The following is a 127944-nucleotide window of genomic DNA, read 5'->3' on the forward strand; positions in this document are numbered from 1 at the left end:
AAAGTATATTTACCAGTAATTAGGAAAATAGCCGCTAGCTGTACCATGATTGCTAGAGCAGAGACAAAGACATTCAAATAAGGACTATTGAGATTTTAATTAAAAAGTTTCTGTTAATTTTCTGCACCATTTAAACGGCGGCTGTTACTTAAAATATGACTCTTACCTTAAGCTAAGTTTACACTAGCATGTAGCAGTGGCGCCACTAAATCGCGCCAGTTTTAGTGTCATGACACTAGCGGTTTACACACAAAAGGGAGTGTTCAAGCCATGCCACTGTTAATGGCGCCATTTTCATGGAGACACTCGAGTTTTTTGCACAGAAATGGTTGGTTTTATTTTGTAGCTGTTGTCTGATTACCTTCAAAATGTCCGATTACATTGAGAGTGTTCGGAATGTGTTAGGAACAGTGATTGATGTGGTTAGTGAAGAGTTATTGGAGGAAGCACGTGACATTGTGAGTCGGATTAAGCCCGACTAATTAATTAATATAAAATTAAACAAAGATTATACTAATTAACACCGAAAAACACACGTTTATACAGAGATCAAGCTAGGTAAACAAATGAAAATGGAGCTAGACGTCCGTCACTAGCACTGGAACTGTGGTTTACACGGGCCACGCATCAGTACAGATGGCGCGTCAGTCGCTACTGGCGCCACTAATATTTGTCAAAACATATATTTGTGGCGTGACTCCAGTTGGCTCGCCACTGCGCCTCTCCACTAAAAATGGCGCGTCATTAGGGGTTTACACAGTCCATTTTTGGCGCCACTTTGAAGCCAGTAAAAGTGGCGCCACTGCTACATGCTAGTGTAAACTTAGCTTTACTACTGACACTGAATTGCATTCCTTTAGCAAAGGATAAAAAAATTAGAAAATATTATTCATTAACTATTACCATATTGTCCGTACTATCAAATTTAAATGTTTCACAAAAATCATGAACTATTGTAAATTTAAAACATTTAAAAATTATATTATAAAGTTTTCAGTGTTTTGTCTTTTTAACAATTTATTATTTTCATAAATCTGCATGGGTAATATCTTGCCTTTGACGAAAATGTATAAAAATCGTCAATTGCTTAATGATTTTCCCGCCAGGGAAGAGGAGAACAAATATATTGGAAATTAAAAGTTGTTGTTGTTGTTGTTTTTTTTTTTTTTTTGAGGTTGGCAACCTTGCATTTTCCCGTCCACATAGACTAACTGCCCGTGCGTGGAACGTATCCAGCAAAGCAAGGGGTGAGCCGGTACAGTTCGAAACTGAACAGTACTGATAACATGTTTACGGCAGTGAACAGGATTCGAACCCACGACATCCCTGCCTTGGGCCCGAAGTCCGCGACGCTACAAACTGAGTCACCGACTCACCTATTATGATTGCTCATGATCAATATGACATTTTGAGGTACAGTGTGGTTCACATTCCTCTACAAATATGACAGTGTTTTTGATTGTCGCAGAACGAACGTAAGATGAATAGATTTTGTGTCAGGCCTACATGTTTCGGAAAATGAAACGTCAAAATGTCACTCATGACTTGTTTGTAAGTGGTTTGTGGAGTTGATACTTTAATCTGCAAGAAAATAGTAAGTTTTCCCAAAACTTTTTTTACATATATTTACAAGTTTATATGTAAGTTCCAGCACGGTAATTGAACAAAACAAACAATCTTCCTTAATAAAATTTGGAAACAAGTATAAGTATTGAATTCGTAAACCAAAACTCGGATTTCGTACAAAATGATGATATTTTTACTTCCTCATTCATAGTATATTTATTTCATTACTAGGGAGTAAGGTGACTATTTTCGACCCGATCTCAAGTTTAAAGGTGCATTGTCCCTGAAGCGACTCTTGCGATAGTAGCTGAGCGATTGTAGCTCAGCGATAGTAGCTCCGCGATAGTAGCTAACCATGTCATTGTCCCTGAAGCGATTGTTCTAGAGTGATTCTGTTCAGTTTGCTGACTTCTGAGTGAATTGGTGCCATAAGTTCAAGGCAGAAGAAGTTGTTCCTTAAATACCTATTGGTTGAGGAAGTTGACGACGAAGAAGTGATAGCATTTTATTTGCACCACGAGTTGGTACACACGACATTTTTGTAAAAATACAAAGAATGCAAAACTGCTTTTTACCGCTGTAGAAGATGAAAAGTTGTTAGAAGCAATAGAACCTCATTCTGCCATTTACGACTTGAAGAACAGTCTGTATAAAGATCAGCGTGCTAAAGATAATATATGGGTCGTGATAGCATCAGACGTGGGAAGATCAGGTATGTACATAATTAATCACTACTATTATAAATTATAAATAAAAATACTTTTTTTAAATGCCACGTTTTTAAACGCACTAAAAAGTAAAAATAATTTATAATTATGTGGAGAGAATAAATACTTGTAAGATTTAAAACGAAAAACGTGGGGTGCATGCAATAGATAATAATAGTTCAATAGGTGAAGTTAATTGTAAATTGGTATTCGCCCCACGTTTTTGTTGTAAATCTTACAGGTATTTATGCTCTTCACATATTTATACATTATTTTGTTGAATTTTTTAAAAGTAGTTTTATTTATGATTTATAATAGTAGTAATTAATTATGTACATACAGTACCTGATCTTCCCACGTCTGATGCTATCACGACCCATATATTATCTTTAGCACGCTGATCTTTATACAGACTGTTCTTCAAGTCGTAAATGGCAGAATGCGGTGCTATTGCTTCTATAAGCAATACAGCTTTTCATCTTCTTCAGCGGTAAAATGCAGTTTTGCATTCTTTGAAGACATTTCGATTACGACCAAAACAAGTCTACACACAACACAAATCACTCAGCGACTGCGACTCTGACTGCCCTCAGAGCAGACCCGCTACAGTCGCTATGTTCAGCCGCTAGCCGCTCCAGTCGCAGTCGCGTCAAGGACAATGGTCCCATTTGAAACAACGCTAACCAGTGCCCAGCTACTATCGCTGAGCTACTATCGCTCAGCTACTATCGCAAGAGTCGCTTCAGGGACAATGCACCTTAAAGAGGTCGAAAACTTAGCGAGGGTCGAAAAACACATTTTCCCGTGTGATTAACTCTATTTGTTCGTCATATTGCAATATTGTTTAACAAACCAAGCTAAACAACGAAAATAGTTCGCGTTCAAACATGGCCTATTATAACGACTTTCAACGATATTTCAATTTTCATAATTCAAAAATAATTTAATCTATTGTGATTGTGTTAGTGTACATTAAAATATCGATGTGTCGCACGATGAAAAGGATGCAAACAACAATAAGCTACTACCGATTTTAAATTATGTATCCATAGATATAATCCGATTATATCTATCGATACATCATTTAAATGCATGCGATTGCATACAATCGAAGTTTCAACAACTGACTTTTACTCCCTAAAGACTAAATATCGTTACTTAAGACCCGCAACGCATGTATTAAAACGGCTGTTTTCGCTACAGTATGACGAAAAAATCTATTTAAATCTTCAAACCAGCTTACAAAGTCAACTGTGTTCAATTGATCGAGAACTATACATTATATTTCAACGCCTTTTGCTTACCATGGCAAGTGTAAAAATTAGTATGTTATTTTCCATAATAATAACGTAATATTCCACACATCCGTTAAGGCAGCCAATCTTAGCGTATATAGAGCCCGTGATATTTAACTTAAATTTAATTTAAGGCTAATAAAATGTTACTTAAACCCAAAGTAAAACTTTTTAAATTGTAAACGGGTTAAGCCTAAAATTCTATATAAACTGAAATTCCGTATGTTTTCCTAGTCCTTTTATGATGAGGATATTATAATTTTTATTTATTAGTTACTAGCACTCCTATGATTTTTTTACATATAAACTTATTAATTACTTAGATATATCGTTATTCAATTTGTAAATAGTACAATCAAATAAACATGTTTTGCTTTTGTAACATATAGTTAATTAAACACATTACCTCAATGTACTGAATTAATTTGATCTCCAATCTGGTTCTAAGAAGTTCCTTAACAAACTTTATATAGTACCTTTAAATTAATTAACCATGCGGGAATTTAATACGCTCATAAAGGAACTGCAGAGTTTTAAAGTTGTTTTGTGTCTAGAGTAATTTAACGTGTTCCTTGATTATCCAAGGTTTACTAATTCAACATTTTATAGGACATTAAACTTGGTTTTTTAGAGCTAACATAAATAGCATTTAAATATTTTAAAATAATGTGTAAGTGCAATTTAGCTCTCTTATGATATTCTGATAAACTTGAAAAAATTTGGCAACCTTATTTTTCTCTAAATGATTATTGAGGACAGTTTTCATTATTATTGGTAAACAAAGTTTTGGGATCATAAAATCCGATCTCGTCTTCAGGTGATTAAGTATCAAGAGTTTACTGGAATAGTACTCAAACTAAGCCGACGTTGGGAAACAATAGATACCAATAAAAAATCTATTGGGTGTATTAGCTGAACACAAATAAAAACTAAATCCCTTAATTAAAAAAATAAGTCAGTAACATAGTAGAAGCACATTAGTTTTTAATATTAGTGTGATAGATAGTCCAAAAATTAACTTCTAATAAAAGTCGAATTCACCTCTCATAAAACTGTTTAGGTCTTACTTGATTCACATCAAATACTTATAACATAACTAAACATTAAAATCTCAAAATGAAAAACTTTAAAATATGAATATTCTACAATTACTAATAATTGTCTTACATGCATAAAGATATGTTAAGTACAATAAAAGGCACGGTTAGTATGACAGCATTTATTTTTTTAATTACACATTATTATATTAAACTTTGCCTACTAGTTGGTAAAATATACGTCAGAAGATTAACAACTCAAGCTGTTAATTCTGATTATGAATTTGTAAAATAATACTTAGAACAATAAAATTGAACTTTCAAAACTCATAGTGAATTAAAACTCGACGGTCTACATATTGAATTCATGAGTATTAAAAATACCCTTACGCATAAAAGGCGTTGTTTTATGAGAGTGAATTGAACGCTAAAAGAGTATTAATCCATTATTTAAATTTTATCAATTAGGTACTGTTATTACATCACCATAGGTACAGAGTTTGAATATTTCATGTGTGGGCTGCAAGATTGAATGCCTTCGGTCTGTTTACCACAACATATTATTCATGATGACGTTCTTCTTCTCCTCCCGTAGACCGCTGTATCTACTGGTTTTAAATAAATTCATTTGGGTTTGGCGTATCAGTTTTTGTAAAAACATTGATTAAAGTAGACATATCTACATGACAATGTTATCTATGGTAAAATGGTTCGAACATGGAATGTAACTTTAACATATCCTACTGCAAGTTTCATATTATTTATTAAATTACAAAAAAAATGTTGAAAAGAGGAAAATATCGAAAGAAAATTAACAGACATATTTGGCAATCAACATCTGTTAGTTTGTTGAGTCAATTTTGTTTTAACATAAACCTATAAAAAACTGCATTATGTAAAGGAATTTGTTTGAAAATAAGGTTTTTTTTTAATTTATTATATAATGATACTTTTTGATTTTGTTTTTAGAATTTTAATTGGGCTGGTGCCGTATTTACTCAGCATTAGGTTTTAGGTAGTAATGATTTAAATGTCTCTCTTGAAATAATTTTATTTTTGTAAGTTAAAAAATCATTATTTCAAAACTTTCTATTTGGTATTACGGTTAGGATACAATATAAGCCTCTGATTCTGAAAGCAAATTTTAAACGCTAGTATGGGGATTTAACTGCTTTTGATGCAGAAATCCACGCTGTATTTTTTATAAATAGTTTTGTATGTACGTACTCAAATTACGAAGTAAGTAGTTTTTATCTTACTCCTTATTTTGATATTTTTTAAATTAATGACTTCAAGTAGTTAATTTGAAACATTAGAACTACAACATTAGATTATTCTATATATTATACTTATTTAAATACCTTTGTTCATTTAGCTGGTCATATTTTACTGCATTGTGAAGCAAATACCTAATGGCTAGTTGTAATTGCTGACTACAAAACCAGGTCAAACTGTCTTTTCTACAAGTTCTGCAGACAACGACTTAATGACTGTTGTAACTCACAGTTAGATTCAACTTGACTATTTTAGTTAATGCTAATTCGTTAAATTAATGTTACTTTAAAGTTAACGGTGATTAAATAATTTTATTTAACACTACTGCCTTCGTCTTGGTACTAGTATTTTTTTCTAAAATCTCTTCATTCGTCAATTCTCCCCATGGATCCTTATGGATTTTTCATCTTCATGGATTGGCAGAAGACAATATTTAAAACGTGTTGTTCCGACATTTGTGTGCGTTGATGTTCACCCTGAAAAATCGAGACCCCCATGAACACATTTATTGGAACAGGTTTCATAGCATTTAATAAATATTGCATACAGCTAAGTTATTTATCAGTCAGTGTAAACTAAATTGGTCCCATAACATGATGTTTAGTAGCGCGTTGCCGTCACAGTCGAAATACAACGGGTCGTGCGTGCCGTGCCGTTGCTATGGTTACCATCAACCAAAATATAATAAATATGTACATTTATATTATCGGCAAGATGTGCTATACCACCTACTCCAAACACTTGTTAAGTAGTTCGAATTTATAAACAATAATCCAACAATTTTTTTTTCAAAGTATGACCTACATTGTAGTTGTGCTACTGTTTACTTTAAAATATATCAATAACATAATTTTCATAACTTACGGTTGTAGAATCTTTCTTTATTTCCATAATAGGTATAAAACAAAGTTTAAGACTAGATAAACCTACCCCATAGTTGTGTAAAATAGTTGTCTAAAATTGTGAAATGATTATTCTGATTGTTTAAATTGAAATGTCAACGCAAAGGTAAACACAGATTGTGAATTTGCTCATGCTTCCATGGAGACCAATTAATATTTACTTTTGATAATCTCGCCTCAAAGACTTTTGGATATCCAAGGGGCGTAACATGAGAGGAAATCGGGGAAGTGAATAGGTCTTTGACATTGCTAGATATGTGGACCATCTGTGTGCTTAATTTTATAGCTGTATCGGTTTAGTATTTTAGTCGTGGTCACTGCTCAGACAGACAGACAGACACCACCTCAATTTTATAACACTGTAGTATAGATGTAGGAACTAGTAGCCTATGCAGTTTTAGGTGCAGGCCAAACAGTTAAGTTTTTTATGTATTGTATTTCATTATATTGTACATTGTAATTCATTGTATTTCATTAGTATTGTATTTCGTTATATGTACGTGACATAGAAAATAAAATGTTAAAATAGCACGACTTTTTATAATAAAAAAAAATTACAATATTAATACGTATCTTCTATACTATTTTTATTAATTTAAATTTACTTAAAACAACTGGTTTGAATAAATGTTTCTTTCAAATGCATGAGAGATTAGCGTATACTATATTTTAGATGCATTTAACACACTTACTCCCGTGTGGAGAGAGACCTTACATACAGAGGAGTGTGACGGCTAGGACTGAACCTGTTAACTTCTAAAGGACCAAAGTTGGTCTATGGATTTTCACCATTAAGATTTATACCAAATTTCCCCGCAGCAGCAAACCTACAGACTAAGCAAATCGGTTCCGGGTCTAGGTCTTACCACGAATCCTACGATATTAGCTTATTATTATGAGAAATTCCGTATTAAAAATAGAATTGACGAGTAGAACATGTTTTAAGTTTTAGAGTGAGGTAAAAAAATCGTCTCACTTGAAAACAATTGTAAAGTTTTGGAAGGAAGTCAAACGATTATATGCTTAAAAATACATTTGTAGTTGAATCGAGTCAAGTATTTTTCTCAGTAATCTCTACTGTTGGTAGTTTAAAAGTTTTTAAAAGTTTCCTGTAAAATGATACTTTGTAGACCAAGGCCAGTAAAAAATTCATATTGTCCTATTTCAAATGTTGCTTTAAAAATGTTCCATGTGGTCAAGAAGTAGACTGTTTCTTTAGGAAAATATTTGAACTTTGTATATTGTTCAATGAATATTATATCCATTCTATTTAAATATCTATAACATATATTTTTCAAATTAGAATACGATGTTTTTTTTTGCAAAAAACCCGCGATATATTTTAAATGATTTTATTTTGTTTTTAAATAATGTTCTTATGTTAAGATAATCTAGTAGAAAAAAAACTTACTATGCATTTATTTCTTATGAAAGTATTTGTAGATTAATAATATATTCCAACTCTTCTGTTACAGATCCAATGACCCCTATTATCAGTATTCTGTTGCTGGTTTCAATTCCAAGTATTCCTGCTGATGGTTCCATCAGTCTTTTAGACGAAGGTTAGTTATTCATAACAAGTGTTGTGATTGGTTCTATTTATTTTTATATAAAACTTTTACAATTAATTATACGCATTCTTATTGATATGTTTTTGTGAATGTGTCACTTATTGCTGTAATAATATTAGATATCCCTCGGACTTAATGTTATCATTTATCTTTTGAATTAGAAAATTTAATTAGAATTTAATATCCTTGTTAGCTTATGTTGTGGTCTAAAATGTATTAAACTATATATTATGCCAATTAATTGTTTAAGGGATTGATTTAACACTTTAGAAGATATTACCTAAATTATTAATCGTGTTATATTTTTGTCAGCTTTTAAAATTGCTAACGGAAACATATTAAATAATTAAAACATCATTTTACGTAACGCAATACATTTGGATCAATATTACAGGAATTTTCTTTAATTGAATATTATTTGTCAGATTAAACTAAATGAATCCATTAAAACATTATTTTCAAACGATATTTTATATAATTTTGTTTATTGTTAGCCAAACACTAAGGCCAAGTTTAATATTGCTGTATTTGCTGACAGTATGTTAAATTTATATAAAAATATACAACGAAAATTAAGTATAATCCAAACAGCACTCTTGCCTGATGTTACTACTATATAATGTCTATTTTTTAAACCATACATATTTCTACAATATTAATATTTAAAAATGATATACCAACAAAAATACTTTTGCACTTGTCTTAAAATGTTATCAATCATAATTTTGAAGTTACGGTACTTCAATAACAAAGGGAAACTTAAATCACTTATTGGGGATAACTTTTTCTTAAAGTTTCCATATCAATGACTCAAAAACCTTTACTTTAATGATATAATAATAGACAGTAGTTGGTATTAAATAGGCTTAAATTAAAAAAAAAATTAACAGATGTTTAAACTCTGGCTTTGTGTGGCTTATTAACTTTTCACCTGTATGTATAACATACAAATAAATACATATAAAGAAAGATGTAGTTTGACTAAATTAAAACCCCTTAGAAAGCAATTTCCGTAATTAAATGGCATTATTTATTATGTATGTGGATATAATAAAAACATTACATCACACGAATATTAACAGTAGGTGTACCACAAGCATCGAAATTGACTTTAGACTTGTTGTGATGGTACTATTTTATGATGTTCAGCATTAACACAACATTGCATGTCAAAGAGCCATTTGAGCCTAGAATATAGTGATGAAAACAATATTCATACAAATTGCTTGGTATATTTCAGATGTGATAAATAAATGTAAGAGTACTACACCCAAGCTTTGTTTTTATTTCGTTAGGAAATTTTACTTATTTTTTTTATTTTTTTTTCCAGAAAGGATTATTTGTACACTACCCAACATAAAAATTAAAATTGTATATGTCTATAAAAATAATTACTCAATAATTAAAGACATTAGGAGTTAAAATAAAGCCATACAGTAGATTCGTTACCTGTGTTTTAAATTGTCAAGCCCAAATTTTATTAAACTTTCAATTTAAGGTATAGTGTGCAACAGTATAAAGTAGTAACCCGGTTGTCATCTTATGTTATTTCAGTCTATTTATATATTGGAATGGAAAAAAGTAGTTAAATGTTTAAAACTCTAATTTCATAATCTGTTCAATGGTATATTGTAACCTAGTGAATCATCTTATAGTATTTCTTTGAGTTGAATACTAACATCTTATTCTCCAAAACGAAGAAGTGTAGAATTACGAGCTGGAAAACAAACTACAAGCATTTGGGAAAATTTACTCTCAGCAAATGTTGAATATTTATACTTTTGGTTTAAATATGCACGAGTTCGTTAAGAAGTTATGCTGCTATTAAGTTCATCTAATGACTTTAGTCAAGCGTGCGTGATAGAAGGTGTTTTAACCCAACATAAAAACAAGGTAACGAGATTTACTAGCTATATAAAAAACCAGCTCATATTTGTTTAGCATTGCTTCTTTCTTTACAATTAGTGTAACCTTAAGTACACGTTTAAGGAGATGAATACAATTTAAAATCATTTCCGGTAAACTTCTTTGAAACAAATGACGCCAACAGATACACACGTTTGCCCTTTTCAACCTATCTCTAAAGTAATTAAATCTTTCTTGTTTTCTAAAACTAAGAGGGAATTCAGCTCTTCAATAAAGTAAATAAATGTTTTCAACTAAAATCCTCTATTTCTTTTGTATATTTCGTATTTCACTATCACACTGCTTTAATAATACTGTATTTTAAAATCAAACTTACTAAATTAGTTTAAAAAAAGATAATATAAAAAAATACATAAACATACACTTTTAAATCATGATTGGTTTGCACAATTAACCTTAAACTTTTAATTTCTAAAATGATGGATTATAATACCACGGTCATTGTGTTATAGTCATAAAGATTGAAAATTTGTAAAAATCCTTTTAGAATTATATTTTTAAAAAATTAATGATTTCAACGTGGTATAAAATGAAGGATGTAATCCACAGGTTAAGACGTGTACATTATTCTTCATATTTTAAATTAAACGGTTCATGGTTTGATGTCATTGTTAGGACAAAAATGTAGTTAATAACATGGGTCAACAGAGCCTTTTTCACCCTCACCAATTTTCAGACTAACTCAAAGTTGGTCCCATATCTTAAAAAATACAGGGTGTTTTCCAACGCAAGCCAAATAACTGTCACTGTTTACGAACTGAAGCTCATGGCCTGGCAGTCCTTTTTCATTTACTTCATTAATAATCAGCTGATATGCATTTTAGCATTTGGAATTAATTTTGATAACAAAATATAATATTCAAGATATTTTTCAATAGCAACCCATGTTCAAGATGGATTATGAATGAATGAATATACAGTCAATAAAAAAAAACATTTGGCTACAGAATTCAGTTGTTTTAGTAAATACGGAGTAAGAAATTTTTCGACGAATTCATTTAAAAATCAATAGCCCAAAAGTTTTTAATATACACATATATGGAAATAATTAGTATTTTATTATTTGTCTACATAGCTTAAACAACCTGTAGTTTATTTATTACGCACTGAGATCTCACATGAAAGCTTAACCTAATTGCAAACATGTCTTGTCATAAAACGAACATCTGACCTTTAATGTATTCCTTCATAATACATACTCTTTGAACTTTTGAAAACCCCTTGTCGAGTCTTATTTACCATAAAAGTACCAACATCACTTACCATTTATTCATATAGTAGTGGAATAGTGTGGAAAACAACACTAAAATGGATATAAGGTTATCAAGCTTCATTCTTTTCCAAGAAGTTTATTGACAGTCCCAAAAAGTATTTTAAAATATATTCATCTAATTAAACGTGTACAGGTTACACTATTTAATTGTTTTATTTTTAGACTTTCCTTTAAAAAGAAAACGATAGAATACAACTTGTACGAATCTGAAACATAGGCTCTAGGGTAAGAGAAACTGAGAAATAATATTGAGAATATTAATATTGCAATGCCTTTTATAATAAACATAAATTGTTTTGGAATAACGTGCAAAGTTTGGGTATAGATGATTAAGCACGGTGGCGAATAAGGATTTGGAAAATGAAAGACCCATTAACTAAGACAAAGAGCCCATAATCAAGATAGACTGACTATGAAAATGCATTTCTGACAGGCAAAAAAGGGTGAAATAATAAATTAGACACCAAAATATATACATTCGGGCAAATTGATTCTCAAAAATAAAATACCCTAGTAAATAGGGGGATAGGGAAGGGCCACTTTTTAGTTTCTAGTGAGTATGATAAAGTAATAAAAATTCAACAAAAAGGAGCTGCGTTGTTACCTAAGCTTTAGGGTAAATTAAACCTTGCTTTTCAATTTCGTGTAAGCTTCTTATTATACTTATAAATACAAAAGAATGTTTTCCTCTAACATGCAAAAAAGCTTTCAAACTTTCGTACAATCTAGTAATATATTCAATGATCTTAAAATTTTGTTATTTTTATAATATTCAAGAATAATTTACCACTTATTTAAATAAGAAAATATATCACCATATATTACAATTAAAATAGAGAATATTTTATACTGTTTAAGGATTACTTCTTTATGGCATTTCTTTATCCATCTATATATCTAATTCCGTAAGCCCAAAATTTTACAATGAAATTGTGAGCGAACCAGAGGGCGTAGAAAGCTGGGAGAGGTCTCATTTTAAAGGTCCGGGCATGAAATTTTGGGGAAAAATAGTCATTTTTCTTAATTATGTACCAAAAGGTTGTTACAGAATAAAATAATTCACATTTAAATAGTATAGTAATCTAGGTCATGTCTGCTTTGTTTACTTTTAAACATGTGGTTTGACTTTATTTAAAGCATATGGTAATGTCATTGACTATTAGCTACAGAAGTTGTATTAATAGTAGTAGAGGGAAGGACGGTTATTATCACATGACGTCATAATTAATGTAATTAGGTAAGAATATAGTGATAGGGAGTATCGTAGTCAGGGCTGGGCATGTACTCTGGTGATGTGTGTGATCACAGATGTTGTAGATGGTATTGTTATTAGGTCAAGGACGTCTGAATGTGTTTTAAAAATATTCTGTACTTATAGGTAAAATATTGTAGTATATTTTCATTTTTGATCTATCCATCTACTAGCTGCCGCATGAGTTCTTCAAACGCCTGATTTAAAAAATATGTTGTGCTGGTAACTTTGGGATCTTGTATTATTAACATAGTTATGTCTACTGTGTTTTGTCCTTGATTACTATTTGAGTTATCTGTTAATGGAGATATATTGTTGTCCGTTGTCGAAGATATTTTGTTTTCTTGAATAGAAGGAGTATTTCCAGAGGACATGTTCACCTAGTGATTGGTAATAGTCAAATGACTGGTAATTCGCACTGTTAACACTTATATAGTGCTTATAGAAGTTTGGGTAATAGGTTTCAGTCTTAATATTGTCTTGCCTAAGACGGGAGGAAAACATGTGCACGTACGCATGCGCGTCACGTAACTTGCTCCATCCTGTAGGCACGACTTTAGGTAGACATCCTGTCTGTGTTGGCTTGAACAATGTGAACAGCCTACTTGGATTGAATAATTGATATATTGAGTTCTGTTTGGAATGTAGCATCTAGACACTTTATGCAGTTCTGCAATTATTTGCATCTTATAGGTAAGTAGCGTTGCACTTTTATTGTCACTGCATAATCTTCAAGGTCTGTCTGCAGCGTCAACTAACCAGTATTCACTTGTCTTTGCTAGTGAACCTATTCCTCGAATACTGTAGTCTGTGAACATTAATTACCAATTATCTTGTTGCTTTATTTAATTTCGAGCGTTTTGATTATATTTGCCGATTTTTTAAGTTCAAGTGTTTCTAGTTCTACATATTCCACATCTACATATTGTGATTTGGGGATTTTTCTGATACAGGTAATTATACTCTCTTAATATATTAGTTCTTACTGTTTTAGACCTTAAATACATAAAGCTATTTGTATGGAAAATATTTTGAGTTTTGTTGTTGAGCTTGTGGTTTTACGAAAATTTCTATATATATTAAATTAGTAGTTTTTCAAAATGAGACAGTTGAATTAAGATTGCTTAATCATTTAATGTATGTCTCATATTTTGTAATAGATTTTATTCATACAGGCATTTAATCTTTCTTGTGGCATATATTTATAACTATTATTATATTAGTACTAGAGAACCCGTGCTTCAATTTGAGTAATTTTAGCTACATCTTAGAGTTGTTGAAACACTTGTTAGAAAATAATTTTAAATATCTCTTTTTGTGTTGTAAAAGGTTTGCCTACATTATTTTTTTTTGCTCTCAGTTTTAACTGATAACTTCCAATGAATGCTAAATGATCTGCTTCAATTTGAGTTAACATGTTACAACAAAGTTTTTACAGCATTGAGAATTAAAGAAAACTGTTGCCTAACTGATAGCCTGTGTTGCGTAATTTAAGTTTGGGTAATTTTATTTCTTTGATTTGAGACTTCCCGCTAATACTAAGGTGGTCTGCCGTTACACTTTAGACGCATAAATGAGCGAAGCATTATTTAAAGATTGTCAATGGCTAAAGCAGCTAACACCCTACAATATGTTCCCTTTCAACAGATTCACCGTTTGTTTGCCCGATATTATTTAAGTTCTAAAGAATGACAAATTTATCTGATAGTTCATACTGTACCTTTGTAGTGAAACCGGCCATCCTGACCATTTGCTTGTACTTTGTAAATGTGCATAGCAGGATGTACTCAAAATGTATAATCAAAATTTGTTCTACAATCGCCAGGTCAGTTAATTCGTTCGGGACACTTGACATATCCATATTATTTAACGCTGTGAATTAATTTGCATTTGAACGACAACGCGAACAAATCGGTAATTGGTTTGAAGCTGTTAGTCGTTGCCGATGACAGTTAGTCCAAAGTGTAAAATTTTAGTGCATCTAATTCAAGTTGGAATTGATTAGCTAACTGCCTATTATTATCAGCTTCTTGTTCACGACACCACTCTCTTACAATATTTGCATTATTGGTGCGACGACCAATATTATGTTGGGCCTTTGAGCAACAAACAAATATAGCAAAACTGTTACTTCCATTGATAAACTGTTACATTCCAACTTTAACCTAGGATGAAAGTAAACATTGAAATGTAAACAAAACAGTTACAAACAATTAATATATGTTTATCTTATTTAAATGAAACCAGATAAACCCATATGTCATAAACCCAATATAATTTTTCTTTCAACTTACATTAAAATAACAAGCGAAATTGCGTGACCTGTAAAATAAAATCCAGAAGGAAATTCGTAAATATTTTTTACCAAAACATTGTACTCAGTATTCTTTAGCTGTTGGCCAAATTTCATATCAATTGGTCAAGCCATTACATTCTGATGCTCTTATAAAGAAGTTACAAAGTGAGGGAAAGTGAGCTTCGCTCGCTTCGCTCAATAATGGGGGTGTGACTTTTAGTTTTCTCAAAAGTTCATGGGTGCTTTTGGCTTTATATATAGATATAGTTTGATTCAAATTTTTAAGATGGAAGAAACTGTTAGTGATATTTATTGAGAATAGCCTCTCATCCTGTTATGTGTTAAATCATAACATAACTGCTTTTTGTGATCATTTGATAACTTCTAAATTATGTCTTTTGACTTTAGTAAAATATAGCTGGAATAGATTGCTTCTTTCTTATTTGATTTTTATCGAGAATTACCTCACATACTGTTATGTCTAAAATCGTAACATAACTGCTTTTTGTGATCATTTGATGAATTATAAATTGCTTCTTTCTTATATGGTTGTTTGAGATGGAAGTAAATGTTAGTGATTTCCTTGTTTGATTTTTATTGGGAATTGCTTCACACTGCTAGGTTTTTAAATAATAATAAAACAGTTTTTGTCATCTTTCGATTAATTTAATTTACGTTTTTAACTTTGTTAAAATGTAGGTGTTTCCTTATACGATTGTTTATAATGGAAATAATGTTAGTGATTTTCTTATTTGATTTTTATTGTGAATTGTATATGATTGAAAATAACTGATAGCTATTTCCTTCTTGCGACAGTAATAAAACTGTTTTTGTGATCATTCAAAGGTTTGAATTTCGACTTTGTTAAAATGTAGCTTTATTAAGATGGTTCTTATATGATTGTTTAATATAGAAAATACTGTTAGTGATTTCCTTGTTTGATTTTTATTGGGAATTGCTTCACACTGCTAGGTTTTTAAATAATAAAACAGTTTTTGTGATCTTTCGATTAATTTAATATATGTTTTTGACTTTGTTAAAATGTAGGTGTTTCCTTATACGATTGTTTATAATGGAAATAATGTTAGTGATTTTCTTATTTGATTTTTATTGGGAATCGCAATTGTATATGATTGAAAATAACTGATAGCTATTTCCTTCTTGCGACAGTAATAAAACTGTTTTTGTGATCATTCAAAGGTTTGAATTTTGACTTTGTTAAAATGTAGCTTGATGAAGATGATTCTTATATGATTGTTTAAGATAGAAAATACTGTCAGTGATTTCCTTATTTGATTGTTATTGGGAATGGTTTGAAAACAATAATCAAACTATCTCATAGGTCTTTAATCAATAACAAAACCGTTTTATGTATCTTCTGATAATTTGAAATTAAAATATAGCTTGCTTAAGATTTTTTTTTTAAATAAACGCATCAAATGGTTACAATACTTAATAAATTTAATGTGCATTTTCTTTTCTAGAGTTATCGTGGCCTAACTTTATACACCAAGTGTTCCTGATTTCTACTGAAATAGGTAGGTCTAATTATTCTCTGTTCCATATTGTGTTTGCGTAGCTGAAATGATGTGATATATTAGTTGAAATCTACATGTATAATTAAATATATTGCATGGGTTACATATTGGTGTCTGGTAAATGTTGTCGTAATTTCATATTGTAATTAGCTTGGTTAGTAATTTAATTGATTTAATATCTTGTTCCTGAGGCCTGAAGAAAATTGTTTCTCTGATTATATACCATTCTTAAGCGAACAACTTATACCTTTTAATGGACTTTACTTCAGTTTTAAGCCTGTATATTGTTTTGGATTGATACAAATATGATTAGTAGCTGCACGTGTTAGTTACACCCCCCCCCCCTTTGCTTCATTATTGAGAGACTTCCACTACACCACTTGTCCGTTGATTGGCTGAGTAGACCACGCCCCCAGTGAGCCCTCCCCACTACACCACCTGTCCTGTGATTGGCTGAGTAGACCACACCCCCATATAGCCCGGCCCCCACCAGAGCGCATAAAACTAGTTGGAGTTCTTTCAAACGTCACTGTTCATCACGTGCTCTTGCCAGGTACACATCATGTGCACAAGCAAGCTGCACATCAAGTGATGAACGGTGAGCTAACTTATGCAATGTTGGGCCCGCATTCATATATCAGCTCATTTCTTTTTCAGGTTAATAATAACTAATCTTTTGTTGAATTGCTATGTTTACTTGTTTTTTCCTTTCAGGTTAACTAACTTGTTGTTGCATTATATTCACTTGTTTTGTTTTCTGGTTAACTAACTTGTTGTTTATTTTGTTTGCAGGTTGACCTCCAATTTATATGTCTAATCATTTTCAGGTTAAACTCTATCCTTCCTTAACACACATACAGGCAAGAAAACCTTATGTGTTTCCTTAAAGTGTAAAATGGGTACCAAGCCAGTTACACTTTGTTGTTCATTCCCTAGTCAAATCTTGTCTATATGTCTAATCATTTTCAGGTTAAACTCTATCCTTCCTTAACACACATACAGGCAAGAAAACCTTATGTGTTTCCTTAAAGTGTAAAATGGGTACCAAGCCAGTTACACTTTGTTGTTCATTCCCTAGTCAAATCTTGTCTATATGTCTAATCATTTTCAGGTTAAACTCTATCCTTCCTTAACACACATAGAGGCAAGAAAACCTTATGTGTTTCCTTAAAGTGTAAAATGGGTACCAAGCCAGTTACACTTTGTTGTTCATTCCCTAGTCAAATCTTGTCTATATGTCTAATCATTTTCAGGTTAAACTCTATCCTTCCTTAACACACATAGAGGCAAGAAAACCTTATGTGTTTCCTTAAAGTGTAAAATGGGTACCAAGCCAGTTACACTTTGTTGTTCATTCCCTAGTCAAATCTTGTCTATATGTCTAATCATTTTCAGGTTAAACTCTATCCTTCCTTAATACACATAGAGGCAAGAAAACCTTATGTGTTTCCTTAAAGTGTAAAATGGGTACCAAGCCAGTTACACTTTGTTGTTCATTCCCTAGTCAAATCTTTTCTATATGTCTAATCATTTTCAGGTTCTTCATGCATGTACTGTTGTAGTCTTACTTGTAGATAGTCTTGTAGATACTATGCACCAGTAGTTGTGTTTTGGTGTTGGTAGTTTGAATCTTTGCACTACTATTTTTCTTGCATGGCTTTCGGTTTTTTTTTAATAGAGGATGACCTTGACCTACTTTTATGATTGGTTAGTAGAAACTTTATCTTTGAAAATAGTTTCTCAATCCATAGCCAAACTCTTCCTATTAGATATAATTATTTCCCACCCCCCACCCTTTTACAACACTCCTAACTTCCCCCACTCTGTCCTATACCTAAGTTATATCCCCCACCACTTGGAGTGGGTATATATGTGAGAGCATTTTGGTTAATAACATCATTCTGTTACCTGCCTGCAGAAGAGCCATGGACCCCTGCTACAGAAAGACCACTAAGCCGATGAAGCCGGTGGCTGGAGTGAAAAGGTCCAAACTTCTCCAGGCATTGAATGGGGAAATAAGGAAAGAATGTACTGTCTCCAAGACGATTCAGGAGCCTGGACCTTCTTCTGCTGCTGCCAACACTTCTTCTGGACCTTCTGCTGCTGCCAACACTTCTTCTGGACCTTCCTCTGCTGATGCCAACACTTCAAAGCCTCTGCCTGTCTCCAAGATTTCTCCAGAGCCTGGATCGTCAACTTCTATCGTGAAGAATATTCAAGAGCCTGGACCTTCTTCTTCTGCTGCCCACACTTTGAAACCTAGGCCTCCATCATCGCCATCGTCTTCTTCTTCATCATCCTCGTCTTTTGACTCCTTGTCTTCATCATCCTCATCCTCGTCTTCTACGTCATCCCCCCGAAAACAAAGAAATATGTCCCCTCTATCAATGCTACTTTCTCCCTTGATTGTCTCCTTACTATCCCCTATCAAATCTCCTGAAAAGCCATCTCCTCCCAAAGATAAGCCGTCTCCTCTCAAAAACAAGTCATCTCCTAACAAAGATAAGTCATCTCTAAAACTTCAAACACCTAACCTAACTCTTCCTAATTTAAATCCATCCTCAAACCAGATTACCAACATAGATTCTCCTGAAATAACCATTCCATTACCTCCACCCAAATCCCTCCCTGCTGCACCTGCTGTTGTAAGAAAACTATTTGCAAAACCCGAGTCCTCAAAAGAATCCCTTCCCTCACAAAAAACCCCTTCTGAAAAAATGCAAAAACTTATGGCAAAAAGACGAGCAGCATTTAAGATCAAGTCTCAATGTACTTATGTTTTCCAAAAAGGGGTGAAAAAAGGTGAGCGCTGTGAAAAATCCTGCTTTTCCGATACCAATGTGTGTAGCCTCCACACTAAGGGGAAAAGCAGGATGGTACCCGCCCAACCTAAAATTGTTAATAATAATCCTGTCACAGAAAATCCTCCATCATTTGAAAGATCAAGACCATCAATTATTGTAAAAACTCAGGCTCAGGAAAAATCTTGCTTATCTGATCCGGCACCGAGCACCTCCCGTGTTGTTGTGATAAACAAGATCTTACCCAGCCAACCACGGACGTCAGGCTTTGCTCGACCCTGTCGTCCACCACAAATTATTGCCAAAAAAACCAGAATTAATAGGTTGCCCAAAAACAAAAAGTTAGAAATTCTAATGATGACACCTAGTGGTGAAGTCATTTTAAAAGAAGGAAATGACAGGTTCCGCCTTAAATTACCAAGAGGCATGACCATCCCGAATACACCACACCGATACTACTTAATTCGTGATCGGTCTTCGGGATTGGTTACAGTAACATTGTAAATTGGTTTTTAGTTTTAACGTGTTTTTATTATTTTCTTTATTTTCCTTTAGTATGCAAAAATTGGGAACGCATTTGTTGTATCATAACAAATGCGTTCCCAATTTTTGCATTCAAAGAGTGACCTTGAGCTTTTCAACCTATTTTATCGTAAAGGTTTAGGAACACATTTGTCATAACCTAATAATGTGTTCCTAAAGTTTTGTGTATAATATATTTAGACCAAGTTATATTTAACATTTTAATCGTTCATATTGTACAATAAAGATTATATTTCTTCAATGCCATGCTGTATAACTTAACAATTCAAGGTAAAATATATATACTTATTTGTAGTAACTTTCTCAGGCTAATTCCTCCATATATATATTCTATTGTTTTTGAACTCTTATCTTTATACTTAAACTTTCAAATTAAATCAAAATAGCATTTATTTAGCAAAACAAAATTTACTTCATATTAGTTCAATACAAAAACTGTTTACAATATTGTTTATATTTTGTCATTATTTGTTTTTTCTATTTAGACAAAAATAAAATGTGCTTGAATTTTATGTTTAGTTTTTCTTATGAAAACCTTATCTATTGTTAATATTCCAAATCATTTTAGGTACTCATAATTAAGACCAATACAGTCATAGAATATTGTTTAAGTGTAATACTGTGCCCAAACAATTAGGTCAAGGTCAAACTGAAGAATTTTTAAAAAACAATAAAATAGCTACATGTTTTATGATTCACTCTCTGAACTAAATGATAATCTTCTACGAACATTACCACAAAACTGTAATATTCGACAAAGTTTGTTTTCACCATTTTCAACTTCATCTGCTTGAACTGGAATCTTTGGTGTTTCACAATAGTCCGAATGAAATTCTTTAATTGGTGTGTCTTCAGTGGGTTGAATTTGTTCATTAATAAACTCTTCGTCCACTTGTTCTTCTAGCATCTCTTGCAAGTCTTCGTCACTTTCTGTATTGTTTTCTTCCACATTCCCTGCTTCATCAAAATCAGTCGCTAAGATTCTGGGCTCTACTCCAGTAAGGTATGTGTGGTCTGTAGGAGGCATTGTGAATGTGTATGCTAACCCCCTATTTCAGGTGTTATTTATAAAATACTTAAGCCATTGGTGGGGGGTTTAACACGCCCCTTCATTGAATAAAAATGGAGTGGGGGTTATACACTGTGCTATATATATGAGTCCTGAGCCCCACCCATATCATTACTGTGAATACAACCATGCAGTGTGTAATGTAGATAGTTTTCTAAGTAGTGTCTTAAACCTGCAAAAATGTATCAATGTGAAAATTGTTGGGAGTCTTTTGAGGATGAATTGCTCTTAAATATTCATCATGAACTCTTACATAGACCTAATGAATCTTCAACACCGATGGAATATGAAGATTTCGTTGAAGACCCCTTCTTGCAACAGAATAGATCAACAGTTATACAGTATGCACCACCAAACCAACAATTGTCAGTAGAAATATTAGCTCAAGCATTTCCTAAAGCAATAGTAAACCATTTCAAAATTTCTAATAACAATTATGAATTGTCAGATTTTATTTTAAAAGCTAAACCCCTTATCATAGAAACACTAGAAAAGGAACTAACCAGACTTAATTTTATCAAATTCGGCTTGCTCTTGGACACTAGATTTACAAATGTGCAAAATGAGGTTTCCCCGCGGGGGTTTATAACACGAAATAAATCGATTATGGTAACCAGTGATATAGAGGCTGAAGTCGACAGTTGCTTACAAGAAATTGTTGTTAAAATATCTGAACATGAAGGAAGAGGATCTGGGTGGTCTTTGCTAAGTGTAGACAGTTTAGATATACGTGTACATAAACATGGATATGGTGATAGAGGTAGTAGTTTCATTCCACTGCCTAAAAAAATTGCTGATACAAGAACTTGTATAAATGTTCAAAATGAGGACAATGAATGTTTTAAATATGCACTTTTAGCAAAGTTTGTTGAAGATAGGAATGCCTATAGACCTAGCCGGTATTATAGTGAAGTGGCTCATAAATATAATTTCTCAGGTTTGTCTTACCCAGTGTCTTTAAAAGATATCAAGAGATTTGAAAAACAGAATCTTAATTCATCAGTTAATGTCTATGGATTGGATGAGTCTAATAATGTTTTTCCCATTCAGGTTACATCTCATGAGCGTAAAGACCATACTGATCTTTTACTCCTCACAAATGGTAAAATCTCACATTATGTATACATCAAAAACTTTAATGCACTTTTATCAAGACAACTATCCAAAAGGAAGATGAGACTCACTATTTGCAAACGTTGTTTTTGCTATGTTGCCAAACCATTTCAGATGGGTGGTAAGGAATGGTTACTTGACCACCAACGTCTCTGCAATAGTAAGGATGAAGTAAGGGTTAAATTACCTCCCCCTAATAGAGCTTTTATTAAATTCAACAAAACCGCTCAACAATATCGAATACCAATTGTTATATATGCAGACTTTGAGTCATCATTAGTTCCTTTAGTTATAGATGAGTGTGATCAAAGTAAAATTAAAAAATTTCAATTTCATGAACCAAACAGCTTTTGTTTAATGCTTAAATCAACTTTGGAAGAAGATCATCTACGTCGGTATGGGTTAACAACCCAACCACTTGTATATCGAGGTGAAAATGCTGCTAAGACATTTGTAGATAACCTGTATGATATAGCTAATAAGGTAGAAAAACTGTATAGTTATGTAGTTCCGATGAACAATCTTCAACATGATGAATTGACATTCCATGAAAGTGCGGATAGATGTTACCTTTGTGACTGTAGTTTTACAGAAGACAACAGGCGTGTGCGTGATCATGATCACCTGACTGGTTTTTACAAAGGCCCTGCTTGCAACAGGTGTAACATTAATTTTAAATTACCAAAGTTTATCCCTGTAGTGTTCCACAATTTAAGTGGATATGACTCACATTTCATAATTCCTGAATTAGGTAGGGACAAAGGGGCGATTGATGTTTTAGCTACAAGCACGGAGAAATTTATAAGTTTTTCGAAAAAAGTGGGTAAAATAAAATTAAGGTTTGTTGACTCTTTTAGATTCATGGCTTCTAGTTTAGAGAAATTGACAGCTAATTTGCAAAGAGAACACTTTATTGAAACTCAAAAGATTGTTGCATCTGATAAAATGGATTTGGTTCTTCGTAAAGGAGTGTACCCTTATGATTATATTGATAATCCTGAAAGATTCAACGAGACGTCACTACCACCCATTGAGGCATTTTACAGTCAGTTAAATGATTCTAATATTGACCCTGAAGACTATCAACATGCTTGCCAGGTATGGAACGAGTTAAAAATGAACACCTTAGGCGAGTATAGTGACTTTTATGTGAAGTTAGATGTAACACTTCTTTGCGATATAATGGAGGAATTCCGTAACACCTGTATAGCGGCCTATGGATTAGACCCACTACATTCTTACACCTCACCTGGATTAGCTTGGCAAGCTATGTTAAAAGAAACAAAATGTACATTACAGCTGTTAACAGACATTGATATGGTTCTCATGATTGAATCTAGTATCCGTGGAGGGCTTACCCAGAGTGTTACACGACATGTAAAAGCAAATAATAAACACATTCCAGGCTTCAAGAAGGAGGACCCATCAGTTTATCTAGGGTATTTTGACGCTAATAACTTATATGGGTGGGCAATGTCAAACCCACTTCCATATGGTAATTTTCAATGGATTGATCCAATATTATTAGGTGATGTGACAACTATCCCAAAAAATGGCGACACCGGATTTATAATGGAGTGTGATTTTGAATACCCATCCACACTTCATGATCATCACTATGATTTACCTCTATTAGCTAAATCCGAAATACCACCAGAGGGAAAACACCCTAAGCTGATGATGACGCTTAACGACAAGAAACGCTATGTTGCTCATTTTTGGGTTGTCCAACAAGCCATTGAACTCGGTCTAAAATTAAAAAAAGTTCACCGTGTTTTACAGTTTAATCAATCATGTTGGTTAAAAACATATATTGACTCAAACACAAAAAGAAGAGCTGCAGCATCATCAGCTTTCCAAAAGGACTTTTTTAAGCTGATGAATAATGCGATATTTGGAAAGACCTTAGAAAATAAAAGAAAACATAAAAATGTTAAGTTAGTATCGGATCCCAAAAAGGTAGAAAAACTTGTAAGGCAACCAAATTTTAAATCATCTATTATCATAAATGAAAATCTTGTTTGTGTGTCAATGGACAAAACTACTATTAAAATGGATAGACCTATGTATGTTGGTATGTGTATACTTGACATTTCAAAAACACACATGTACGACTTTCATTATAACAAGATGGTTTCATTTTACGGAAGAGACAATATTGGAATTATATATATGGATACCGACGCATTCCTTTATTGGATCAAAACTCATGATATGTATGAAGATTTACGAACATTTATGTATAAAGACGATTTCGACTTTTCTGACTACCCGAGGGATCATCATAACTATGACAATGGTAAACACAAAAAGGTGTTAGGAAAGTTCAAAGACGAAACAAATGGAATCCCTTTGGAAGAAGTAGTAGCACTGATGTCGAAGCTATACTCATTAAAATTATACACTGGAAGTACTGACAGTGATATTGGTGTAATAAAAAAGGCAAAAGGAATCAAAAGTTTATATTTGAAGAAGAAACTCAAATTTGAACATTTTAAAAAGTGTTTATTTGAAAACCAAGTTCATGTTGCAAGTTTCAAAACAATCAGAAGCTTTAATCATAGACTATATACAATTGTGCAAGAGAAGACTGCATTAACATCCAATGATAACAAAAGATATATACTCGAAAATGGTATCGATACACTTCCTTTTGGACACTATTCAATTGTAACAAATTAACCTAATACATCCAAACTTTTCCTGTCCTAGATTATCCCAATATCCTCCCCGTAAAAAGGAGGGGGGCATTATACACTGCCCCCCTCTTTTTTACACATATTTCAAATGACCTTGACCTATATAACCAATTGATAACTATCAGAGATATCCATTATTACGACTGACCTGTACAACGGATGTTAAGATTAATTATGGTTTCTAAATGGCAAATTGTTTCTGAAATTCACAAACCTGCACGGAAAAACTTTCCAAGGAGGAATACAATACTAAAAGGAATTAATGACTTATACCAAGCGGATCTAATTGAAATGATACCTTACAGTAAATTTAATAAGGGATTTAAATATATACTGACAGTGATAAACTGCTTCACAAAAGTTGCTGATGCCATGCCTTTGAAGGATAAAACCGGAAAAAGTGTGACCAAGGCTATGGAGACAGTTATCCGGAGGGATAATAACGTTATCAAACATTTGCAAACTGACGATGGAAAAGAATATTTCAATAAGGACTTTTCAGTGCTAATGAAAAAATATAATATAAATCACTATTCAACAAAATCTGAAAAAAAGGCTGCAATTATCGAACGATTTAATAGAACAATAAAAGGAGATTTGTTTAAGGAATTTTCAAATAGAGGTTCTTATGTGTGGATTAATATACTTGGAGATTTGTTGAACAACTACAACAATAGGTTTCATAGAACCATAGGTATGACCCCAAGTGAGGTAAATGAAAATAATTCAGAACAAGTCTTGAACAACATTAAAAGAAATACACGCCCAAAGGTTGAAAAGATTTTACCACGTAAATTTGTTGAAGGTGATAAAGTTCGTATAAGTAAATATAAGGGGATATTTAGTAAGAAATATCTACCGAACTGGACTAACGAAGTTTTCACTGTTTATAGAGTGCAACCGACATATCCAGAAACATATATTTTGAAGGACAATAAAGGTCAAATTTTACATGGAGGTTTTTATGGTCATGAGATGTTAAAATCTTCTACAGGAGATATTTACCTTGTTGAAAAAGTTTTAAAGCGTAAAAAAGATAAGGTTTTGGTTCGCTGGCTAGGTTTTGATAAAAGTGAAGACACTTGGGTGTCTAAAGAAAATATTATATAGAATACGTCATTTATGAAACAACTATCACAGAGTGATGTCATGGAGATTATACACAATGGATATTCTTTTGAAATTGAGAATATAGACAATTTAACTGAAGATAATGTAAAACTCAAAGAAGGAAGACATGGTAAACTATTACCTGATAGTGTTAGGGCTATTGTAAGTGGACCATCCAATTGTGGGAAAACTAATGTTGTATTTAACTTGTTAACAAACCCACATGGTTTGCGGTTTAATAATGTTTATATATTTTCAAAATCATTGGCTCAACCTAAATATCAACTTTTAGATAAAATAATTTCAGACGTAAAAGAGGTATCTTTATTCAAATTTGATGCAAGCAGTGAAATACTACAACCTGGTGAAGCTAAACCTCATTCTGTATTCATATTCGATGACGTGTCTTGTGAAAACCATGACACGATAAGAAACTATTTTTCCATGGGGAGACACAACAGTATAGACTGTATATACATTGGTCAAACATATAGCAAAATTCCAAAACAATTAATAAGGGATAATGCAAATGTAATTATAATTTTTAAACAAGATGAGATGAATTTAAAACACATATATAATGATCCATGTAGGTGTTGATATGCCATTTGAAATGTTAAAAACAATATGTTGTAAGGCTTGGGGTGAAAAATATGGATTTGTTGTAATTGATAAGGATCAAACTATAAAAAACGGGCGAATAGGGTTTGATAGGTTCGTTATAATACACTAACAGTTATATACCTTATCTATTAGTAGATTGAATTTCATCTTGAGAACATGGGTAGCAAAGAAAAGCTTATAAAGGAAATAAAAACACTAAGTGATTCCATTAGAAGAAAAAACAGGGCTCTAAGAATGGGAATAAGTGAAAGAGATAGATATTTAGAAACAACATTTAAACCTATCATTGAACCCATAAAAGACTTGTCACACACATTTTCTAAATCAATTCAAACTAAAGATAGTGAAATGTTACTACCTGTATCGAAATCAGAAGTACAAGATGGTTTAGAACCAGTAACGACTTATAACGACTACGAGGATTTAGAAGAATTTGAGGATGCTGAGGAGAGTGATGAATCAGATAAAGATTCTAGAGAAGGGGATCAAACTTTAGAAATTCCTGAAGAATATGAAAGTATTAAGAATGCAGATATTAATCCATCTGAAATAAGTAAATTGGGAGAAGATATAACTTCTAAATCTGTGCTTGGAAGGAAGTATTTATTAAAAATGTTACATTCTACAAATGCTAACAGAAAATACCATGTGTATGGTGCTAGACTTGAAGAAAAAGGACTAATGATTGGAAATAGTAAGCTAGACATTGATGAAAATGATGTTATACATGTAGGAAACAAAAAATATAAGGGGACACCTGGTTTATTCGAACTTATATTTAAAAACAAGCCTGGTAAATATAATAAAAAAGATTTAGTTTTATTTAAAAACATTTGTGCTAAAACAAACCTTCATAGAAAAGGTTACAACTCTAATTTACCAATACATAGAAACCAATCTGTTAAATACACAACTATCATTTCAGAACTATTCCCGTCACAAGTCAAAAGAGTTAAAAGAAGAGCAATGTCATCAATCGACATTGATACAATTCATAAGAGAAAAAGGAAAGATGATATTTCAACTTATTCTGGCGAAGGACTATTTAAAGACTGCTACAACACTAACGTAATTTATTACAACAATGCAAACAAATTAATTGATAGAATGAAATTGATACGTGAAGCTATTGAAGCTGGTCATTCAGGGTTAGAAAACGAATGGGTAGCTTTAGTAGATGAACTGCGCAATCGAGGGATAATTGAGTAATACTAATAACTGCTATTTATTTATTAAAATTACAAAGAAGTAATTGTTGTGCTAATACACTGTATTGTTTGTGCACAAAGCTTACATAGACCAGTTTAATTACCAGTGTTTATTAAACAAATCATATAAATTAAAAGAAAAACTATTTATTAATCATTCATTGATACATATTTATAGAGTGCACTCTTCATTTGTGATTTTACTATAAAACAAATGTTAAACCACAACCGTGCCATTCGCAATCGAGAGACCTTCAAGAGAGGAAGGGGAATAACATCGACGGCACTTTCTATACTAACTAAACCAGTTGGAGCATTAGTCAACAAAGCGATTGATTTACTGCCTGTGGAATTGCATTTAATTGGTGGTTATCAGTACTGTGGTCCTGGAACAAAATTAAAAAAACGCCTTGCTAGAGGAGATCCAGGAATAAATAAGCTCGATCAAGCTTGTAAAGAGCACGATATAGCATATTCAAAATTTGGTAATTTAAAAGACCGATCAGTAGCAGACAAAATACTTGCTGAGAAAGCTTGGCAACGTGTAAAAGCAAGTGATAGTAGTATTGGAGAGAAAGCAGCAGCGTTAGCAGTTGCGGCAGCAATGAAAGGAAAAACAGCTTTTGGTGGAGGAAAAAGGAGAAAAGGAAGACATAGTAATGTTAAGAAACGTGGAGGAAATATAAGAAGGAAACGAAACAGAACTTCTCATAGAAAAAAAAAGAACAAACCTACAATTTGGTCTATGATAAAGAACGGAGGAGGGTTATATCTAAGGCCATACCGTGTTTATTAAACAAGAGGAATAAGTTGATAATTCCGGATAAATCCTTAAGCAATATTGAGCTTTTACGATACGCTAGCTGTTTACGCATACCTTTCTTCAGAGGGGTTTTTATGAAGGATGAACTACCATCTGTAGTAAAATATAACGAGACTGGTATAGTGAATCTTGATAATGCTAGTGGTCCTGGCACTCATTGGGTTTGTTACAAAAAACTTGGTGAAATAGTTTACTACTTTGACAGTTTTGGGAACTTACCACCTCCGAAGGAACTTCTTGAATATTTCAAATCTTCAAAAATTGTATACTATAACTATGATGGACAACAACCAGAAGATACATCAATATGTGGCCATTTGTGTTTAGAATTTTTAAAGAAAAGCATTAGTTGTCTATAAATAAGTGGTAATTAACCTATAGCATTCAGTTATGTCTCAGACCCTAACACTATCAGGTAGGAGCTCTGTGCTCTCTATCGATTATTTCCCGCCTATTGAGTTGAGTTCTCTTGATGAGTATGAAATCGGTCTTCTCAGTTTTGAATCGTACAACTCAATACCAAACGTTGATGAAACAAACAACCTGTTTCATTTCGATAAAGATAAAGTAATAACTATTCCAAAAGGTGCATATGAGGTGCAGGACATAAGAGACTATATACAAGAAAAATTCCAAAAAATAACAACAAAGGAAAAGAAATACTATATCCAACTAGGAACCAACAACAATACTTTAAAATCTATGTTAAAGTGTACTGTGGAAGTAGATTTTTCTAAGCCTAATTCCATCGGAAAACTATTAGGATTCGGTAGTATTAAAGCCGAACCTGGAATCAGTTATTACTCAGAAAACGTTGTAGACATCTTTAAAGTAAACACAGTAAGAATAGACTGTAATATAGCCACCGGATCATTCATTAACAACAAACAAGGTCATATGATTTTCCAATTCTTTCCCGCTGTACCACCTGGTTATAAACTGGTAGAGATACCTAATCCTGTAATTTACTTGCCAATCACTACCCGGACAATCAGCAACATTACACTAAAAATCATGGACCAAGACAATAGACTGGTAGATTTCAGAAATGAAAGAATTACAGTTTGTTTACACTTAAAGAAAAATAAGTAGTGTGAAAAAAAACCTTTTTCAATTGTGTTTTAATATATAAGTAAATTTCTTTTGGAAAATCATTATTATGTTTGTACACGTTGAAAGTTGAACACCTGAAATGATAAGGCACCACATAATTGATAAATTCGGCCACTCTTTGTATACACAAAAACGTGAGAGACAAGTAGAGCTAGAAGATGATAACGATGAAGAAGATACTAAAAGATTTAGGGTTGCATCTGATTATGAAACAGCACGTCAACCGGTAACAAAAGGTTATTTAAACCGTTACTATGTTAATAAACTAGATTTAAAAAGTGTGGAAGAAAAACTTGTTCACATAGATGAAAAGTTGGACAAATTGAAAGAATTAAGCGATCGATTTTCCACATTAACACAAAACTTGAAATCTTCTAATGATGGTCTTGAGGAAGCAGTAAAAGAAGTAAAAAAGACAATTTCTCCTCCTGAAGGATGTTGCTTTGATGCTAAAAATAGGAGAATCACTAATGTTGCTCAAGGAATCAACAAAGATGATGTAAGCACTGTTAGCCAAACATTGACATACGATCAGGAAAAAGACATCTTTAAATGCGGTGATAAGGAATTCGACTTGGTTGTAAATAATCCATTAACTCCTGTAATAATAGCTAAAGATAGTAGTATAAGTGGATTTGCATCTTATCGTGGTGGAGATTACAAATTTCGCACACATGTATATCGGGTAAAAGATCGGCTTATAACATACATGGGATCAAAGTTTGTTTGGAATGAAGAAGAACGCATGATCAAACCTGAATATGATGGTCAACAAACTAAAAATATATCGAAATATCATTCTGAACCCTCGATATCAAATTAGGGAAACTCTTGACATATCCTGATAATAAGTAGAAAAAATCAGATACTTTACAGAATGAATAGTAGTTATATTACATCAAACATCTTCATTTATATTTTAGATGAAACCAGGACCCCTTTGACTCTAGAGGGTAAGAAAAACTTCTGTTCATTTTCTTATGTTAACCCAGTTTATGAATAATGGGATTATCCTTTAAAAAGAAGAGCACTGGTGATTTAAGAGTTAGTAGGCCACCTGCATCAGAAGAGTTAACAGTTGAAAACATTAAATTTCTACAGGATATTGGTCTGCATGTAAATAATAATGGATATACTGGATATAACGCACGGTCCAACTTTCGACGAGACTCTATGGGAAAAAGAGTATCACACCCACAACCCCTACGCTTCATCGAAATTAAACAATAACGATGAAATTAGAATTCCAATCCAACAGCAAGATGTCTACACCCTTCCTTCTGAGAGTTGTTTGTACATCGAAGGAACAGTAACAAAAAAGGATGGAACTATAGGAACAACAATCCCTTTCGTTAGTAACCCAATGGCTTTTCTCTTTGATGAAATAAGGTATGAAATTTCAGGAGTTACCATAGACTCTACAAAAAGAGTAGGAATATCTAGTACACTTAAAGGACTATGCTCATTATCACCAAACACAAGAAATTTACTAGAGGTTGCTGGATGGGTTAATCCCAGTTCAGATTCCATAAAACCTAATGCAGATGGTAATTTTGATTTTTCTGTGCCGTTAAAGCTGTTACTAGGTTTTGCTGAGGATTACAATAAGATATTGATTAACGTAAAACAAGAATTGGTCCTGTTACGATCTTCAAATGACAAAGACCTTATTGTAGCTCCTCAATCAACGACCGAAGAAGCTTTGGAATGGAAATTATACTTGAATAAGATAGTCTGGAGAGTCCCACACCTGAAACTGGCAGATGAACACAGGATTACACTTTTAAGGCAGTTGAAAGCTGATCGTGACATCGTTCTACCATTCAGAAGCTGGGAATTGCATGAATACCCTATTCTACCTGAGACAGAAAGACATACATGGACTGTAAAGACTTCTAATCATTTAGAAAAACCTAGATATGTGATAGTTGGGCTGCAAACAGACAGAAGGAGTAACATAACTGCTGATGCAACATTATTCGATCATTGTAAACTTAAAAACTGTAAACTGTACCTTAACTCTCAATTCTTCCCATACGACAATTTAAATGTTTCTTTTGGAAAGAAGCGGTATAGTATTTTATACGATATGTATGCTAGATTTCAATCTTCATATTATGGCAAGGCAAACACACCTTTACTATCGCCAACTGAATTTATTTCAAAAGCTCCAATCGTGGTTATTGATTGTTCAAAACAAAATGAATCCGTCAAATCTTCTAGTGTGGATATAAAATTAGAAATGGAGTTTGAATCCAACATACCTTCTAATACAAGTGCGTACTGTTTGATTCTTCATGACAAAATTGTGACATACACTCCTTTAACCGGTATAGTAAAGATGGTTTTATAAACCACAGCAAGACAAGGTATAAATAGCAGGCACTTAAACAAGGATTCAGTATATATTTGTCAGTGGTTGAAGCAACATATAATACGGTGGACATGAATTCTGTAACGGACAAAGATAAAAGCAGTACCAAAGTGGAAGAAGAGGTGGTGGTTGGAGGAGAAGAATATGACGCAAAAGTTAAGCTTTGTGAAGATGAATTATCAGAGTTTCTAAAATTCCATACTCAAGATAACAATGATTTGAACAATTGTGAAAACAATGTCTTTGCATCTAACTCAGTTCTAAAGAGGAAGAAAACCCCCGAAGACGACCTTCCTCTTAATATGTTGATGGATATTTTCCTCCGTATATTTTACCCCATTTCAAGATGTATGACTAAAGGCATTGCAATCGGATTAGTGAAGGACCTGTCATACACACCTAACGCAATTCTAAACCATGGATCAAAAATGTTGTTGTTTTCGGAGCATGCATGGGACTCATTCATAAAACATTTGCACTTAATCGAATGTTATTTGGCTAAAAACATGTTTGGTAAAAAAACGGCTATTCGGTTATTGGATTGTGACATAGAAATAGATATTTATAAGTATCGTGGAGGACAGCAAATACGTTTCAGAGACCTATCAAAACACGATATTAAGATTCAACTAACAAGGGAAGAATTTTATGTTTTGAGTTGTGCCGCTTCACCTGTAACTAGATACATGAAACAACTAACATTTTCAAGCTCTGTAATAAAGGAATATTTAGTGGATGCTATGGATCAATACCCCGACTCCCAGATTCTACACGGACCGATCGATACATCAATTTTTAATCGAATCCCCTATGAGGTTGAAATGTGGCGGAGTATAAAAGACTACGAGATTAATAAGACCACAACAAATGAAGTAAAAGAAACTATTGAAGAAACACAGCCCATCTAAGTGTGTAATGGTTTGAAATTTAAAAAAAAACTAATTTAACCTCGTGGGGTAGGCCTACTGGGGATGATGCCCACGTTAAATATACATCAACGCGCCTTAACTGTACGGCCTGGTATAGATATAAAACCTACCGTGGTGTGGAAATCAGTTACTTAACATTCTTACCATGGAGCAGAGGGTATGGTTCGCAGACAAAGTTAAAACAATAGAAGAGAAACCATGTGTTATTGAGTTCCAAGCTTTTCGTGGAAATACAAATGAATATGTTGTTAAGGAGTTAGTAATTTTAGATTTATTAACATACGCTGTCTATCCCTTTATGTTTAAACCGCCACATCCTTTTAAAAAACTTAATACTAAAGCCAAGTTAACTAATAAGTGGCTTACTAGGAATTTTCATCTCATTGCATGGAACGAAGGTTTTTTAGATTACAACACCATCGATGATGTAATGTACCACTATTGTGCAGAATTCAACCGTATATACACTAAAGGTTTGGAAAAACGAAACTGGATTCAAAAATATACCATTGGCAACGTGATTGATGTACCGATTGACTCACATTTTAATGTGTGTTATGATAGTATTTGTCTTGCAGGCAAAAACAAATGTCATCGTCAAGGTCATTGTGCTTTAAAAAATGCATACCGTTTAGCATCATTCCTAAACCAAAAGGAGAGCTGTGGTAGTGGGGGAATCGATGGGTATAAATATGAGGAAAGTGTGCAGACAACACATCAGTATTGTTCTAACCTAGGACAGGAAAACACCTACAGCTTGGTCGATAAAGATGGCATCTCAACTCCAGAACCTTGTTGATCAGTTCAACACTCATTCAAAGTCAAGTGTTTTAATTACTAAAAAGTGTTCGGAACTTAAAGAACAAAAACATTATATTGTGCATACAATGAAGAAAATGGAAACATCTATTGGGGATGCTATTTTAGTCTCCTTAAGCGATGCACCTTTTACTCCAGGAGATGAACCAAAGTTCCAAATGTTTCTTCCAAAACGGTTTGTCAACATGTTACAGAATGAGGATCTACGCAGCATAGAACCTGGCTCACTCTATTTGGTGTCTCATGGAGTTAGTGGAAACAACTCTACAGAACTGTCTCTGCACTGTTGTTAGAATACTGTACATATGATTGTATATAAATAAAAAGTTATAAAGTATGATGTTAGTATTTTGTTTAAAATACTAACATGATATTTTTTAAAAACTAATATGGATGACCTTGGCCTAATTTAGAAACAAAATTATACAAACGATTACATACGAGCTAACCCCCACCCCTCTTCTTATTTGCGTATAAAATGTTGCTAACAGTTGGGCTTTAATCATTTGGATCGTAGCAAGCCATCTAGTACCTTAACATGTCTGCAACCATTTTGAAGATTAAGATTGCCTTTCCAAACTATACCCACTTTCAAACTAGGTTGAATTCTTTTGAAAAAAGTCTACTTAACTCTGTCGTAAACAATTCCAAATGGGAATTATCCGAAGCTGGATTTTTTTACACGGGGAAAAATGATGAAACTATATGTTACTACTGTGGAGGAGGATTAAAGGATTGGCAAGAAGAAGATGATCCATGGCAAGAACATGCGCGATGGTTTCCAAGATGTCCCTTTGTGATTGTTAACAAGGGACAAGACTTTGTGGACAAACATTCCAAGCAAATAAATAAAAATGCGATAGTTAAAAAGAGATGCTCAACCAAAGGCTTGGGAACAAACGAACTGGTGCAAAAACAAGGCTCGGAGTGCATAGTATGTTTGTCCGCAGAAAGGGAAATTGTGTTTTTACCTTGCAAGCATTTTTGCAGCTGCATTATGTGCGCTCTAAGTGTTGACGATTGTGTTTATTGCAGAACCCCTATTATTTCTGTGATGAAAATATTTATGGTGTAATACGAGGCCCCCTTCGAAAAGATTAGTGGTGGGGGTAGCTAGGGGGGGGGGAGTGAGTTTACCTATAAATACATGAAGGTAGTTACATGCTTTCAATCGTTCTGAGGACTTGCTAGAGGCAACTTCAGCTCAACACAACAATCATGTCTCTCAAAGTTAAGTTTGTCCAGTACGATGATGTTTACCTTTCAACCTACCATGACATTGAGGTTTTTGCTGAAGAGTTGAGAGTTCTAATTGCAAGTGGGTATGCAATTACAATAACAACAACAGCTAACAGCACTCTGCTTCCAGACTACGGAGCTTACAAACCACCATGCCCCAATCGAAGAAAATTTGATACCGACCATTCATCAGCATTCAACATATTATACGGAAGCAGCAGCTCTACGACGAAGAACGATTCCAACACTTCTTAGATTTAACTTAGATATAACTACTGTACATTATTAATACTATTTATGATTGTAATAAAAATAAATGAAAAAATAAAAAATATTCTGCACTATTTATCCATTAGTGCAGAATATTTTTTAAAAACAGATTCAAACGACCTTGACCTAATAACAATACCATCTACAACATCTGTGATCACACACATCACCAGAGTACATGCCCAGCCCTGACTACGATACTCCCTATCACTATATTCTTACCTAATCACATTAATTATGACGTCATGTGATAATAACCGTCCTTCCCTCTACTAATAGTCAAAGGTAGTATGTAATATGTACTGTAATAAGTAAACTATTATAACTAGTAGTACGCTTATTCTGCGCGTAACAGGATGAGTGAACATGAGCGCAATAATGAAAGAGTTTACCCATACCTAGCACACTTACCGGTGTCACTGGTGTACACAATAATGTTATTTGTATGGGCAAATCAACCCATGAGTCGGGGCAAATAATGGTGAGTCGGTGACTCAAGTCGGTAGCGTCACGCGAACTTCGGGCCCAAGGCAGCGATGTCGTGAGTTCGGATCCTGGTCACTGCCACTAAATTTTATCAGTACACTTCACCTTTGTACTGTACCGGCTCACCAATTGCTTTGCTGTAAACGATCCACGCACGGGCGAGGTTAAAAGAGGCTGGACCAACCTCTTAAAAAAAACCAAATCTCAGTCAACAACAATCCTAACTTCTCGTCCATTAATTAACCAAAGTCATTGGTAATATACGTAACGTATTTCCTGTTTCCCTCTCTTCTCATAGCATTTTATTATTGCAGATACGTTAATCTAACTGTCACAAAGAGTTCCCACACTCTGGACTGTTCACCTTGACTACTTCCTTTACCACTTCCTACGTCGTGGACCTGTTTCCCTCTCTTCTCATAGCATTTTATTATTGCAGATACATTAATCTACTGTCACAAAGGGTTCCCACACTCCGGACTCCTCGCCTCGACTACTCCCTTCACCACTTCCTACGTCGTGGACCTGTTTCCCTCCCTTCCCATAGCATTTTTAGAATTGCAGATACTGTACATTATTCTAATTATCACAAAGGGTTTCTACACTCCGGAACGCTCGCCTCGACTATTTCCTTCACCACTTCCTACGTCGTAGACCTGTTTCCCTCCCTTCCTATAGCATTTTAGAATTTCAAATAGATTAATTTAACTTACACAAAGGGTTCCCACACTCCGGACTGTTCACCTTGACTACATCCTTCACCACTTCCTACGTCGTGGACCTGTTTCCCTCCCTTCCTAGAGCATTTTAGAATTTCAAATAGATTAATTTAACTTTCACAAAGGGTTCCCACACTCCGGACTGCTCACCTTGACTACATCCTTCACCGCTTCCTACGTCGTGGACCTGTTTCCCTCCCTTCCTATAGCATTTTAGTATTGCAGGTATATTAATCTAACTGTCACAAAGGGTTTCTAATCTCCGGACTGCTCGCCTTGACTACTTCCATCGCCGCTTTCTTCGTCGTGGACCTGTTTCCCTCCCTTCCCATATCATTTTCGAATTGCAGTTACACTAATCTAACTGTCACAAAGGGTTTCTACACTCCAGAATGCTCACCTCGACTACTTCCATTACCACGTCCAACGTCGTGGACCTGTTTCCCTCCCTTCCTATAGCATTTTAGTATTGCAGGTATATTAATCTAACTGTCACAAAGGGTTTCTGCACTCCGGACTGCTCGCCTTGACTACTTCCATCACCGCTTCCTACGTATGGACCTGTTTCCCTCCCTTCCCATAGCATTTTAGAATTGCAGTTACACTAATCTAACTGCCACAAAGGGTTTCTACACTCCAGAATGCTCGCCTCGACTACTTCTATTACCACTTCCTACGTCGTGGACCTGTTTCCTCCCCTTCCTATAGCATTTTAGTATTGCAGGTATATTAATCTAACTGTCACAAAGGGTTTCTACACTACGGACTGCTCGCCTTGACTACTTCCATCACCGCTTCCGACGTCGTAGACCTGTTTCCTTCCCTTCCTATTGGAATTTAGAATTGCAGTTATATTAATCTAACTGCCACAAAGGGTTTCTACACTCCGGACTGCTCGCCTTGACTACTTCCATCACCGCTTCCTAAGTGTCGTGAACCTGTTTCCCTCCCTTCCCATAGCATTTTTAGAATTGCAGATACATTATTCTAATTGTCACAAAGGCTTCCCACACTCCGGACTGCTCACTTTGACTACTTCCTTCACCACTTCCTACATCGTGGACCTGTTTCTCTCCCTTCCCATAGCATTTTTAGAATTGCAGATACATTATTCTAACTGTCATAAAGGCCCCCCACACTCCGCAGTGCTCGCCTTGCCTACTTCCTTCACTATTTCCTTCACTACTTCCTACATCGTAGACCTGTTTCCCTATCTTTCCATAGCATTTAAGTATTACAGATACGTTAATTTAACAGTCATAAAGGGTTTCCGTACTCCTTTCTTTTCACTGCTCACCTTTCCGCTTTCTTTACTACTCTCTACGTCGGGGTCCTGTTCCCCCCCCCCTTCGCATAGCATTTTAGTATAAAAATATACCAACATTTTTGAATATTTAATATTCAATGCCAACATTAAATTGAATAATGTAAAAAGCTGCTTTGTTTTAAATACATACATACCTATATACTTTTAATTAAAAGGCGAAATTTTAATACTGAACATAAACGGTATATAACTGCCGACCATGTTTATTATTATGAAAGTTGTGAGATTTAATTAGCTTAAATAACATTATTCTGAAAGCTGTGAAATTATAATGATATATATTCATAGACGCCAAACTGTTTACTCCATGAATGAAAGAGCTTAGAGTAAAAGTCGTTGTTCTCTCTGTCTTAAGTAGACAACAAAATTGATGGTCGCAAAACGTAAACAAATAAAAAGAAGAAGAAGGTAGCTCCTAATGTTATTCTTATGGGACAAATTTAAAAATGTTTTTTAAGTATTTTATAATTACTACTGAGCGGAATCGTCTAGAATTTTAATGGTGTCTTTACACTGGTGTCATAACTATTTGTGCAAAATTTGAACGCTATAAGTGCAACGGTTCTTGAGTTTTAGGTGCGAACACACACACACACACACACACATAATCCAGCGGACAACTTTTCTCCGACTCCGCTATACACGATACATAGATTCATTCACTTCGTTCACTCATCTATAAATCTGAAATAGAATTTTCCCAACTTTATGTCTTTTAGTGTAAAAACAGCTGTGATTATATAAATTGAAAGAATTATAACCACACCCCAATGTGTATTATTTTGTTATTGTAAAAATGTTAGTGAAGTAGTAAACAACACAAAGTGAAAATTAGGCTAGATAAAATCTTTTAAACAAACAATTTGACACTTTTAAACTTAATACTTTACAATGGATTGTTCTTTTACACAGTAATGTATTATTTTGTTATTGTAAAAATGTTAGTGAAGTAGTAAACAACACAATGTGAAAATTAGACTAGATCAAATCTTTTAAACAAACAATTTGACACTTTTAAACTTAATACTTTACAATAGATTGTTCTTTTACACAGTAAAAATGTATAAAGTTGGAAGACTACCACGCAGGGGTAGGCCGCCACGCAGAGGTATTGTTCCTCGAAATGAGAACAACAGGAGCCAGATTTGGCGCGATATAAATGGAAGACGAATAAATGAGCATCCAGATGAACATGAAGTTATTCCTGTGTATAGATTACCACTTTTAAATGAAATTGCATTACACAGCGTAGGACCAATGAACGATGAGTGCATTCATTGTGGTGCATTGCACTTCATTGATGAATTGGCAAGTGGACACTACAACTCTTGCTGCCACAATGGCCTAATACACCTACCACAGCCTCAAAATAACAATGAGCTGCAAGACCTATTTAAAAATGTCCAGATTGTGAAAAATATAAGACAGTACAATAGCACTATGGCATTTGCATCACTTTCGAATACAAAAAAAAGAAGTACCAGGTAACGGATGTAATAACTATTATACATATTATAATATACAAAAATGTTAAACGATAATTCAAGGTAGGGTAACCCATGAGACTAATAATATGTACAAAATAATTACTAGAATATATATATAGGGGCTATTGCCCCTACAAGCCACTAGTTTACTTCTAATAGCATTATGGAAATTGACAAAATTGACAGAGTCGAAGTTTGAAAGCCATTAAAACCAGGTGACAGAAGAAGAAGAAGCCACGTCTATAAAATCACATTACTCCTAATACTTTTTGATCCCATAAATTTATCCATTGAGTATTAAAACCCCGTTCTTTTCATTTAAAATTTTCACCTTTTGATTATTTTATATTTTACTTTTAAATGTGTGCTGAGTACTTTTTAAAGTGTATTTGTTGATTTGTTAATTTGTTTACTAAATGTAGTCCAATTTTCATCTACCAATGTTATAAATCCCAAAGTACCCATGAACTTTTAAGAAAACTAAAAGTCACACCCCAATAAACCATATATTTAAAATGATTGCGCATATCTATCCATTATTTTATGAATTGCCCTTTAAGGTCTTAATTTCTTTCTAAGGGGAACTTTCCATATACCTAAAAAAATTCCCCAGCTGCACTTATTTGTATGTTATTCTTTCAATTTATTACCTTATTAAAATCAGGTGTGAATATTTGTTTGTATTACTGTATCGTGTTTTGTTTATTTCAGCCCAACCTAACCAATCAATAATGTTATTAATACTTATGAAGTCAAACGGGGTGAAGCCCGAGGGTAACAGGTAGTCAATAATAATGGAGGATTGCACTATGGCAATGCTGCCATCTGTACAGAAATGTATTATATTATTAAATTTTTATCAAAGCATATACAAATGCATTTTACAAGTAACGCAGATGTAATAGATGAATTGTTCTCATATTTGAGCAAAGTTCTATCAATGTTTGTCTTCCACTCAACTCTGGCCGGAATATTCCGAACTCCCAATATCCATCTCATGAAAAATATTTTATAAATCTATATTCATACCATGCTGTAAATTAAGAAAGACTCGTTAATAAAGATTTTGAAACACTCTTTCATTTATTTTTAATAGTAGGCATATAAATACATTGTTAAAGAAATTGGATCGGAATTAAGTTTAAACATATTTGTTTAATAACTTTATGCAGTATTGCATCCTTGGTTGTAAATGAAGGCTTTAAAAATAAACAAAAGCAGACACATAAGTTTGATTTTAAAATACATTAATATTAAATCAGTGTAATAAATACGAAATATTCAAAAGTAAAAGAGGATTTTAGTTGAAAACAATTATTTACATTATTGAAAATCTACACTTCACTCTGAGTTTTATAAAGCAATAACGGATTAACTTATTATTGGGTATGGTTTATTTTGTTTTATGTACGTACAGTATTTAACGCGTCCTATGACTTAATTTGAGGGTGAGCTTATAAAGCAAAAAATGCATAACCTCTAATTCAGTTTAACTTATAACAGTTACATTAACTAACATAATTATCATTACACAAAGTACATTGATTTGCATAGGACTCATCTTCAGGAACTTTAACATACCATCATTTTACAAGGTTTACATTTTTTCCCATAATTCCCATTAACTATCTCATTTTAAAAGTCTTCAAATTGTCAAGATAAAGGAGAATGTCTCTTCAGTCATCAATTTTTTCAAATCATTTTTAGTAGTAAACCTTGACATACCATTAGGAGAATTACTTACCCATGCGTGTGCTTTTTTCACTAACAAAAGAAAAAATCAAAAAGGAATAATAACATAGCAATATTGACTGTATTATATTTAAATACTTCAAAGAGTAATAAGTATATTTAGAAAATTACTGTTGGATTATTCAATTTTGTCCCATTACTCTCATTTACTGTTTGTATGCAGTATTACAGTTTACACTAAATAAAATATTGATATCTTCTATAGGCAGTTTGTCTTTTCAATTTCCACTTCTCCTCTAATTTTCACAACAGAACGAAAGCCTATAAAGTTTATTCAATGAATAAATCCAAAAGAGTTGAAAGTCAAATTGCCTTTCACGATCCAACTCAACAGTTTCGTCACGTTGAGGCATTCATCGCAGCCTTCTACATGTCATGACGTGACTTTGGAACTGTATTGATTTTAGAAGTATTACTCCATGCAATCTCGGAATCTCCGATTTCTGCTATTCTCATGACTGACGGAGTCATGTGTTGATAATATACAGGGTGATTGGTACTCAGTGTGACAAAAAATGTTTGGTGTAAGTAAAAAGTAAATGCAGTATGATGATGCATATAAAATGTTCCAAGTCTAAAAACTAGCTTCCCAAAGAATTATTTTATGTTTTTCAAAAACAACTATGTTTTTAAACTTAATACAGCTATTTCTCAATTACCTGTAAATGGATTTGAGTAGACAATGTCATTTTCGTGTTCTACATTAAATTTTGAATAAGAATAATACAAAATGACAGAGGATCAGTTGTAAAAACTCCATTGTAAATAGATTCAAAGATAAAAATTAAGATGTTTGATAAAAATAAAAAAATAAAAAACATTTGTCAATTCATTTTTTCACACCCTGTATACAAGAAAGTGTCTGAATATGTTAAAAACTTCGCCATTTTATAGGCTTTCCAACCATATCACCCTGTATACTTAAAAGTTTGTAGATGCTATCTTCTTCAGTAAAAATATCTACGGGGTACACATATACAGAAGTAACGATTATAGCATTATAGTTAGTACAGAGTCCCTTAGCAAATGGAAGGAAATTAAAATGGAAAATGTTTGTCACAAATACAAAAAGAATACTAACACACATTTTGGTCAAAATGAATTGAACATAAATATGTTTATAATTCAATGCAGTAGTAATCAATTTGAAATAATTATGACATGTCTTATTTGTTAAACAACAATTATTTTAGTTAACACTAAATCCCATATCAGTTGAAAGGGATTTAATATGGAAAATGTATGTCAAAAAAGAACCAAAACTCATTTTGAATAAATTAAATTTAATACAACTGTTTTAATGTTTTATTGCAAGAGTAAATGGCAGTTATAATAGTTATAAACATTTTGTCTACTCATTATTTAATAGGCAAAGTATTTATAAAGCATTTAATATAATACCGTTTGATTATATAGCATTTTTGTTAAGACCAAAAATACTGTATTTCGTAGCAACGTTTATGATAAAAAACCATTCAGAAGTATCTAATAGTTTTAGTGATTCAATTTACTTTTACAATATCCTATAATGTCTCAAAAAATATAAAAAATCTATAAAAAAGTGTATAAAATTTGACAATGAAATTCAATTTAGGATGAAAAGTTCTAAACTTTAACTTATTTTTCCTACAGTTACCTAACAATGTACATGTTCTCTCACTGATTTGAGAAAGCAAAGTGGCCAATTCGCTCACCAGTGAGACAATGTTAACATTGTCTCACTCTAATTACTTTGTCTCACTCCAGATTTGCAACGTGAAGGCACGAAATAGTGAGCGCGTAACATGCAGGCAATGTCGTATGCGCGCGAAATACGTTGGCAGCACTGGCTGTAAATCAGCTGGTCAGCTGTTGTACTGTTGTACTGTTGTATTTGTCACTTCACATTAAATGTTATATTAAAAGTTCACTTCTGCGTAAAAATAGGTTATGTTTCTTCATGTTTCTTCACAAATGTTTTTGTTTTATGGTAACTGTAGGAAAAGTATAATGTGCAACTCGAGTTCAAAGTACAATTGCCTCACTCGAGAAACCATTCCTCACTCGCCTACGGCTCGTGAGTAAGGATTTCTCTCGAGTGAGTCAATTGCTCACTTTTCTCACTAGTTGCACAAATAACTATTAAACACTTTCAAGGTTTTTTTAACCTTCCTTTCATGGAGTATTATATGAACAATTCAATGTTTCAAATACATCTAGCCTTAGTATTAATTAATGGTTTATGTTGGGCATGACATTACATAATTCATTGTACTAATACAGTAACCCAGTTCCTATTAGGAATTATCGGAGCAGGAAACTGACGTAATAATTGACCATAAACAATGAACCTTTCAACGGTCTTTGTATTAATTATACTTCATTGTAATGTAGATTGGTAAGTTATTGTGATCATAATATATTATTTAGATTAGGTGAATTCCAATAGGACATCTAAATGACTTTTTGGTAAAATTACTTTTATAAAAATAAAACTAGGCCTATATAAAAAAGATGCATTCAAAAAGCTTTTAAGGTGCTTAACCCATAATCTCAATGATGTGCACTTTTATTTATGGAGCTTAAAAGTTAATTGTTTTAATAGTTGTTTTTTACTCATTTTCTTTAGCATATGACAAATCTACCTATCTACTACTCCAAGAGCTCTTTAAGTAGCTGTAATTAATAACAATATTAAAAATAAATGAAATAATCATTTAAATCACCCTAAAGTTTGATCAGTTTGATGTATAGTCTAAATATAGAGCTATACGGAACTTTGTAGTATAAATACGTGATATTGTAATAGTGGGCGTTAACTAATACGTATTATAAAATATTCCTGCCTCAAGCCAAAAAGTAATAGAAGCTTCCATAAACGAATTAGAAAATCTAGAGATAAAAACAGATACACCATCATTTTCTCTTTAACATTATATTTTCAGATGCATAACAGTAAATTACAAATAATTACCATACTATAAATACTATCCATAAAATAAAAACCGTTTAAGAAAAAGAAGCAAAAATTCACAATAAATATTTAGTTAACAGTTACCATAATGATGTTGGAAATGGATGATTTGAATCATTGTGGTTTGTGGTATTTATTTGTCGTAGTGTGGGTCTATAAACACATAAACAATTTTATTTTGAACATATTATACGCCTAAAGCATAAGCGTATCCATCAAACTGTGCCTAAATGAAATAAGAATATTAACTCAATAACTTATTTATAATAGGTTACACGTCTTAAGTAAGTAAACCACAAGTTCAAAAAGTGTGTTAATTTTCCTACCGACACTACCTTAAACTTCGGAGTTGCATTATCCACATCCAAACCAAACTCTTATGACAAATGTCATTGAGGTTAGTGACAGTGGTTTTGGTTGTCAGTAAATTTACAGAGGGAAAACACCATGTGTAACTGAAAGTTTAATCCATGTTCTGTCTACCTTAACATAGCAATTTCCGTGTTTTCTTTGGCTATTTCAGTTATGTATTTGCTATATATACTAAGCTATATTACTATTTTAATTATATTTTTATGTTTTAAAATCAACTTTTTGCAGTAAACTTTTATGATTTGTTTAATTTATATGTTTACGATATCCTTTTTTTAATAAATCTAAGTCAACTGATTACAAATATGGCTACCAATGTCAAATAAGTATTTAATTCGGTTTGTAAGTTCAAACTTGTTACAAGTCAAATAACCGTCATATTTTTTGTTTGTATATTTTTACGTTTCAAAATGTTAAATTGCAATTCTTTTAGGCAAGTCTTATGATTATTTATATATTTCATGTATTGAAACAAAATATCTTCAACAACTAATATCAATGAACTACTCTTTGTACGGTTACTCTCAGGAAACTCGTAAAACAGGTGTATTCTCTCAAAATAATTAATGAAAACTATTTTTTATACCACTTGATTATTTTTCACATTAAATTTAACACCATCATAAGGATTAGTAAGCTACTGCTTGTTAAACAGAAGTCCGTTTTTTTACATGATTCAAAACCCTGTTTCCGGTTAGTAATTGTATTCGTGACCTAGAGTTTATCCACTAAAACAAAGAAACCGTTAAAACGACAAAGATCTTACCTTCGCTTCCACTGAACGATTTCACATTATCTTAAACAAACGTTCAACAGAATCAACGTAAGCGTGTTTTCTTTCAACCAATAAATTACCTACTTTGCCACGACGCTGGTTCTGAAATTCTGGAACAATTATTTTTGCTAAATAATATGTCTAAGGTATTTAAACATTAGTCTTATTGCATTTTACCTTTAAAGCAGGGATAAAAAAAATATGAAACACGTTTCTAAAGTTGTAAGAAGTAAACAGGGATTTCAAAACCTACAATATTTATAAAGACTTTCTCAAAACATATTTTGTCTTTGTAAAAAATCAGATAACTTATAATCTAATAGCAAAAAACAATAAATAGCTGAATAAAGCAAAGTACTAAACAAACTTTGTTTACCATCCGACAAGAAGGTTTATACTACATAACAGCTGTTTGAAGAAATGTTAATTTTAAAGTCTAATTTGGCTACAAGAAGTTAAATGTTTAAATATTTTTGAAGACAAATAGAAAAATAAAATAAAAGTTAACATTGATATCGATTCTTCCGTCAATTCAATCGATTCTCAATCCCAAAATCAATAAATAGGCGTTCCTACTTCATAAGGAGACTTATACTGAATCAGCCCATCAAATATTCTCAATTAGTTATGAAGATTATTTATAATTATACGTATATCTTTCTTTGGTTATATCATAACAATAACTTGGATACTTTTGAATAAATATTTTGAATAAATAAATCATTTTTACCAGCTTGCTATTTGATTTTGGAAAACGTTAATAAGACTTATAGGATAATATACTGGTTTAAGATAGGGACATAGGCTTTTGTCATTTATTATAAATGTATAGTCGCATTATATTTGCTAGGGTTTTTTTCTTTTTGATATGCAGTTCTCACGTACATTAAAAACATTAAAATAAACGTCGTCATTGCAAGTAATTGCTAAGCAAGGATGGTATAAATGTAACTATCTCTACAACAAAGATCCTGACCTTTAAGATTTAAACGTTGACCTTTAACTAACTAATTATCACCATGTAGAAAAAGGATAATTTTGTTTAAAAAATATAAAAGCTTTGGTTTATTAATTAATAAGACGAAAATTTGCATTCATTTTTAATTAGGAACCTACTTAATAAGATAACTTAATCCATTATAATATTAATAACCTTTGAATTCATGAATTGAAGAATAACATACAAATGAGTACAGAGTAATTTTTAACATTAGGTATATATGAAGTTCCCTTTAGAAAGGAATTACGACCTTAAAGGACAATTGATGAAATATTGGATAGTTTTGTGCAAGGATTCTCGTCATGACGAACATTTTAAGTATATGGTTTATGGGGGTGTGACTTGTAGTTTTATCTAAAGTTCATGGGTACTTTGGGATTTATGTATGGATAACTTTTGAATAGGCACATTTGCATGACATGATTGGTTCTCAAAATTATTTATTTTAGTCTCCATCCAATGGTATCGAACAAACATGACATCAATGCACAAACTAACTGACCAACAACACTTGTGAGATTCTATATAAAACATTTATAGCACTATTATAGTACTATTATTTACTATTTCTGTACGTATATTTAATTTCGGTTTTTTTTTCTAATTTTCAGCTAAGAAAAACTTAGAGGCTAATTCTAAATGATGGACCTGAGTCCAAACGTTAACCCTATTTTTCTACCGAATGCTACTAGCTGAATATATCCCATAAAGTCATGGGTTTTTAATTATACTTACATTATGGAATGATGTATTGGAATCAGAACCGGCTTATAATTTGTATCAAGTTTAGGTTCATAAAAATTAATCACAAACCTATATTTTTGTTTTATACCCAATTTGTTGAACCTATTAATAAAAAAACCTTCTTCGTCGGCTTGTTTCTATGTTTTCACTATCTTATATAGCCTACTAAATATATTTTGCAGAACTTATGATAGCTAGCCTGACCATACTACTGGACCGAATTACACGTGATTGGTACCAACTGAAATATATTTTTCTGTAGATGTGCAAAATCCCTTTATAAATTAAAATAGGCTCAAAAATAAGAATAAAAAATGAATTTTTAATAAAAAAAAACATTTACATGGGTCTTCTGGGTTACCATGTTGGTGACGAAATAACAACAAAATATAAACAGAAAATCAAAACAAATTAAAGAAATTCCAATCACGTGTTTTATTTACAGCGCGGGTTGAAATAGAGAAAGGTTTGCACAATACATTTGGTCGAGTTTTCGACCACGGGGCTAGCACTCGTAACAATAATTTATTTGGGAATATTTATCAACAATACTCAACAATTTTACATTTAAAAAATTGTTAGAACATAAAGATAAAGCTATTTATTTTGTTTTGCTTGTTGGTATTGTATAAATTATCATTGCACAAGCTTAATCAACAATACAATCTCTCAAAGAACGCCATAATTACATGCGAGGAAGCTTAATATTTCCACTTGAACGATGATGAATTTAACCAAAGGCAATGAATTTTGCAACACTCTAAGATAATATCAATATTAATTATACTAATTTTTACCCTGCATGAAATTATGTGTGAAATATTAAACGTGCTCTGTTCAGCTTTATGTTGTAAGCCGTAGGCGTTGTGCGGATTTGTTCATGTCTTGCCGTCAAGTTATTTGTAAATTTATAATAACTCACTACCTGTTACCCAACGGCTTCGCCCGACATTATTTTGTGTTTTATTACTACCTACCACTATTTTTACGACTATTATTACTACTATTTCTTGTTTTTATTTTAGAATAAAAATATGTGGCTCATGAACATTACACATGACGTCACTGACCCAAATTGTGTAGTAATTATTTTGAGATATGGTTATAGAATCGGAAATTTATTATGTTATTTGAGGCTATTTGAAGATTTTATTTGGTAGGCATTTCAGAAGTAATAGCATGAGCAATAACTCCTAAAACGTAATTAAGTATGTGCGTTAAGCACTTACCAATCCACCCTAATCTGGGAACCGAGCCTCAGGTATTGGACGGGTCGCAGGTGGCGGATGGCGAACGTTCCATCAGATATGGTGGACAGCTGCGAATAAGGGGTAACCCGAATAAGTAGTCCCGGACCGAGGCGGCAGCACCGGAGGGTGTGGGAGGGTGATCTGTGGCAGGGTCACACTCAGCAAATACACATGAGCCCGATGATAGTGTTGTGTCATGGCGAGGAAGTGCCGCCATTAAATAAGCACTGCCCGTACTGCCTTGTACGATAGGGCTTGGATGCCCAAAGGCTAGGAGAAGGACACTCTGATCTAACACCAAGGCCAGGCCAACGTCTTAAAGCTGCAGTGAAAGCAATTGGCCTAGGAGAAGAAGACTCTGATCACAAACTCCTGGTCCTCCAGGTTGGGGGTTGAGCGTTGGGCCGACAACCCGCCTCGGAAAAATCACAATGTTACGTATCACCAACAACAAGCCTCGGAAAATGGACAGGATTTATGGATAACGGAACGGACCCCTCAAAAATCACTTCGATTTGGTTCATGGAACATAAGAACCTTGGCTGTGCCAGGTGCAAGTGAAATACTCTCAGAGGAATTGAATAAATATAAATTGGATGTAGTTGCTTTACAGGAGACAAGATGGCCGCAGGCAGGCAAAATAAACACAAAGCATTATTGTATATATTATAGTGGCTGTGATGAAGATAGATATTATGGTGGAGTTGGTTTTGCTGTGAGTAAAAAACTAGCTAAATCTGTGATTTATTTTGAGGCAGTGAATGAACGAATGTGCAATATTAGGATTAAGGGTAAATTTAAGAATATTTCCATTGTAACTTTTTATGCACCTACTGAAGATAAGGACGAAGAGGAGAAAGATGACTTCTATGAAATGATGGAGCAAGTGGTAGACAAGTTACCAAATTACGATATGAAAATTATAATGGGAGATGCAAATGCGAAAATAGGAAAAGAACCTATATGGAGAGAAGTCGCAGGTAAAGAGAGCCTACATGATATAACAAGTAGTAATGGAGTAAGATTATGCAGCTTTGCAATGGCAAAAGACCTCAGAATTATGAGTACGTCCTTTCAAAGGAAGAATATACATAAAGAGACTTGGATGTCTCCTGATGGGAGAACCAGAAATCAAATCGATCATGTGCTAGTAGATAATAGAAACAAGAGTAGTGTGTCAAATATTAGGAGTATTAGAGAAGCTGAATGTGGATCAGACCATCATTTAATACTTGTCAAACTCACTCAAAGAATATCACTGGAGATAAACCACAGCAAACAAGCTACAGAAGTTTTAGCAGTAGAAAAACTAAAAAAGCAAACCACATTAGTTAAAGAATTTAGGATCAAACTACATAACCGATTCCAAGTTCTAGGTGACACGGAAGAAACAGAGATTATGGAAGACATAGAAAATAAATGGGAAACGTTCAGGAACAGTATACTTAACACAGCAAAAGAAGTTTGTGGTAAAAAGAAGAGAGCAAGGAAGAATCCATGGTTTGATGGAGAATGTGAGCAAGCTATACTGGAAAGAAGCGAGAGGAAAAAGAAGTGGTTGAACAATAAGTCTAACGAAGATAGAGAAGAATATTTTAGAGTAAACAAAGAAACCACAAGAACCCTGCGTAAGAAAAAGAGAGAGTACTTGAAGGGATTACTAGAAAAAGCAGAAAGAGATCAGAGAGCACAAAATGCCAGAGACTTTTATAAATGTGATAGGCACTTCAGAAGTGGATATACAGCAAATGCATTTGGCATTAAGGACAAAGAGGGCAATATTTTAGTACAGAAACAGGAAGTGACCAACAGATGGAGAGAGCATTTTGAGGAGTTACTAAATGGGGAAGAAATTGACAATAATGAAGAAATCCCCATATACCATGATGTACAACCTCTTGTTGAGAATCCAAATATTGAAGAAGTAGAACAAGCATTAAATTCCTTAAAGGATAACAAATCTCCTGGAGAAGATGGTATAGTAGCAGAATTATTGAAAAAAGGTTGCAGGACTACACTAGAAAAACTCCATGATATAATATGTAGAGTATGGAACGAAGAAAAAATGCCAAAAACATGGAAAGAATCTATAATAGTGCCAATATATAAAAAAGGAGACAAAGGAATATGTGGAAATTACAGAGGAATATCTTTGCTCAGTCATGGATATAAAGTTTTATCAAAGATTATTCAAAAGCGACTCGAGGAATACACAAGTAGTATAATAGAGGATCACCAGGCAGGATTTGTAAAAGGGAGATCTACAATGGACCAGATTCACATACTTAAACAAGTTATTAGTAAGCACTGGGAATACAATAAAGAAGTACACGGGCTTTTCATTGATTTTTCGAAGGCCTATGATAGCCTTGACAGGGGAAGAATATATCAGCAGATGGAAAAGTTTGGGATCCCCAGAAAACTAATAAAACTAGTAGAAATGTCCTTGAATGAATCAAAATGCAAAGTAAAAATAGATGGAGAGTTATCAGAAAGCTTTGAAGTAAGAACAGGCGTAAGGCAAGGTGATGGAATGTCACCTATACTATTTAACATAGCCTTAGAAGAGGCCCTCCAACAAGTAAGACAAACAAATATAGGTTTAGAAATGGGAACAAAAATAAACATCCTAGCTTTTGCGGACGATGTAGTAATTCTGTCAAAAAACAGAAATGACCTAGAGGAGCTAACCAGACTGTTCATAAAAAAATCAGAAAAAATGGGCCTAAAGATTAAGGATGAGAAGACAAAATATATACACTTCACGAGACAGCCAAATGAAGTGAGGACAAATGAAATTAGTATAGATGGACATACTTTTGAAGTTGTTGAACAATTTAAATATCTAGGGGTAATTATATCAAGCAGCAATAGTGAAGAAATAGAAATAAATTATAGGATTGCTCAGGCCAATAAATGTATGTATTCTTGTAAGAAATTGTTGACTTCAAAGATTCTCTCACATAAAACGAAAATAAAAATATATCATAGTATAATTCGACCAGTATTAACATATGGAGCTGAAACTTGGATTTTAAATAAAAAAGAAGAAAACAAAATGATTGTTTTTGAAAACAAAATTTTAAGAATGATATATGGACCAATACAAGAAAATGGAGAATGGAGAAAAAGACATAATAGGGAGATAAGGAATATGTACAATGATTATGATGTAGTAGCACACGTGAAAGCAAGGAGAATAAGGTGGGCAGGACACGCACTACGGAGAGAACGAGGTTCACTACTAAAAGAAGCAAGTATAGGAAAGCCAGAAGGGAAACGACCATTAGGAAGGCCCAAGAAGAGATGGTGGGATAGTGTTTCCAAGGACGTCAGAGAAGTGGGGGCAGAAGTGGAAGAGGCAGAAGATCGAGAGAGATGGAAAGCAGTTGTTGGTGCGGCCAAATCCCGCCTTGGGTATAAATGGCCATGGGAGTGAGTGAGTGAGTTAAGCACTTACGTTGTCGAATATTTGTATTTATAATGAACTGGACGGGTTAATCGGTTAACTGTTTCATGATTAACTGGAATATGTTCCTGACAAAGGAATAACTGATTCCCATAATACTTATTCCTTTGCCTGTGGTGTAGGGATTGTATTTTCGTTATACTTAAAATATATAATAGTTTTTACAAATCTTTAATATTACTACTGCATTTCAAATCATAAAATATTGAATGCTTATAGTCGTCAAGCTATTTTTTTATGTAATTTTCATGTAACTACTAAAACTGGCAGAGAATATAAGATTCAAAAGGCCTTAAAGTGGAATAAAAGGCTTTCCTTAAAGTTGTAAAATTAATTAGGCTTACAACTTTTAGATCACTACAGATTTATGCACAGTGTGTATCTTTTAAAGTTTGCTTTTGTGATGGTTTTAATGTTTTTAACCATACGAATTATTTAAATAAAATTACTACATCATTGTTTCGGCGTTTTTATAATGGTGATGTATACGAATAAATTTAAATTGTTCGACTTGGATGCAAAAGAGACATTTTTCCATATCTGTCATAACTCTTCATTTGGCGTTACTTCAATTCTGTTGAGTTTTGCAGCAAAAAAATTACTAAAATAACAAAGAGGGAATTTTTGTGTTGAGTTTGTTTCTCTCTGCCTTCTCTCAACTGGGTGGGATGAACGTTTATGTGTCCAAGGCTACGTAATATTAAAACTACTCTAAGCCAAAAAACGTTAGTGATTCAGAAATTAAATCAGTGTCTCTATTATGAAATCATAATATGAAGAGGCTTTACAGGAAATACCAAACGTTGGCAGCACTAAGTTTCAATTTTAACATAACTTGTCCAATCATTTAAAATATATTTGACGTTTTTACTTTATGATCTTAAAATGTCATGATTCTGGGAGATAGGAAACAAAAAAAGTATATTCTTCAAGATAACTAAAACATTTTAGCTCAGGTTATTTTGAAGGGACTGCCAATGTTTTGGATGTACTTAGGAAAATGCCCTAAGTTATAATTGAAACATGTTATTAGTTGTCGTTGTCAGCACGCTCTATTCACGAACTGTAATATCACAGACAAATATTATAGTTAAATACTTCCATAAACAAGTTAACAAGACATAGTGGACGTTATGCATTTCAACACAACACGACACTAACCACAGAAACTCATATTGAAAACAATTTAAATATCTGACAACTTAAATATAATATTTAGTAAAAATAGTCTTTTGGTGACAGTTATATTCAAAGATATATTAAAATTTTAACTATACTCATATAACGTCACAGTCCACGTTTCATTCTATTTCAATTTCTGATCTTCATCTTGGTCTATTTATATTACTTTATATAAAATTGATTGGCTTAACCAGTTTGAAACTGTACTCACCATGTTCGTTTCAAAGCCAAGCATAAACAAAACTAATTGTTAAGGTTATCAGGATCATTCACGTTATCCAATAAAGTCTGAAAACGATGGTATACAAAATTATAATTTTTTTTTTACTGAGTAGAAGAAAATTAAATTGCTTTTCACATAGCAACTCGAAATTTTAATCACATTTTCTGCGAATTCATCATAACCTACCAATGTACAATGTAGGCCTGAATTCCGTGACTGTTGGAGCTGTATTGATTTTATAAGTGTAGCTACTCTATACAACTTCAGAACTTTGACGTAGAAGCAACTAGCCAACCTTATATTAGCCATAACATAATATAACCTCAAAACTGCTCAAGTTTATCAAATTTGTCCTTGGTACAGGATTACATTGTTAAACATTAGTAAAAATTAGCACAATTTGCTTGGTTAAAAATATAGTTTTAAATTCAGTAGCAAATATTATTAAACCTAATAATATTAAAGCTAAAGATTTTATTATATTATTAAGTAAATGTATAAATTGAATGCAATTTTTTCGTTTTACTACGTTTCAAGCTGTTTTCAATATTAATCATATGTCTTTAAAAGAAGTAGCCGACATTTAAGAAGGATGACCAAGTTAACGCTCCAATAAAAAGACACTAATTTATTTGTTTAGATTAAAAATGGAATGTGAATTTTAGGTATCCAGAATATTTAAACAAAGTAACAATATGTACAAGCAATAGAAACAATATGTAAGTAATGGAGAGTTTATTTAATTTATATTTTTACATAGATAATTTCGGGCGTCACTCACTTGTTGAAAACAGGAGAGCTCAGTCCTTTGCCACCACAGTTCATAACACACACAAACACACACTTAAAATACAAATACGAATACAAAAATAACAATAACAAAAAATTTTAGTTCTCAGTTCAGACGTTTCGCCACACTAAGTCAACGTGCAGCGTTTTCAAGGTACTCGTTGCTTTTCGCGCAAACGTTTGCGCTCATACCACGACCATTTTAAAAATAGAGTTTTTTTGTATTTGTAACTTATTCCATACATAGCTTGACAGTAGCGTTGTTAAGAAAACGCTATATACTGCCCAGTATCTGCAAACACAAATCCTACTTCATTATTTATTTCTAAGTAATTTTTCCTAAATTTGACAAAACTGTCAAATATAGTTGTACATTGTACACAGGTGAAATATAACTGTTAATTAGCTAAATTTATCTTGTAAATTAAAATGACAAAAGACTCTTCGCCAAGTTATTGTTTGCCTTTGTGTTTAAACTTGTGATCTTCTTTAAACATGTTTAATATTTACTTGTTATAACATAATTTTACCCCAAGTGACAGTTCATTTGTGTATAAACCATGATATTAGATCCTTTATACCTAAGTTTATACCTATATAGGCTACTATAACCTATCTCCTAGTAGGAATTATCAGAACCTGATTCATGCTGTGGATCAAATCAAGCCGTAGTTCTTGAATCACTTTATGTAAAGCGTATTTTCCTATTAAGTAACAATACTGTAAATTATTTGTAGGCGAAAGTATTAATCTAATTGTATTGTGTGCATTAGTGGTGGAAATAATAAGCATGTCGTTTAGCCAAATCTACGTTTCCAAATTCAAACTATCTAAATGGCAGTATTGAAATTAAGGACCATTTATAACTTAATTTATGTACGACCATATTACAGAATATGCAAATAAATAAGGTAAATAAAAAGGTTTTCTAGTATAACAAATTTACTTGAATTGTATTTTTAACGAGAAAATGTACTTCAACTATTAAAGCATTTCCTTAATACCATAGGCCCTTTACCTTGCCTATACAGTACTTGACTATGTTTGACAACTATTTGGCCAAGAAATATTAAATAAAGCTATAAATAATAAGGCCATTTAACCATTGCTTATAATAAGCAAAAAGACTGTTAATAATAACCATTTTAGGTTTATTGAATGAATTTCACATTCTAAAAATATCCAAATGAACCTGGGTTTCAACTAAATAATTATCAAGTTCATATAATTGAGCAGAACTCTTGAAAATTGTTTACGAAAATTTATTCACTACTAAAAAGCATTCGAAGAATAGTTTTTTTTTTAATAGGCACTATAAATTTCTTAGAAAACGTTGGTTGTATGTTTTTAATATTGTATATTGATTAAGCCTATACAATGTTTAATGTTAATATTTTATTATATGCATGGCACTCTTGGTACTATAGGTTATATAGAACAAAGATGCATACATTTCATGTTTGGTTAAAATATGGAAATAAGTGTTCTAACACATCATTTGTGAGAGTTAAGTAAATAAGCTGAAAGTTGGACTAAAATAGGGAGTGTTATATTTTCTCAAGGCTTCATATTTGCTCTACCCACACCCAAAACTAAGTTCTCTAGGCAAATATCAAAGTGGTTGATTTTAGTGGTTTTGGTTCCCAACAATATTCAGAGGTAAAATTGTTCCAGCTCTGTCGATAAATGTGTTACATTACATTTTAGGTAACAATTTCTCCCATCAAAATTAAGTTTTCAAAAAATTTGTTGTTTTAGAAAATAAAAAGTAATATAACTGATCAAGACTGCTAATGGATTGTACAATAATGTGCTCAGTTGAACATTATTTACCACTTGCATATTATTCATTAATTTAAAATGAGTTAGAGGCTTTATAGCTTGGGTAGACTACATTGAGGAATCCAATTTACAAAATTTATTTTGTATTTCTAAATGATGTAACTATGAACAATCAATCATCCTGCTATTTTATTTTTCACAAATCAATAATATTATGTTTTAATCATGTGTCAATTTAAAGATTTTCTGATTTCTGATTTGTGATTTCTTTTTCAATCTGAAATGGAATTTATCTCAGTAAAAAAATTGGGTACTTTCCTGTAAAAAGGAAACATTCATTATTATCGATGATTTTTTTCTCGATATATCGATATTAACAAATTGAAACATATCAGCTGACAACTACGATAAATATTGTTCAGTATCAACAAACAATAATGAAATCAAGAACCAATAATTTATTGCAACAAATTACAAAAAGAACATTTTGTATAGTTGAGGTCAATATGAGAGTAACTTAGGCTAAGAAGCCTCAGTAATCTGCAAGGAAATAAAACTGTTCTAAAAAAAATAACCTAACATAATAAACCAAACTTGCTGTGTAACATTCCATGTTTAACTTGCCTTTTCTGTTATCAAAAGCAATTTTTAAATAGTACAGCAAGTTTGGTTGGTTATGTTAGGTTAGCTTAGAACAATTTCATTTCTTAATCCATATAATAGACTATTTTGGCCTAAACAAGATCAGTTGTCAATATGTAATGGATCGGTAATAAAAAATATCGATATATCGAAAAAATCATCGATAATAATGAATGTTCCCTTTAACAGGAAAGTACCAAAAATTGTACTTGACCGTTTAGCACTTCAAATTAATCTTATTATTATTTTACAAATTTTCGTACCTACTAGTTATATAAATCCGATCTTTAGTCAAGCAATAAAATCTCACTAAGGATCTTGATATTATATGCAAAGGAACCTCATTTTCCACATCAGTAAGTAAGAATAATGAATTTCTCTTGGGGCGATGAATAAGAAAGAGTCTTGAACACTCTTAAAAATGGTGGTTTTTCGTCCCGTGGGAACTTATTAAGTTCTGTTTAACCTCAGTTGAAGGCAATATCAGTATCATAATAATATCAATTCTGTATAAATATAAATATTCTGTTGAAAAGAAATGTATAACTGAAAAGGCGCCTCATCAAATTTTTCAGATTGATTTAATGTGTTTGTATTTTTTATTACCTAACATTATGACATTATGAAATAGTTTGCAGTAATGTTAAAATAAGTGAAATTTTAAGTGATTTTTTAAATTGATACATGACCTTTTTTCACGCTTTACTTTGTCTCTAAAAGTAGAATTTTACTACGAAAATATTTTTAATAAGAAGATTGAAAATTTAATTAAGTAAAGTTTAAGCAAAACTTTTTATTTCTTGTTAAAATGTAAGGAGGTATGCGAACCACTTACTATGCAAACATTGTAAGTTTTGTAAAAAAGTGCTTATATCCACTTAACAATAAAATAAAATGCAGACTGCCTTAAGCCATCAGGTACTTAAAATCAAACATATTATAAAGATGAAAGCAAACAGTTTTACCGTAAAAATAACAGTTCTTTAAAAACACTTGTTTACTTTACCATGCTACAGTATTATGATCGTACATTTGTAAGAACTGTAAATGTTCAAGCTTTAATCCAATCAGTCTAACTGAATAGGTTATTTTTTTTAAATATATAACAGTCTTGTGTCAGTAGAATTGTAATAGGTGTAAGATTTTGCAAGTCAAATCATTATTTCCACTTTAGTAAAAAAAGCTTGTGAATTTTTCTGATCAATGATTATGATTTCATGGTGTAGTAGCCTCTGGATCATCAAATTTAAGGTAAATGGTTTATGTTACCTGGCTTCGTCAAGTGGTCGTTTTTTCAGTAGTACACTACTATAATTTCGGACATCAGTAAGCGTCCATCATCAGGTGAAATGAAAAAATGTCTCAGGTCTTATATCCAATTTGGCTGGATCCGTCGTTGACATTGAGAGCATATAACACAAAAACACTAAAAAATAGTGTAAAAAATCAGTAAAATGTTCGTAGTATAGAGTAAAATCGGTCGTTAAAACAGAAAAAACATTTAAAACTTCCAAGATCTTCTCTCCGCTTTAACTGAACGATCTCGCATTATCTCAAACAAACGATCTACAGAATCGTCGTAAGCGTATCTTCTTTTAAGCAATAAATAACCCACTTTGCCACCCCGCCAGTTCTGTTTAAATTTTAAAGGTATTCCAAAGACAAAGAGCATTTTTTAGTGAATATAAATAAAATACCATTCAACATTTAACAATATTTTTAATTCAGTTGATAAATATAACAGCCGAAGTTGATGAGTATGATATGTGAAATAGTAAATCCAAAGTCCATAAAAAAGATTGGCAAACTTGAATCAACTACAAATTCTCATTTGAAAGCTCCTGCATTTATAAACAGCACTGACACAAATTTTGAATGTTAAATTTCAACGCAGTATGGAAAAACAATATTTTAGAATTCATTCTACCACCATCCGAAAAAAATGTCTTTATCATGTCTTGTTCTGAAAATCTTGATGTCTCCAGTTTTTTTCACTACTTATGTACAGAACTAGTTAGTTGTCAAACATAAATCTTGTATTTTCCTGTAAACATGGTGTAGGTCTATCTGTTTACAAATAAATAAATAAAAAGTTATCCAATGAACAAAAAAATTAGAAAGTACAGTAAATTGAATGCTTAAGGTTTTTTTTTGCGAAAACATGAAAACAATAGAGATGTTTACAGTAGGGTTTATTTGTTTTTATTTAATTTTGACCTAATTTCTGTTAGAGTTAGTTGTTCGTTATATACATTAGTATTATTTAAACAATGATGATATAATGCAACTACATTTACCCTGAATACAACATCTGACCTTTTTGTTTTTAACTTTTAACCTTTGAATAATAACCATTATGAAAGTAATTTGATCAAGTTATGAAAGTATTTTTATCAGATTTTAATTAAATTACTACGATTTCCACTCTTGTTTGAAAACTCAGTTAACTTTTACCTTTGAAATTGTAACATCTCAAAATATAGTATATTTATCTAGTATTGATGTTGTTTTAGATAATATTTAGCTTTTAAGCATCAAAAACCTCCAATAAGAAAAAATACCCTCAAAAAAAAACATTTATTTTTATTTTTATATAATTAAGTGTTTTTAGTGAATAGTGTATTGTGTCAAGTAAAGTTTTAATAATATGACGGATAATTGAAAACTTAACATAAAAGATAACATAACTTTGAAATGTGTACACACATAACAGTGAAATAAAATCGTAGTTTAATTCGAAGCAAAATATGTTACCGGTAGCTATTAAAAACAAACTTTCCTAACTCAGTTAAATACTTTAAATAAACTTGATTCATTTAGCCAATACTAAATTAAACACTTATTTTTCATCAATAGTTAAATTTCTTTGCGAATAAACAGTCAAAAGTATGCTTTATTACTTGTTTAGTAAATAATCCCAATATTAGGTACCTATATTGTTAGTTATATTAGGTATATATTAGGTAAATAAGGTATATTATTAGGTATTATTGAGAATAGGTTATATTATTTAAGTATATTAATAAGTATATTGGTTATAAGGATGGACTACCATAGAGGATGGAGTGTTTAAGTAGTTAACAAAGTAACAATCAAAACAAAAACTTATTAGTTTCATCTCACTATTAATTAAACATTCTCTACCTCAACAACAATAGTAAGTACTATTCATTTGTGCATTGTTCCAGCAAGGAATTTCATGGACAAGTTTCACCAGGAATTCAATAAGATGTTCAAGTTTTGCCTCTTCATCAAAGAATCCCCTCCAAAGTTTTAAAACTCTTCCGCCATACAGTTTTTATAACTTGAATCTGTTCGGTGTTTTTCTATTGGACACAAGTTGGTAGTTAATGTTTTCCGATAGATTAATTGTTTTGAGGTCTATACAAGGCAGGCTGTTGCGATATTCAATGCTCTTTATTATTGAATCCTTGAGATTATGATAATTGTGCCGTTCATCCCAGTTATAAATGACTTTTTAATGTACCAAGCAGTGTCAAGCTTTTAATGTGCTCACATATATATTTTCGTAAATAAAATTAAATATACTCCACACTTAAGAGTAGGAAAACGTTTCTACATAATATCACTGCCTATTGAATACGGAAGTAGACTTCCCATCTATATGAACCAGTTATAGCAAATTTTTATTTAAAAAAAGAACGTAGTCGTGTGAGCCAGTCACAGAATGCGCTAGAGTCTAAAATTCTATTTTTTTTATACCTTATTTTTTGTTGCTGACCAGGTTGATAATAACAGCAACATAACAGTTGCTACAACTTATCATAAGTTATTGACTCCCTAAGTTTGACGTTTGACTTGGTGAAAAAGATCGTGTATTCGACAGAATTTAGTACTATAGATCAGCGCAATCTGTAAGTGGCTCACATCAACTACAACGATTTTGATCAAAGATCTGGCTACAAATTTAACATGGGGATGGAATGTCTAGTTGTAATAATAGTTATAGGTAATATTAAATGTCTATATTTGTATATTTACTCGAAATGGAGTATGCATATGAACTTTTTACATAGAAACACGAAAATCAAGTTGAACATAACAAGTTGTTTTAACTATACTGCATAAATTAACTTTTAAGTCGTGCACCATTGTCTGTGTTTATAAAATTTGTATTTTTTTTATTTCTCATTTGGCACAAACTTGTAACCAACCACTAAAAATTAAAGACCCACACGTGAATGGTGAAAACATTACTCAATTATCTACGAGTCGACGTAAGTACTCGAAAAATAAATTTCTGTGAAAAGTGTAAAACGAAACAGGACAAGCGTTAAAACAACAGTTCAATTACAGCAGTGTTTTCAGTGCTTCACGTTGTTATTACTGTAAAATTAACGACTGGTGTTATCGTCGCTATATGTCAACGAGTTATTTATTTTATCGCAGATAGGGTTTTAAAGCAACGTTGGACATGCTTCATGTTCCTAATTTGCAACTCTCCCAAAGTTTAGTACATAGTTATTATCCTTTATTTTAGCAAACTTGGATAAAATAATTTTTTATGATGCATAATATCAATTTTTACGATTTCATTAAACGATAGTGTATCTGTGATGCGCATCAAACATAATCTGTTAAGTAAGGATAATCCTGTTGTTATTATTTCACACCAGTTTAACGCTAATGTATTAAGCTACGGTAATACCCATCACAAATTGATAGAATAAATCTATTTTTAGTAACAGTTTAGTTATCTGTCATGTAACGGACTCTATTATTGTTCCAGGACTATGTAACGCTGGTGCTCCGGTGTTCCATTGTGACTCTTTGACTTGCGTTACACAAGATCTGTGATGTAACAGACTCTATTATTGTTCCAGGACCATGTAACGCTAGTGCTCCGGTGTTCAATTGTGACTCTGTGACTTGCGTTGCACAATATCTGTTGTGTAACGGACTCTATTCTTGTTCCAGGACTATGTAACGCTAGTGCTCCGGTGTTCCATTGTGACACTGTGACTTGCGTTACACAAGATCTTCTATGTAACGTGCTCTCTATTATTGTTCTAGGACTATGTAACGCTAGTGCTCCGGTGTTCCATTGTGACTCTGTGACTTGCGTTACACATGATCTGTTATGTAACGTGCTCTCTATTATTGTTCTAGGACTATGTAACGCTAGTGCTCCGGTGTTCCATTGTGACTCTGTGACTTGCGTTACACAAGATCTTCTATGTAACGTGCTCTCTATTATTGTTCTAGGACTATGTAACGCTAGTGCTCCGGTGTTCCATTGTGACTCTGTGACTTGCGTTACACATGATCTGTTATGTAACGTGCTCTCTATTATTGTTCTAGGACTATGTAACGCTAGTGCTCCGGTGTTCAATTGTGACTCTGTGACTTGCGTTACACAAGATCTTCTATGTAACGTGCTCTCTATTATTGTTCTAGGACTATGTAACGCTAGTGCTCCGGTGTTCCATTGTGACTCTGTGACTTGCGTTACACAAGATCTTCTATGTAACGTGCTCTCTATTATTGTTCTAGGACTATGTAACGCTAGTGCTCCGGTGTTCCATTGTGACTCTGTGACTTGCGTTACACATGATCTGTTATGTAACGGACTCTATTATTGTTCCAGGACTATGTAACGCTAGTGCTCCGGTGTTCCATTGTGACTCTTTGACTTGCGTTACACAAGATCTGTTGTGTAACGGCCTTCCAGACTGTCCTTCAGCTCAAGATGAAGGAGTTGACCAATGTGGTGAGTTAAAAATAATTTTGTAGCAATACGTTTGAATAGTACCATATAGTTCCTTTTCAATCCAGTTCTTTTTCATGTTACCATTGAGTTTAACAGATTACTAATTGAGTTATATTTATATTGTAATACCTAAGTCTTACAATCCTTTTATAATTAACAATTCTATCGCTTTTAATAATGTTTTCTGAAGTTAGATATGTAAAAAGATGTCAACATGTATATCCGCTTTTAAAAGGTAAATCCAATCTTAGAAACCACACCTAACTAAAATTACCAAAATAATTATCTAATCCATTTCGTTTTACTGCATTTACATTTTTATGAAACTAATTTTTTTCTTTTTAGTTGTGACTAAATAGATATTCGGCTTCACACCAATTTAAGTAGCGACACAAAGTTAAAAATTAGTGTAAGCAATTTGCTATGCTTCCTTTTGCTACTTGGCTGGCCATTTTGTGAGATAAACTAACCAGTATAATGGCTAAGGAAATTTGCACGCAAAGTTTATACTACACACTTTAAACTGATACTGTGTTATAAACGTTACAAGGCGTACACTTAACTAAACTTTCTTTAACGCTAATCTGTCTTTAGAGCTTAACAGAAATTCTCCACGTGATACGAGAGAAAATGTTTGGCTAAGCGGGAAAAGATGAGTGATTGAACACTTCAATGACAGCGTCTTACGAGAAAACTCCTCCACCAGAAGGTGTTTAATAAACCTAAAACCCATTTATAGTAAATTGACTTCCTTTGAAACATTATCATTCATGTTTATTGGCACTTAGATGCAAAATGCTTATGTTTCCAAAATATGTTTCCAATAATGATCAATAAATGTCAATGGCCTTATTTTGTGAGTGTTTTCCTTGTTCTCTTCGATTATATTGAATTTATATACCTACTTACACTTTCAGAGAAACCATTACTACTTGTCTTAACCGGTTTGAAAAATATGATTAACTATATATTATAGTCAATGATAATATATACGAATGAATTTAACTGGAGTTATTTTACCAGGAACCCAAAAAGGTTAATCAAAAGACAATGACACAATATGCCGTTTTATTTTTGTATTTGCCCAAAACGTACAACTGGAATTGAATACTTAATTAAAGAAGTAAATTATACTAGTCTAGATTCAAAAAAACTATGACTAAATCTACAGTATGTTGAACTTGTTAATTTATATAGTTTACAGCTTATTAAATTTAAATTATTTTCAGGCATTTGAGACGTATAGACCTAACATAAACCTAGGACTAGTATCATGTTATGATCAAGTTTTGCAACGAATAATTAGTTTTTACACAAAAATGCATTGATCCTGTTTTGCCTATTTTAATTTGACAACATAACTACAAACAATAGTATGTGTTAAGTTCAAACGTATTTTTTTTATATATCACAACCATGGAATATGCACGAAACACGAATAACGTGCGTTTAGGAGTATATTTAAAACTCTAAAATATGAGATTCTTTATTAAGGTCCATGTAGCTCCGAGGTCTTAATTTTCTCCGTATAATAACACAGTAATGTTGTTTATGAACTTCTTAAAACGTTTGAGAAAGAAATTTCATATCTAATTTTCGTTGTTTTGCAAAATTGTTCTCAGATATTAAAGCATTATATTTACTTCCCTACCTTTGTTGTTAATAGTAGCTGGGCTATGAGCAATTATATGCTCGTATGCCTATTATTTAACCCTATGGATAATAAATGCTACTTTCGCCTTATAAATGACTGCCATAAAGTAGGCTATCCATTCTTCTGTTACAGTCGTATCAAGTTTTAGACCAAAAATGTGATCAATTAAGCTAACGACAGTGTGTGCTATTGTAAATTCTTGGTTTCCTCTAAAAAGAGTTTAATTCCAAACTGTTATTATAAGACAAAACATCTAGAATGTACCCGTTAACTTTAATAATATGGAAACACAGAGCGAGCAAAAATGTAATATCTGCATAGGGGCCTACTACTTTATGACAAACTAATTTACCCTCACCTTGAGTTAATAACTGGCTACATCTGTTCCATACATTCTGTTCTCCACCAATTTTTACTTAGGACAATTATATATCGCTTTTATAATAGGTAATGCATAATCGATTAGACGATAAAATAAGTAACACTTAAAGCAATAAATATTTGTGAATATATATTTTTAAGTAAATTTCGGTCACTGATTTCCCGTAAAGTGAATATTTGTATATGTGCCGTTCAGGCAATGTCAGTATTTTAGTAGTCAATAATTCAACATGCTCTGTTAGGTTATGTTGACCACCATGTTGCCATAGTATGCCAGTGTGTGTTAGTTAATATAGGATAAAATTGTTTGGACTATACTGGGGGAAATATAGCCTGCATTAATCTATGCACAATTTAGATCCTAATTTCTATATGAGTTCCCACTACTATTATAGCTTTGAAAGTGTTTGTTGTATAGGTGTGTTTGACACCAAGTTATAACATTGTTTAATTGGTTGACCTGTTTAAAACTAACTATATTTATCTTCAAACTATAAAGAGAAGTACAGTAAGAGATTGAAGAGAAAACTCTGACATAATTTTAACGTTTTACATGTCTAGTTAACAACTATGAAAGCGTTTCCCTTATTGTAAATGTAAAATGCAAAAGTTTCTGTCTGTTATCAATTATGTATGACTTAAGTCGTTTGCAAACAATGATAACTTAACTGAGGATGCAGTGAGTGACTTAAGCTATCTAAAACATTTATCTTTCAACAGCATTCCAAGTCATTAGCAATTTGTTTCCCTAACTGCATTTGCTGAAACCTAGTTCATCCAACTTTTTGCAAAATGTTTTTGTAAGAATCCCAAAATTCTTGCTTTTTTGTCAAAGGAAATATTTTGTGTTACTTTAAAACTAAAATATTTTTTCCTGTTCAGTGAAAAATAAAGTGACATTAACCTATTAGCATTAGTTAATTTATATCAGAGTTAATATATATTAAAAAATAACCAAGAGTTTTTATAAACTTTTGGTTTGTGTGAAAGTATAAAAATAAAGTTTTTCACGTGTTTTATATTTTTTATGTTGTAATCATATGTCAATTATAATTATAATTTACATAGAAAAGGATCTTAACTCTTGTTTTCTGAAGTTAGGAAAATATCTGTCAACTTAGTTCATATTCATGTGATACAATTACAAATCCAAATCTTGATATATACAAAAATATTTCCAAACTTTCTGTTTAGTACAATATTTAGCTTATTTAATATTACCAATTTAAACCTTAAACTAGGAACTATTAAATATGGAGGCATGTATTTCTGTTGAAATATGTCGGTAATTTTCCATAAACATGGCGATGCACTGTACATTATTATCAGTACGTATCTTCGTAATATAATTATGATCACATGGTTATATCATGGTTCGGTTCAGTTTATAGCATGGCGAACGTTGTTTGTTCATGGTAGATGTAGCACAATGTAATAAGGATTTAATGTAGCTGAATATTATTTACTCCAACATGTACTTTGAAACAGACGAAATACACTGTGAAAATGTTCAAGTAGACCTATATGCAATTTTTCTACTGTATATCACACAATTCTACATCAGAAAATATGAGTAATAATTTTTATTGTGCGTCTTTGGTAGCTGAGCAAGTAAATAGCCTTGGTGAATAATCCTGCATTAATGTGAATTTCACTGTAATCTTACCGCACTTTTTATTTAAAACCCTAGAAGCGAAAAACCCACAAACCTTCAAATGCTTTTATAACTTCTGTTAGAGCTATTTAATTTGTACAAAAATGCATCATGATAAAGCTCTTTCTAATTAACACAGTTTCTTACATTGTACTTTTATATAGTGTACTCTATCAATATGCTTACTCTATGTGCGTTTCCGGTTCCAGGATGTCTAGCCAACGAGTTCCGGTGCTCCAACAGCTGTGTGGCGCTTGTACGTCGTTGTGACAGAGTCAAAGATTGTCCACAAGGAGAGGACGAACTGGACTGTAGTAAGTTTCAGTTGTATACATTATGTTTGATGGTAAACTATTCATTATATATATATATATATATTAGAGGAGTAAAGTATATGAACTAAAAGAAGATTGTATTATTTATTTGATTAAATATTTTTTCTTAATTCTGTTTATGAATCTGATGATTCTGAACCAGTAATTTGTGATACCTTAGATGACCAAAAGTCTACATAGATGTATCCATGTATCCGTAATATATCCGGAGCCCATGCATCTAAAGATGTTTTCCCGATTGATTTTTAAATGAATCATTAAAATAATGAAGTAACTATAAGAACTAATTTCCAACTGGTCCCCATTCATTAAATTTTAGGAAGATGTGTAAAACCAGTATATGATACGTGATAATCTTAATTCAATGTAAACTAATTAATATTCCCACTGATCCTTTGTATTAGAATAAACAAATTGATATTAATTTTCAAATATTATTAATTCATTTAGAAAATATTTGTACTTTTCTTATAGTGTATGTTTTCCAAAATACACAAATATCGAGTAAGAGTAAAACTTGTATGAATAAATAACTACTTACTCAAAAAGGAGTTTACTCTTGGAAGGTACTCATTGAACAACAAAATCCTTTTCCCAAAAGACGTTGAAGCTTTGGAAATTGTTTAACGCTCCCAAGTCACCATATTCAACTTTCGTAGCTCCAAATTCCTTTTAAAAGCTTTCAACAAAGTTTGCAAAACATCTTGCGAAGAAGATCGGCTGGGAAATCTTCTATTTTAACTCCAACTATTCCTCTAACGTTAAATGAGATCTTCCGAAATTGTACCTCACTTTGGTGGAACCCTTTTCATAATATAAATCTACTAGCTTTACAGTTATTTATTTAAAATCATTGTAAGCATGTAGATTTGAAAGGCTTGTAGGTACACTAATTTGGTGCTTAAGACAACGAAGTTTTAAGTCAAGTGGAAGTTTAATACGCCTTATTGTTTTAACTTTCGCTTAGTTTCTATACATTTTGTTTAAGCACCCTTTTGGCTAAAGCTCGCTACACTGATCAAGGTTTTTCTGCTTTAATGTTTCACTATCTACATGTTGTTTGGAAATTGCTTGTACAAGAATATCTGACAACGTAAAATTATAATTATAATTAAGTTGTGCTTTTCACCTTTTTCAAAAAAAAATTTTTATTATTTAGCAACCTAGTTTTAAATCATATTTTATCGTAGATTATAAAACCAGAAAAAATTTATTGGACCGATTAGTAGAGTTCGAGTATTTGTACATTACTAATATTATACTATTCTATGACCCCTATAAAACCAAATTTGATTTTAAAGTGGAATTGTATAATGTCAATGTCATATAGGTCACAATGTCAATGTCATTCTATGACATTGACATTGTAAAATTCCACTTTAAAATCAAATTCTGTTGTATAGGGGTCATTTCTGGTTATCTATTTCATTTCGGCGTTAAGTTCAAAACATTGGTTTTCTCATTATTATTTAGTTGTAGCATTATACCTGCCAATATGAAACACTGTTTAGAAGAATTTCATTGCCACACTTCCTAAAATATCTAAGAAGGCAACGCCAAGGTTACTAAAGGGAAAACCTAAGGTAGATAATCAAGCTATTATGAATACAGCCTATACATGTTCCGAAAGTTAAGACCTTAAATACTTCAGGACAAGCAGCTTCGCCACATTCAAAGTTTCATCGATGGTTAATACCTATAGTATGAAGAACACCCATATGTTAGAGGAAGAATGAACACTAGAATTTATGGGAGATTATGACATTGCAAGCTCCTGTACAACATCCTTATATATAATTCTGTAAGACAAAATCTTTACCAGAAAATTTTGGACGTCTGGTAAGTCGCAGAAAAGTGGGAGGGGTCTTAAATTAAAGGACTCGGGAAAAATAGCCGAATTTCCATAAAGTTACCAGAAAACGAGATATAACGTAAAATGTTCTCCATGAGAATAGCATTAGAAGCCATTTTCTGCTAATTTTTGTTTACTTCATACAGCTGATCGTGATTTATCATCAAGCCAGTACGCAATGTTAACATTTGGATTATACTTATTTGCCAGTAAGTTCAGCAATGTACTATATAAAACCAGGGATAACGTTACCTATAATAATTAAGACTTTTTAGTTACGTTATATAGAATATGGAAATATATTATTTTACTGTGAAACTTTTCAAACTTGTGTTTAACAAGAAATAACCACATTGAATAAATAATTAACGAGCTACCTTAATAAACCAGTATTTATTCACAACCAATTATATGTTTGCTGCCTTTATAGTGTGGCCTTGCTTTAGCAGAGTTAAATCTATGTAGTGATTCGAATGATTTATTGAAAATAACATCAACAAAGACAAACAACAAACTGTTTTTTACACAAAAGATATGGCATATATACAGGGATATCTATTCTGACACATAGATAATATATTTCTTTGTTTGTTTAAATATTAGAATAATTTGTTTTATATTATTGAGCATTTTAGGGACTTATGTCCCTACAAGCCACTAGTTAAAAATAATTGTAGTATTTTTAATACCCCCGCCGCAGCAAACCTGCCGACTAAGCGAATTTCCATTTGTCTGAATTGATTTTCAGTTAAATATATTTTAATAACATTAGGTTTAACGAGTACCTAGGTTTGCTGCTACAAGGAAACTAATAAAGTGTGTTTTTGAGTAAAATATTGATAGCTTAGTAGAAAATAAATAAATTTGCCAAGTTTGATCAAAATATATTCATAAACAAGCAAACTACAACATTTGACAATATTCTCCATAAGAATAACATGGGAATTTTAAATTTACAACTTTTTTAATTTTCTCCGTTACTAATAATCGAACAAAAATACTTTCATATACTAAATTATTTATTTTTTAAGCTCTTTAAAAAGGTCTAAAGATAAATTGGGAAATTTTGTGTTTTGAGGGTCAAAAGTGAGAAAAACCAATTTTTACCCCATAAAACCCCCCGTAAAGCCCCGTTCCCATGGTCCGATCATGCTGGTTCGCGAACTCATTCAAGTTTATCCCGCTTTACACCTTTAAACCAAATTTCATCAAAATCGGACAAAAATTACTCAAGTTATCGCGTTCACGGACGTATATATATATATATATATAAGTCTATATATATATATATACATATATAAAAATTTGAACGAATAGTGTTTTTGGCCTCTGGGGACATCAAAATGAAAAAGTAAATCGGTCCCGGGTCTAGGTCTTATCGTGCCACCTACGGTAATAGCTACTTCCCTATAGGGAAATTCGCTAAAATCAAATTACTAACTTCATGTTCGATGGAGAGTGTGTGGAAACCTAACCTTTTATAAAAAAAATCAATTGTAATCATCAATCATCAATTCTTATAATTATCAATTATAAGAACAGTCAGGTAGGCTAAGTAATTTAACTCTGTATCTTTAATCCATCCAATCATGTTCATTTATTTATAGAATGTAAAATTAAAATAATTGTAAATCGAAGTGTAACACTTACGATGACGTTTAAGGATGAGATGTAACATTTAGCACTGGAGTGAGGCATTTTGTGAGAAGGCATTTTTTATTTAGTGCAGCTCTCATTATAATTATTGTTGTCATTGCTACTACCTTACATCTAAAAATACTCAAAGAATACATTCACAAAGTAGTGAGTGTTTATTGTCTTTGTTTTATCAACAAATAATCGTAAAAATAAATTGATTATCTTTCACAATTTCTTTAAGTTAAAAAATGGTTGTCAAGTATTTTTAAAACGACAAGTACAGTATATCTTAGTAAGTTTATAAAAAAAATAAAAAATAAACAGGGAAGGCCAAGTTAACCAATTTTGACGCAATATCTGGGAGAAACGCTACCTCCCATAATCCTCTTAGAAACACAACACCAAAATAAGATATTTACGCCTGACTGTGATACTTATTACACCTAAAGATAGCGTTGTATAAAATATCTCTTGGTCTATATTGTTTTTGGGTTGGTTTTTCGTTATATTTTAGAATATTCTGATAACAATCCGTAATTACGTTCACAACGTTTAGGTGGTTTGAAGGGAAGTTCCCCACCAATTTGTCTGCTTAACGTATGTTGCAACTGATTGCCGTTTTGACAAATCTCAGCTGTTGAGCTAATTTTAGTGGTAGGATCATATCTCTTTCCCTAAAACCGCCTAAATTTTTTGAACGGAGTATATTCCAAAATCTATTTGAATCTATATAAATAAAATAAATTTCAGTTTTTTCTGCACATGAATCTTGGTTTTTGTATGTTTTAGGTAGTTTATTTTTCACCAGCAATACATTCTACTAAAGTATAAAGATTTAATGAATCAGGGTGGCCAACTTTCCTCGCAACTTCCCCTACTGAATTTGTACATTAAATTAGATTTGACCGTAATTGTTGTTGGTACTGTACAAAACAACAAAAGCTAAGGTATTGGGCAATGGTTCTAATTCCCATTTGCAATCCACTCGCCAAACTAAGTTCTTGGATCTATGTCCATCTATTTGTTTTTACAATTTAACACTTCTTGTTATCACGAACTTTGCATACCCAATTTTATCCTCTACTAAAATTAATCACACATGACTATACGATTAAAATATTATTTTTGACTGTTGCATTAGACTTTTTCAATCTCAGAAGCACTGAGAAGTTTAATTTGCTTTGGTGGTATTTTAATTTTGTAGATTGTAATAAACTTTTTTTGTTTCAGAAACATTCCTCTGTCCTGCGACACATTTTAAATGTGACAATCACTTCTGTGTTCCTCTGCACAGTGTCTGCGACTTCCGTGACGACTGTGGGGATGACTCTGATGAGACCAGCTGCTGTGAGTCACTATAGTCAGTATAATGGAACCTGTCTCCTGACTCTTCATCTACTCATGGGCCTATAACCATTATTGGCTGATCCCCAGATAGATTGAGAATCGGAGACAAGTTCCACCATACAGAGCGTGGGACACTTTTTTGATTCGTAGTGTAATGTGTTCCCCGTGGTTTCCAAGAGAATTAACCATAATCAAATTGTGCGTTAAAATAAAGAAAAATAAAATTTTCTGGCAAATGTAATTGTTTAGTTGTGTAATTAGTGTCTGGTACAAGGTTTCGTTGCATCACTGTCAGTGGCAATGAGTGGTTATAAACGAAAACATAACCTCTCTTAGAAGTAGAGTAATTAAAACACTGTCTTAAGTAATAGTGAAAGCAACTCGAGTAAATATAGTGTTAACGCAATCGTTGCTTAAACTACTATTAACTAACCTAGATTAAGAAAAATAACTTAAAGCTCCAATTTTGAAAAACGTTAACATCATCCTTTTTGGAACATAGATTAAAGGCACTAAAGGCTAAGGATACAATCTATTTGGTTGGATTTCCAACAGGTTTTTTTTTACAATTCAGTCTTATCATTTTTTTAAGTACTAATATATTTGTAAAGCATGAAATTCAAAACGTATAAAAGATTTTAACCGTGGTTTTATGAAAATACATAATCAATTCTTTCCACTTTTGGATTTACTTTATTTATATTTTAGTTTACCATGTCAGCATTGTTACTTTTTAAATAAGAAGAATAATTCTAACAAGGCTAACATTTTCAAAGACTGGCTTAATTACTTTAAATTAAGATACAATTGAGTTCGGAAATCAAAGTACAAACGTCTAAAGATATAAAGGAAAAGAAGTAAAAGAGAAATTACTGAATCACCTTTGGAACAAAACGGAGCTGATTAATGCTAACCTACTTAGAACTTTAAGCGTGAAGCTAAGATTTGTGAAGTTACTTCAAAGTTTAACTGTTCTAACTTTAAACCAGAGCATTTTACTTGTTTAAAGACACCTACTTGAGTTTAGTTTGTGTTTAACAGAGCTTTAAACAGTAAGTTGTTTTCAGATAGTTTTCATTTATAAACTTTACTCGGTATGGTAATTAAACTGGAAAATTATTAAAAAGGAAACTACAATTTGTTAGTACACTTTACGAATATTGTGTTTAACTTGGGATTTTTTATTCAATTATAAAATAAACTGCCTATAAGACTGAACATAAAACACAATAACCAAAATAAGATTTTACACGAGGCTTAAAAGTATAATTTTGGAGTAGAAAAATGTTGTATACATTATTAGTAGGTTTATAAAATATAGTGTGCTTTTTCTGAAAGAACTTTGAAACTTGCGTACACTACTTTACCTATGACCATTTTTAATTACTAGCAATCACTACCCATAACATCTAAGAGAGGTTATGTTTACGTTTATAACCTCTCATTGCCACTGGTGGTGAATTTTCCCAACCACTCACTCATTGTTTAATCAATTAATTGGGCGCAACAGCTGATCAGTTGACGTTCCGAAACATTACAATTTTACTTATTTTCTCTCAATCCTTCAACATCATCGGTCGAATATTGTACTGTAAAGTAACAAAACAATACTGTAAAGTAAATAAACAATACTTTAATGTGAATTGGATGTGCATTGTTTTATTTATTACAATTTTGAAATTTAGGTTTCAAATACTGAATTCCCCAGTGCAGACAATTTCTTTCCAAACAAATTAATTTAAAGGATGACTTAAAGAAAACGATTGCCATTAACAACAATTTACACCTATGACTTCTTAAAACCGTTATACGTCTTGTACATACTATCCAATCGCATTGCCTGGAATATATATTTATATTCAAATTCTGGTAAGGCCTACTGTACTATGGATGGTAATGCTATAAAAATAGCAATTAATAAATTAAAAACATGGTGATGATTCGTAGAAGTAAATTATGACAAGTGTCAAAAAGATATAGATTTTTATCGTACTCTAAACCTCGCAAGATATTTAAAATAACTGGATACTGGAAGGCTTTATTTTCAATTTATGTACAAAGTTACTATACCGATATAGTAGACAAAGTGCGTACTATGTCGAATAAAAGTTGTGTTGAGAAAACTATGTTCATGCTAATCTAGAGGTTAAAATACCTTTAATCCGTCAGTGTGATCAAATGTCACCGATGAGCGGCGACCGTTTTCAGCCCAGCTGTGGGGCCATCTTCAGGCGATGAAGGAACTTAAATATCATTCCGAAGAGGTCATCATAAAGTCTATAAATACGTCACGAGAAACAACACATAAATACATTATTTACAGATACACGTGTGACCACAAATTAACTGCGTGGCGGACGGTACGCGTACATTAAGTTACTAGTCCAGACTGACGTGTACGTCATTCTACTGCTCTACTGGATTCTACTGCCATTCAAGGATTCAACTGTTCTGGACTAGTAACTTAATGTACGCGTACCGTCCGCCGCGCAGTTAATTTGTGGCCACACGTGTGTTTGTAAATAATGTATTTATGTGTTGTTTCTCGTGACGTATTTATAGACTTTATGACGACCTCTTCGGAATGATATTTATGTTCCTTCATCGCCTGAAGATGGCCCCACAGCTGGGCTGAAACCGGTCGCCGCTCATCGGTGACATTTGATCACATTGACGGATTAAAGGTATTTTAACCTCTAGATCAATTTAAATTTGTGATCAGGAGGCAAAAAACAACAGAAAATATGCTCATGCATTTGAATATATCATAATCATGTAAAACAATATTAATGAACCCAGTGCTGGAAAGTTGTGCGGCTTACAGGCCTATGGAAGTTTAGTTCTTAACCAACTTAATGTTTACTCTAAGTTAAAATTACAATGCAGTAGATTATTCAAATTTCAACCCCATTTTTTTATTAGTAAGTTTTGGTAGAGTTATTTATGACATTATAAATTTTGGTATAAACTAATGTAGGTCATACATTTTACTATCTAGTTAAGAAATGTTCAAGCTAAATGGACTGATCTTGCGGTAGCTCTGAAACTTTGAGACTTTTTTTAAAAGCTGATTCTCTATCAAGTTTTAACTAAATTTCAGACCTGGAGAGTGGTGATCCTTTACTCCCCACTCTCTGTTGAATTATTCGATTAGATTTTCTTTAAAGTTTAAATAGACCTCGCTTTTAGCGGATTTTCAGGTTAGTTATTTCACCATCAATACTTCGACTGATTAAATAAGCAGACTTCATGGAAGAAAGTGTGTTTATTTTGGTCTTTTTAGGGTTTCTAAAGAATTCTGTATTAACACTACTCTAACAACACGCTTTACTTATATTCACTCCTCCCACGCCTTATAATAAAACTAATTCAGAATAATTAATTTATTGTATCACTAATTTCATTATTATCTTTACACTATACAATCCTTATGAGTTGTTATGTCGGTCAGAGGAACACTAAAACTCATATTTCCCCTTGTAGACATAGCTTAAAGGGATTAATTGTTTTTTTGAATCTTTCAAGTAAATTTTTTCCAGTTTGAAAAGGTACACTGAGATAAAATGTATTGCTTGCTACAAAGCTACAAAGGGGGTTGTTTCGATCTCCCCTGTAACAATAATTCTTCTCCCAAATAAATGTCGCCTAAAAGCCACGGTAGGTGTAACGCCCTTATTTGAATATCACAACAGCAATCACAGCTACTTTGTGTTATTTATGTGTATTCACATGTTAACTACTGTACTGGATACGGGTTGGCCATATAAATGGTAAGAAAATGAATAACTTGTTAAATACAGACATATTTTATGTTTTTACTTTTAAAGTAACTTAGTCATTTTATAAAATAACTTTCTCTGGGTTAAAGTACAACTTTTTTCACATATCGTTAACTTTTTTTTCATATAGTTCGGAAATCTAGTGTAGGCCTACTGTTTTGAAGTGTATTGAATTTTGTAAGGGTATTACATTGTTTTTTTCTGTGTTTTTTTTTTTTTTTTTTTTTTTGTAAGATTACATTATGGTGTTTGTTACAAGGATATAGCAATGCATGTCAGCATTTTTTTTTAGAAGAATTCCGACAAGGCTAAAATTTTTAAAGACTAGGTTAATTTATTTAATTTACTTTAAATTAAGATACAATTGAGTTGGGAAATCAAAGTACAAAAGTCAATAGATAAAAAGGAAATGAAGTAATAGAGAAATTACTGAATCACCTTTGGAACAAAACGGAGCTGATTAATGCTCATCTACTTAGAACTTTAAGCGTGAAGCAAAGGTTTGTGAAGTTACTTTAAAGTTTAACTGTTCTAACTTTACATCGGAGCATTTTACTTGTTTAAAGACACCTACTTGAGTTTAGTTTGTGTTTAACAGCGCTTTAAACAGTAAATTGTTTTCAGATAGTTTTCATTTATAAACTTTACTCGGTATGGTAATTAAACTGGAAAATTATTAAAAAGGAAACTATGATGTGTTAGTACACTTTACGAATATTGTGTTTAACTTAGGATTTTTTTATTCTATTATAAAATAAACTGCCTATAAAACTGAACATAAAACACATAATAACCAAGATCAGATTTTGCACAAGGCTTAAAAGTATAATTTTGGAGTAGGGGTGCTTGTATACATTATTATAAGAATGTTTTCTATATTTTTGTATACTTTTTCGATGAAATGGCGACCATACAAAGTAGGTATTTTAAGCCAAGTATGAATGGAGATAATTGTAGGATGAGTTGCGCGATCTTGTAGTCTTGTTAGTGACTAAGGCCGACATATTCCTTAGACACAGCTGTTAATTAATAGCCCATACAGCTAATGGCAAACTAAGGGACCAACAGTTTATATTGGAATCCGAACCACATTTTCGCCTTGGTATATACGACTTGGTCTAATCATCAGGATAGTACTGCGGATAGTCGTAGTGCTCACTCGTGCGGACTTTAATCCACACCAGAGAGTATCGCATCCACAGTGCATGCCTATAAATATCCACAATTCGTGACCTCCTAGTATAGCTGGATTACAGGACGACGCCACCCGTCCCAGTCTTGTGTGCTTTGTCTGAAAGAACTTTGAAACTTTCGTTGTGTACACTACTTTACCTATGACCATTTTTAATTACTAGCAATCACTACCCATAACATCTAAGAGAGGTTATGTTTTCGTTTACAACCTCTCATTGCCGCTGACGGTTATGCCGACTCATTGTCCCAACTACCCACTCATAGTTATAAATTATTCTATTACCCACTCATTATAGATAAACTAGGGGAAACCCGTCGAAATCGACGGTTACTTTCAAGGCTTACGTTAATTCATCTAACTGCGATAAATTGGGTGAAATATACTAATTTTGAGCATTTAGCATTGTTTAAAGGGTAATAAGTGTGAAAACAATAATGATTTTAATTGCGTTAGTTGCCAAATTTGGTTGATCATTCAATGATTAAAATATTTCCCATACCGTACGTCATTTGACTCATCGGAGTTATTATTAGTATGTTGATATCTCTTCCTTTGGAAGAACCTTTAAATAGTATTAAAATCGTATTGGTGGGTCTTTTGTAGTTAAAAAATTCTGTGATTTCATCAGTGTAATATGATTTTATTTGAAAAGAAAATATTTTTTGGGAAGACATGTTCTAACTTCAAAGGGAGGTATGTCCGTTACAGTGTAAGTTTGATTTTCCTTCGTCACGTCGCGTCAGTTCATATCGTACATCTGTGCCAATGAATGAACCCTCTAGCATAGTTTTGAGAAATTTATTGTGGGGTTACTATTAAAGCTGGAATTCCTTGACATGGGGGATGTCAGTTTGTCTCAGCCTTATCAATAACATAAAGTTGTCAAAATAATCTCTCTACGGAATGTTAGGTGTAGTGGAATACTTGAAGTGAAGTTGGCTTTTATTCTTGAACTGTTAGGGGCCTCCTCATTTATATGGTCTTGGCGGCTTCATTGGCAACAAATAATGCAAATGACATAGCAATGGGACGTTTCCAAAAAGCAAAAATACTGTAAATTGGCTGTTACGTATATATTGACGTTTACATATTGGTAATCAACGTATCTTATAAAGGATTGTGTGATCTAGTTTTTATAAGGAATATGACCTTTCTGTCATGACAGTAGCTGCTTAAATCGTATTTTCTCTTTGTACCTACCATATTTTACAGCCAAAATGTAGTGTTATTTTCAATAATGTTACCAACCCAGTGCACCAAAGTCCGTAATATAGGCAGGTGCATATAATTTGTCAAGATGGGTACCATTTTAGGCAAGGTTTCTATGTTTGGATTTTATTAGACACGAAAAGTCAGGCACCAACCCGTACAATAGATATAAGATAGTTCAATAAGAAATAATTTAAGAATTTCTGTGGATAATTTCCACTGATTTCATAATAGAACGTTATATTGCAAAACATGACATGATAAAGAGGAAAATTAATTTTAAAATCAGAAAATAACATTGCAAATACTTATTTGGTACAATTCAGTAACCCAATAATTATGTGTGGTTTGAAATACAATTTAAAAATGAACAGCTGTTTTATTAAAAAGTATTATTCACATGGCCAAAATGTAAACAACTCTGTGGAGGGATCTTTAAAGGCTTCTGGGGCAGAGCCCTAAGGGATTTTGCTTAGTTTTTCTTTTGATAACTCATCTACAGACCAAGACCTTTCTTTGGACACCTCTACCAAGTTTCTACGCCCAGCCGTTCTCTCAAATTAGTGGGGACAAAGTTTCCAATAAAATATTTTAATTCCCCCATGTTAATCTTATGGGAGAAAATCCAACTTTGATGGCCTGTGGGGCAAAGCCCGAGGATTTTTATTACATGAATTGGTGAAAGGGGGCGTCTACACAAAAAATACTTTATTTTGACACGTCGTTTGTAAAAATCCGTCCATTATTAACGGAGGAGTAGTGTTTTCAAGAAATCGCCTTCACGTATTATATATAAGGATTAAATTGGGCTCAACAGCTAATCAGTTGACGTTCGAAACATTAAAATTTTACTTATTTTCTCCCAATCTTTGAACCTCAATGGTCCAATCTTGTACTGTAAAGTAACAAAAAAATACTGTATAGTAAGTAAACAATACTGTAAAGTAAGTAAACAATACTGTAAAGTAAGTAAACAATACTGTAAAGTAAGCAATTAATAAATTAACAAAATGGTGATGATTCGTAGAATAAAATTATGACAAGTGTCAAAAGGATATAAATTTTTTATCGTACTCAAAACATTGCAAGATATTTAAATAACTGGATACTGGAAGGCTTTATTTTCGATTTATGTACAAAGTTACTGTACCGATATAGTATACAAAGTGCCTAATATGTTGAATAAAGTTTGTGTTGAGAAAACTATGTTCATACATTTGAATATATCATGTAAAACAATATTAATGAGCCCAGTGCTGGAAAGTTTTATGTGGCTTACAGGCCTATGGAAGTTTAGCTCTTAACCAACTTAATGTTTACTCTAAGTTAAAATTACAATGCAGTAGATTATTCAAATTTCAACCACATTTTCTGTTATAATTAGTAAGTTTTGGTAGAGTTATTTATGGCATTATTAATTTTTGTATAAACTAATGTAGGTCATACATTTTACTATCTAGTTAAGAAATTTCCAAGCTAAATAGACTGATTGAGTGGTAGCTCTGAAACTTTGAGACTTTTTTAAAAAGTTGATTCTCTATCAAGCTTTAACTAAATTCCAGACCTGGAGAGTGGTGATCGTTTACTCCCCACTCTCTGTTGAATGATTCGATTCGATTTTCTTTAAAGTTTAAATGGACCTCGCTTTTAGCGGATTTTCAGGTTAGTTCTTTCACCATCAATACTTCGACTGATTAAATAAGCAGACTTGAAGGAAGAAAATGTGTTTATTTTGGTCCTTTTGGGGTTTCTAATTAATTATTTACATTAACACGCAACCCCAATATTCACGGCTTACTAAAACTATTTCAGAATAAATATTATTTGTTGTGTCACTAATTTTATTAAAATCGTTATGAGTTGTTATGTTTGTCAGAGGAAACTCATATTTCACCTTATAAGGATCAATTGCTTTTTGAATCTTTCAAGCATATCTTTTCCAGTTTGAAAAAGTTGGGGTAAATTGAGACACAATTTATTGCTTGCTTTTTCTGAAGAGCTAGAAAGGGGTTTGTTTCGATCTCCTCTGTAACAATAATTCTTCTCCCAAATAAATGTCGCCTAAAAGCCACGGTAGGTGTAATGCCCTTATTTGAATATCACAACAGCAATCACAACTACTTTGTGTTATTTATGTGTATTCACATGTTAACTACTGTACTAGATACGGGTTGGCTATAAAATTTTTTTAGACAATTTATAATATGTAAAATACAGACACCTTCTAGGTATTTACTTTAAAAGTAAATTACTTAGTCATTTTATAAAATAACTTTCTCTGGGTTAAAGTACAATTGTTTTTCACATAACATTCTCTTTTAGTGCATTATAGTTAGAAAATCTAATGTACTGTTTTGTAGTGTATTGAATTTTGTAAGGGTATTACATTGTTTCTTTTGTAAGATTACATTATGGTGTTTGTTCTAAGGATATAGCAATGCATGTTAGCATTTTTTTTTTAGAAGAATTCCGACAAGGCTAACATTTTTAAAGACTTGATTAATTACTTTAATTTACTTTAAATTAAGATACAATTGAGTTCGGAAATCAAAGTAGAAAAGTCAAAAGATAAAAGGGAAATGAAGTAATAGGGAAATTATTGAATCACCTTCCGAACGAAACGGAGCTGATTAATGCTCACCTACTTAGAACTTTGAAGCAAAGGTTTGTGAAGTTACTTCAAAGTTTAGGTGTTCCAACTTTAAATCAGAGCATTTTACTTGTTTAAAGACACCTACTTGAGTTTAGTTTGTGTTTAACAGATTAAAGTGAATTTCCTCATAGGGAATTAATAAGGAAAATTAGTTGTCAACCTGTTAATACTTAAGGTAACACAGTACTCAAATATAATTTTTTTCAATTTTTTTTTTATTATTTAGTTTTGTAGAACAGACTTTTCTGAACACGTAGATAATAAAAATTAAGGAAGAAAAATTATTTTTTTTAATTTTCAGCTACTTTTATAAACTATTGCAGCCTAATTTAGCATGCCCAAGGTCCTACTACTGTACTACCCGTGACAGGGGGTACTTTTGTCGTTTTCCGAAAGTCAAGTGGTTTTTAGTCAGGTACACTTTTCTTCCTCAATTATAATTCAATTTCAATAAAAATTGGTGTGTGTGTTCCTCATATAATAAGGAACAATAATACGAACCAGTTTCCATGACAACCTAAAACCTTTGAAATAAAAAAAAATATTTTATGTTAAAAAATTACAAAATATTTTATAAAATTTTTAAAATCATACCAACAATTTAATTTTGCTCAAAAACTTTTTTTGCTTCATATTATTGTTGGTAATAATGTGTTAAACTTATTACAAAAATTTCAAGTTGATAGGTTAATATTTGTAAAAGTTATGTGTACCTAAAAACTGCAATTTTAACATTGGCGGGATAGGGAGTACTGTGTCACCTTAATTTGCACTAAATGCAGTAAAGAATCTTTTCCTTACACTGTTTCGTTAAAATCTCACAGATCATTTTTGAATTTTCCAAACGCCTGAAATAGTAAAGGATAATAAGATTACATACGGGACTATAAAGCTTTAAACATGCTATAAACATTTGATGTCCCGAGGTTGACATATCATTTTATATAGTCTGAGGAGTCTATTTGTTTTATACTCTATGTACGTTCACATTGCAGCTCACAGATCATGTTGGCACTCAGAGTTCAGATGCAACAATGGAGAATGTCTACGTCCTGGATCCCTGTGTGACGGTGTCTTCGACTGTCAAGACCTCAGTGACGAAACAGACTGCGGCCCAGGTAAAGTTTATGAGGATAAATATAATTGTTATATGTAATGTAATTCTTATCTTTACAATAACTTTATGGATTCAATGACGAATATAGTCCTGAGTATTTTCAAAGCACCAAAGGCCGCAGTCGTCCATGGAGAACACATATTGCCTCCAACTAGCCCTTTTATGTTCCCTTTTCCCCAACTAACTCTCTTTGGTTCCATAAATTTACAGGTGGGATATTCTTCAATTCATCCACATCCTTCTAGACCTGCCTTTTCTCCGCATTTCTTTAGCATATTTTGTATTTCCAACCTTAGTTCACAAACTTAAGGCTGTTTGAGAGAAAGTTCCCCCTCTACTTTTTTTGCATTTTTGTATGTTACATCTGATTGACGTTTTGGCAAACCTCAGCTGTTGAACTATTATTTGAATGGCAGGTTTAAGTGGAGGTTATATACTTCTTCACCTTAAACCACATATTTTTATACTCTTACATATTTATATACTCTCTTGTAGTATTCTCCTCACCGGGTTCCGTCAGCTGATTCTTCCCGACTAAATGAAGTACACAATACTATTTGAGGAATGACTCATCAAAGCAACTTTTTCTTAAATATGTCCACTTTCCACCTTCCTGAACTATCCACACAGATTTGTGTTACGCCAAGAAAGGGAAATTAATTACTTTATGCAATGTAAATCCTTGAGTTCAAGTTAAAAAATAAGACGAACATTCTTAAGAGGCTTCCTCGTTTATTCTTGCATTTGCTGTCCACACAGGCCGCGGGTCTGGGTGTGGAACATATCCAGCAAAGCAAGGGGTGAGTGCAGTACAAGGGTGAACTGTACTGATAAATGGTAGTGTGGCAAGTACGAAGATCTGAACCCACTACATCGCTGCCTTGAGTCTGAAGTGGCGCTACCAAATCACCAAATAAATTCTATATCGCTTGAACTGAGATCGGACCTTAATTACTATCAGATTTCTTCGTGTGAGAATTAGTGGAGAAAGACTCTAAGGGTTTCCAACAATTGCATATCTAATCCAAATTATTTTTCAAAATTAAAATTCAAAAAAATTCTTAATCCTTCTACATACCAGCGATGCTATTTTGTAATAGTCATGATCTTGTCTTCAAAGTGGATCGCGGGTTTATCTTAGAGGCTTTTATTCCACCAGTCTACAATGGGTCTTTAAATATATGTTAATAACCTTATGGTTCGGAACCCCCCTTTAACATGTTGGTTCACCTGTCTAAAAAAGAATGTCTCTTAGATATTGATTGAGATCACCTTACAACCATATAGCAATGAATGAATTGGCAAATAATAATGTTTTACAACAACATCATAGACAAATAATATATAAGTTTACTTTTATAACATTTACTTGTATTTCTTAAAAAAATTTTTATAAACATTAAAGTAATTGATGCAGCTTATCTCGATATATTTTAAAATGCATCTCTATGACACTTCCATTTTTACAATTCTAAGGAATTCTCAAAGACATAACAGATATGGACATTAATAATTCACAATTCAGCGAAATGCACTTGGCGAGAGCTTGTTGAAGGTAAGTGCAAAGATGGGAAAGATACGTGAAGTTTATTCAGTTTTCCGAGTGAGAATTTACCAATACTTTTGTATTTCTTGTTACAGTAAATATAAATTTTCCCTGTAAGTATTATCATTGGACGGCCTATACTCCGTATGGTGGAACCTGTCTCTAGACCCCCGTGTACCTATGGGGGATGGCCAATTATTGTTTAAGGCCTGGGCCAGTATCACGTAGACGCTGGGTAAGCGGCAGGTTCCATCATACAGACTATAAGTAGCAACATTTGTTAAATGTATGCTGGAATCCTAATCATGACGTAAACTAAGGATTCAGGGGAATTAATGTCTAGGTTTACCTTTCCCAAACAAAATGAAATGTCTTTCTGGTGATGAGAACATACTCTGTATTCGAGTACCCCCTCCAATAAAATTCATTCAAATATTATATAATTAGTAGGTGTAGTAACTCTTGGTACAGAATGACAATAACTTTATACAGTACTGTAGCTGGAAAATTTCTGTATTTACAAGTTATAATTGAAACAAGTTCAACCAAATTAATGATACATTAAATTAATTGTTCTAAAACAATAAGGTGAATGAGGGGTGAATTTAACGGAGGCGTCTTAATAGAGAGAATTAATTAGAAACCCCTAAAAGACCAAAATAAACACATTTTTCCCCTCAAGCCTGTTTATTTAATCAGTCAAAGTATCGATGGTGGAAGAACCACCTGAAAACCCGCTAAAAGCAGGCCCATTTAAACTTTAAAGAAAGGTAATCGAATCATTGAAAAGAGAGTGGGGAGTAAAGGATCACCACTCTCCAGGTCTGAAATTTAGTTAAAGCTTGATAGAGAATCAACTTTTTAAAATAAGTCTCAAAGTTTCAAAGCTACAGCTCGATCAGTCAATTTAGCTTGAAACTTTTTTAACCAGTTGATAGTAAAATGCATGACCCTCACATTTTAGACCAAAATTTATAATACTACGAATAACTCTACCTTAACTTACTAATTATCCAAAAAATGTTGTTGAATTTTGAATAATGTATTTTAGTTCTAGAGTAAACATTAAAGTCGGTTGAGAGTTAAACTTCCATGTAGGCCTGTAAGCCGCACAAAACTTTTCATCCCTGGGTTCATTAATATTGTTTTTCACCACACAACAATGTTTTTAGCCGTTTTACAAACGTTATTTGAGGCCGAAAGCTACGTATTGCTAACTATGCCAGCTGTCATCGTCATTTGGGGATTGAGCTGGTTTTTACATCCCTAGTAAAATAAGCTGTTCGCTTACTTTCTTAAAACATTAATTAATGCATTTTAAATACACAATCAGGATCGATGAATTTCAATAGACCCTACTTTTTGTTATCGCTGCTTAGCAACTACTATTGCTAATTCCCCAAATTATATCTTCACATAACTTTAAGGTTGTAGTTGTGTTGACTGTTACTGTGCATTATTATTCTGGTGAATAGTGGTAATAGGGTATAGTGTGGTGAAGAATAGCGTTCGTGCCACGGCCCAAAATGGGTTTCGGCCCTAGGAACGAAATATACTAACATGATGTGGTCAATTATATGAACACAATTTTCAAAACATAAACTTCTTTCCAGATGGTTACATTGTACAGTTACATACATACATAAATATAAATAAAGCCTTTTAATGATTCAAACATACGAGATTAGGAGTACGATAGAAATCTACATCTTTAACGTTTTCACACTTTTGTCATTTTCTTCTGCTGTACATTGATTAATTAACCTCTCTCATGACATAATCTCCTACATTACGCCTTAGCTTTTAAAATACATTCAAGGAAAGACTTTTGGATCTTGTAAACAAGATGTATTTCAGAGTTAATTGTTACTGTATTCTGGTATATAATTTTAACATGGACATGAGAGGTTAACTGTAAGAAAGGACCGTGAGGTCCTAAGTTCACCTCAGTAAAGAAGGATTTTCATTTCGTTTCATATTCACGAGACGATATTATCCTACAGTTACTGTAAAAAATGCTGTATTTTCAATGTAAATTTTATTTGTAAACTGCTACATGAACTCCATCAATTATGTTATTCCTTTCATTCAACTTCTAGATGTTGTAGGTTGATCTATATACAACGTATTATTTAAAATTCGGTATTGTCAGTCATTCATATTTGAAAACAATAAACAATTTTGTAAAAATTTTAAAATAATTTAGAACTAAATTTATATAACAAATGTCAAGCTTATTATTAAATTAAAATTGCAATAAAAGATAGTTTAGTTTCATTAGCAGTTGATATTGATGGAAACACAGAATCACAGACATATCTTGAGTGTGCATAAGTACAGTCATGTAACGAGACGACATCTTCCAAAGTGGTTCTACAGTAGTAATATTACAGTCCAGCTGAATGTTTACAATTTCACTTTACAACCCTTTTATTGCCTGTTCATCTCCTTATCCCGCATTGCGCTGCTCCGAATATAAATCGTTATTTACATTTTATATTAAAGAGTCCTTGCAGGGTTTAATGATTTCTGATTGTTGTGATTTATTTTTCAATCATCATGAAAGTACTTTTCCTGTTAAAGAAGGAAATGTTTCCTCTACTACGAGAAATGCATTTCCTGTTATAATTTTATTACATAATTATTTCTGGCTATCGTAGCCTAAATTTTTTTCAATTATTGATTGATTGGTTACTAACATTTAAATTCAATAATAAAAGCATTACGTTAATTTGTCGGTGTTCACACAAACAGTAGCTTGGTAAAATGAATTTTTTGTTATATTTGTCTGATTAATTAATAAATACCTTAACGTTTATTACGCCAGCTGCAATGGGTTGTTTTTACTTTCTCCCCTTACATAGGTATTGTTTTTGTCAACCTTTTCAAGTTTGAATTTTGGGTGGAATTATCGGTTTTTGAATTCCATCTATGGTCCAATTTAATGAGATTTGGTATGTGGGTAGTAATCCGTAGAAATTTGGATTTATAAAGGTGATTTTTCATAAAACCCACAAATCCAATTTCCACTAATATTGCTGTGTTTTAAAAAAGTTTTGCTTTTTAACAGTTCTTTTAACTCTACACAATTTGGTACAACCTCCAATGCAGTAAAATTTACGGCTCAAGTTATTGCAGCTTCTGATTTCCACCATCAAATATCTTAGCCTATTCAGAATATTCAATATAAAGGTAAATACAGTACCGGTAGTTAGAAACTTGCCATGATTTTTTTATTGATAAATCCTGTTTAGGTAATTTTATTTTTGATGCAGACTCCTTCGCTGACTGCGAAGACGGAACAAAGGTTCACAGGTACTACTGGTGTGACGGCTGGCCTCACTGTACACAAAACCACGCAGACGAACTGAACTGTGAGTAAACATTCGACAACATTTTGATTCTATTTTCTACACTTGATCTTTATATGAGCCTTTATCCCATCAAACACCAGCGTGTACTAGTAATTAATGATAAACTCATTAAAGGCCAATTTTATGTTTGCAGACAATATTATTACGACACTGACTCCATAATGTACATTTTAATTGTTACTACCTTTCGTAACTAAAATCAACTCCTAACTATTTCAGGCAAAGAGTGCAACAGCTCTGACGAGTTCAGATGTCCCAATGGTCGTTGTATTAGGAGAGCCAACGTTTGTGACTCGCAGTGTGACTGTGTGGTCAACGCTACAGATTCTTCTTGTGCTGACGAAGTGGATTGCGGACACGTGTATTCGGTGGACTATGGTGAGAACCATCTGTGAAGTTCCCGAAAATATTTTAAAAAATCATCTAAACTCAAGCTGAAACACTTTTTTTGAAGTTTTTCATTTTTTTTTTTGGGGGGGGGGTCAGATTAATTTGCGCTTTCTTCCATTTCTCTTTTTTCTTTTTACATAATTTTCTTCATTCTTTTCTAATTCTGATCTTCTTTTTTGTTTGGTTTTATTAGGATTTTTGTATCTTTCCTGTTTTACTTTTTTTTCTTTTCTTACTTTTTCTAACTTTAAGTATTTTCAAATTTTCCTCTTTCCTTTATTTCTTTACCAAGGTGATCAAATAATGGTTTGGGAATAAATTTGGCAATACACCTTTTGACTTACTTGCATGGTTACCAAATTTTTATTTAACAAAGTCTTTGAATCAAACATAAAATATATTGTTTTTGTAGGATGTATCTGGTGGCAGTATTTGGTTTACGAGGATTATGACTCATTGTCACATACATAACTTTAGATAAACATATAAAATGTGTAGTTACTTTTAAAATACTTCTTAGACTCTAGCACTAAAGATACTGATTGTTTTAAATTGAATAATTAACAGTATAAGATTAATAAATCAATTATTTCACATATCTAGACTAATCACACCTTTAAAACGAAAATTTTTTTAAAAATATTCAAATGGAGTAAGTAAATGAATGGCGTCCTAATGCAATTATTAGATATTCCAAAGTTTTATAAATGTATTGAATATCAATCATAGTTCAATGGTAGGTTTACCACTTACTCTCCAAAGACTTCTTCTCAGCCATCAATCCTGCCAAAGGTTAATTATAAGAATCATCAAGTCTTTAATCCATTTCTCAATTAAAAGTTTACTCATTATCTTTCTCTTTCTTAGAATTTATAAAAGTTTTGAATTATATTACTAAAAAATGTAACGATTTCATAATAAACCATTAAGATATAAATTAATAATAAAAGAGAACATAATCCATTAATTAATAGAAACCGATAGACCAAGGAAACAATATTAGATTTTTTAAATATATGTACAGGGTGTCCCACAGAGAGGTTAAAACGTATGATTTTATATACCTTAACCATAATTGCACCAAAAGTTTGAAGATATTTTGGTGAAAAGTTTAGCTTCCTATTCGTAGAAACTAAATTATGTAATTTAAAATATAAGCGATTTCCTTCCTATGGTATTACGGTCATAAGTTATTACTTAATTTGTTTACAGCGTTGAAGTTTTGACTCTTGTCGTTGATCAGCTGCTTATTTAAAGAAGATTTCTCAAGCCACAAAAACTAACCTTCTCAACTGCAGTTTTACTGAAACTGAAGTTGGGGAGATGACTTTAATCTTGAATTAAGTTTTGTTTCGTGGAATATTGATCTTATGCAGTTAGTTTATATTTTACAACACTACCAGTTTCTAACAAAATATTTTTCACCTGGTTTTCACTACTAGGTGATTCAAATTGTGGATGAAACCTGACACTGCTTTGAATAGACAGCCGAGTTGTGTAGTTGATTTATGTCATCAATGACGTCATTGCTGAGAAATATCCTATACAGTAAGTATTAAATTTGTTACTCTTCCTTTTTATACAGGAGTTGCTGTGTGTGAGTTAGGGGTAGCTCTAGGATGTTTTGCCCCTCCATTGCCCCAAAACGCAGGCAAAGTCCGTTGTATTCAACCACAGTATCTGTGTGACGGATCCAACGACTGTCACAACGGCAACTTCTTATCAGACGAATTCGGTTGTGGTAAGTATGATAACAGAAACTTCAAATTCATTAGTGAAAAGTGAGACTTATTAATAAAACGAAGATGTTTACAATATATAAAAATAAATCATTTATGGATTCATCTTCATCAACCATCTTCATAAACTTAAAAAATAAATACAACTTATTAGTGTTTCAAATTACTGCCTGGCATATGCCAGTATTCTAACAAAAGATGAAAACAGCGTGAAATGTAAAAAATAGGCAACATCAACACATTTAAATGCTACGGTACGTGATCATTGTCCAAGGTTGACTTTAGCTATAGCTACATTGTCAATAATGCGTTGTATCTAAGTGATAAGGAACCCACAAACCCACAGAGCCTAGCCTAAATGTATGTGTAAGACCGCTTTTGACTAGACCAAGCAGCAAGCTTCCAAATGTAAATGTAATACTTCAATCATTGTCATTCCAGGGACCGAGATATCCAACAGAGTGACCGAGGTTGCTGCCAACTTCAGATGTCTCGATGGTCGCAAAATGCCGGTGATCACCCGATGTGACAAGAAGATTGACTGTCTCCACGGCGATGACGAACTCAATTGTCCTGGTAACTTAAGGAATCCCATCTTAATCTCGTAGATTCGACAAGGAAATTATTTTTCATTAGTGTAATTCCATTGTTATCAATGAGTTTAGTTGGAGGATTTGTTGCAGGCAGTCACGATTGTTAAAATTGTTACATAATGTTATGGAATTTAGGATAGTAGAACCTGTCATATCCGACTATGATGGGACAAAAGGTGGAATTACAATGAGCAAAACAACTTTTTAGCAGGAAAAGTACATTATTTCACAAATTTTTACGATTAATAGCAAAAAAGTCCTGAAACTCTCCCACGGTCATGGAACACGTTAATTGTATTCTGCGATTGTGGTAGAACCCAGAACATCTTCCGCGATGGCAGAAATATCATAATATCGCACGATCACAGAAACTTCATCGTCGTCATTCACGATTGGGGTAAAAGCGTGAATTTCTTATAATTTATTTCCATAGCCCCAGGGTTGTTATGACAAATAATGGGTCAACATACCTCGCCAGACAATCCTTGACAAGGCGCAAGTTTCAAACTATACTACTTGTAAAGGGATTGTCTGACGAGGTATGTTTGGACATTATTTGTCATAAAACAAATTATGCTTTATGACCACTCGTACAACTTTTTAGAAATGTGTAGCTTTTAAAAGGACCTAAGGTCAGATATCCCGATAAGGAGGTTATTGAGGGGTTTTACTAAATGTAAAATTCCAACAGCTAGCTTACCATCACAGAAAACCACATATGCCTGGATATACTTTGCAGTGTCCTCATTTTAATAGCTGACAGATCCTTTCATTTACGCCTCTTCAAACAAATTTATCTTGAGCAAATCCAAGTTCTATCAAACTATTAGTCTATATTCATTCAAATTTCAGGTTCACAACTTTAATGTCTAAAAAATGAATTAACATAATATTTAATTTATGTTTAAAATTATATAATGTTAGGACTACATTATATGAAATCTCATTCATTTACAGATACTCAGTGCAATGAGACGCAGTTCACATGTCTCAGTGGTCAGTGTATAGACTTGTCCCTAAGGTGTGATTTGGTCTACCACTGCTACGACCGATCAGATGAACACAACTGTCGTAAGTAAATACCAATACTAACAGTAATCAGTATACTTCCATCAATCGTTATCAGTTTAGCAGCCCCGTTATCTCCCAGGTGTGCTAATATGCCTTTTACCACCTGTTAAAACTCCCTCTGAAAGCATTATTTTCTTTTCAGCTTTAGGCATTCCTTCATAATGTCTCGCTATTCTCACCGTTGTCTTCTAACTGTCCTATCCTCGCCAATTTCTCCCTACATCCATATTTCAGCGACTATATTCCCATCATCCGTTTACACGTGAAGTCTCGCCATTTAGATTATTTGCAACTCAGTCACTTCAATCTGTTGTATGATATCTTTGATTGTGGTCGATCTCCTGTTTTTAACACTTTTTTCAGGAATTCCATTTCTTAAATATTGGTGTTTTATTGTCTGCAAGCTCTGACAGGACTAATAGTTTTTATTAGATTAAACTGTGTATGTTAGAGAAATGAAATATATATATTCAAAATACTGTAGGCCTACATACTGTACTTATTATTTATTGAATATTTTTTAAGTTAAGTAAATTGCAGTGGTTGTTTAGTAAGATAAATGTTGTTATTTTGTTTGATAAAGTTTAGGTATATTGTTTGGTAGAGTGAAAGACTTTGTTTCGAGTAAATTCAACAACTCTACTTTTCTGTGGACTATAATTGGCATGAATGGCTGTAAATCTACCTATATTAAACACCATTGTTCACTTATAGAGTACCATAATCATACATTTATCAGCTAAGATTCATAAAAAATAATCACACATTTCAGAGCAAATTTTCAAACTTAAAAATCTTATTCTCTTAAAAAACTTCTCTTTGATTTTTTACATATAAAAATTCAAACCATATCTGACACCTATTTGGTGATTCATTTATGTGAAGACCACAAAGTTGTCGTGTTAGTTTTCTGTCTAAGATTCATGTAATCATGTATTATTCATTCAATCGCTTTGTTAGAGGCTCTGTAACTTCTAAAACACCCTACAGGAGCTCATTGTTTGTGAGAACAAAGCCCTAAGATGCCATCATTATGTGCATACATTATCGTATGCAACTAACTAATTTCCTACGCTCTTATAATTTCACATACACCATTACGGTAATATAAAAACTGCTTTTATGTTGTAATTTGAAGTCCAATATTTATTGAAATGTAACTGTACTTCCCACCTTAAATTGGGCAGTACTTAAAAAAGTAAAAATTGTATTTTCATAGTTGACCCACAAACCAAAATAATAATTTTGATTAGTTTATCAAATGAGTAGAGTTGTAAGAAGTATTAAACGTAGTAAAAATACCCTTAGGTAATTTTTTAGTTAATGTTATTTACCTCCACTTTAATGGATGGATATTTTAACGTACCCAGAGATTAATTTTAACAATCTAAAACTACAAACACGATGAATTTCATTGGCCGATTCAGTTACTCAGTCTTTATGTTAATCTTAGTTTGTTGGCTTCTCATCACATAAATTAAATTAAAATTACACACAATTTACTAAAAAAATGTTGCGGTATATTTCGAGTTTACATCAAAACCCATCTTCAGCCTCTGGTAACAACATATCAAGTAAATAAACTATGATACGGAAAATAGTTTTAAAAACCCCGGCCATTGACTTATTTCAGTAATAATAATATTATTATTATTGTTAATAATATTATAAGTAAGTAATAATTACATAATAATATAATAAATAATAATACAATGCTTGCATAAACAAAAAATTGATCCATAACTCAACAATAAGTATCACCGTGGGTACACAACCTCGTGTAACTTTTAGAGTGCGATTCCCGCAAATCAGTTTTTTAACATTTTTAACTACTAAATTTGATATATCTTTAAAACGGTTTATGCTACATGATTCAAATTTTTACCAAGTGATAAGAATGTTATTATCTAAATAATTAGGTAGAAAATTGTAAATGTATGTCTATTCTAAAGTAAAAAAAGATTTTTTAATTTCCACAGAAAACCAATTTCTTTTTTTAAAATTACAAAATGACCCATAAAAAAGTAATAAATCAATATACTGTTATAACTCTACCTAATTATTTAGAGGGCATTATTCCCTGCAAACTGACGGTTTAATGATTAAAATCCAATAATTAGAACTGAAGTTATATCAAATTTAGTTAATTACCTAAAAAAAATATTAAGAGTGTACTTTAACAAAAAAATTACTTTAAACTATGTTTATACCTATTCTTATGCCTATAAAACACATGGCATAAGTTTGAAAAACCTAGTGATAATGTTAAGGAAGTGAGAATTTTCACTGCCATATCTTACAATAGCACCATCAATTCTTCATTAGACATTAACATGTCACAATATTTTATCAAATGTATCCCAAAAAAAAATTAGAGCTGAAAGTACACAGTGGACGACATTAACGTGTTTCCTCTGTACCTCATTTTTCTGTGCTGTTGTACAGATGACACGCAATGCCCGCCAGCCACTCACCGATGCCTGCTAGGAGGCCAATGTCTACAGGAGACCAAATGGTGCGACTACTATCTGGACTGCCTAGATGGATCTGATGAGGCTAATTGTAGTAAGTATGCAACAATACGACACAGTAAGCACCCAAGTCACAAATAAATTACTTTTGAAAAGCTAAGGTCATGTTGTATGAATAAAATGTTCTATCTTTGACTGTAAATAATCTACAATGGAGTTGATACTCTAACTCAACAATATGAGTACAGTATGTTGATTCGAAATAATAACTCCATTGCTCTCCCAGTGAGTGTGTGTTATTAAGAAAAACGTAAATTTTTCTTGAGCTGTTGACAAGGTGTGGTGTTGGTTTTTTGTTTATTTAGAAAGTTATTGCATTATCAAATAGATCAATCTATTGGTGATAGATAAATCAGTATTAGGACGCTCTATGACAAGCTCATTCAACAATGTTTTTTTTTTTAAGTAGTTACATCTGGCCTACAAAGATGGGATGTTTTTAGAACCTATCTCAAGTCAATGCTACAATAGTTTTGTGCAATTGTAACACAATGGGTATCAGTTACTTCATCATTGGAGCAATTCTAGTGATCCAATAAGTGGGCGTGTTTATTCATAATTTTTAACATTAAGTGTGTAGTATGTATTTTACAAAAGCTTTTAAACAGGACGTAATTATTTAAAAAACCAAATCTTTAAGTGTAAATCATTAAGGATCCACATTCAACGGCACAACTTGTTTTAAACGTTGAGTGGTCCGGTTGTCAAGTTAATATGACTGCTGTTCTGGTTTTAGCCAAACTAATTTTCAATTCTGCTCAAGCCTTGTTGAATAACCCAATATCAGGATCACTCGAACTCCATCACTCGACAGTTACAACAGGGCAATTTGAACTTTTTATTTATATTTCGTTTTTACCCCAGGTACTGTTCCGTGTCAACCAAGAGACTTTGCCTGTGATAACGGACAATGTGTCAGCGGACATCTCAGATGCTATAGTGACGGCAAATCAAGAAGTGGTTGTGCTGATAATTCACACCTCAAAAACTGCAGTAAGCATATATATATAATTATATATATATATAATTATATTAATGATAATTCTATTATCAAAGGAATTATTCATATTCTGCCAACACATAATTAAGAATCGGTCCAAACGATTTATTTGTATACTAGCTGTGTGCCCGTTCTACGCACGGGGATCTTATAGTAGTCAGTTGAAATCTTCTTATATTAAGATTAAGAACAGCAATTAGTTTGCACATTTGCAGATATGCTGGCAAAACTATTATATATAAACCTTCGCAAATACAGTATCTGACAGTAAGCCAAAATAAATGCTTCACAATTAAATGTCACCCGGATCGTGTTGGTCCATATGTCCAATGATTAAACTAAAAAATGTTTTATAGATCCATGAAGCGTAGCCCTAAAGTAGGCCTATAATTGAAAGTTACTTTCCACATCGGTTAACTTAAACGTATTTAAAGTACTACCTCAACCTCACCATTTAACTCTTTATTCCGGTTGACATTTTCAGTATCAAAGGTGCTCTTGTCCATTCCGTGAAACACTGAGAAATAAGGACATTAATTCGTTACCAACATACAACAAAACAACACAATACAACAATCCAACAAAGGCCACGAACTATTGATACATAAACAATATAAAGGCGTAAACAATTCATGATGGTTTGCCCAACAAATGTTTTACTCAAATAGGTTATCATTTTCTTAGCATACCGGGTAAGCTAAGATTTGGAATCCAGACAGAAAAAGCAAAACTATACAGAGTTAAGACATCACTTAAATTGAATACGGACGGCTCTAATAAATAAGGTGCAACACCAACGATATCAAATTTGTAAACTACCGGTTCTAAGGAAAAGAACCAGTACCTACGTAAGAACCTACCTAAGAACTATAGTAAATTGGACCAATTAAATACATTAATATCTAGTCCCGAGGTTATTGATCTCTTGCTTTTGGATTTTCTCGTAAAAAGTTATAGCGCAAACTTATCGGTGTCAGTTTGAAAAAAGCAACCTTACCCAAGCAACTTTTTGTTATTTAATAGATTACGCATTCTCTAAACAATGATTAGTATATCTATTAACATTAGAAGGAAATGTGACGAAAATCACACAATGTTGGGGTTTTGGTCATTTGTAATTTTATTTTTTAAGTAGGTAGGCCATGTATTCTATGGAAAAGTACCGGTATCAAGGATCGTCGTCAAAAAGGTTGTTATGAATAAATATGTAGGCTTACGTACCCAAGATATGAGCTATGGGCCTATTGGCTGTATGGTCCAGCGATTGCATCACACGGTGAGTAGAAACAGAAAGTGACACATTGGAAAAGCGAGTTTAGCACTTCCTCTGTTAAACCTCTGTTACAATCACCCACTGCAGTTGTGATTTTTTACTTTAAACTTTACACAACCGCCATTGAAGCGCCGTCAATGAGTGGAAACCTTTTTTGTAAGCTATTGGCGACGATCATTTCAGTGTCACAGCCCTATACAACACTGATTCAAGGTCTTCTTCTTTCTGGTTGTCAAAACTCAAGAAACATTTTATACTCAAAGAATTTCTGGTACCGATTTGGACGATGTCTAGTTATTTAATTTCATTTACGGTTACACTATTAGACTATATTATTGCACTTGCGATTAATTAAATCCGTTATGTAAGAAAAACGTTTTTAATCTCACTTGGTTGGGATTTGCTTTCAAAACGTGATTCGAAATAGTTGCGGTAATTGTAAACAACATTTGTAAACATGTCATTGACAGCTAGAAAAAATAATCTTGATCCGAACAGCTGTTCGTTATTTCATAGACGATTATGTGATAAAAATTGAACGGAAATTTGACAAAAATCGCACAAAACTGCATTTTTGAACGTCCGTAATTTTATTTACAAAGTAGTGAGGCTATATTTAAATCACTAAAGACACTCTCGCCAATCCAGTGAATACATTAAAATGACTTGGATCTTGATATGTACTCTGGTTTTCACGGAGAAGATTGCGTAAAATGCCATCTTGAGTGTTACAGACAAAGGGACAGACAGACAGACAGACAGACAGACAGAAATTGAGATAAGACTCGTTTCTGCTTCTTTAATGTATAAAACGTAAAAATAACCTAAACGTATATAATTCTGAGCAATATACAGACAAAACTCTAATTTTATTTATATAGATAAACAGCAAAACTACAGTACTAGTTCTGTCTTAAACAAGAACGGAGAGTTTACTTCAACAAACCACTAACACATTTTATGTCGTATGTAAACCATAATTGATATTTGGTATCGAATAACCATATTGCAAGCTCTAAAACTATTTCAACATGAACAATATAATGGCCAGACTAAAAGATTGGTTGATAATGATAACAATAACAGTTACTCAACAGTACAACACTGAATCTTTATTGTTTCAGTTTTGTGTAGAAGTTATTAAATAAACCTTGAGTTGAAGTTCCATAAAGCTATAATCTAATAAACCATATCGCCAAAATCTGATTCATACTGTCTTCCATTAATTTGTCAACAATCCCCATCATGGGAAAACATCATGGGTGATATTTATTGGGAAAATCACAAAAGCTGCAATCACTTTTGAACCTTAATGTTTACAGAGTAGGTTGTATGATTTTGTTTAATGTTTAAGGGCTAAATTAAATTTTAATAAAAATCGTTGACGACTTTAGTTTGAAAATCCAATATTTATATTATTTTAGGGTCGTATGGGAAAATCGTGATTAAAAAATCTAAACTACCAAAAAAACTCTATTGGATTTTCTCCTCCTGATATTTATTGGCTATAGCTGGAAGGAAGATGTGTAATTTTAAATTACTAGTGTACCGGTTGCTCGAATTCGAGCAATTGCTAAGTATTACAGGCGTTATTTTAAAACGAATAACAGTCATAATTTCTAAAGACTTTAAAATATTCAACTCAAAGATTATGGAAATACTCAAGATGTACAAAACAGATCAATACAATCAAAATTGTTTGTAAATATCTTATCATATTTCAAAAGCTGATCTTGTTTTTTAGTGTTCTAGTTTTTTAGTGTTATAAGTCAGTAAATGTTTATAGCAAACTGTTAAATTAGCAAACTTATTGACTGTTTACATTTAACATATGTTCTTCTTCTCACTTTTAATTTCTGACAACAGCTGGAGTTTCATAACAATTTTTGTTTCCCATGTTAATCTTATGGATAAATACGATACTTTAAAGGGCCCCAGGGCCTCACTCTCTAATTATTTCCCTAAAAAGAAAGTTTCCTGCACAACTTCACGTTACGCTCTTTCCAATGACACCAAAAACATATCAATCGGTTGAGTAGTTTCGGAGGAGTAATTGTCACAAAAAAACTGCTTGCGTATTAAACAAGTACTAGTGAACCTGTGCGGCTCAATGCCCCGCAAAATAACATATATGAATTTAGAAAACAAATTCATCGTATTAGGCCCATATATTGATTCGACGTCGAAAATTAAATACAGTAATAATGAAGCCTTGGAAGGGAAGCAGTCCAGCCATTTTCTAGCTGTAGCCTATATGTATTGTATTTAGTAAATTAATAAGTGTTCAAGTTCAAGTATGTTATAGGCAGCGAGCAAGGTTGTAGGGTAGTAATTTTTAAAAGATTTTTAAAACACATTTAACAAAACATTTTATCACATCAAACCAATAGGCCTATGTAGCATATTTTGAGGGTCATAAAAATGCTGCTTGAAGAAAACACACTTTTAAAAATAAACACTAAAAAACTATATTTTTATCACAAAAGCACTTTCATGAATACTACGATTTTAGCCTTAAAGTTACCTTCAGGAAGATTACCCTGGTCAGAGTTTTCCGTAACGAATATGCATATCCTATTAAAAGATGTAGCCTTACTTAAAACAACACATAATATAGCGCTGCAAATGCCAAAGGTAACAGAAATTAGCATCTTTCCATGTTAAAAGGTAAGTTTGTTTCAGACGGTTAATTTTTATCCTCGAAATCAAAATATGTCCCCACTCACTTGTTCCAGTTAAGACTTTACATTCTATTACGTTGTTAACCATTCTGATCACATGAAGCCTTGTGCCATTATTGAGGCCCTTTTTGATGTATTGATATTCCTCATCAATAAAACCACTGCCCCCTTTTATTAGTCTAATCTGTGTCTTGGCAATCCACTGACCTCTATATTATACACTCAGTTGGATTTTCTAGATGGGTGTCTCCGCCTTCGTCTGTTTTCAAGGACCCACTATTCTTTCCCTTCGTATACTGACAATTTATTACCTGACTTGTCAAGTTCATGTAGTAATTCAATACTGTTAGTTTATAAAGAAAATTAGATAAAAGTTACTTGGCTTGGTGCTTTCATAACTGCAAACTCAAAATACACCCACAAATTAAAAAGAATCAAGATATTGGTTAAAAAAACTATGTTTGTGTAATAATATTATTCACATGAAATAGATGATTTGTTTGATTTGTCGATCAGCTGTTTAGTTTCAAATGAATTAATAATGTCAAAGATTTGTGATTTAAATACACAAATTATTATAGTAAAGTTTTCTAAATCATGGTAACTTATCCTCCACTAAATTTTACTATTCCCAGCATTAAAATAAAGTAGTAAGATCCATTATGGGTAAACTTTAAGGCACACAACCCTCGATTGAAATGTAGTATATATACATTAAGAGTCATAATACACAGAAATTATTATGTAGTAGACTTTGACTATTTTCAAGTAACAAACATATGTTTCTGTAAATAAAAATTATCTCCCATGTTATCCTTATGGAGAAATACGAAACTTTAAAGGGCTCCAGGGCCTCAATCTCTCATTATTTCCCTAAAATGAAAGTTTCCTGCACAACTTCACGTTACCCTCTTTCCAATGACACCAAAAACATGTCAATCGGTTCAGTAGTTTCGGAGGAGTAATTGTCACAAAAAACCTGCTTGCGTATTAAATAAGTATATATATATATATATATAATATAGATAGATACTTTAAAATATTTCCGTAACATTATAAATACATTAAACCACTAATAACAGTATGCCATTGCAGTGGTTTCGTGTGGATTATTCTATCAGACAGTGCTTTACTGTACAAAGCTTAAAAATAGGCGTATATTGATTCTATAACTTTTTTCATAGAGAACTGGACTTGCAGTGAAGACCAGTTCAAGTGCCGCAGTGGTCCGTGTGTCTCTCGTACTCTACTGTGTGACAACAATATCGACTGTCCAGAGACTTGGGATGATGAGGACTTCTGCCGTAAGTTTTAATATATATTATAAAAAACAAAAAGATTTGGTGTTGCCTTGCCACAGGGGAATGAATATAAAGTAGAAACTTCCTTTAAATAACAATCATGAAGTAGGTCCAACTATGAAGGTAATTTTTCTAAAGCTTAAAATTTGAAATCCCAAGTCTTCCTGTTGATGTAAGGTTATATAATAGCTTTTGGGGTAGTTTGGTTTTTGAATATTTGTTGACATTTTTACCAGTTCTTACAAATAATGAAAACTTTATAATTTGTAAAATAATGACACTTGAAAAATATTTACCAGTACAACAATTGTATATGTAAAGTTATGAGGGGAAAATTTGAAATAAAACATCTTGAATTTTGAAACCAAGAGTAGATGGTGACACTCACTCAATATCCACAATAGCTAGTGGACAATATGTAGGTGATAATTAATATGGTTATTTTTTGTATGAAAAAATTATTTAAATTGTTTTCAGGCAGACCCGTTTGGTCAAGTCTGTGGGAAAATGTGCTTAATTTATGTTATAAGGTTTATGTCTAAAATTCTTGTTTGTACCCAGCGTTCCAGTGTTCTCGTTTACTACCGCAATGTGAGTGTCAAGATGTCCACATCAACTGCACGGCCCGTGGTTTAACAGATGTTCCAGCTGATGCTGAACCTGAGATCACCTGGTTGTAAGTACAGCTGATTCTGATAAAAAAGTTAATATTTTTTTTCATAAACATCTGGAACTTTACAAATTGTTGATATGCACATTAAACAATTGACTTAGGCTAGGCGCACACGAGCGATTACATATTTCGAGGCGACTATTTCATCTGCCGATCTGTGCATCATGTATTTGAATGGAAGCGCGCACACAGGCGATCGAAAATTGCGCCGATTTTAAAATCTGGGTTTTGCCACAGATTCGTAGGCGAGGCGATTGTTGCCCGAAAATCTGTAACGTACAGATTGTTATCAGTCCGCGCACACGGTCGACTAAAAAATCGACCAGTCGCTTGTTGTTCTCCACAGGAGTCAGTGAACTTCAGTGTGAGTTGTGTTCTTTTTTTTCCTAACAAAGGCCACAGCTGTTATAATAAAAACTGAAACTTTCAACAGACATTCTATAGTAATTAAAGAACTTTTTACTGTCATCACGTTAAGTGTATAGTTTATAAAACTGTCGATTTAAAAGTCTTACTATCGGATGAACCCAATATTTCAGTTTTCTTCTTTTTTCTTTGATCCAATTAGAAGATCACAAACACAGGTTAATTCAACAAAGTCCATTTTAGGATAGCTTAAACACACTCAAAAAATCAATTTCCCGACTAAAAAGTCGCTACGTGGGCGCCTAGACATAAATCAAAGGCGATTTATTTTTGGTCGATTTTTTTATCGGCCGATTGAAAAATCGACCGTGTGCGGCCAGGCCTTAAATTAAATCGCATAGAAAAGAAACTACTATATTTTCAAATCTGTACTTACTGTTTAGCCACCACAGTCTTTTCCATAATCTGTCCTGTAAGACCACAAGGATACATGCAATAGATGTGAATTCACAAGATGATAAAATTTATTATTTGGTATAACAGTGGTTATTGTGGTTATTTTGAAAAAATGAATATTGTTTCAGTTACTTGGGCAGCAACAAACTAAACGAGACACTGAACAACAGTTCATTTCTTCAGCTTGCTAGACTTCTGTATCTGTAAGTAATGGACCTAGACTGCAATTAAGATACACAAAATTGCAAATGTACTAAACACTACAGTAAAAGAAATTATAAAAAGGCGAATTATAAATTTTACATGCGAAAAGTATATAGAAATTTATATGAAAATATATACAAAGATATGAAAAATTAGATACGTTTTACAGTGTGTATTTTTGTGCCACCCTGAATGAATCATAGAATTTTGGAGCTCTTTATGTCCTGAGATGCCCATTTAAGTACCCCTCTGCATTGATGTAAATTGCTTATTTTGTCAACTATGGAAATGTTTTATGAAGTCTAACTGAAATGGCATCATATTGTAAACTGCTGCGTCTTTTATGTGACGTTAACTCTTTATTATTGCAAAGCCGGAAAACTTTTGAATGTTGACTGTAGCACATCCCGTGAGTGGCTCGTGTAACTATGTTCTTTTTAAAAAAGATTTGGCTACAGCTAGTCCACATATGTGGAATTTCATCTCCATGATTAAAAGGTTAATGGTTACACTAACTCGTTTCAAACTAAAGTGTAATCAGTGGCGGCCCTAGAGACTGCAGGGCCTAAGGGGAAGTTTAATAGTGGTTCCCTCTTAATATCCGAAATACAGCTGTGCCCTGATATGTGCGGGGCCCCATGCACAACCTTGTTCACCTTTATGTAGGGCCATCTTTGATTGTAAAGTCAATCTTCATTAGCCATGTATTTTAGTACAGTGACTGTGAATAGTACGTCGCAATTTTTACTGTACATCGGGAGTTAGGGATGAGTGTTGTAAATAACGAACACAAGTTATATATTAACTGCTCAGAGGGCCGCAAAGGATACATGGTGTTTACTGGGCTAAGACAAGGTGTAGACTGACGTGACGAGAGGGGATTTAGGAGAAAGGTGGTGCGATGTACGACATCATGGGAATAGCCATGAGCTCCTTTTTTTGAAACATCACCTGATTTTGCATACTGCCAACATGATCATAGATTATGGTATTACGGTACGAGTATCAAACTATGGTAACATTATGGTACAAATTATCAGAATATTGTACAGATTGTTGTGATTAGGTTTGACAAACTTTTTTGTCTTCCAGAGATCTGAGCAACAACAGCGTCACTCAACTTCCCCCCAGTATGTTTGTTTCTCTGTGGCGACTTACTGTGCTCGACCTACATGATAACCAGCTGACCCGGCTGGCCAATGGGACCTTCAACGGACTGGCTAGCCTCAACGGATTGTGAGTCCTGTGATTATTATTTACTGTATAAACGAAATTTCAATTAAAACAGCCTCCAGGCAATAGATTCATTATTATGTCAAGTAACACTAAATTTTAAAACATTTTCCGGACAGACTGATGCACCCATTGTTCCTTAAGAAGGATTTGATGCTAAAATGCAAAAAATACTAATTTAGTAAATTTAAAAATTTCCAAAATGAAATAATCAAAGACCAATTATTAACCTATAAACATATGTTGAAAAGATAAAAGTACTGTATATGAATTGGGTCGGCATTTGAAATTATTACCCTAGTGGAAGAGATCAATATATATCAATACAAAAATTGTATATTGATACTTATTGATACGTATGTGTATTTGGGCCAATACACATCAATACATATCAATACAAGTAAATAGGATCCGAGTCATTAGCTTATTTGAAAATAATTTGTAGCTTGTTAAAAAACCATTTTTAATTTGTTTCAAAACATTAAATAATATCAACTATGCACTAAAAATAAAATAAAAATTAAGAAGTAAAAAAATTCTTGGCAAAACGTTTAGTGGGTTCCCGCGATTTGAACCGGGGATTCCAGCATGGAAGCCGGTTGTCTTAGCCATTACGTGCTTACACCACGGACGCTTCATGTTGGAGTGAGTAATGATAGCCATTTTGAATGCGAGAAGCTGTGTTAGGCCTCATAATTAACTTGAAAAAGATTTTCAATGGCATTTGTGTCATTTCAAGCATGTACCTATATGCTTTAACATGTTTCAAAACTGTTTTATTACCAGTTCAAACTGTTTTCTTGCTACTTGGGTGATATGAATAGTGTCAATACAATTTATTTTTATTGATTTCTAGAAATAAGGAATTCAATAATGAATTTGTAAGGCATTTTTATCCCTAACGATAACCCAATAAGCAAAAAAAAGTTTTAAAGTTGTCGAAAGCTGTATTACAATAATTGTTGTATAACAATTTTAAAACATTTTGATATAAACTTCATATTACAACAATTTTGATATAAGATTGAAAGAATTTTAAAATTGATTAACAATAAGTTTTTTGGAGTTGAAAAAAATAAGTTTCAATACGAGCTGTAACTGTTTTACAACAATTTTAAAATTGTTTTACAACCACTTTTTTGAAGTTTAAGAAAATCAGTTTTAATACAAGTTGTAAACTGTTTTACAACAATTTTAATGTTTAGCAATCAGTTTTTGGCAGTTTAAAAAATAATTTTTAATACAAGTTGTAACTGTTTTACAACAATTTTAATGTTTAGCAATCAGTTTTTGGCAGTTTAAAAAATAAGTTTTAATCCAAGTTGTAACTGTTTTACAACAATTTTAAAATTATATATTTTTAAATTGCCTATATTGAGTTTTAGGTACCTCAGCTAACGCCTATGACCTAGAACTAGAGTTTTTCCTTTTTTCAAAAAATAACATTTTTATTACTGTTTATTTACCACAAAGTTTACATTGGTTTTTTGTATAATCCATAATGTTCATATGTGATACATTTTAGAGATATTTTGCATTTTATTTATCCGTATTGATGTCTATTGATTTATATTTACATCTAACATATTTAAAAAATATTCTCTATTGATATCAATGAACGATTTGTTTGCTCAATTGATCTATATTGATATATTTTATGTTTATAGATGTCTAGTGATATGTATTGACTAAGTTTTCAGTGATGTCTATTTGCTTGTATTTACTTGTAATGATATCCATGAACATCTATTGATATCACTAAGCATCTAGTGATATCAATAGATTTTTTCTATTGATTTCTATTGATGTCTTCCACTAGGGTATGTCCATTCAATTTTAGATTACTTCTTTATCATCATCGTATGTGTTATTAAATTACATAAAAGTACAAAATTATGTCAAATACCGGTAACACTTGTAATAAATATATTTACACTTATACTGTATAATCACAAGGCGGTAAATAGCCTACATATAAAAGATGGTTAAGTGGTGATCGATTTTGATTGGACACTCCAAGGGTAAAAATATTTATTTCAAGTGTCATATGACATATTTTTGTACTTCCATTCAATTTTAATTAAAATAAACTCAAGTGTGTGCTTTTGTTTAGATGGAAATGAGTAACTTTGATTCACAAATTTTAAAATTAGTTAAATTTTTGCCCATGTGCACATTATATATCTATGGTGCACTCTCTCATTCTTTTTTGTGTTTCTCTGTACCAATCAATAAAAAAAATGTAAATGGATAGGTATGACTAGGTATTTTGATACATGTACGTGCATCAGTTCTCCTCTACCATTATATACATGACTTCCACACTACATCGTTTAGAAGCAATTTTTTTAAATCATTGTGTGTGTGTGTAATTTTAACCTTAATATTCTACCATATGGAGGTCATAACAAGCCCCATGTTCAGACAGAGTCCATTAGACTGGATTTTCTTCCTTGCATAGCTGTATCTTCAGTAGTATAGGCTAGGGTAGTTTTTGAATGAAATAATGGCATGTTTCTAAAGAAAAGTTGTACGAACCCTTCAGTTTTTTTTTTGGGGGGGGGGGGGATGGGGGGAATGTACCAGGGATTAAAACTGTTCCTCTCACACTGAGGTTTGAGAAAGACATATTGTACTAGAGAAAATACATTGCAAAAAAATAATGCCTGTTTGTAGAACATTTTCCCTTAACATACACTGAAAACAGAAATGGCTATACAGGGTGTCCATAAAAAACGTTTCAGGACTTTGGGAAATGAATCCCCATACTAAAAGGAAGAAAAAAGTTTATGGGAAGGTATATTCGAAAATGCATATTAACCCAGATATCCGCCATTTTGTTTTTTATACAAAAATATTTTTATCTGTGAAGTTTTTTATTCGACGATTATGAAATTTGGTATACATGTTAACATACACAAGACCTATAATAGAAAAAATAATAAAGTTGTTCCGATTGTAAATTTCAAAATGGCGGCCGTTTTAATTTTTCTAACTTAAATAACTCAAAAACGGCTAATTCTACAAAAAAATGCCAAGAATACTTTTTTTTAGCATTTTTAATTCCCTATCAAACGATACCAAGATCAAAAAGATCGGACAAATGATAACTGAAATATAACGTTTTTTGTGTAAAAATAAGGCAAAAATTAAGGGTTCCCCGACTAACTTTGCCTTATTTTTACACAAAAAACGTTATATTTCAGTTATCATTTGTCCGATCTTTTTGATCTTTGTATCGTTTGTTAGGGAATTAAAAATGCTAAAAAAAGTATTCTTGGCATTTTTTTGTAGAATTAGCCGTTTTTGAGTTATTTAAGTTAGAAAAATTAAAACGGCCGCCATTTTGAAATTTACAATCGGAACAACTTTATTATTTTTTCTATTATAGGTCTTGTGTATGTTAACATGTATACCAAATTTCATAATCGTCGAATAAAAAACTTCACAGATAAAAATATTTTTGTATAAAAAACAAAATGGCGGATATCTGGGTTAATATGCATTTTCGGACATACCTTCCCATAAACTTTTTTCTTCCTTTTAGTATGGGGATTCATTTCCCAAAGTCCTGAAACGTTTTTTATGGACACCCTGTATATTATAATAGATACAAATTACAAACAAACATTTTAGTAAACAACTATACAAAGGTAATAATAAATTATTTTACAGGCACCTCCAAGGAAACAAAATTGAAGCAATTGAATCTTACGCATTCTACGGCCTGACTTCTCTCAAAACATTGTAAGTATTTCTGTATACATTTTTTTATGTCCTGTCAAATTCCTTAATTTTTTTATATTGAATGCATTGTCTTATTCAAGGTTATTCGTAACTATAACTAGTTGGTAATTGCGTTTTGCAGGGATCTTTCCAACCAAAGAGTCTGCGACATTCAGCCCGATGCATTTGTTGGCCTTCGGAGTTTAACTGGACTGTGAGTAATTAATAAAGTTTACGAAAATAAAAAATAAAAATAGATACTGGCAAATCTCATACGAGCTGGAGTGACCTGAGCAAATTTTACCAACAACATAAACATAATGGTCTAATGCGCAATTTTCTCTCGGTAATATCGTGGACGGATATTTTAATTGAATACTTCAATGACAAAATTAAAAATTAAAACACAATGTTAAATCGTATCCTTGACAAAAAAAAAACAACATACAGAAAAACCTTCTGTTTTTTTTAAAGTTCAATTACGAAGGAAAACTATACAGTATTTTAGTTTTAGTTGTAAGTGCCCTTTGAAAGTGGATACAATATGCACTAAAATCTTTATACAACAGCATAACTAATACTTTACTAAATAATAAATTTAGTTTAAATAAATAAATAAACTTAGTTTACTTTAATAATAATTCTAGTTTAAATTAATAATTTACCTTATTTCAGCTAATCTCTTGCTCTAATTATTACCTGAAATCACATTCCATCAAATCCTCCCCTCAACAGTACTGTATCACAATTGTATTAATATTTATCCATTTCAGAGACTTATCGAGTAACCAAATTTCCCATCTGAACCAAGGAGTTTTCTCGGGAATGCCGCACCTTCTGTTCTTGTGAGTATGTACGTATTCTTTACCGTACTTGGTTAGTTATGGGATAAGTGTTCTATCGTTAAAGACCAAGGAAAATCTAAATTGTAAGTCAACATGAAATATAATTATAATCATCTTGTTGCTTTAAAAAATGTAACATTGCAATCACTTAAATGCATTTAAACAAATGGGAAGGCTCTTTAATTTACTATAACATTACTACGGCTACTTTAACACAGGTACACAACCAAGGCATAAAAATTTAAGAACATTGTTTGATGGGTAGAATATGTAATGTACTAACTCTTGTGTTAATGAACACGTTAGCCAATGTCAGCTAGAACTAGAACCATTGACTATTGGATACTGGACCAGCTCTCGCCAACTTTTTATTGCAAAAGATCATAGCTCTGATATTTCCCTAGTTCCATCGGGTTGAATTGGTAAAGAGGTTTGTGTATTCGATAGAGATAAGTAGAATTTACATTGGCATCTCTTAGTGGCTCATACACTACAACAATTTTGATTTTAAAAACTGGCAACAAATGTAACATTATAATTAAATGTCTGTAATAGGTAAAGGTAGAACCAATAATTAAAAGCCAAATAGCCGAGAAAATCTGTGCTTAGTTTTGAACTATTAAAAGCTACTGGGGTTTTCAGGATTGAACCAAAAACACCACAATCATATTGTTAGACAAGAACCATGAACACTTAGCTTATCAGCTATTTTTCCATTCCATTTAGGGCCGCTATAGAAATGGGCCCAGGCCCAGGGGCGGAAGAATGTGTAGGTTCGATGGGGGTGCAAGGAACAGAAAAATTCTTTGCATGGAAAGGGGATGGGCAATATCATCTTTCGTGCCCATAGCACCTCACATGAAATCTGTGGGCCTGATTCCTTTAGCGCCAACTTTTTAACATATTCAATTAAGCTGTATCAATAGTTATGAACTCGTTTCATGAGATAAAAGCATTACGTACACACTAGTAGACTTTTGAATTAAGCTTTTATTTGTTTATCTTCTAAGTTCTTTAAACTCTCAGAGCAGAATATAACTTAAAACCAGCTTTACAACATTTGTTCAATCACCATTCTAAGTGATGTTGGTAGCTGTCTACAACATCGTTGTATATGGAACCTGTCACCTGATTCTCTGCCTAGGACTGGCCCGGGCCGTCCATATACCAGAACATGTCTCCTGATCCTCTGCCTAGGACTGGCCTGGGCTGTCCATATACCAGAACATGTCACCTGATCCTCTGCATATAACAACTCTGAATGAAATGTACCATGTTGATTTAGTTAGAATCCTATTCAGCCCAGTGACAAAATCCTCCCTGCAAAAGAGCTAAATGTAAATTTGTTTGTTTTTGAATTGATTGAGTAAATTCCAAAAAATATTTTAGAGACATCAGCAAGAACCACATACGAGTGATCGAAGCCAATGTTTTCAGAAGCACCCCTTCTCTCGACAAACTGTGAGTAATATTGAAGTTCCTTAATTCTTATATTTTCCAACAATAATATTATTTTGTTGGAATGCTGGTTTAAATGCCTGCTCCAATAATTAATTTTACAGCATTTTAGCATAGACAAATAGAATGAACATTTGTCTATGATTTTAGTCACGTTTCAAAAGCTTACACTATGTAATAGAATGTACCTAAGGCCATTTATGTGTTGGTGCACCCTAATAGAATTCTATCTAGGGTCTGTCTTTTGAGTTAATATCTTATAATATAAGATAAGAGTATAATAGCTTCTTTGAAATTCAAACATCAAACTACTCTAATCCAGGCTTGCTTGTACAAACATGAAGGAAGTTTGGTTTAGAGTTTTAGTTATTTTATTTTTAATGCCAGAGCCATCATGATTGTTTTGTTTTTCCTTTGAGGATTTTCATGAGCTTTGTAGTTTTAACGACAATAAATCATTAATTTTATTTAATTTTTATAACAGTTTATGTTTATTACAACCTTTTACATCATAAATTTTTCACATCATTTCTTTTACGATATTCATTTACTGTGTTAATGTATACTTGTTATACTACTGCGAAATATATATTTCAGGGTCACTGATGAGTTTCGATTTTGCTGTCTCGCTCGACATACAAGTCTTTGTCTGCCTCCACCAGATGAGTTCAGGTATGAATAGAAATATTAGAGAAAATAATTATCTCATTTCTGTTTGATAAGAATTATTTTACAGTTTTATTAAATCTTTTTATAAAGAGTTCACTATGTGTAAGCAAAAGCTATTTTACTATTTTATTATATTTTAATTATTTATATTATTAGGTGTAAGATGCGATAAACTTGAATGAGTTTGCGAACCAGCATGATCGGAACGGGGGTTTATGGGGTAAAAATTGGTTTTTCCCAATTTTGACCTTCCAAAACTAAAACATTTCCTAATATTTCTTAAAACCATTTTAAAGAGCATAAGAAAACAAATAATTTTGTATATTGAAGTGTTTTTGTTCGGTTATTGGCTATGGAGACTATTCAAAAAATTGTAAATTTATATTCCCTTGTTATTCTTAACCGTAGTAGTTTGCCTATTTATGGATGTATTTTAATCAAACTTTGTAAATTTATTTATTTTATACTAAGCTATTAGTATTTTCCTAAAACAAACTTTATTACGCTCCCTGCAGCAGCATACCTAGGTACTTGTTAAACCTAATGTCATTTGAATAGATTTAATTGAAAATCCTATCAGGTAAATTGAAATTTGCGTAGTCAGCAGGTTTGCTGCGGCAGTGGTATCTCTCTATTTTCACCACTATTTCACCTTGCTGATTCAGATTTGTTAACAAGACGAAATAAAGGGCAAATGAAGACAGATGGTTCTGCAGATGGCTAGTTGTTTTTTTATGTTTTTTTTTTTATAATTATTCAACTCCCTCCACCCGTTACTCAATTTTTTCTAAGCTCTTTTATTCTATCTAATCACATAGCGTGATTTAGTGTATATTTTCTTTCACAACTTTTCTGAATACTATGACAAGACTATCCGTCCCACAGACAAGAATTGCTGTGGATATTTTAATGAACACATCTTTGGTCTCAGGTTTCAGCTAGTTCACAAACCAACTGGATCTAGGGTTACTTTAATAAATGAGCTTGTTGGGCCGTGGCCGATGGGTGCAAGAGGTTTCAGATTTGTTGTTGGTGTAAGGAAGATGAAAATTATTCCACAAGGAGATGGAGAGGAGTACAATTATCTCTCTGACCCATACATACATAAAACCTGGAGGTCTGACTGGAGCACGGTGGAAACCTTAATTTATTAACAACCATCGTATGGATACACATTCTTTTTACAAATTCCTTCTCTTGTCTGGTGTAGAAAAGGGTTCTTTTGAATATGCACTAGAGGGCAGTAGGCAGTGGTTGAAAGCTCGTCTAAAACTACATAATGTGGACACAGACTTCTCTATTATGATTTTCATCCCTTGCTGTAGGCTAAATAAAACAAGTGATTGGAAATTTTTACATTTTTCTTTATTTTCTGTTTGTATATTTCTTTGTTATTTCGTCAACAGCATGACAACCCAAAAGGCCCATGTTAATTTATTTCAATTTGTATTTTTCATTGTTTTTTTATAATTAATTGTATTTTTTATTTCATTTTTTCATTATGTGTGCTTATTTTTGAGCTAAGTATAATTTCTAAAAGGATTCTGCACATTAACAGGCAAATTTCTTTCTAAAAGTATACTTATAGTGTTTCCATGTGATTCAATGAGCTGAGAAAAAAGGCTTTCAAGAAACATGAGTTTTCTAACTCTTCATGCTCATAAAAATTGAGATATTCAGTTGTTTATACGTTTTTTGACTAAAGTATTATTTTGTTGCAGTTCATGTGAAGACCTGATGTCCAACCTGGTGTTGAGATTGTGTGTCTGGCTACTGGCAGGAGTGGCTACCGTAGGCAACATCCTGGTGATCGTCTGGCGCACTAGATACACCCATTGCAACCAGGTGAGCACACTTAGTATATCAAGCTGTCTAGAACAAGTATCAAACCCAGAAGTATAGATAGAACTACATTCATATTCATTTGAGATGGGGACGCCACCTAGTATATTTTAAACCCAAATACGAGTTTACGATGAGTGTAGAATTAAGTGTGATGCCTTGTACAGCTCGGTGGTACAGCTTTGTTACTGACTTAGACCAGCTGTTTCATTAGTCAGGACCATTTATTGAAAGCCCAATGATCAAGGACAGCTGGGCCCAGTTTTAGAACCATCAAAAAGCAACATACTTTTATCAGGATCGAACCGGCGACCTTTCAATTACCAGGCGAGCACTATAACTGAGCTATTATATTCATAAGTTAGAGTTGTAGCCAGTCAGACAAATAAACGGTATCGATAATCTGACACTCTCACACATACTTTCTCCCATAGCTTTCCAACCTCCCTTGTGGGAGTAACTATATGACATTTTATACTGCAAATCACAACATTTGCAGTAACTTTTTAACCATAGCTTTCACATCGATGGGAGTTTTTTTTTTTTTTTCACTTTCCACCATTTTTGTTTTTGTTTGTTTTATTCCATGCATGTTTCAGGTTCACTCCCTGCTCATCACCAACCTCACACTAGGTGATATCTTTATTGGCTCTTATGGGCTGCTGATAGATATAGTAGACTGTCACTACATGAGGAGTCTACTTTGTCCATGATTCTGACTGGAGATCAAGCAGATGTTATAGTAACTCCATGTTTCAGGTTCATTCCCTGCTCATCACCAACCTCACACTAGGTGATATCTTGATTGGCTCTTATGTGCTGCTGATAGCTATAGTAGACCGTCAGTACATGAGGAGTCTACTTCGTCCATGATTCTGACTGGAGATCAAGCAGATGTTATGGTAACTCCATGTTTCAGGTTCATTCCCTGCTCATTACCAACCTCGCACTAGGTGATATCTTGATTGGCTCTTATGTGCTGCTGATAGCTATAGTAGACCGTCAGTACATGAGGAGTCTACTTCGTCCATGATTCTGACTGGAGATCAAGCAGATGTTATAGTAACTCCATGTTTCAGGTTCACTCCCTGCTCATCACCAACCTCACACTAGGTGATATCTTGATTGGCTCTTATGTGCTGCTGATAGCTATAGTAGACCGTCAGTACATGAGGAGTCTACTTTGTCCATGATTCTGACTGGAGATCAAGCAGATGTTATAGTAACTCCATGTTTCAGGTTCATTCCCTGCTCATCACCAACCTCGCACTAGGTGATATCTTGATTGGCTCTTATGTGCTGCTGATAGCTATAGTAGACCGTCAGTACATGAGGAGTCTACTTCGTCCATGATTCTGACTGGAGATCAAGCAGATGTTATGGTAACTCCATGTTTCAGGTTCATTCCCTGCTCATTACCAACCTCGCACTAGGTGATCTCTTGATGGGCTCCTATCTGCTGCTCATAGCTCTAGTAGACCGTCACTACAGAGGAGTCTACTTTATCCATGACTCTGCCTGGAGATCTAGCCGACTCTGTGCTTTGGCTGGGTTCCTCAGCACTTTTTCCAGCGAGATATCCGTCTTTACACTTACTGGTTAGAAAATTAGTGCATCTTTGATTAGTCAATGGATTTACTTTTACTTTTTTCTAGGGATGGACGGGATTGAATTTTTAGTTCGGGACGGGACGGGACGGGATTTTTATTTCCTTCCCGATTTTCGGGACGGGACGAGACGGGATTTTTTTCTGTGCATAAAAAGAAAGTACTGTTTTGCAGTTACCAAAAAAAAAAACATACGAAATCAATTTTTACCGTTTGTGGCACTGATCTATAGAAACCAAAATATGGGTAACAATTTACAGGTACCTATAGTAACTTGTGACTCGCGGGTCACGGGGTGATCGTCTGTATGACTCACGGTCACGGCGCGATCGTCGTCATGACTCGCGATCACGGCGCGATCGTCGGTATGACTCGCGGTCACGGCGCGATCGTAGGTAGGACTCCACAGTCACGGCGCGATCGTCGTCATGACTCGCGGTCACGGCGCGATCGTCGGTATGACTCCGCGGTAACGGCGCGAACGTCGGTAGGACTCCGCGGTCACGGCATGATCGTCAGTATGACTCGCAGTCACGGCGCGATCGTCGGTAGGACTCGCGGTCACGGCGCGATCGTCGGTAGGACTCCACGGTCACTGCGCGATCGTCGTTATGACTCGCGATCACGGCTCGATCGTCAGCATGACTCCGCGGTCACGGCGCGATCGTCGTTATGACTCGCGATCACGGCTCGATCGTCAGCATGACTCCGCGGTCACGGCGCGATCGTCAGTATGACTCGCGGTCACGGCGCGATCGTCGGTATGACTCGCGGTCACGGCGCGATCGTCGGTATGACTCGCGGTCACGGCGTGATCGTCGGTATGACTCCGCGGTAACGGCGCGAACGTCGGTAGGACTCCGCGGTCACGGCGCGATCGTCGATATAACTCCGCTGTCACGGGGTTATCGTCGGTATGACTCGCGGTCACGGCATGATCGTCAGTATGACTCGCAGTCACGGCGCGATCGTCGGTATGATTCGCGGTCACGGCGCGATCGTCGGTATGACTCGCGGTCACGGCGCGATCGTCGATATGACTCGCGGTCACGGCGCTATCGTCGGTATGACTCGCGGTCACGTCGCGATCGTCGGTATGACTCGCGGTCACGGCGCGATCGTCGGTATGACTCGCGGTCACGGCGTGATCGTCGGTATGACTCGTGGTCACAGCGCGATCGTCGGTATGACATCGCGGTCGCGGCGCGATCGTCGTTATGACTCCGCGGTCACGGCGTAATCGTCGAAATGACTTCGTCTCCTGCGTTCGCGGACCTATCGCTCGCAATAACAGCGTTATCGGCACTCGCGAAGCGGAAAAATCGCCGACGATCGGACCAAATCCCGTCCCGAAAAATTCCCGAGTCAAATGTAATCCCGTCCCGATAATCGGGAATATTTTTTTCCCGAAAAATTCCCGAAATTTCGGGACCCGTCCATCCCTACTTTTTTCCCTAAAGTAAATACCAAATTACTTAAAAATTCTTTTATTTTTTAATATGTTCTATCTTTATGAAAAGTTTGTACAGTAGAGTCCCACAAACTCGGCGTAATGTGGACTGGAAGGGTGCCGAGTTTGTGAAATGCCGGGTTATCGGGTACTAGGGTTAAAAATAAGAACAATACAATGTTTAAGCTTTTTAACCGCTTTTTTTATTTATATTTATATTACAAGTCAGTATTAAATCATCAGATATAGTACAATAAATCCTTGGTAAGAGTTGCGAATGATTTGACTCGAGTTGGCTTGGTCCATGCAACTCGGACTCAAAAAATCACTAATTTTCTGAGCCAGGTGATAGCCGAGTTATCCAGACTGCTGGGTTATCGAGTGCCGAGTTTGCGGGACTCTACTGTATTTTAGGGTAAAAGAGCAATGTGATTGAACCCGTGTAAATGTGCAAAATGTCATCGTTGTTGAAAATATTCAATTTTATGACTCTATAATTTCAGTCCATCATAAGCGTTCCTGGACATATCTTTATGAAGGAACTTACCATTATTCTTTAAATTCCAAAACTACCTTAAGTTATTTTGAAATTCATTTGAAAAATAACCTTGTAGTGGTTAGCTACAACTTGAGAAGATTTGGTTAATTGATTAGGAGTACGACGCAATTAATGGTGGAAATGAGCGTTGAACCCTTAAATTTAACCACTTAACATTAATTTAAGTAATATTGCTATTGATATACTGACACTAGAAATTAAATTGGGTGTTCTTATTAATTTAATCTGGAAAGAATGACTATTGAAATTCATACTACCTAATTTAAAATTTAACCACCGGTATGGTTAATTAACATGGGGCTTTACCCTCCATATCCCGAGTGTATACCTATCCAGGTTTCCAGTAGCTTTGTACCGCACCGACTACTGACTGATCGACTCCGACTTCCTTATTTGACTCACCTGATGCGCATGCTCGAGCACATTATCTTTTCTTGGATTGTACAATGGCTTGACTTAAGAGACTATATTTACCTTGTTGGCGGGATATTCAAATATATGTGGAGATTGAGCTCCACAACCTTGGTCGTTATTTTTATTTGGCTTTTGGTTGATTTTTCTGCTTATACAAACAATTACTTTACTTAAAGTTTTGGGGTTTTTTATAATCTACAAAACATTTACCTAATCTTCTTTTTTAGTTTTTTCCAAGACTAAACTGTAACTAATACTGTATACTAATAACTAAAGTTAACACGTTCGCTACTGCAATAGTACAAAATTTTTCATTCACATGGACCAGCGACGCACATATGCGAGGGCCGGTTTCCACCCATAGACTGCCGTCGCATATATGCGACGGCTAGTCACATTAAAATAGACTGCCGACGCATATTTGCGACGGGGTTCTAATGTTATTAAAATGCTTATATCTTTGTAGTGGTCTATTTGAAGGCACTGAATTCCCTGCAGTGGTCTACAGAGATATCTGACGCACAACTGCGTCGCTTGGTCTGTGGATATGATGATTGGTGACGTCATATAATAGTTGGAAAAACTGGTCTTTACTTTTCTGCATCACTGTATGTATGTATGCAGTATGTATGCTGCATTATCCTATGTAGCTTTTATATTTGTTCAGTTATAAACTGTTCTTGAAATAATCTGTTTATTTATTTACTTACTTTCACCTTAAAACACAAAAAAATGAACTGTCGCATATATGCGACGTTTAGTCTATTTCAAGAAAACTATGATAATTTTCACTATTGTCTTCGCTGTAGACCGGGCATGGCAAATATGCGACATTACAAAAGGTTATAAAAAATACAAATAAACAAGAATAATTTATTTACAAACACTATTGTAGTGTATTACAATGTAAATTATCACTGTTTTACAGGTTTTCGCCCCGTGGTCTGTGTGTACTGTTATCCAAGTGACAGTCGGTCTATGTGTAAGATTCAAATGTATACCTCGGTCTGTGGCAATGACCGCGGCGTCGCATATATGCGACGCTCAGTAGCAAACGTGTTAATTGCTAAATTTTTAGATTTTTAAGTAACTACACCTATTTTTAACTCTAGCTATCCAGTATTTGGATATTACAACATTTTTTTGGTTTGCACATAGTTTAGCAAAATGTTGTAAGGAATTCTCATCTTTGTTGGAAAAAATTAAAACCCATTAACCATACTACTATTGTTAACAACTTTTTTCTTAAAAAAAAAAGAAGCTGAATCATGTGACTACATGTTGCAGTGATCACACTTGACCGTTTCCTTGTGATAATCTTCCCGTTCAGAGTTCGTCGTCTGGAGATGGCTCGCACTCGTCGCCTCATGGTGTTCGGATGGGCTCTCGCAGGCTTGCTGTCCGCTCTGCCTCTGGCTCATCTAGAGTACTTCCAGTGAGTTTATAGAGATTTCTTATATTGGTATTTACTGAGGTCCAAGAAATTGCCCCTATAATCCAACTCCCATCGTTAGTGCCCTTACGGTTCTGGAGCTTCAAAGGAAAAACTGTGGTGACCGACTCCATAGAATTTAGCCCCCCTCCCCCCAGTAGTAAATAATATGTGAGCGCTAACCGTTGGATGTTGCTAGATAACTGGGGGAGGCTAACATGCACAGTTTTTCGTTATAGCTATTGAACCGTAAGAGCACTAACGTAGGGCGTTAAAGCACAAACTAGCACTAACCATCGATAGGTACCATTTTTATCATTAGTGCTTCTATGGGTGGGGGCCAACTTCACGGACCACATTTCATTTATTCAAGAATAAGATTTTTCAAGAATAAAATTTGTTTAGGTCGTCAATGAACGTAGACTTCTACTACAGTTTCACAATGAACAAGCCCTTGTAATTTCTGGATTAAACTTTGTAGTCTGGGAGATGTAAGATCACCAGATGCAACAAGGTGTTGTGTGGGTGTTTCCATTAACCAGGCAACACGGCAATATAGTAAAGTATCCTTTTGACTTTGGTCTAGCTAAGTATGCCAATTTCTGAATGAGGTTCCATATCAGGTTGCATTATAGAGTGTCCTGATGTACTAGGGTTAAATATAGTAGCCTATATTTCCTTGTGTTAAACTTCAAAAAGACGTGTTAAAAAACAATTGGCCCTATGATCAGTGCTGGATCAGGGCTAGAATAGATAGTGTACATCACACTGAGCTAGAAATACAACTTTATAGCATTGAAATGGCAACTAGAAAATCGAGACACTGTAAAATTTTGTTATGTTGGTATAAACTAGGGAAGTCAGCTCATTGGCTCATGGCTTTAATGTATGTACAATCCCATAATCCCCTGTTACCCTTGTTCACATGTACTAAGGACAATAATTGACTTACAATAATCAATTATAATAATTATTGTAATAATGGCCAACATCTAGCAATTAATTATCTCATTCAGTGCCACCTCCAGCCGTATCTGTAGCTCAGTAGTGTAAATGGTCCAATGGAAATCATAACAGCTGTTTGTAGTGCACTTTAATCCTGAAAATACGACATAGATGAAGAAAATAAGGAAGAGTTATTAGTTTCTGTAGCTAATACAAAGGACCCCAGGCTTCCGTACAGGGAATGTGTGATATTTATGAGAGAAATAACTGATAATATTTTTATTTAAAAAACATTTTCAAGAAGATACGAAGCTTACCAACCACCTATAATTTTTCACATTTACAGCAACTTCTACGGCAGATCAGGAGTGTGCCTTGCCCTTCACATAACACCAGACAAGCCCAACGGATGGGAATACTCCGTATTTGTCTTCCTCTGTGAGTGTACTTGTATGACACCTTTCACTTTGGTTACCAAAGAAGACATCTTAGCTATATGAAGCACAGGGCTTAATTTCTAATTTGAGAAGTACCGGAGCCATGACTCACCGGGGGGTCTGGGGGGTATGGAATACCCCCCAGGGAAAGAGGGGGGTCCGGGAAATTTTTGTAAAAATTGCACTTGAATTGGTGCATTTTAAACACATTTGAGCATGGTTAAGAATGCACATATACAGCATTATATTATATACAAAATAGTAATATAACAGGTGTAAAAATTAAAGAAGTTTGCCAGCAACTAAGCAGAAGCACTTAGTATAGTATGCAGTGTATCCACACGACCAAAACAATAATCCCGCTAACTGGGTTGTAAAATGCCATTCCATGCAGTTTTTTATTATGAAAACTGTCGTTGTATTTCTCATGCAGTTTTTGTTATTTTGTTTATTTCTTCTGAGAGTTAAATTTGACATAGGCCTATAATATTACACATCCACTCCACTGTTCCAATCCAATCCAATCCAATCACGCAGCACGCAGTCAGTGGACTGAGATCATCGATCTGAACGAACACAGACTCAGTCAGTGGCAGTCGGCACCTGGTCGGCAGACGGCACTGTCGGCAGACTGGCTTACAAGTAGGAACACCGTTCCCCGTTGTATAATAAACTTTGAATACTTTGCCCTGAAGTAAAGATTCGGTATTTGACACGATTTTTACAAAGAATTGAAAACCATAAGTCAACAATTGAAAAATAAAAATACTATTTACAGCTAATTAAGATTGATTCAAAAATAAATTATCAATCCAGATAACAGGAGCTTCGCTCCAGTGTCCTGAGAAGTACCGGAGCTGCGCTCCGGTGTGCTCCGGCTGAAATTAAGCCCTGATGAAGCATTATAGAGCAAGTTATTACTCAATGATAACAATTGAATGGAGCCAGTCAAAAGACTGTGCTACAATTAAAATTATATTTTCACTTCCATATTTTATACTGTGTGATAGTCGTTGAGGACGGGCGAAATAATTGATACTATTGTTTACATTGAGTTTCCTTTCAGCTTGACAAGAATAACTGTATTTTCAGCAGCACCCCGTCAGTGATTTATTATCTAAGCTTTTTTACTCTAAAACTATCAAGAACTTAAAAATAGGAGAGGAATGTATTTTTCAAGGTGGTTTTTATATATGTCCATTTAATATTTGTATGCTAAATCTATGTCTGTGATAACACACTCAGGAAATTTGCTGTATCTTTAAAACTAACAAAACATAGGATTGTCAAAGCCATGCCCAAATGAGAGTGTTTTATTCATCCATAGAGATCATAAAGAGCAACTGCATTATCTTCCATTATCTGATTAACAGTCCTGAACATGGTATCTTTCGGCATCATCGCACTAGGCTACCTGTGGATGTTTGTGGCGGCGCGTACCACACAACTGGCAGTGAGCGGTGCCTCCCGTCGGACCACAGAGAGCGCTATGGCGTGGCGCATGACTTTGCTAGTAGCCACCGACGCAGCGTGTTGGGTGCCCATCATAGTGCTTGGGCTTGCGTCTCTGGCCGGGTTCACCGTTCCTCCTCAGGTAGAATTTGTCGTTAACTGTTTCATTTTATGTCATTATTCATTTTAATTTGAGCATTCAATTTCAATAAATCAATCATTTAAACAAGTAAATAAAACCTATCCAATAGTCAATGATAAAACTAAATCAACATCAATAGGTAACTTTAGTGCAAAAATGAATTAACTGAACGCAGTCCTCAACCTAGTAAACGTCTGAATACATGCTACAAGAAACAATTCCAACTAAGTATGCCAATTCTAGTATGCAACGAATGTCCGTTGCACAATGTCCGGAATACACAATGGTATAACCTGTATATCAGAAATCAGAAATAAGAAAATCTATATAGCGTCATTCCTCAACTATTCTGTTTGTTAGGTGTTTGCGTGGGTTTCTGTGTTTGTCTTGCCACTGAATGCAGCCCACAACCCATAATATGCTGTCTACAGCACCATTTAACCTATTCTATTTTTACCTATTCTGTTTGTTAGGTGTTTGCGTGGGTTGCTGTGTTTGTCTTGCCATTGAACGCAGCCTTCAACCCAGTACTCTACACTCTGTCTACTGCGCCATTCATCACCTATTCTGTTTGTTAGGTGTTTGCGTGGGTTGCTGTGTTTGTCTTGCCACTGAGCGCAGCCCACAACCCATAATATGCTGTCTACAGCACCATTTAACCTATTCTATTTTTACCTATTCTGTTTGTTAGGTGTTTGCGTGGGTTGCTGTGTTTGTCTTGCCACTGAGCGCAGCCCACAACCCATAATATGCTGTCTACGGCACCATTTAACCTATTCTATTTTTACCTATTCTGTTTGTTAGGTGTTTGCGTGGGTTGCTGTGTTTGTCTTGCCATTGAACGCAGCCCTCAACCCAGTACTGTACACTCTGTCTACTGCGCCATTTCTCACCCCCGCACTGCTCAAGTTCCGACGATCCTGCAAACTTAACAACTACTCGCCCAACTGTACACTAACTCGTAAATATGGTACAGACTGTTAGTTGATATTATAGCTAGAATTTATTTTACTAAATAGACCTACGGTTTTAATTAGACCTAATAATAAGAGGAATGGTAGTTCTAAATTCAATTATTTAACACGTTCGCTGCTGAGCGCTAGATGCCGGGACGGCGCCAGGTGCTGAACTAACGCTCGGCCGATGCGTGACATTGCCACCGATACACTGAATTACAGTAAAAACATCAGTAGTTATACTGGATGGCAATGTTCTGCAATAAAACTGGCTTTGGATATAGTACTAAGTGATTCTGATAGATAGCAGTACTACCCAGGTTACATTCGGTAAAGTAGTGTCGCTATCTAGCAGGAAAGAGGTGAAACAAAGCCCTGATCCAAACAAACCTGGTGGTGATTTGGGAAACTATATTTTTTATTGTCAGAAAAGTACGTCCCCACGAGCTGCAAAGAAATATAGGACGCTTGTGTCGTGCTGGCCTATCCATAGCAACGTTAAACAACAATGAACGGTGACGTTCTGGAACGTTCTTAGCTCCTGGCGCCGTGGCCCGGCTGACGTTCCGGAACGTCCGTAGCAGCGAACGTGTTAATGTTAAGAAACATTTGCCTAAGACTTAGACATAAGGTTCAATCTTAATTATGGAGAGTAGCTGCTAGTTTAAATGTTTGATGGTAGGAATTCTAGTAATTCTGTGCATTGAACCAGTTTTTATGTCTGAGATTTAAATTTGACTTGGTGACTTCGAGCATAACAACCCACCGGTCCACCTACTATTTCTGTATAGTTCTATGGATTTTTTTTTTAAATTCAGATAAATAAACAGAGAGTAGGCTTGCTAACCCCATACCTTAAATTTAAAGCCAGTTTGTTACAATTTATTATACAAAGTTGTATTGCTTCAATAGCTCCTTGTTCCAACAAAAAACTGTTTCAGCAGTAAGAATTGCTATCAACTTGAAATTTCCTAAATTAATTATTATGAAATTTCCTTTGATTAGCATGAATTGAACAGCCGTATGTAAACTGTATATATACTATACTAAGTAAAATTTATTTTGTTTTTAGGAAGTGCAAGATCTTCAGAGTTCAGCAACAACTCTGTTACTAAAAGAACGTCAATAAGGTATGAACCCAAAACCTTATTTCAATGTTTTACATTTTAAATCACCAAAATTTTCTATGTAGACAAAATATTTTCTTCTGCCTCTTAGCCGGTCGTCCCCCTGAGGAGGTAGCGTATAACTAAAGATTTGTTTTTTTCAATTGTGTTTATGCCCAGTAGTTTGTTCTAAGTTGTGTGGCTCTATCATTATTATTTTTTGTTAATATTTAACCGACCCGGGACTCTTTTCCACCCTGTATAAGTGCTTCTTGTGAATAATTATATGCTCATAGTTATTCTTCAAAAACAATAACTGCTAAAATCGTTCACAGAAACATTGAAAAATTGTTGTCAACTATGTTTTGTTCTATCAAGGTGGCACTCCCGGGTGGACACAGCTGTCTCGGAGCATGGTGAGGTGGTACCACTGAGCCGTCTGGTCACATGACACTCGCCTTCTGGGCGCTCCTCTCGCCACCGCAATCCTCTCTATGACTGACCAATTGTGCTCTCAGAACCAGTTCATATTGAGGAGTTGTTCAGTTTCTTAATCCACATTCCACAGTGTTTGTGGCTTGTGTGTTTTTCAGTAGTTGAAGAGAGACATTTTATGAGATGTCTTTAACTAAGGTAGGTTGTATATAAATCACAAAGTTGTCTTGTATATTTTTACAAATGCTAACAGCAGAGTTTTTCTTCAAACCAATATTATGGGCACCGGTGTGTTTCTCAAGAGACATCATTATGAAAAAAATGGTATTACCAATGACTGTTAGATACTGAAGTAGACATCCCATCTATTGACCAGCTGTTGCAAATTTTCAATCAAGATAGAACATAGTTGTGTGCCGAAGTTGATGGGTCATTACAGTGGCTATAGCTCACAATAAGTCATTCCATTACTTTGCCTTAGTAAAAAGGCTTGTATAGTCGACAGAAATCAGTAATTTAGATCAGCATTGAGGTATAGGATGTACAGAAAACTAATTTAAAACAACCCTATGACAGTGTGAATTAAGTAAACTTTCATAATTTAATTAAATAGTTATACATTCCATCCCCATGTTAAAGTTGTTGCCAGGTTTTTAATCAAATTTGTCTTAGTTGATGTTAGCCACAAACAGATTGTGCTGATCTAAATGACTGATTTCTGTTGAATACACAATGGTTTTTACAAAGTAAAACTGATGGAACGACTTTTTATGAGCTATAGCAACTGTTGTGACCCAGCAACTATGTCAGTAACAAAAAATAAGGTACAAAATAGTTTTAGACACTAGCGCAATCTGTGACTGGCTCACACAACTACATTCATTTTTAGTAAAATATTGGCGACAGCTGATCCATTTAGATGAGTTGTCTTCATAGTACTGTTAGGGAAATGGTTTCATAATATTGTATATTATCAAAGATTACATATATATTATGTTAAAAAAATGTATGGTCAGCTGAATTTTATTTGTGTTTCAAGTAGATTTTCAACAAACTACCTATGTTCATTTTAATTTGGGTATTAGGTTAGTTTATTCAACATCAAAAGATAATTTCTGTAAGTAGATAATAATCTATTTGTAAACTTTGGTACCGATACCCAATTTACGGGTTCATCATAATAATTATGGCCCTAGTTATAATAGTTTAGCTTGCAGTGTAAACACCAGCGTAAACGTTTATCTTAATTCTAAATTTTGTTCAAGAAATCAAGTAGTTGAAACTTATTTTACTTTGTAAATCTATATCTATATCTATCTATTACTTATTTAATACGCAAGCAGGAATTTTGTGACAATTACTCCCCCGAAACTACTGAACCGATTGACATGTTTTTGGTGTCATTGGAAAGAGCGTAACGTGAAGTTGTGCAGGAAACTTTCTTTTTAGGGAAATAATTAGAGAGTAAGGCCCTGGGGCCCTTTAAAGTTTCGTATTTCTCCATAAGATTAACATGGGAAACAAAAATTGTTTTGAAACTCCAGCTGTTGTCAGAAATTAAATATTGATAATTGGTCTCCATGGAAGCATGAGAAAATTCACAATGTTTACTTTTGCTTTGACATTTAAATGTAAACAACCAGAACTGTCAAATGCCTATTTCACAATTTTAGACAGCTGATAAAAAAATAAAACAACTATGTGGTAGGTTTATTTAATCTTAAACTGTATGATAGATTATTATAAATCTATTTCAATAATTATGAAACAAATTTTTCCCGTTGCGAAGCAAAAATTAATAGTGAGAAGAAAAAGTTATGTTTTAAACAGTCAATGTGTAAATTATCAAAGTTGTATTAAAAATGTGTATAGTTTTGGATGTTGGTTTGTGTTTAATGATATAAGTTAGTTATTAAATTTTTATTTTAAGTTTTAAGGATTTGGCATATGACTAAGCCTATGATAAATAACACCATTTCAGATTTCTGCCAGTTATTGCCTAACTCTGTCTTGTAGAGTTTAAAGTAGCCTACACCTTATTGTCTACAAATTGGCTAGATAACTTAGGTACGGTACTTAATAAAAGCTGACAGCCTTTTTACGTTGACCTTAAATTGTAAGCTTACCTTTTCCCGTCCATGGGCAGTTTGATTGTTAAAAATTCACCCTTTAAAATGGAAAAGGACTGTTATGTAAATTGTAAGTATTTCCATTGGTTGATAATCTTTTAGTTGGCTCTTTTGCTCTTTTAAAATCATTGGAAATTATGACTGTTATAAGTTTTCAACCAAGTAATTTGTTTGTAAATAACTCCTGTACTTTTTTACAATTGCTCGATTTCGAGCAGCATGTACACTAGTACTTATTTAATACACAAGCAGGTTTTTTGTGACAATTACTCCTCCGAAACTACTGAACCGATTGACATGTTTTTGGTGTCATTGGAAAGAGCGTAACGTGAAGTTGTGCAGGAAACATTCTTTTTAGGGAAATAATTAGAGAGTGAGGCCTGGTGGCCCTTTAAAGTTTCGTATTTTTCCATAAGAATAACATGGGAAACAAACATTGTTATTAAACTACAGCTGTTGTCAGAAATGCTGTTCTGCTATTTAATTTAATTTGTTTACCAGGAGAATTGTTTCTTTGGTGCCATGTGTTTAATGAATCATACTTTTGCATATATTTTAAATGTTATATACTATATAAAATGATAGTACTGTAATACATTAAGAGATCTTAATTTAAATAATCAATAAGCAGGATTGAGCTTTTGCCTATATGTTTCCTGATAAGTTTGTGTATCCTGTGGTAAGTGTGTTGTATCTGTTTCCGTTTCCCAAAGTATATTATAGTATCTTAAAGTAAAACAGAATTTTTCTTTTCTGCATTCTCACCCCGTAGCGAAGCACGGGCAGAGCAACTAGTAGTATTTAATTGTCCTAAACAATTTTATATTTCACTACAAAATGTACTAAAACACATATTTGGCGGTTATAATTTGTTTATTTTAGTGGAAACACAATGACTATATAAATGAGTACACATTTGGTGTAGGAACATAAACAAGTTTCATTTAGTCAATGAACCAATATTGACATTGACAAAATTTTTACTCAATTAGGCCTAGTTAATTGTTTGGTTTTTTTTTTTTTAACAATTTTTGTTCAAAATAATTAGTATTCATAGGATTAATTCAAGTACAAGATGTAAATGAAAATACTTAAAATAATTCTTGTAAATAGGTTGAGTGTGCTGTAATTTATCTTATAAATATGACTGTGGTCTATATTTTTTATCTGAATAAAATATCATTTTCTGGTATTTGTGTGAGTATTTTAAAAATTCATTTTACCTTTGCCCTACCATTTTCATATTACTGTATAATTTTTTTCATGCATTTTATCATTTTCAATAGCATTAGGTATATGGAGCCAATGACACAAATGTTCAATGTTTGAGCCTACATGAGTAAAAGAAAAGTAAGTATGAAGTTGTTTGCTTTAAGCGAATTTTTCCTATAGGGAAGATCATCTAATAGCTTCGAAGCTATTAATGTAAGAAGGTAAGGTGGGACCTAAGCCCGGGACGACTTACTTTTAATTTTGATGTCTTCAAAAGCCAAAAACACTATTCGTCAAAATTCATATATATATTTAAAATAAATATAACGATTTGGTACTTTAGTATAATGTGGAGGCCACCCTTATACAGTGCTTATGTACAGCTATGGTAAGTTAGGTTATCATGAATATGTTTGTAGGGCTTTCCTGGTTTCGTTATGAATCGAACTATACCAGTACCAAACAAGAAGTGTAGGACATATATGTTCATTGATATAATAATTATAATTACATATAATTGAAATAATGCATGTTTCTTCATATAGCCTAGTTCTTAGTTTTTTTTTTAGGATTTTCCACATAAATTGCATTAATGATGTCGCTCTTCTGTGTGAACTAATCTATGACTCTTCATATGTACATTATATTGAAGTTGTATGCATTAGTTGAACTAATGCATGTTTTTTCATATAGTCCTTATTTTTAAAGGATTTTACACATATATTACACTTATGAGGTTGCTCTTTGGTGTGACGTAATGTAAAACTATTCATACCTTCCTTAGTTTTGAAGGATGTTCCAAATGTAGTGCACTTGTGACTTCGCTCTTTGTGTGAATTTATGTACATATTGCCCTTAGCTCTTAAGGATATTCCACATATAATACATTTTGAGGTCGCTCTCCGGTGTGTACTAATTTATGCCTGTTTACATGGCAACTTGTTTAGAATTATTTTCCACATACAGCACACTAATGAGGTCGCTCTTCAGTGTGAACTAATGTATGTCTCTTCATACTTCCCTTATATTTGAATGATGCTCCACATATAGTGCAATTATGAGGTCGCTCTTCTGTGTGAACTAATAGATGTTGCTTCATATCTGCCTTAGTTTTGAAGGATTTTCCACATATAGTGCACTTATGAGGTCGCTCTTCTGTGTGAACTAATGTGTGTTTCCTCAAATAGTCCTTACTTTTGAAGGATTTTTCACATATAGTGCACTTATAAGGTTGGTCTTCTTTGTGAATTAATGTATGTTTTCTCATATTGTCCCTATTTTTTAAGAATTTTCCACATGTAGTACACTTAAAAAACTGCTCTTCTGTGTGAACTAATATATGTTGCTTTATCTTGGCCTTAGTTTTGAAGGATTTTCCACATATAGTACACTTAAGAGGTCTCTCTTCTGTGTGCAATAATGTATGTTGCTTCATGTAAGTAATGGTTTTGAAGGATTTTCCACATATAGTGCACTTATGAGGTCGCTCTTCTGTGTGAACTAATGTATGTTTCCTCAAATAGTCCGTACTTTTGAAGGATTTTTCACATATAGTGCACTTATGAAGTTGATCTTCTTTGTGAGGTTGCTCTTCTTAGTGAATTAATGTATGTTTCCTCATATTCTCCTTAGTTTTAAAGAATCTTCCACATGTAGTACACTTGTGAAGTTGCTCTTTTTTGTGAATTAATGTATGTTTCATCATATTGTCCTTAGTTTTAAAGAATTTTCCACATGTAGCACACTTACGAAGTCGCTCTTCTGTGTGAGATAATATATGTTGCTTTATATTGGCCTTAGTTTTGAAGGATTTTCCATATATATTGCACTTATGAGGTCGCTCTTTTGTGTGCACAAATGTATGTTGCTTCATGATAGTAATGGTTTTGAAGGATTTTCCACATAGAGAGCAATTATAAGGGCAATTCACAGAATGAGTCAACAAATGATCCTTTACATAATTTAGATGAACAAATGTTTTCTCACAAGTTAAACATCTAAAGGGACGCTCGCCCGTGTGTAAATATATGTGATTTTTCATTGCAAATAGAGTTGAAAACATTTTTCTACATATTGGACACTCAAGCGAAGCCTTTTTAGTGATCTTTAACATGTTTTATTCTTCAATTTCTGACTTTTAACTTTTTAGACATATGCTAGAAACTGATTGAAATCATTTGGTTGGCTTTTTCTGTTTGATTTGTTTAATGTTTGACAGTTATTTACATGTATCAATCAACTTTTAAACAAATCTTGATCAAATATTGTTATGTGTATTAAATGGCTTACAACATAGCCTACTCGAGACAATTTTATTTTTTTGCATGACTTATGTTCCATAATATTTTAAGACTACTTTTTTAAAAGACAACATTGCTCCTATGTTCCTTTTTTCAAATTATATTGGATCAGCCATATAAAACCATGTAGCCTATTCTTTAAATTTAATTTTATGTAGTGGATCACTTACTTTCATTTCCACTTTCAGTGTAGTAAAGACTTAATCTTTTTAGTTGCTGTTTAATGTATTATATCAGATTATGTAAATTATCTTTCTTGCAAAATGAATTAAGGTTCCTTCTCCTCTTCAAATTATTGCCTCTTCTGAAAAAGACCATATTTTATTAGTTAAAAATATATTTGTTGTGATCATTTAAGTAATTTTTTTTATTTTACAATGATTTCAAAACATTGCAAAATGTATACGTAATGTTCTATATCCAGATTATCATAATAATGCAAGATATGAATCAAAAATGCAATTTCAATTAATTTAATCAAAGAACGTATAGGACCGGGTGTCCATAAAATAATCAAATTCAAAATACTTTTTTTTAACATAAAGATGAATGCATGCTACTACAAATTGCATAGATTGAAAAAGAGACCTTACACATTTGGTTTGAGAAGTAGTACCATGGCACACCTTATGATAGTTTGGTATGCAGATGACATGGATGCTGGCTATCATGCTTGCCTTTGAAGAAACTTAATCTGGACATGTCCCCACAAGAATTTAGAGATGCCCTTGCTCTACGTTATGGGAAAACACAAATAAACCTCCCATTAAAATGTGAAGGATGCGGAAATGAGTTCGATACGGAGCATGCTCTAAAATGTTGAAATGGTGGTCTGATAATAAAAAGACACAATGAAGTAAGAAACACAATAGGTAACATGATGGAACAAGCCTGGGGAAACTGCATTAAAGAGCCATTGATAGCAGAAGGCAGTCATCTCAACGAACCTGCACTAAAAGCTGATTTAGCTTGTAGAGGCGTATGGGAGACTCATATGGAGGCATTGTTTGATGTTCGTGTCGTTGGCACTGATGCTCCATCTTATGTCTCTATCCCTCATCAACAAGTTATAAAAAAAACGGAAGATGAAAAAAAAAGTATACTAAAGCTTGCGAACAACGACATGCATAATTTACTCCTCTTGTCACAAGTGTTGATGGAATTTTTGAGAATGAGTTCCAAATGTTTTTAAGGGTTATGGCTGAAAAACTATTAGAGAAATGGAAAAAACCATACAGTTTGGTAATAAGTTGGATAAGATCAAGAACAATTTGTGCTGATTTAAGGGCAACCAGTATGTGTTTGAGGCGAAAAAGAAAGAAATGGCGGTCAGCGAGAGAATTTGAAGATGGAGCTGGGATTCCAAATTTTTTTGTGTAAAAATTAATTGTCAATTTCTAATTTTACAGTTCTCTCCTTTTTTTTGTTAACCTTTACAATAAAGTGAAAGGTTGCAGCTTCATCACTGAATACCAGATGAATAGCAAAATGTTCATCTTCTAAGCAGTTTTGAAGTCAGGTGAGCAGC

General features: G+C 33.2%; 1 protein-coding gene across 1 annotated transcript; it reads left to right on the plus strand.

Annotated features, from left to right (window-relative positions):
• The first annotated feature begins 48197 nt into the window (after positions 1-48197).
• LOC129002966 (G-protein coupled receptor GRL101-like) lies at positions 48198-120869 on the plus strand. Its single transcript, XM_054431119.1, has 32 exons — positions 48198-48318; positions 49077-49217; positions 49614-50213; positions 51414-51632; positions 61933-62055; positions 65954-66058; positions 70800-70916; positions 80748-80870; positions 85691-85789; positions 86009-86168; positions 87760-87953; positions 88381-88494; positions 89469-89582; positions 92028-92147; positions 92978-93106; positions 98252-98371; positions 98930-99044; positions 99992-100066; positions 101160-101303; positions 104976-105047; positions 105169-105240; positions 105800-105871; positions 107261-107332; positions 107927-108001; positions 109720-109843; positions 111240-111438; positions 115158-115305; positions 116594-116685; positions 118058-118278; positions 119083-119248; positions 120307-120364; positions 120719-120869. The coding sequence occupies exons 1-32, from the start codon at positions 48198-48200 to the stop codon at positions 120789-120791; spliced, it is 4377 nt and encodes a 1458-aa protein (XP_054287094.1). The 3' UTR covers positions 120792-120869.
• Positions 120870-127944: the final 7075 nt, after the last annotated feature.

This window comes from Macrosteles quadrilineatus, unplaced genomic scaffold, assembly GCF_028750875.1.
Source record: "Macrosteles quadrilineatus isolate MER2022 unplaced genomic scaffold, UCM_ALF_1.0 Scaffold_1__1_contigs__length_201487025, whole genome shotgun sequence".
NCBI lineage: Eukaryota > Metazoa > Arthropoda > Insecta > Hemiptera > Cicadellidae > Macrosteles > Macrosteles quadrilineatus.

Bases quoted from the DNA above. Each gene is read 5' to 3' on its own strand.
- LOC129002966 (XM_054431119.1), top strand. From the start codon at position 48,198: ATGTGCGTTAAGCACTTACCAATCCACCCTAATCTGGGAACCGAGCCT. The intron at 93,107-98,251 runs GTAAGCATATAT...CTTTTTTCATAG, and splicing joins TTCACACCTCAAAAACTGCA to AGAACTGGACTTGCAGTGAA. The intron at 105,241-105,799 runs GTGAGTAATTAA...TATCCATTTCAG, and splicing joins CTTCGGAGTTTAACTGGACT to AGACTTATCGAGTAACCAAA.